Raw genomic sequence first — 144,179 nt, 5'->3', positions numbered from 1 at the left:
GTCTCGAAATAAATACAAGGGACTGAGGCTGTAACTCAGTGGGAGATCATGCACAGGTACCAATTCTCTATGATAAGTGTGCTCATTAGGTATATAAAATCTGAAGAAGAAGAAAAAGAAGAAAATTCACCCCCAAAAAAAGAATGATAGGACAAAAGAAAAACCTTGTGAATCAGATCAATTTGACATCCACAGACCTTCTCCCCTGCACTGCTCACCTCCATGGTGCCGCCCTCTCTGGCCCAGTCCTCTCTGACAGGCTTTGTAGCCTCTTAACTGGTCACTTTGCTTCCGCCCTTGTGTCCAGGAGTCGATTCCCCACACAGCAGCCCAAATAAGTGTTTAAAAGTGTGCCCCACTCATCCTCCGGCCCAGTCTTCCGGGCTTCCCCTGCTAGGGTCAACGCTGGTGGCCTTTCAGCAGGCTTCCCACACCCTGTGCCTCTGCTCTCTCTGCTTCAAATCACCCGACTCCCTCAACCTTCGCTCACTGGAGGCAGCTGCCATCACTCAGCTTTCTGGGGCTTCTCGAGCAGCCCAGATTCATCCCCACTCTGAGCCAGGAGGTCTCTTCCCCCAGCTGTACTGTGTCCTCGTTGCCGAGGTGCATGCCCAGCATCCCCACAGAGAGGCCTTCCTGCCCCCGTCCACACCCCTCACTCTGTCATGTTCCTGAGCATTGACCACTAGAAGTGATCCTACTAGCCTAAGCCTGCTTGGTCTCCCCAGCTCCTCCGTGAAATCCTCGACAGGGCACAGCAACCCACCATGGGACCCAGTACCGAGCACAGGGCCCATGGGCTCAGGAAACCCTGGCCAAGTGAAGGAATCGGGGAGCTCTTCCTCCCTGTGTGCTTCTCCTAGGAACATCAGTGCCCTTCCCACTTACCCAGCTTTCCAAAACTGAGCCCTAAACCCCCAGAACTCGCCAATGGAGTTACCAATGATGACTCCAACTTCGCAGTAGGGGTCATCGTAGGCACACGTCATCATGGTCCCCACAGTGTCATTGACCAAGGCCAGCACGTCCACATCCAGGTCCTGTTGAGCACAAGGTACAGAGGGCGTCAGTGGGTGGAAGCGGGCACGATTCCTTCCCACAGGGGACTCTAGTGCTGGCTGAGACAGTGCTAGGTTCTACCCACTGGGCCTGACCGGAGAAATGAGGCTTTTGTCTAGGCAAAGACCTCTGTGCAAAGGGCAAGCAGGAGTCTACCCAGTTTGAGAGGCCCCAGGAAGACACAGGGGTAAGCAGTTCAGGCTGGGAACAAGTCCTCGCCAGTGGGGACACGTCGGCCATGAGTACAGCTCAGCCTGGGGGCAGCACCATGGTGTCTTGCCTGTTTCCTGTTCAAACACCAAAAGTTCCTGGGTTTGGAGGAACCTGCTAAAGTCAGCTGAGAACAGGAAGAGGAAAATGCAGGCTACAAAGGAATAGGATCCCAGCTTTCAAAAGACAAAGGACCAGAAGGCTGCACGTCCAAACATTTTAGGGCTGGGGCAACAGCTCTGCGGTACACTGCCTGCCCAGCCTTTGAGGAGCTTTGGCTCCAACCCCCAGCGCACTGTACCTGTCTCGCTATCAGGGTAACCAGCAACCTGGCTTAACAGAGAGTGAAAAGTGGAAGAGAGCCAGGATCCAAAGAAAGTAAGCTTTTCAGTCTCAAAGAAGAGGAGGGGGTTTGCACGCAGTTCAGGGCTAACCATGTCCCCTGAGGCCACGGCATGTGGAGACCCCAGCAGGCCCTGGGCTACCTTTAGGGGTGATAGGATTCCCCCTGCATGCAAACATTTGCCCTCCTGTGGATTCACCAACTTAGCCATCTCTGCACTTCCTACCCGATTCTCCCTTCAGGCAGGCACAGGACAGCATCCCCACCCTGGGAAAGGGCTCAGGAGGAGGGGCGGGGTGGCCCAGCCACCTGGAGCTTCTCACCTTGTGTTTCTTCATGACTTTGGTCAGGCGGCTCACAACATCTGTGTCCTGCACTCCTCGTGCCTTGAATTTTTTGGTCCATGACAGCAGGATGCCCTGTGGGAAGATGTGAGACCCAGCACGGTGAGAAGGTGCTCAACACCGCCCTAAGCTGCAGAAATGTGGCTTCCTTCTCAAAGTTGAATCACTCTGATTCTTTTTTTTAATTTTGTCTTTGATGCGTAATAATTGCATCTACTTAGGGCGCGCAGCCCGAGGTCTCCATGTATGTGTGCAGTGTGTAGTGACTGCACGGGATGATTAGCATATCGCCACAAACATTAATCATTTCTTTGTGATGAGAGTATTCAGAGTCCTCTCTTAGGAGTCTGGAAATATGCAGACAATGTAATCTTCTCAATGACAGCCCGTTTACTGTGCAGTAGGATACCAGCAGCTACTTCTGCCACCCAGCTGTAATTCTCACCCCATCCTTTCCTACCTCTGACCCTCCCCAGTCCCTTGAAACCACCTTTCTACTTTCCACCTCTACAGGATCAGCTTTCCTCCATTCAGAATCAGTGAAGTCACATGGGATTTATCTCTCTGTGCCTGGCTTATTTCATTTCCTATAATGTCCTCCAGGCCCATACACATTGCCAAAAATGACAAAATCGCATGCTTTTTATGGCTGTGTAGTGTTCCATTGCCATGAGGATCTCATGATTTTTATGGCTGAATAACATCCCATCATACATATGTATAACTCTTGTATGTTGGTGGGTGCATAAGTGGGTTCCATATCTTGCCTATTGTGAATAGATTATTTTTTTTGAGACATGGTCTTGCTATGCAGTTCAGACTGGCCTTGAGCTCACTTTGTAGCCCAGGCTGGTCTCAAACTCACAACGATCCTCCTGCCTTAGCCTCCCGAGTGCTGGGATTACAGGCGTGAGACACCATGCCTGGCTTGTGAATAGATTCTTTTAGTATTGTTTTGGAGGGCTTTTCTGGTAATTTAAAACCTATGTATCCATTTGAGAAGGCTGAAATATCATAACAGAAAATAATTGCCAAAGAGCCAGAAGACAGATTTGTAAGACACTGAGCCTCAATTTACTCAGTAGTATAATGGAAAAATTGCCCCCCACCCCGGGAGGAAGTGAGGAAATATCACATCTCCCACACACATGTGCTGTTAATATCTGCTGTGTAGTGACTACATACCGTGTGTGGAATATACAATTCACAGGTCCCAAAAGCGAACTAACGATGTTACCTTATAGGACTCTGTCAAGAACTTAATTTTTATTTTTTGGTCTTTTTGAGATGGGTCTCTCTATGCAGTACAAGCTATGCTTGAGCTCACTTTGTAGCCCAGGCTGGTCTCGACCTCACAATGATCCTCCTGCCTCTGCCTTGTGAGTGCTGGAATTGCAGGTTTGAGCCAAGGACTTAAATTTAACTTCTCATGTTGCATTATCAATTATTTCCTTACAAATGGTATTTCCTAAGAATTCCACATCTAAATCACAAATAATCATAGAATTTTTCAGACTAAAAGAAAACTTGAATATTAACAGAACTACTCAAAACTGTCTGATAGCCTCCCGTCACACCTCTTCCAGTGCTCTCAGTTTATGGGTAAGGAAATCAAGATTTAGAGAAAAGGAAACTTCTTTAAACACAAAACAGAGCAGAAAAAAAAAAAAAAAAGAAAGAAAGAAAAGAAAAGGAAACTTCTATAGGGCTCACAGCAATAAAGGACCAAGCCCAATTAGACAGCAGGTCTGAATCCAAATGGAGGCTGGGTTTCTGTCCTGCACCACAGCGCCACCCTGTGGCAGATCTCTCTAACTTCTGCCTCCTTACGATAAGAGCCACATCTTGGCCTGATGAGATAGGAGAGCCAGAGATAAAGGGCAGCTTCCCTCAAAACAGCTGCTGGGGACGGTGTGTGAGATCTACTGGGGACAAAGAAGGAGGTATATGTACAGAGTCTGCCCAAAAAACTGTATACATAGTTCTGGATGTTTTTCAATAGATGGTGTTACCCTCCTGTGGGGAACCTGGAGGATGGCATCTATCACAAAAAACCCACTACACTGCTGGCCCTTAGAGAAGAAATTGAGAGTGCATGTGTGGCGAGCTCAAAGGTCCAGGTGACTCAAACGTCGGAAGGCAGTGACCAGCGCTTTGAGCATCTTTCATAGTTCTACAGGCCAAAGGTAACTTGTATTAATCTCATGATGTCTCAGAAATTTAGTATTCCTGTAATCCTAGCACTTGGGAAGCTGAGGCAGGAGGATTGCTCCTGTGAGTTTGATACCAGTCTGGGCTACAAAGTGAGTTCAAGGCCAGCCTAAACTATATAATGAAACACTGGTTTAAAAAACAAAAATTAGGCTGCAGGATCTTACCACCTCATCCAACTAGAAGTTTCTACCCTTTCTCTCTTTCCCTGCTTCCCCCATCCCCTTCTCCCTCTCTCCCTCAGTCCCTTCCTCCTGTCTCCCTACAGTGCTGAATTACATTTTAAATTACATTTAAATTACAATTACATTTTAAATGAGATCTTGCTGAGTCACTAAATTGTCCAGTTTGGGCTTGAAGTTCTTTTCTTTTGTTTGTTTTGTTTTGTTTTGGTACCCTGAATTGAATTCATGACCTCATGCTTGCCAGGCAGGCACTTAAGCCCCTGAGCTAAGTCCCTTGCTGGTCTTAGATCTGAATTTTGGGATTCTCCTGCCTAGGTCTCCCAGAGTGCCAGCATGACAGGCATTCCTGGAAGATTACTTGCTCACAATTTGAATATTCAGTTTGTATTTCCCAAATGACAGTTCAAGGATGATGATGTGTGATTTTAGCCGGGGCCCTTGCCTCTTACACTCTTGGCCTATTTTCCTATTGTCGGTTTTGCAGGCCTGTAATGCTTTCATTATTCTGTTTTGATCAGTTTTATACTATTTTGTTTAGTATGAATTCATTGTGTGTGAAGATGTAGACAACTATTTAGAGGACATTATATTATCCATTGTTGATCTCGTCTTGCTTGAAATCCTGCATCACTTACATTTATTTCTTTGCTCTGCTTTGTTCTGTTTTATTTTACCTTCTTTAAAATAAAACTAAACTAAAATAAAAAGAATTTTTAAAAATTAATATTAAAATACTTATACAAGTTTTTCCTTTTCCTGGAGTGTGTATACATTTTTTGGTGTGTGTATGTGTGTGTGTGTGTGTGTGTGTGTGTGTGTGTGTATACTTTCTTTTTGGCAGACTCTGTGTATACATCACAGCACCACACCAGATACTTAACATAGCTGTGACTAGAAAAAAAGCCTCACAATCCTAATAGTGGATATCTCTGGATGTGGGCATTAGAGGTGATTTCTATTTTCTTCTTTTTTAAAAAAGGAGGATAGATATTTAAAAATTTAACCTTCAAAAAGTATTACTAAATTATCATCACAGCATACATCTCTTTGGCTAAGACTTTTCTGTCCTCTTATTAGAAAAATTAAGGCCTTGGGGGTGTGGCTCAGGGACCACCGTGTGCTTAGCATGTGAGAGGCCCTGGGTTTAATGTGTGTGTGTGTGTTTCTTTTCATTCTCTTGTCCTTCTCAAAGCACTTTTAACTTCTCAGTGGATCTCCCCTAGCCCTGTCTCCCTCTCCTGGAGGCTCTTGAACCCCCACAGATCCCAAGAGGTCTTCCAGGGACCTCTGTGTACACTGAGGTCTGAGGACCACTGGAGACCATCCCACTCCACACACTGTGCCACGTGAAGGGCAGAATTGAGGCCTCACGCTGTGCCGCCTCAGCACCACGCAGAGAAAGAGACAAACAGACCAGAAAGGCCCGGCTGCTCTTTGAGTGCCCAGCCAGGCCTCGTCCTGCCCAGGCCCGCGTCTCTCACCCCGCTGGCCTTACCTCCTCCAACTTAGTCTGTCTGCAGGGGAAAGAAAAGGTAAAGCCGAGGGGTAACTTCTTGTGCTGCAGCCCTTTGGTCCTCATGAAATCCGCCAGGCAATCAGCCACGTATTCGAAGAGCTGCAGAGAGAAAGCACCCGGCATTGTGCTGGGGCACAGTTTCTCACGGCTGGGGCGAGGCCCGCTGCACCCACTGCGCTCCGTACCTCTGTGCCGTTCCCCCGGGTGATTTCGTTGGGCGTGGGGTAGAACTGACTCTCCATCTGGACATTCCGCTTCCCCTCTTCAGAGACTTGTACCTTCAAGACCCGAAACTTGGACCCTCCAAGATCCAGGGAAAGGAACTCCCCATTTTCTATGATGAAACAAAACAGTCACCAGCTGATGGGCATGTGCTCACAGCAAGCGCTGCGTTACAAGTTGCACATATAATAAATGCCCTCAAATCTCATGCCCACCCCGTGGCCTGGTTTTGTTGTGCCCACTTGTCTGAGCCAGTGCAGAAGGGGACTCAGCTGGGGTGTGACCAGGTCTGTCCAATTCCACAGCCTGAGCCCATCCCAACAGGCCCTGCAGGGAATGAACATGTGCAGCTGGAGAAGCCATCTGAGAACCCACTTGGTAGAGTGGACTGAGAAACAGGCCTGGGCCAGAGGTGGTGGTGCACACCTGCAATCCCAGCACTCAGGAGGCTGAGGCAGGAGGATTGTTGAGAGTTTGAGAACTTCCTGGGCTATAAAGTGAGCTCAAGACCAGCCTCAACTGTAGTGAGAGCCTGTCTCAGAAATTAAAAAAAAAAAAAGAAACGGACCTGGCAGGCGAGGCTCGTTCTAATGCACTGTCACTGCAGGGAGCAAAGGGAAGCTCGGAAAAAGGCATTAAAGGAAGGCAGGGGGCACGGCAAAGAGACACTAGCTTCATATAAGCCTCAGTCTGGTGGGCAAAGGAAAAAATACTCTGAGAGAGGGGTACAGGGGCCAAGTCATGGTCCTTCAGGTAGACAAGGATGTGTGCGCCAGAACCACCCCAAAAGGAGGACATAGAACCCGAACCAGCCTCACCCTAGAAAGATGCAGTTACAGAAAGATGGAAAGGAGGGCTGTGGCGGACGAGGCAGCCCACTCTGATGATACCCATCCAGGACTCCTGGCAGTCAGTACCTTCAGTGTCAGCCTCAGGTATGGGGTGGGGGTGAAGTGGGCACCCCCTTAAAGCAGTACCCTTTGCACAGACTCATCTGTGCCTGTGGAGTGGCTGCCTGTGCACACATAAGTGTAAAAGCTCCATGCCACAAACCAGACCCAAATGGCCTTGTTTCTCACTATGTGCCTGCCTGCATCTAAAGGGTCCCTGGCCAATCAGAATCACTCCTTGCAAACCAAGAAGTCCCATACAGAGGAATTTTGCTAATAGGTTTTGCACACTGAATTATCAGTGTCTCTGATCCAGAAGCCGGAGATGCTGAAATCAGGAAAGAAAACCTCACAAGGCCCAGTTCCATTGAGAACTAAATCCACTGTGGTTCCTGCACTCAGGTTCCCATGAGATCCTGAGTGTCTCCTTGAATCCTCACACAACAAACCTTTCTTTAGTTGCATACTAGGTGGTTTCTCTGTTCCCAGCAAAGAGTTACAGGCAAACCCTCCAAGGCCCTAGAAAGTACTGTTCAAGCTTTCATAGGAGAACACATCACTGTGAACCTCACTCACATGCAGATTGGGGTTCTGTGGAGGAAGACCTGAGATGCTGGATTTTTAAACACGCTCCCAGGTAGCCAAGGTATACAGTTACAAATAAAACCTCATTTCTAGACTCATTTGGCTCTATCTGTGTGTGTATGTGTGGAGACATCTGGAATTGTGGGGCTATCTGGAGCTTATCTCACCCAGATCAGCCCTGCAATGAGCATTGTGGAGTTGTTTATTACTGGGTAAAGGAATCCAGGAAGCCAGTTGTATGCTCCTCTAATCAGCACAAATCGTTCCCAGCATGAGATGTTCTCACTGATGCTGTCTTGGCATGGACACTGGTAGACCACACAATCACCACACAGATGTTCGCCAAGCAGCTACCCTGTACCAAGTCATCTGCCAGGTGCTAAGGCTGCAAAGAGGAAAGGCTGCAGGAGCCCTGGGGAGCCTGGCAGAAGTACAGTATGGAAAGAAGAGGTTTCTACCAAATGAGGCCAGGGTGACAGGGCAGACAAGCAGGGAAAGACAGCCCAGCCAAGAAAGCATGTTCCCCAGAAAGAGCAGACCATGAGCAAAGGACAGAGAGAACTTGTGGGTTTGTAGCAGAAATAGGGGCGAAAGGCAGTTTTGGGGTAAATGAAGGAGGATTTAGAAAAACCCACGCCACACCTAGGAACTTGGGCTTTGTCTAGAAGGTGAGAGAGCTATGGAAAGGTATAAAGCAAGAGAGAGCCCAGATCTGACTGGGGTTTGAGAAAATGCCTCCCGTACCATCCAGGGAGACAAACATCTGCCTGTGTTGGAACACATTCCTCCCTCTGTCCCCATGCTATGCCCTTATCACCTTGCAAATGCCTTGTTCCACAGTTTGTCAACACAGGAGACTGAAGATGGCATTTCATGGAAGCCCATGGTGCGATCCCTCCCATGATGTGGCTCTGACCCCAACAGAAGGAATCCCTGCACCTTGGGGAAGGAGGCCCTGGCCATGACCAGGACGAGGCAAGGGCAGCAGCGGGGCCTTCAGGGTCTTTACTGGCCACAATCAGGGAAACGGCCTCCCAGGAAGGGGAGACTTCTTTTGACAATGCTCCTGCCTCTGTGATCCTCAGAGCTGGAGTCCCTTCTTCTAGGCCACTGCCAGACCTGTGCCCACTCCTTCCCCACTCCCCAGGCTCTGCTCTCCCAAAGACCCACGAGACCAAATACATAGTTTCCTAGAGGTTCAGAGTCTGCCCAGGGAGGGGCCTGGGACACTTGTCTAGGAAATGCCCTGGCTGAGTCTGAATCCTGTGCCCAGGCAAACATGAAACCCTCCTCCTAGTGCAGACCCCTGGGCCGGACAGCAAACCCTGACTAACTCAGGCCTCCCTTGGCAGGACCAGGAGAGTGGCTGCAGGCAGAGGCGGAGAAGAGAGCCAGCGGGGATTGGGCCAACGACATGAAATCACCTTCTCAACCTTCCGTTCCGTGTTTCCTGTGTGCCTCCCTCTTCGACTGGCGGAGGGAAAGGCACAGACACCAACAGAACACCCTGCAGCAGCTCCCTGCCAACAGCCTTCCTCAGACAGGTTCAGGCAAGAGGAGGAGCAACCAGAGAGCTGGCAAACGCAGGAGGATTTCATGGGAAGCGGCTTCCATTTCTGAAATGGAAACCCTGGGGATTAGGAGAAACTTGCTTGCTTGGTTTTGTTAGCAATCATGAAATTACACCACCAGCTCACAAGAACTACAGAGGACCTGGGATGGCATCTGTGAGATTTTAAAGGGCTCCACATGACCTTAACAGGTCCCAATGAAGGGGTTCAAAAAAGTGCACTCCAAACCAGGTGTGGTGGCACACCCCTAGAATTCCAGCACTCAGGAGGCTGAGGCAGTATTATCTCAAATTCGAGACCACTCTGGCCTACAAAGTGAGCTCAAGGCCAGGCTGAACTGCATAGTGAGACCTTGTCTTTAAAAGACAAAAAAAAAAAAAAAAAGTCTCACTTCAAAATATGCCACTTTGGACCTGAAACTGAGTGCCCATGGGAGGCACAAACCCAGGAAGGGCTTTCCCTGGCCTTCCCTGAAGTACCCATTCTACCCTAGGCCAGCCCTGCCATGCAAGCATGCATACCTTCATCCTCTTCCTGAAATGTCACTATCTAAGGAAAATAAAACTCATATCACAGAAGAGACTGAAAATCAAATACTACACCCAGAACCCAGAGGGACTTTGTCCCCGGGCCACTGTCTACCCTAAACAATCATTTACAACAGCTCTGGAATTTCCTGTGCCTTTCTGTCCTCTCTGAGGAGGATATTTAGGTCACACTCACTTGGCCCCTCTTTGAGTTTCATATTGGGTGTGGTTCCTGTGCACATGTATGTGTTAATGTATTTGTGTGCTTTTCCCCTGTTGCTCTGTCTATTGACAGTTACGTCAACAGATTTAAAGACTGGAGTCTGAGAGACAGAGAGGGAGAAGCTCCCCTGGTCCCTCCACCAACAGCTTCACAAGTTAGGGGGATACACTGGTCACACTCATTTGCTGATGAGGACAGGAGCACAGTAGTCCTGGGACCTCCCAAGGGAACCTGCTCTTCAGGGACTTCACTGCCACTGACTTTCTGGGTGCTGCAGTGTGACTGTGACGAGAGGGTCTGTGAAGAGAGGTATGTGCCTCTGAGCCAGAGGGGGAGGAGTTTCTAGAACTCAGTCCGTCTCATTTCCTCTCCTGCTTCCTTCTGAAGCAGCCCTGGGCCTCAGAACCAGGCAAGGTCACCACCAGGTTGCTGTGGCCACACCTTGTCGGCATGTGGAGGAAGCCATCAGGACTTAGCCCCGGCACTCCTCACCCCTGCTACACACCCTATGACTCAGGCCAAATGTCCCTGTGTCACCTATCAAGGACTGCAGTCTCCTTGGCACTCCGTCCACACTGTCAGAGGCAGGAGGGCTGTCTTTCTCCAACCCTTATGCTCCTCCAGGTGGAGCGCTGCCCAAACCTAAGCACCCTCCCGCCAGCCAGGAGGGAGACCTCTCCCCTCACCATGCCCCAAGACCTGGCAACCAGCAGAGTCAGGCCACTTTGACCCCAGCATTGCCCCATGGGCTGCCTAGAACTGGCTAATCCATTCACAGGTCCCCAGCAGCTCCCCAGACAGTAGGTTCTGTCTTTGTCCTTCATGGCCTCCAAGTCCCTCAGCACTGGGACCCTGAAACTGGGCGAGTCCTTTGCACCTGGGTGCTCCCATCTGACCTGGCAGTAGCAGCCACCCCACAGTGTCCTCCCAGGAGTACAGGACACAAGGTCGAAGCATCCTATCAGTTCTTTCCCTCTTGTGGCTTTTTCCTGAAGCTGGGAATGGAGTTTAGGTGGAAACTCAGATTTCTTCTAGAGCACTGTGGGTTCTAATGCAAATAATGTTTCCAATCACTAAAGAGTCCACATCCTAATCCCTGGATCCTGGAAGTGTGTTAGGTCACATGACAAAGATATTTAGGTTGCAGTTTTTAAATAAAATCAAAATTTCTTATCAGCTGACCCTGAGGTGGAGGTTATCTGGGCTTATCTGAGCAAGAGGGAGGCAGAGGCAGACTATGCCACACTGTCGATCACGGAGTCAGGAAGAGGAGAGGGTCGAAGTGTGTAGGTTGCCCTGAGAAGCTGGAAAAAGCCAAGACCCTTCCCTGGAGCTTCAGAAGGAACACAGCCCTGCGGACACCTTGGCTTTAGCCCAGCCAGACCTGTTTCAAACTTCTGACCACCGTAAGAATACACCGTGTGTGTTGGTCCTCTACACCTGTGGTAAGGTGTTAGCAGCCTCCAGGCGAGACCTGGGAAGTTGTGTGTTCAGGAATCACCTGAAGTGAATTGGGATCTTAGGCTCGGGCAAATATGGAACTTGGTCCCAGTGCAGACCTTAACCTGAGACAGGAGATTAGCGCATAGCAAAAGCTGGCTGGAGAAATAGTCTCAACTGATAATTACAAGATCCCAGACGCCTGCGCAGAACGGTTCCCATGGCCCTGCACACGTACTTCCTATGAGAAGCCACTTTTTAGAAACAAGCTACCTGATAACAGGCCCATCAGTCAACTCCAGCCGATAACCCGGGGCTCCCAGCCTCATCCTTAAGAATAAAAGCAGCAATAGAAACCCAATACCTAGACCAGCTCTTTCATTTTGCAGATGGAAAAACCAAGTCTAAGCACTTGCTTGAGGTCACTAAGGAGGGACAGAACTGGGTCTAGAATCAGGGTTGAATTTTCATTTAGTATTTTTCATGGCATCCTGCTTCCTTTCCGGACACCTAGGTGGAGGCCACTTGCTGTCCGTTTGACACGGGCTCCAGGGTCTGATATGTAATGAGCTTTCCAAATGTCATGGTGAGTAAGGACCTGGCCTCCAGCAGCTGCTGACCCGGAGGAGACCCTCCTCCCCGAGATGGCAAGGTCTCTGAAAAGCACCTATCCCGCCCTGGGCCGCTTCCCAGAGAGAGGCAGTCAGTGACCTGCTGAGCTCAGAAAGCTAAGGGTGTACTCGATGGGCCAAGGGATGAGAGGCCACAGTCAGGGAGCGGACAGAATAAACAGGCCAAGATGGACAGCAAGGAAGCGAGATGCCTCGGCCTGTGGAACCCAAAGTTGTGTGGCAGGGCTGAAGTGGAAGTGGAGAGAGGGTGCAGGAGAGAGGGTGCAGACAGAACCTGGGGTGGAGGGGCCGACCTCAGGAAGCCAGAGGGCGAGTCCCAGCATCCTCAGCCCCACTCACCTGAGCCATCCGGAATGGCCCTGACGAAGGTGGGCAGCATCTTTACGGAGGCCGTGGGGTTGGTGTCCTTCCCCAGCCCCTTCTCCATCTCGGCCTGGAACCGTGCCATGATATCCAAAAGGGTCTCATCTGAAAGCCGCATGTGGTACAGGAACCTGTCCACCTGGAAGGATGCCTGGGTGTCAGAGGTAGCATCTGGGGGTGTTTGGGGACAGGTTCATGTCATGGCTTCCGAATGGTTCCTTACCTGACTCCTCAACAAGAAAGACAAAGGAGGGATTTGGCAGACCACGGCACAGAAAAAGGCTGAGGAGGGGCAGATGAATTCTTCTAAAAGACAATCTCTTAGCAAGAAGTGATTCCCTGTTATTTTGTTGGGACAACACAGGGTGGGTGCAGGATTTATAGAGAAGAATTCAAGGTTTCTAATTGCCAGCGCAGGGCCCTCACCAGTGGAAAACACAAACTATCACCTGAATTTTCATTTCCTGTACGTAGAAGTTTCTCTGGTCCAGTGATGGCAATAGATACATCCGAAACCATTTCCCTTTGTTATTGGCTGCTAGGAAGCTCTGAATTAAATTCAGTTTCCAACTGAGAGCTTTAAACTCTAGTTCTTTCAATTTCCATTTTGCTTTAATTGAGTTTATTTTAATTAAGATGAAGTTGAAGCTTTAAGGTCATCTCACAGTATCTTTGGAAACAAGAAGATGCCATCCCAATGTTAGAGCCTGTTTCTGGATGTCCCCCCAAAGCTTCATGCACTCATAGGTGGCACTCTAGGGTGTGTGATACTAGACTAGGTTACTGATGGGTTTTAGCATAGTTCTGGGTGTGGGTGATGGATTTACTGAAGTAGGAAGACCCTCCCAAAGTTCTGGGTATGGGTAGCACCAACTAGTAGACTTGCAACCTAGATGGAATAAAAAGAGAAAGAACCTCTCCTGCTTTCCCTGCCATGGGCTGTTTCTCCTCCACAGCGCCCTCTGCTGTGCCTCCCCGTATTGAAAGAAGCCAACCATGGACTGAAACCTCTACAAATTGTGAGCCAAAATAAACCTCTCCTCCTTTATTTGGGGTGTCAGGCGTTTTGTCCCAGCAACAAAAAAGTAACTAAGACATCCAGTAATCAAGCAATTGAGGCAAAGGACCGCTTCCCCAAGGGAAGGAAATTAGAAAAAACACTGTTGTGTACTCAGTCCACTCTATTGGTCAGATCGAGAGTGGCTGACAAATTCCTCTCCTATGCTAATGCTCTTCAATTGCTGGTGACCATCCAGAATCCAGAGGCTTATTGGGATGGGCTCTTGATGGGGCAGGAGAGGAGACACTGGCATATTCATCAACCCTATGATGTTCTCTGAGCCACTCAACCAAGTCATAAGAAGCCTTGGTCCCAGGCACGTTCCTGCAGGGAGTACACTGTTATATAAGTGAGCTTTCATGTATGTCACTCATCAAATTGCTGGCATCCCTGTGAAGCAGCCAGACAAGGCCCAAGTTATTTTGCTTCATTTACAGATGAGAGAAACCAGTCTCTGAGCTATAGAGTAGTATTAGTGGAGTCATAGTTAAATGGCAGAATTGGTCCTGTGCTGCAGTCTCCAGATCCCTTGCTCTCACAGCTGGTTTTGGCTCACGGCTCCATGTGTGAACCACAGACTAATCATACCAAAAGCCCAAGGTTCACATAACCTTTATCCTAGCACAGGAAGCAGCTATTATCTAGGTCTTGGGACAAGAAATCTAATCCAATGAAATGGTCCAGTGGCTCTGGGAACTTGGTGACCAGAGAAAGGCCAAAAACCCATTAGAGAATCATTAACAAAAAGGACAATTGAGCTTTCAGTGTATTGGAGAAGATGCCATGTAATCAGGTCAGGCTTCATTAAGAGCTTCCTACCAACTCTGAGTCTGTTGATGACTAATTGGTTGGTACAGCCACACACAAATAGAGAAAACTGGACAGAAGGGGTGTGACCCAAGTAATTGGGGTTGGGGAAGAGTAGGAAGCTTGCATGGGAACTGCCCATGATCTTTTAGTAGCACAATAAAGCCCCTCAGACAGTGCCTGGATCCCGTGATCTTATTGCTCAGCCTGAGACAACAAAGGGATTCCTGAGGCATCTCCAGAATGCCATCTTCCTACAAAGGCATGGTCCTTGAGGCCCTTTTGGGATTGTTTGTAAGCTACAGTCTAACACGGTCTTGTAGCCATTTGGTTAGGGGTGCTCTTTCAATAAATTAAAATTACGGCAGAAAGAACATCAACTTTGCAGTTTGTTGTACCCTCTCTCAAATAATGAATATTTGTTGGGACCAAATGAAAGCTTTTTTTTTTTCTAAGACAGGGTCTCATTATGCAGTTCAGGCTGCTTTTGAACTTGCTTTGTAGCCCAGGCTGCCTCAATCTCACAATAATCCTCCTGCCTCAGCCTCCCAAGTGCTGGGATTACAGGTGTTCACCACTATACCCAGCAAGAAAACTATTTTTTAATCCAAATAGGTGACCTGGGTGTGTGTAAACAGGGACATTGTCTCAGGCACTAAAGGAGAGAGCTTATATTGCAGAAAACCAGCCCCACTCCTGAAGAGTGGGACAAACCATGCCAGGGATGTCATCTAAACAGGAGAGCTGACAAGCATCGCAGTTACCTTAGAAAAAGCAAACTCCAAATCTTGATGCTCAGACCTGCTAAATTACAGAACATAGGAGAGGGAAGGTGCCTTCGAGATCACTCAGTCCAAAGGTCTAATACTATGAATCAAGAGTCATAAAGAAGTTCCACTCTTTGGCCTACTTATTTCCGTTCGGCATCTTTGTCCTCAAGAAATAACCCTAATTATGGAGAACAATAAATGTGTAACACTGATTATCACAGTGGTATGGATTTTCATTGTAAGAAACTTGGCTTTTATTGCAAGTCAAATAAATAAAATTTTGAGCACAGAACCTAAAGGCTCTGACTTATATATGGCAATATTTTAATTGTCAAAGTAAGTGTTTTGTAAGGTATCTTAATGCCTACAGGGTACAGCTAATCAACTGACACATCTACTTAACTGAATATTCAGAAGATATTAGAAAAGAATCATGACAATAACAGAGAGACAGACACAAGTGGTTACATTAACAGTAGTAAGGGAAGGAGACGTGGGCATCCATCCGGCAGGCAGGATGGTGTTCACTATTACAAATTAATTAAAGATGAGATCAAAGGTAGCATTTCCACCTTTTCATAAGGTTGACTTATTGACTTACTGAACTGTAAAAAATACACATTGACAACTTAACCAGTCCTGTTCTTATGGACAAGCAATGAGCAGGTCAGTGACCAGGCTGGCCAGTGTTATCAATAGGTCAAATAATGTCAATGTATTGCTCTGGAAAAGAAGCTATCAGTGTGCTTTCTCTTTTCCTCTTTCCTTTTTGTTTTATTTTTCTCTTACAACAGGAGATTGTAAAACCTGTCTCAGAACAGGAGCAGTAACCCTCACAGATAAGGATGGCCCAGGGCCTTGCCCAGTCTAGGGGCATGAAGCACACAAATTAAATCAGGCTGCCTGGCGACCAGGCGGGAACACAATGTGCCTTTTGCCCAGGCAAGTCTTTATTATACGGAAAAAAAGTTCTCAGATCCTGTGACTCCATCCAACAATCATAAGCCAGTTTCTCACATGACCTTGCTTAGAGCAACTACGAGGTGCCCCTGACTCTCCAGCCCCCACAGGCAGGGGGAAGGTCCACTCCAGGTATTGACAAAGGCTGACCCTTCTTCCAGAAGGACCGGCAGCAAACACATCAGGGGAGCCTGAGCTTCCAAGGGACTGAGCCTGTGCCTGTGCTGGTGGACAAACATAATCCGCCTTCCTGGGAGGTAGAACAAAAGGCCAACCTCCCCATAGGGCCAAGGAAATGAGATGACTTTGCAGGGCCAGAGGTTTCAAGGTCCCAAAGGCTCCTCGTGTGGGTAGGAGAGACACTGTGCTGTGCAGTTTACGTCTTTGCTAAGCGCTAGCAACACAGTGAACTCGGGAAGCAGGGCTACAGAGAGCGCTCTACCTCGTTAAACAGCCAGTAGAGGGCTCTGTGAATCTCATCAACAGGGGAAGGTTACACCGGGTTAAATCAGGACTAATTCATATTGTTAAATTTGCTGCAACCTCTAACCTAACACTTTAACAAAGCGAATTAGTGGGAATTTGTCCCACTTAGCACACGAGGGCTTCCAGGCTGCGCCTCCTCTCACTGTGAAAGGCGGGAAGGCATTGTGGCAAATGGAAAGTTTGGAGAGGCGTCTGCTGGTGTAGATGTCATCCTCATTTCACCTGAAAAACCTGAGTGACCTTGGCTGAGTCTGCCCACCAAGAAGACTTCTGTTATCTATAAACCCAGAGACACCAGGGCCCGGGGCCTTTCTGCCCACAGCAAGGCAGGCAGCCAGGCTGGGCTCCCTGCAGCTCCCTGGCGAGAATCCTGCTTACCTCACCTTGGAGTGGATTTTGTAGACTAATTCCTGGGGCAAAGGGACAAAATGATGCACATCATTAATAGCACATCATTGGCAAATACCCTGCGCCAATCAATAATAAATATTCCAAGTATCATAATGACATCTCAGCCATACACAGGGGCTCATAGCTATAGTCCCAGCTAGGCAGGAGACTGAGGCAGGAAGATGGAGTTTAAAACCAGCCTGAACAATTTAGTGAGATCCCATCTGAAAAAAGATTAAACCTTGTTTCCCTTTGGGTGCACATATTTTATGTTTTCAAATACATGAATAATCAGATCTACTTCAGAAGTTCTTTTATTTATTTATTTTGTCTTTTTGAGGCAGGGTCTCTCTATGCAGTTCAGGCTGGCCTTGAGCTCACTTTGTAGCCCAGGCTGGTCTCAAACTCACAACAATCCTCCTGCCTCAGCTTCCCGAGTACTAGGATTACAGGAGTGTGCCACCATAGCTGCCTACTTCAGAAGTTTTTAAAAGTTCTTTACAAGTGACTGTCATGCTCCTACATCCCCTGAATAGAGGATTAACCTCCTCAGGTTTTCTAAAGACTCTCCTCAGCTCTACCCACAGATATCGGCCAGGAAGTTCTGAGCAGAATTCAGGGTTCAGGACACAGTGCAATACCAAGGAGTGTAGCAGACTGACTTCCCCTCCCTGCTCAAGGTTCTGAGATTTTAGGTAGGAGCTTGCTATGTTCCCCAGGCTGGGCTCACTCTTGTGATCACACTAGTTCAGCCTTCTGTGTGGTGAGTAGTGGGAATTGCATGCATGTATATCCACATCCATTCCCCTCTAAACCCCTGTTTTCTAATAAGTCCCCTTAAATCCTTTTTCTTTTTCCTCTTTTTTTTTATTTTAATAATCAAACTCAGGGCCTAGCGTGTGCCAGGGAAGTGCTGTACCACTGAGCCACACCCCGCTCTTAAATCCATTTGAGGTAAGCACAGAATTGGTTCCGTCAGTGAGGAATGAGCTTTGGGAGTCCTTACCTTCTTGATCTGATCCTCCTTCAGTTTGGTGAAGTAAAATGCCATCAAATGTACCGCAAACATGATCGTGAAGTTGGGTTTCTCCTGAGACAGCCGGAGATTTCTGTGCACCGTTTACTTCCCTGTGTCTCTGGCACCCCTGACACTTCCAGTTCAGGCTGGGAGCTGGGTGCTTCCAACTAAATACCTCCAGCCTGCCTCGTTCAATGATTAAACTTTGCCCGGTCTCTGGTCCCTCCCTCACCACACACTTAATTGTCTAATAGGAGGCCCTGGTGGTAGCTCAAGGCCAGTGGAGGGAAGGCCAGAACTGATGAGTTGTATGACAATTAGAGAATCAGGTGGCCCCAAATCTTGTTGCTAAGCAATGCTCTCGGGCCAGTGCTCCACCAAGTCCACTCAGCCGAGGAAAATCTTCTGAGAAGTTAGGCACTAAACAAAGCAAATTTTCATCCAGTAGAGCTGGACTGCAAATTTCCAGTCCTTAGGTTTCCTCTTTGGTTCCTTTCTCCTCTACCCAGTGACAGAGTTCCCGTGAATTCCTGACCCTCTGAAGCACTGTCTTACTAAAGACTAACTAGTGTCCAGCTCAGGAGAGATTCCAATAACGTTGGGGCAAATTCCCCCGTCTGTGACAGACCAGATCTCTTAGATAACAGCCCATGGTTAATGGAAAACAATCAATATGGGTTTATCTACTCACGATGTTCAGCTAGACAACTAGTTCACAGGTAGTGACTCAGAAAAAAAATTACACGAAAGAAAGAATGAACTGACTTTCTTAAGACTCACTGAAAAACTGGCGATGGAGAGAAAAACTAAAGTTACAGATGGAAAAGATTTTATGCCACTGAGATTTGGTTCACTCGCTTATCTCACTCATCATAAAAAAGGGACCAGTGCACAGGAGCAATAACACCCAAGGCCATTGGCTGGCCAGTGAAATCAGTGACAAGTGTTAGTAGGGGCAGGCAGAGAGGGAGTCCCATTTCATAGATGAGACAGCTGAGGACCAGAAAGGTTAAGGGACTTATTTAAAATCACAAAGCTGACTAATTGCTCAGCCAGGAATTAATCCCAGGAGTTTGATTTGAGAACCCAGATTCTCAAGCTTCTCCTTCTCCATGCAGATACTCAGTTGATAACCATTAGCAACACTCTGTTGGGTCATCAGTAAGAATTTCAACTACTTGAAAAACTAAACAGAGATAACACTTCAATACTTGGGAATTCAATACAACACTTGGGAATTTCCTTCCCAAGCGGAGGAAAAAGGCAAATAAAAAATGCTTAATTCTCATGCCCCAAATACATACAAATCAAATGTCTTGTAAAATCAGCAACTGACCAGATGTGATAAAGAAGACGTGCCGGGAACCCCAGCGTGTCTTGCTGTCATGTGGCACCTGCTGCTCACTACATGGGGCCTCTGGGAGAAACACGTTGTTCGGCTCTGTTGACAGTCACATCTTTGTCTTTTTTTCTACTGCAAAATCTCATTAGTCAAAACAATAACTGAACCATTGCCTGGGCAGGGGACCTTCAACAGCTGCCTGTGCAGAAGCCAGCAATTTTCCAACCAGTTCTCTACCAATCCGTGGTGTAGATGAGCCGCTGGGCATCTGGCCTTGGCTCACAACACAGCGGGTGGTCGGTGTTCATTCAAAATCACTCTGGACACTTCTCAGAGTGATGTAACAGACTCCCAGATTGGGAACCCCTATCCTTTCCGTCTGTTACCCTTCAAACTGTGAGTTTTAACTTCTTCACTTAACCTACAAGCAAAGGTTAATCTTCAGTTCAAAAACTCCTTCAGTTCCTCAATCCTGGTAGCATTGTTGGTGTTCAGAACAGATCTGTATACCATCACCTACACTGGCCAAGGATAACATTCTGGGGGAGGTTACCTGCTCACGAATGGTAACGGTACTTGTTTTAATTATCCCAGTGAAAAACTGACTGCAGTGCATATAGTAACAGCTGACACTGGTGTGTACAACACAGGCATAAGAAATAATAACAGGATATAGCTCAGGCGCACAGCGCCTGCCTGGGAAGTGTGAGATTGTGAGCTCAATTCCTGGTACAAAAAAAAAAGTAACAGTGGTCAGTGGGCAAAAGGAAATAAAAAAAGGTCTCTGTAATCTCCTGGATGCTTGTATGAGTCAGACAGGCAGACTTCGGAATTTTAATCAGGTGAATGAGCCCAGAGGATTTTCGTGTGTTGCATCATGTTTTAGTTTAAGCACATTAGCATCCACAGTCCGGGTCTGAGTCAGCTGACTGAACCAGGAAGCTTAATGATTATTAAAGATCGTGTGTATCTGGAGTCATCTAGCCTGGCCCTCTTCATTTTATAGAATCAAGACAAAATAGCTACGTTATTTTACCATTTTTTTGTCTTCTGATTTTTCTAATCCAACCCTTGGAATGTTTCAGCTTTATAAGGCTTTGTGTAGACTCCACCCACACCCACCAGAGCCTGACCACAGGAAGAGACCAGAGTCCGAGAATGGTGCCTCTCTAGCTTTCTCAACTTTTTGTCCACAAAAACACTAAGAATAATGTGCTTCATCTGTTTTTACCAGAGCCAATCACCTGTCACATCTGGAGCAGGGCTCATGCCCAGACTGCCCTTAGTCTCAATAAGAAGTGCACCTATGCACAGATGGGAGCCTGGGGGAGAGAGGGTCTCAGGAACTCGGGGCGTAGAGTGGAACATCCCAGCCACTGGCTCCCCCGGGCTCCTGCATCGTCACTGGTGGGGGCAGACCACAGTGCGCATGTCTGAAGTCCAAAAGCTGCCGCCTGGTGCGCCTGAGGACTAACTGCGCAGGCGCTTTTGCCAAGTGGTGCCCTCTAGAGAACAAATGTGCTGTGGGAAGTGGAGCATGACTTAATTCTGTTTGTCACTTGGAGACTGCTGGTTATGCCAGCATATTAACAAGCCGGTTCGCTCATGGTCCTCAGCTTGGGTTGGCAACCCAGCCACGTTTTGCCAAGAGCAAGATCATGAGACTTCAGATGCTGATTATTTTCTGCCTATATTAAAGATGTGGATGAAAAGCCAGCCAGGGTGCTCCGTGGCAGCAAGATGCCTTTTAGGCAGCTGATGGCAGAATTTGGTGGCATTGTCACTGCTGGCTGTAACTGCAGTCAGCCTCTGCCGCCAGTGGGAGATGCCAGCCTGGCTCAGCCAAGACAGTGCTGTGTCTCCTGCTGATGCATCAAAAAGCACGCAGGACTCAACTCAGAAAATCGAGTTCCTGCCACTCCTGCATACATCATTTGATCTAAGAAGAGAGTCAGAGCTGCTGGCCCTGCTGCCCAGTGCTCTTTAACTCTGTTTAGAACAACAGTGCAGCATGCTGCTGACACTCATGTAATTTCCAGTGATGGAGAATTAGTGTATTATGCAAGTAGAAATACCCCTTCTCACAACAGAATGCTATTAATAAAATGTCTTTTGTTCCCACTTCAAAAATAATAATGAAAGTGAGATGTTTTGTGGCAAATTTGGGAGTAAGTTTAAGACTGTAATTCCAGCATTTTCTCTAGGTAAATGCCACAGCTTTGATCACTGCCAGCAAATATTCTCAGGGCAAATGGGAAATGGATTAACTAAGATGACCGCGTTTCTCTGATCTTTTCCGCAAGCTACACTTTCCAAAGCAGAGCATCCAGTGCAGCATCTGTCCAGGGAGGCATCCCCACACGACAAGAGGGCAGTGGCCACAATGCAGCCTTGCACACTGCACCAGGAGAGCCCCACTCAGGTGTCTGCTTGCAGGGTGGGTGAGCAAATTGTCATGAGGCCAAAACCTTAGTGCCTTTGATCCAAGGCCTCAGTGCATTGTGCAGCAGAGGGAGGTGATATGCAGCTGTGCCACCTGCAGGAGAGGGAGGAAGGCCAGTCCCAAGGGAGCACTGCATACACGTAACACGCTAACAGCATGTATTTCTGTCTGAACGTCATTGGTGAAAGCGTTGGTTTTTTTAAAGGCAGCAGTGTTTTGTGGCGGTTGTGGTGGTTGTCGTTGCTGCTGCTGCTGCTGTGTTTTCTTTGATTTTGGTGTATTTCATCCCAATCTTGATCAAACCTTCTCTTTCAGGAGTTTATTATGGAAGATTGTCACACTAACCTTTTAAAGGGAAAGATGAAGGAACTAATGCAAACTTTCAGCCAGAAAGTAAAATAAACATCCTGAATGTGAAAAATTAAAGCTCTACGTAGCTGTGCAAAGAGGTGCAGGCATCTTATGAACACTTTAATTTTCATTCAAGCACACACAGTAAGGGTCACTGAGTTAAAGTGTGTTATCCATCTGGTTCAAATCTTCTGTTACAGAGGAAAACACCGCTGCCCTTGTCTCTATTTCCTGATAGAGCTCTACTTTAATCTACATGATCTCTTTGGCAAGGCCCCAAAATAGTACCTGCTCTAAGTACTGGGTATGGGAGTCTGATAAAATTGGTTTTCCTTGGATGCTTACAATATTAATTCCAGAGCAATCTTCACTCTCCCCTTTTGCAGATGAAGGAGCAGAAGCCCAGAGCCCCACTGGTATGTGGTAGACTGGAGTGCACTGTGGCTGTCTGACTCGGGGGCCCTGCTTAACCTCACCGGCTCTCAGCACCCTGGAGGCCCGACATGGGAGGCGCGTTTGGCTGGAAACTCCCCGTCTTTAGGGAACACAGTGGAAAGCACTCTGGTCCTGGTTCTTATTAGGGCTCTTCCTTCCCTGAATGTGAAGGGCCAAGTTCTTAGCTGTAAAAGGCTCGTAGCCACCTCAGTGGTAGCCTTATGAGATCAGAAAACGAAAGGCAGGTGATCCTATTGGGCACAATTAAACCATCTCCTGAATCGAATCCTTCATGAGGCTAGCGACCCTCCTCCCTTAAAATTCCTGTTTCGTCTCACTCCATTTGGTTCCTTTGGATAAGAAAATGACTGCAACCTTTCAGCCCATTCAGTAAAACACAACCATAAACCATTAGAAGGTGCCTGTTCCATTTATGGGAATTATAGAAATAGGAATTTTATGAAAAATTCTGCTCCTAGCCAGGTAAAGCAGTGAACACCTATAAATCTAGTACTTGAGAGGCTGAGGCAGGAGGATTGCCACAAGTTCAAGGCCAGCCTGAACCACATAGTAAGACCTTGTATCAAAAAACAAAACCAGCTGGGGATTTAGCTCAGCGGCATAAGGGCCTGCCTTGTAAGCAGGCAGTCGTGAGTTCGATCCCTGGTACCAATAAAAAAGAAAAAGACAAAAAAAAAATTAAAAAAAAAAAATTCTGTTCCATTACTAAAGAAAACAGGCCTTGAATGCTGCACTGTGTTCTTTTTAAGGGTAAACTGGAAAGTAAGTAGTCCATAATATAAATCAGTCTTCCCTGCTGATATTCCATTTGTTACAGAACAATGAAAGCGTATGACAGCAAACATCCACAGGAAGAAAATCAATGTAGAAACTCCCAAGCTCTACCAGTAGTTACAGTTACAATGGTGTCTCTATGGGGTCAACTACAAATTAAACCAAAAGGTGAACCTCAACAAGTTCCAAAAAAATGCATCAAGTCATTTTTATAGGTTTATTGCTAAGTGCGAGAAGACAAGAGATGCTCATGAAGAAATCATACCACTATTTTTCATCACAATCACGTCAAGAATCCATTATGAAACACACCAAGAAAGACAAGCCATACAAGAAGATGCAATTCAAATGACTTTATACCGTTTAACACTGAATTACAATTGCGATTACACAAAACAAGCAACTTCTAAAGCAAATAACACTCTGGTTAAACCTGGGTTAAACCCATGCAGACCCGAAAATAAGGGATTAATAAGAGATCTTAACATAATTTTGGAAATAGAAGAGCTCAGCAGAGAAAGTAAGGAAACACTGAAACTTAGGTGTTTGCATAGGGTGATTCCACTGAGATGCAAGCTGGTGACATGTGTCAAATTCTAAAAGTGGTCAGAAGTGGAAAGTTAGCTACCTCAGGAAAGCAGGGGGCAAGCACGGAGCTGAAAGCAAGAAGCTAGTTAAAAATCTACGTAAGAGAGCTCCAGAGTTCCGGCCATGGAGGGATTCGGGCAGCCTATTCACCCGCCCTCTCGGTAAGCGTCTGCAACGCGGGCCAGGAGAAGAACCATTACCTGTGAGCCAACTTCCACGGGAGCTGAAAATCAAGCACCGTTCTCCCACCTCTCCCCTTCCCGCTTAGCTACTGGGGATAGAAGTTTCAACATCTCTTGGGAGGATGACCATATGCAGTACAGCAAATATGGGGGGGATTTCCTTCTATCTTCTGTTTGAAGGCATAGGTTGTTTTCACTTTTTGTTATATTTCTTTTGCTCTATTCAGTATTCTCAATTCGTTTTACAATGTTCTATTTTTGGTTTGATTTAACAATACGTAATTGACTGGATAGCTATTGTTAAATTAAAGAGATATACCATAGTACTTAGTATACCATAGTAGATATGTTAGTATAGTACTTAGTATACCATAGTAGATATACCATAGTATAGATATAGTATACCATAGTAGATATAGTACTTTGATATACCATAGTACTACTATCCCAGTATCCTACTGTGAAATTCTGTACCAATTTCACAGCATTGTCTCGATTGGCTTTGTTCTGTCTTATGCTGTTGCACAATTGCTACTTTCAAAATTAAAAAAAAATACATGTTAAGACCCATGCACGTGTAGAATCTATGAACAGTCTATGAGAACTGATCTTATGACAATTGATGAAATGAACAGATACTTTGAAGAAAAGGAGACACTAAAATAGCCAGTGCTGGTCCTGGAGTGTCATAATGTGAAACCCAGCAACAGTGTTATTCTTTGTTCAGAGTGATATTAGCCTGCTTGGGTTTATTGAAAGTCAACATAATTGAAGATATGGGTAACTGCATGTATGTTTAAGTGTATAGGATTGATAACCATATTTCTAAGTTTTTGTTGGATAGTTGAACAGAACTGGTTGCAGTTTCACTGTTTGAATCCCCACTTTATATGCTCCAATTTAGTATCTTGAATAACTATTTGTAAGAAGACAATCTGCAGTCATCAACTAGTGATTTCTTACTGTTTATTTTTCTTTGAAAGTATGTATTATTACTATCCATTTTCTGTTTTTTTAGTCTTTCTTTAAATTCAGTTTTAAAAAGAAGACACTACAATACCCAGTGCTGATCATGCAGTGTCATGAAGTAAAATCCAGCAATACTATTATTCTTTGTTCAGAATAATTTTAACCTATTTTAGTTTGTTTAATCTAAACATAAATGAAGATATGGATAAGTCGTGTATGTTTAAATGTATAGGATTGACAACCATGTTACTAAGTTTTGGTTGGACAGTTGATTAGAACTTTTTGCAGTCTCTCTGAATTCCCACTTTACATGTTCCATGTTTGTACCTTGAACAACTATTTGTAAAACGACAACATCAACTAGTGATTTCTTACTCTTTTTTTTTTCTCTGAACGTATGTACTATTTCTACCTATTTTCTGTTTTGTTTAATCTTTCTTTAAATAAAAAAAAAATCTACATAAAAAGTAGTTAGGCCCCAGCCCATGGGAGCCTGGGCATTTATTCTCTGGAGAGACTGGGACCAGAGCACTGGGCACCACAGCAAGCAGGAGCAAGGCACAACCCTGAAGAGAGAGCGATCCAGTGAAACCCTACATTGAACAACAGATCCCAAACCACTTTGCCTGTGCAGCCTCCACCACAGACCTCTCCCCATCTTCTGCCCTGGAAGGAGGTAGGGAGCTCTATTTTTCCTCTGGTGAGACTAAATGGCCTCAGGAAAAGTTTAAAACCCTCGCAGGTTCAAGAGCCAAACTATAGAAATAGCAAACAGATTGGCGGTTCCCAGGGATACAAGAGAAGGGAGGGTTGGGTAAGCGAACCAGGGGTTCTCAGGGCAGTGAAACTCCCCCTGAATGATACCAGAAAGGGAAGTAATGACACAATACTCTTGTCAAACAGAGAATGAGCTTTGATGTTTATGAATTTAAGAAAGTAATTTCTTGAGCCAGGCGTGGTGGCTCATGCCTGTAATCCTAGCACTTGGGAGGCTGAGGCAGGAGGATCGTTGCGTGTTTGAGACCAGCCTGGGCTACAAAGTGAGCTGAAGGCCAGCCTGAACTGCATAGCGAGACCCCGTCTCAAAAAGACAAAAAACAAAATGTGATTTCTGGGACTGGGGGTGTGGCAGAACATTGCCTAGCACGCCCAAAGCCCAGGTCAGAACTCTAGCCCCAATAGCAATAATGATGATAATAATAAAATCACGATGATGGTATAGGAAGGAGGGGGAGAAGAGGAGGAGGAGCTCAGGGATGCAGCGCAGTGACACAAGTATCCAGCTGTGTTACAACGTGTAAAACAGCCTGGCACCATCGTGCAGCCTGTACCATCAAATACTCAGAAGGCTGAGGCTGAGACGGGGCATCCCAGGAGTTCAAGGCCAGCCTGGGAAACAGTGAGACTCTGGGACCAACAAAGAAAGGAGGAGAAGAGAGAAGGGAAACATACAAACCTGCTTCCCTGAAAGGGAAGGGGAAGATAAATGCTGAGCTAAGTAACTTTGGAAATGGCAAGAGTCAGTGAGACTGAAGGGCAAAGGAACTGTACATAGCACCGCCGCTTGACTTAATTCTGAAACTGTGAACCATGCACACCACAGTGAAACTGTGACTGCCCAGGCAGATATATAAATGGGGGAGAGAAGACAAATCTCCTGTGCAGAAGAATTCCAAATAATTTATGTAGATAATTCACCCTCAAAGAGGAGGAACATAACTAGGCATAGTGGCTTCTTCCACTATAGGAAAGGGGAAAAATAGGAACTTTGTAGTGGACAGACCTGACAAATTACCTCAGCCAGGACCAAGCAAGAAAAAAAAAAAAATGGTGGGGGGAGGGGATTATAAAAATTACAAAGAAAGTAGAAAGATTTCCAGAAGAAAACTTTAAATGAAAACTGTATCTTCAGGAAAAGAAGATATTGCAACCCTGAAAGAATACAATGAGCAAAAAACAAAGGAACCAAAGCAAATAAAAAGGAATCACATGACACTTTAAAAAAAATTAGTGCTTCCCCCAGCAGAGTTATGAACTCAAAAAATAAGGAAAAGCCATGATTGCATAAACACGTGTAAGCATCTGTTGAGCAGGCATCTCCCATCTCCAGGGATACAGACCCGTGCTAATCCATGGCCTGTTAGGAACTTGGCTGTAAGCGGTTGGTAAGGGACACATCTGTATTCACAGCTGCTCCCCATTATTTGAATTACCATCTGAACTCCACCTGTCAGATCAGCAGAGGCATACGGTTCTCAGGAGCTTGAACCCTACCGTATGCATATATAAAGGATCTAGGTTGCATGCTTCTTATGAGAAGTTAATGCCTGATGATCTGAACTGGAGCTGAGGCAGGGATGCTAGCACTTGGTAGTGGCTGAAAATACAGGTTAACATTAGTGGAGAGCTTTGACTGCACAGAGAACATAATAAATCAGTTCTTTGCAGATTCTTATCAAAACTGTCAGTGTGTAGCAAGTGACAAATGAGCTGCCTCTGGTAGCAGGCATACAGTCAGAATACAATACTTACTTAAGTTCATGTGTGGCCTGCCCATTATCTACTTACTTCTGTCTATCCCTCTTTCCCGCAGTACAAGCTTAGCTAGTCACAGCTTTGGTAAGCCCACAAACTAACCCTAGCCAAAGTGAGTAAAAAGCAAGAATCAAGCCAGGCATAGTGGTACAGGCCTGTAATTCCAGAACTCAGGAGGCTAACACAGGAAGATTGCTGTGAGTTCAAGACCAGCCTGGGCTACAAAAGTGAGTTCAAGGCCATCCTGCACTACATAATGAGATTTTCCCTCAAAAAAGTGCCCCCCCCCCAAAAAAAGCCACATCACTGGAGAGTTTCTTGGAAAGAGGAAAAGAGCCAATGATGAGACAAGAGTCTAAGGCTTTCGGCCTTGCATTTAGGCCAAGGGTTTAGCTCAGCAGCACAAGTGCCTGCCTAGCAAGTGTGAGGTTGTGAGTTCGATCCCTGGTACCAGAAAAAAAAAGTGCATTTAAAAGAAAATAACAAGAGTTCTACTTATAGATTCATTGCAACATTCTCCAAGCTTTCTTTGTATATGTGGCAACCAGCTATCCAGGGAACCATTAAACCTTCAAAATTTATTAGCCACATAGACACCAAGCACCAAGTATTAAGAGACAAGGCTTTGGAATTATTCAAAAGAAAAAAAAAAAAAGAGAACACAAACAGAAGCAAGAGGGGCTGGGTATTTAGCACAACGGCACAAGTGCCTGCCTGGTGAGCGTGAGGTTGTGAGTTCGATTCCCAGTACCAAAAAAAAGAATAAGAAAACAGAAGCAAGGCTTGAAAGCCACCACTTTGTCAAATAGGTCAGCACTGCACATCTTTTGTGAGTGTCTGATTGCATTACGAAAGCTAAGAAGTCTTGCTGTTCAGGACATTTGTCATGAACTTTGAGATGTTGCAGTTCAAAAGATGGCACGAGTTCCTCTTCTTGGCTTACATCATAACTGAAACAGCAGAGAACAATAAGGCACAATTGCTGGAGAGGGATTGTTTCAAGTCAGACACACATAAGACGGCTACATTAAATTACAGACTCCAAGTTGTAAGTAGAAGAGACTCTGATAGTTTGTAATGATAATTTTGTATATCTATGATTCATAGTAAGTCATTTTTCAAAAGACCCAGTGTCATTTTGTAGATCTGTGCTCCTCCAGAGATATAATGTGCAAACATTGCAAGTTATTGGTTATTAATCCTAGCCAGTTATGTGCTAACCACATTTCATTAAATTATCAGATCTGGGGGCTGGGGATTTAGCTCAGCAGCATAAGCGCCTGCCTTGCAAGCAGGCAGTCGTGAGTTCGATCCCTGGTACCGATAAAAAGGAAAAAGACAAAAAAAAAAAAAAAAAAAAAAAAAAATTACCAGATCTGTAGTGACAGAACTGAGATCATCAAGTAAGCCTTGGGCTATACCTCCTGTGTCAACGTGAAGTTCAGTTAAATCTGCAATAATACAAGAAGGGTTTTGAGACGAGTACTTCAAGACCCATGAGAAGGGGACTGGGGATTAAGCTCAGTCACATAAGCGCCTGCCTTGCAAGTGCATGGTCATTGAGTTTGATCCCCGGTACCAAAAAAAAAAAAAAAGACCTATTAGAAAACCCCAAGGATAGAAAGAAAGCTAAAGTTTAGAAAGGGTGAGAACACAACTACAAGGAAACATACCTACAATACAACTGGCCCAGATGCCTGCAAAAGGCAGCAAGGAAGGAGGATCAGTCTCTTCAAGATGACAATTTGAAGCACACCCAGAGAATTACCCAGGGACACTCTTTTTCATGTTGCTTCCCCAGATGCTTGTGTGTGCACGTCTGTAGAGGGTCTCTTCTGCTTCACCACAATGGCCTCTTGTCCCCCAAAGGAGGAACTGTGAAAGGGCAAACTATTTGTCACCGTTTAGATGTTGTTTAGCTACATGTTCAAGCAGTACTTTCCTTGTACCACCCTCAACTCCACCCCTCTTATTTTCCACTGACCAACTCTGACCCTAACTGGAGAAAATGGGAGAATTAACACTCACGATTGATGTATCTCCTGCAGGATTCCTCACGGCGCAGTCAGTCACTACATGTTGGAGACCACTTTGAAGCAGCTCTGGGCAGGACTTAAAATTAACTGGCTTTTGATGTTTATCTGTGAGTCTGTCCTAGGCCTAGGCCCCCTGCCTGGTGACAGTAGCTGACTCTTAGTAAGTGAACCTCTAGGAATCTATGAATCACTGGTCCTGGCTGAGGCCTGTAGTGGCCTGAGGCCAGATACCTCAAAGGGCACGATGAGGCCACAGCTGCGGACACTTGGCTCAAACATCAATTAAGTAGATAAGACTGCAGCTGCAGGAATTATTCCTACAGTCTCACTCCTACCATGTCATCATGAAATCGCCCAAGGTCCTGCTCATTGCCTGCACTTTTCTCAGTTTCCCTGCCTTTTGTTTTGGGCCTAATAAATATGGTGCTCCAGAGAAATCTTTGTCTTAGCCCTCAGAGTCTCGAACTCAGCGGAAGGGTTTTGACCCTCCTGGAGCAATAAAATCATACCACTTGTCTCATTTTATTTAAACCTTCGCTGTACACATATTTAGGAGATTGGGGATCTAGGTCAGGACCTCTAAGACATTCCAGCATTGGGGGGGAGGGGTTGTTGTTGTTGTTGTTGTTGATTTAAGAGAGAAATTCTACTGAGATAGTTCCTTAGAGACAGGAAGGGACCTGAAAGTGGGTTGTCCCAGTATTTTTTAAATGTTGGGGGGAAAAAAAGCAATTTAGTCAACCTTAACAGTTCATTTTTTCCTGTTCAAAAACTCAATACTACATAGCCACAATACTACAGAAGACAGTAAATATATATGCACAAAAACGCTGTAAAGTAAGCTTTTATTTGTGAAATTTAAAAAACAGAAATGACTAATCAGAGTTGGGCTCTTTCTTCTTTCTTCTGGAGCCTTTCAACTGAGTCCCACACTCTGTTCTTTCTTTTCCCTGTTCCGCTTGTTGCGTCAACCACTCTTTCTCTAGCTGCCTCAGCATGTCTGGAGTGAGGAGTCCTTGCTGCACCAACCTGGAAGCAAGGGTTATCTTCCCGCCATCTGGGCTGGCTGGCTGGGCAGTTCTGCTCCCTGCAGCCTGGGTGATACGTGTCCTTCTAGCCAGGCCCTTTGAGGTTCCTGACAAAAGGGGCTGGGTCTCTGAAGACGAATTCTCCAGATTCAAAAGCCTACGTGACTCCGAAATTTTAATCAGTTTTGTGATATTATGTACCCCATCTTGGATAATGCCATCCAGCTCTTTTTGAAGGTCTCGAATAAGGGTGGCATCTGGAAACATATCCATAAATCGGTAGCTGGAAAAAGGACACAACACATTACATCAACAGCTCTGGACTAATTTCAGTGACATGCCTACATCTCCTGGGTAAGTCCAAGTGTCTTCTTTCTGCAAACTCTGTCCAGTGCTCTTGCATAATCTTTATTTTGCCCCAACACACCTGGGGAGTATGTTACTGGAGGTGGGGTCAGCAGTCTATCTCAAGGGATACTGATACACTTTCCCAGGCAGACGTAACCAAGGATTGTCAAATGCTAAACAAGTGATTGCCTGGAAACCCTGCTAAAATGCAAAATCTAGGAAATCTGGGATGGGGCTGAGATCCATATTTCTAAAAAGGTCCCAGATACCACCAAAGCTTTCAGCTCATGTCCCCTCTGAGTAAAGGATCTCATGGACTGTCTCACTTGGCTGTCTTAATGAAAATTATAAGAACTCCCTAAATCATTTTTGCAATGGGTACAAACCAGGGCCAAGTGCTTTTATGGAAAATAAACATAATATATTTTGCAAATACAGTTGTAGTTTAACGCTTATTGTAGTTTGTAGTTTAGTTTAGTGTAGTATTGTAGTTGTAGTTTAACTCACTTATAAAACCTTGGTTTGCCCTATCAGAAAAATGGAGCACATAAAAGAGAAAAGTTGGTACCTTAGCCACAGGTAAAGATCTAAGACATCATGGATGGCTTCAAGATCCATGAGATCCTTGATATTCTTAGGTGGCAATAAAGGCCATTTGATGTATCGGCGTAACCAAGCAAAGGTCAGGGGCTCATTCCTGCTATACTGCCTGGCAAACTGAAAGAAAAAGCAGAAAGCAGTTTGGAAAAATAATCAGAATTACTTTAAATCTGTGCTTAGGAAGAAAAAAGAAAACACAATAAAATATTAACTGTGGTTTTGTTTCAATAGACAGGCTGGACTGAGCATGGTGGTGCACACCTGTAATCCCAGCACTTGGGAGGCTGAGGCAGGAGGATCGCTTCAAATTAGAGGCCAGGCTGGAATACTAAGTGAGTTCAAGATCAGCCTGAACTGTACAGTAAAACTCTGTTTCAAAAAGACAAAAAAAAAAAAAAAAAGGACAGGCTGGTTTCTTTGCTATATTTTTTAAAAACATTTAATTCTTTAAAAGGATATTTTGGGGGGCTAGGGATTTAGCTCAGCGGCATAAGCGGCTTCCTTGCAAGTGTGCGGTCGTGAGTTTGATCCCTGGTACCGATAAAAACGAAAAAGACAAAAAAAAAGATATTTTGGATTGACTTCTTTTTTTATTCCAAAATCAGGGCAAATAATATGTGTCTCAGAAGCTGTATAAAGACTGACTTTCCAGAGCCTGAAATCTTTTCATTGTCATTTTTGACTATTTATCAATGTGACATATGGGCAGGCAGACCCTGAAGACTCCCACCTGTGCCTATCATGCCATAGTTCTATAACCTCAAAGACGAGCTTGCTTTGCTTCTCAATGTCCTCCCTTAATGTAAACAACTCTGAAGTGGCTTGGTACAAAGTTGATTGTAAGCTGATCTCAGCTCTGCCACATAGTGGCTCTGTGGCCTCGTCAGGCCACCATTCTGTGCTTCAGGTTCCTCATCAGTAACACGAGACCGCCACGCCCCAACCCTGAATCGCAACACACACCTGAGAAACACGCAGCGAAAACAACACTGCACCCCAGAAGACATGTGGCACCCTTACACATCACCAATGAAGACAAGAGTATGTCTGCATACAGTCCCTCAAGCAAGCAGACTTTCAAATGCTTTATTTCCTAATTAAAGAAAATTATCTCTGAATGCTTACCCTAAACAAAGGCCAATAATTCCGAGAGGCAGGGCCACTTTAAACCAACTGTAGCTAAAGAACGCTATTTGTCTATTAAGGGGTGTGGGGTTGCTAAGCCCTGAACTCTGAGCCTCACACATACTAGGGCAGCATTCTGCGAGATATCTTAAGAAAGAACGGTACAATTCTATTAAATTCAGTCTGTGCCTTCTGCTACATTTAATAAATGCCAAAAAGTAGCCATAAGGGGTGAAAATGTGACCATGTTAACTTGCTAAGCAGGACTGCCAAGCATGAGTTCTCCTAAAACTCTTTCTAGGTAAATAACTGGACATGAATGACCTCTTAGCCACACTGCTCAGAGAAAATAAAAAAGGCACACTCCAGAATAATTCTTTATGATAACATTTATGGAGGAAAAAACCCTACAGCAAAAACTAATTTCTACATGTACATTTATGAGCCAAATATAATAGAAAAGGTCTAAAAGGGTATATACATTAACTATTTGAGACCACCCTAGGCTGCATAGCGAGCTCAAAGCCAGTCTGGACTAGATAGAAAGACCCTGTCCTCAATGAAACAAAACAAAACAAAATGAAAAATTGTGGGTTGGTAGCCAAATTTAATCTATCAGTAATGTTTTAATTTTACAAACAGAAAGCATTTATGCATTACATATTGTTTTTAATTTTTAAAAAATAAATTCAGAAACAGATTTTGACTAGAAGAGAGTGAATATGCAGAGTGCTATACCCTTCGGAGGAAAGGTGAATAATGATCTTCAGAGAGCAGAGGCCTTTATGGTGGCGTAGGGAAAGTACAGTGGCCAGGGCACAAGGGTGAGCGGAAGAACAGCTCAACTCAGCTCAGTTTCCAGTCGCCCTAACCGCACTCTGCATTGGGTCACCTTGAAAATCAGAGATACCCCCACACAAATGAGTTCAAAGAAAGCGGGTGGCATCATACGCACAATACAGTAAACCCTGGACCAGTCCTTACAGTTAAGAAAACCGAATGCTGTTGCCATGACACAGCCTAGGCCCCCTGCCTTCCAAACAGTACCGCCCAACACAAACAAGGCAGCAGTGTACCATCAGCAGGCACAGCAGCACAGCTTTGGAATTCTGAGCACTCAGGGGGCTAAAGCAGAGTGACTGCTAAGTTTAAGGCCAGCCTGAGCAACCTAATGACTGTTTCAAAATAAACTGATTTATTTTTGGGTTTTGGGTTTTTTTCCCTCTTTTTTGAGGCAGGGTTTCATTATATGGTTCAGGCTAACCTTGAACTCACTGTGTAGCCCAGGCTGACCTCGAACTCACAGTGACGAGTGCACCACCATGTCCAGCTTTCAAAATAAAATTTTAAGAAGGGCTAAGGATGTAGCTCAGTAGTAAAGCACTTGCACAGCATGCACAAGGCCCTGGCTCAGTCTCTAGTACCAACAAAAAAAGCCTATCATTAGGCAAAATGCCCTCCCTTGAAATATTTATTTAATTATTCTTAGCTCCTTTTAGTTTCTTCACAATGGCTACCACCTGAACTCAAATATATGCTAAGAGTTCTTATCTCCTCCAAAATTATCTGTAAGAAAAAAATATTTAAGCTTTTATGCAGTTTCAGAATATAGAGCCTTCTCCCAAGTGCTATATTTTGAATAACAAAGTACTACTGGGGAAGAAAACATTAATCTGAAACAAATTAAAATGGCACTAAGACAAAGGCTTACCTGTAACAGTGATGAGCAGACAAAAGGCTGCTTCTTGCTGATTGGGGCTGTGCAGAACACATACCTCACACGGAGACTTAGTGGAATATGCTGGATCAACTCTGCAGAAAATTTAAAATCAGCCATATTGCAGACAAAATAGTTCCCATCAACTTGTGAAAAGTCTACAAAGATATCCTAGGGGGAAAAGGATAGACAAAGTTATGTATAAAGTACTCAAATCCATAAAAGACAATCTCTCTAACCCACAACAGTCTTCCAGAAGGGCCTAATTCATTCCCTGCCTTCTGAGGCTGAGACTGTTCCCAGAGCCTTTCCCAACCTGAAACCCTTCCAAAGACTTTGGAAGAAAATTTTAGTAACTTCATATTCAGCAACTTCACAAAGGCTTTCATGCCCATGTGGTGAGCAGTGTCTGCCACATCAACATTCTTAGAAGAGACACAAAAGTGAGTTTCCACTTACAATGAGGTTAGAAAGTGTTGTATCCGGGAGATGGTAGGCAAACATTTCAATCTGCTCAGCAGTGGGATGAAGACCGGCTGACTAGTAAAATCAGAAGAAAAAGTAAGTATGAGCTGTTTGTGTTCTTATGTTTAAAGATATAGTTTCTTAAGACATTTTAAAATAAAGCTCTCACCACATGAGTTATTGCCAATAATATGACTGCAGAAAAAAAGTATCATCATTGTGCCTTATATTAGAACTGATGAGATGATTTAGTGAAAATGACAGATTATGCTCATTGCACAGGTTGTCTTTTGTTTTACTTTAATCAAATTTCTAAAACCTGTTATGACCCCTGCTGGAGTACCAGAAAACGTCTTCCAAGATAAAGCAATTTTCCAACTCTCACTTCTCTCCATTGAATGAAAATTAATGAAGAAAAATCAGCTGCTTTAAAAACTGATATACATCACGTATGCATGCATGAGAAAACCTCTAACCTGGAGATGACTTCTCTCTCTAACTGTATATTGTAGTGTCAGGAAATTCCCATAGGAAGTACAAAGGGTTAACAACAAATAAATGAAGGTTTAAATTTTTAAAATCCTACTATGGTGAAAGACATATCACTAAGAATAATGAGGTAAGTGTGTCTGAAGGGAGGGGAAATACTTGAGTGTTTTGAGGGAGGTTAATGGCAATGTGCTATTTACCGTAATAAACTTATAAAGTTTAAATATTCACTGCTATAATTTTTGGTCATATCTTATTGATGAATTTATAACAATCTCTCTTTTTCCCAGTAATTTCTGTCAAATAAAAACATTAGTGTGTTCTCATCTACCTTAACTTTAAAAATTTATCATAGTAAAAAAGAGATACTGTCATTAATCCCTCTTATCTACCTTATTTACCTGACCTGGCACCATGTGACCTCTGGCTCTTCTCCAAGGTCAAAATGACTAGGACAGGTAAATGTTCTGAATCCATGCAGGACATCAAGGCAGCCACAACACAAGCCCAGTGTATGGCATATGCCTGTAGTCCTAGCACTCAGGAAGCTGAGGCAAGAGGATCAGTGCCAAGTTCAAGGCCAGCCAGGGCTACACAATGGTGCAAGGCCAGCCTGAGCTATATAGCAACTCTGTCTCATTAACAAACAAACAAAAAAGATATACACAAAAGAAGACTTTCAGAATGGTTTCAGAAAGTGGCAAGAATGAGTTAATTGTGTCTAAAGTGAGAGGGAGTATTTTAAGTGGGAAAAATGGCAACTGTGTCTTTTATTGTAATAATCTGTTATAAATTTAAATATTAACTGCATTTTCTGATTGCATCTCAAAGCTGCGTCCCCACTTGAAGTAACTATGTCATTTTAACTGTGTCCCTTGTTATTAAATTTCTAGCAAGAATTAAAGGAAAATCAGAGCTGGTCATGGTGATGCACACCTATAATCTTAGCACTCAGGAGGCTGAGGTAAGAGAATTGCCACAAGTTTAAGGCCCACGAGATCTATATAGTGAAGCCAGGCCACCTGAACTACACAGCAAAACCCTGTCTCAGGGGAAAAATAAAAAGGAAAATCTGTTTTAATAACTAAATTTGTTCAATCTGGATCTTTCACATACACCACTGAAGGTGTCAATATCAGAGGGCTCTCTTGACATGGTTTTCACAGCACAGAATTTTCTTTCGCATATGCTGTTTCTGGGTGTCTAAAACAAGTGTCTGGATAGTGGTTGTCTTACTTACTTTTCTCTCATTGCTGAGACAAAATACTTGATGCTCAAAATGAAGGAAGGAAAGGTTTAGTTAGCTGACAGTTTTTGGAGGTTTCAGTCCATAATCAGCTGGCTCCAAGGCAGGGTGGCAAGGCTAAGGGACAACCATTCATGGCAGCCCCAAGCCACAAGAACCAAAAGGGCAAAAATGGAGAGCAGCCTCCTGCCCTCCCTCATATTATATGCCAGCTACCTGCCCCGGGCAGGCGCAGCGCTCACACTGCCAGTCCCAGCACTAGACAACAAGCCAATCACAAACGCTAGACTCAGCTGCATTCCAAAGGCCAGCCCTCCCCTCCCATGAGCAAATGAGACTCTGGGGGGACATTTAAACACAAACCATAACAGTGGTTATGGGAATCTCTATCTTCTATGCAGAAGTAGTAATTAGTATCTTACACTTTACCTTTATAGGATCCACAGGCCTATTCAAAATTTCCTTTAATAAATCAAGGTCTTCTCGATTCATTGTTGTAACTTCTCCTTCTTTAAACTGAGAGCTGAATCTGCCTGCTCGGCCAGCTATCTGCAGGGCCTGAGAGGTGGTAATTGGTTCTATTTCTTTCTCTCCCTTTTCATTCACAGTAGGTTTTAAAAGCGAATAAAAAATAATTCTCTTTATGCTCCTGAAACAGAAATAAAAAGCAAACCCACAGACTATATAAACATTCTTCTGTCACTTGGGTCATTATAAAAAATACTCATTTGCTGTCTTGCAACCATTTAAAAAATAAGAAAAAAATTTGGATAATTCTTGTTCTTCCTTTCAGTAGTATGGTTTAACAATTGTGTAAATTTACTAAAAATCATTAAATATTCAGCATTACTGAAATGTATGACACATAAATTATACCTTAACAAAGCTATAGAAAATGGCTCTTTTTATCAGTGACTCACAGAAAGCGTTGTCATGGTGTTTTAAATTCAGCTGCCCTGAGCTCAGTGGAGCACGCCTGTAGTTCCAGCTATTTGGGAAGCTGAGGCAGGAGGACTACATGAGTTTAAGAATTTGAGGTCAGTCTGGGTAATACAGTGACTAAAAAGCTGCTATCAGAGTTAACACAGTTCTTTCATAAATGTACAGATGTCTCCATGACTGAGGCTAGAATATTTCACCTTAACTTGGTTGCACTAGAGATAATGGCCAGCCCTATACACAGATGGCACTTGGAGACCCGATGACTAAGAAACTGAAAACATAGCGATAGCAGTAATAGAAGGCAGCACTCAAAATCCCTAGTGTTATATGATATTTTCTTTTTATTCCTCAACAGGTATAAAATAAAACTCAAATCTAAATTACAATACGTATTCTCCTAAATCAAAATGTTTGATAATTAATGCCAATTAGAAAACTGAGTAACAAAAACTTGCCAACTAATCCACTGATTAACCACACTTATTAAAACAAATTACTTACAAGTTAAGTCCCATGCCAATTGCATCTGTAGCAACTAGGATTTTGCACGGATCACTGGGATCATTAAACCTTTTTGCCTGAGCAAGTTTGGTCCCTAAAATACAAGAGTTTATGTTAAACGAGTGCTCTCCTCCTTTTACCACCTCATGCTAAATATAGCTGAGAAATTCTCCACATACAGATCTTTACTTTTACACATAAAACTTTCATAGTTTCAAATTTTATTTCCTTACATCCTCAAAGAGTCACATACCTTTTATGTCACTCCTTTAAATAATTCCTTACACAGCAACACGTCCATCCCCCACCACACTACCCTTACCATTTCCCAGGACAGTTATTATAGCTCTCAAGATGACAATTTGAAGGATATTACTAGGTCTATGTTTTGGTTGACCTTTCTTAAGAAAATCAAAACGCTCTATTTAAAATACAGTCTAGTTACAGCAAATAACAAGGGGAATAAATAAGGAAAATACTATTCCCACTCAGTTCCAGGTAACCTGAGAAATACTCTATGATCTAAAATATACTATATGGCCTATAACAAAAGATTTCATATCCAGTTACAATGAAAGTCAGTCATTACCAGGTGGGAGACTGCCATATATAACAGCTGATTCCAATCCTCGAATTTCAATCTGTCGACTCACAGAATAAATATCATTCTTGCTAAAACAGACGATGCAGTCCCCAGGCCGAAGGTTATCTAAAGATTCTAGTGCATGATTCAACACAGAAATGGGGGTAAGCCTCTTATACTTTCGAACCTGCAACAAAGATGTGAAATGAAAGCCAGGCATGGTGGTGCATGACTGTAATCCCAGCATTCAGGAGGCTGGGGCAGGAAGATCACTGGAATTCAAGACCAGCCTGGGCTGCATAAGAGAGTTCAAGGTCAAACCTGTACTACATAGTGAGACTTTTTTTAAAAAAAAAAGTGTAAAATGGTAAAATATCTCCAGGTCAACTGCTTGTGACTGATAAACTGAAAAGTTTGCAAAGCAATCAACAATAGCCAAAAACTAAAAAGTATTGCCATTTTTCAAGGGAAACAAAACGAACTTATTTTTTAAGTGTCACCATCAGTTGTTATTGGCATTTCTAAACTAGTATTATACAATGTTTTACACATTGTCAAAGCACTTTTACATAAATTGATTTTCATGGCAATGTAATACTTCAGAAAAATTATTAACTGTCATTCCTGTTTTACAGAAAAGTAAAACAGAATCCAACAAAATATTAGGTCATAGGCTTCTTCCAGTTCTATGTGTCTATGATTTGTCTCACAATACATGTTAAAAACCAGCAAAGTCCAGACTAAAACTGAGAATCCCTTCCACTATTTTCACTATCTCTCCCTGAAGGCCAAGCATAAAACACAGGCAATTTTTTTTTTTTTGTCTTTGTCTTTTTCGTTTTTATCGGTACCAAGGATCGAACTCACGACTGCCTGCTTGCAAGGCAGGTGCTTATGCCGCTGAGCTAAATCCCCAGCCCCAACACGGGCAATTTTTAATTTTAATTTTTTTTTTTTGTTGGTACCGGGGTTCAAACTCACAACTATGTGCTTGCAAGGCAGGCGTTTATTCTGCTGAGCTAACTCTCCAGCCCAACATGGGCAATTTTAAAGTATTTATTTATCTTATTAAAGAACCCTAATAAAGAAAATAGCAGGATTTAAAGGAAACCAGTTGCTTCTTACTCTAGGCAAACTCTAACAATTAAAGGAGTACCAAATGCTGCATATAAGGCACATAAAGCTTTGAAAATCAACAATTATTCTGGGTCTCCAATTCAATAGTCCTTACTTACTTAATTCTAAACCAATATGCTAAAACCACAAAAGATTTTGTGAAGATGAAGACTCTCCCACACTCCTAAAGATTCAGGTGTAATGGCTACTCTCAGAATTCTACTTCAAGAGACTCAGCCAAAAATACACACAAGTTGGTCCACTACAAGAAATTTAGTTAATTTCTGGTTTTGCTACTATCTTGGGCCCTACTGCACAGTGGGGTATCTGCTCTGTCCCTTCAGAATGAAGCATATAATCTAGTACCTCTACTTCCTCTCCAGTTGTGTACATAAGCTCAGTGACCAGGTCAATAGCAGCAGATTCTCCACACAAATGGATTTCTTCAGCACAGAGTCCTGTAAAGGCATAGTTTGGGTTTTTTATTTAAAAATTCATAATTAAGTATGTACCTCATATAGTAAAAATACCTTATGTTTGCTTACTTATTCTTTACAACTCTACCAAATGTTGTTACAAATACTGCTTCTTTCAGCTGGGAATATAGCTCACTCTGGGAGGTTGAGGTAGGAGGATTGAAGCTTCAAGCCCAGCCTGACAACACAGCAACTTAGTGAGGCCCTGTCTCTAAATAAAAAAGGCTGGGGATACAGCTCAGTGCAAAGGCCCTGCATTCAAGTCTCATACTGCAAAAAAAATAAACAAATAAATAAAAATAAAAAGCTATGGCTACAAAGATTTTACTGCAGTACTTTTTTGTTGTTTTGAGACAGAGTCTCACCAAGCAGTTCAGTCTGTCCTTGAGCTCGATATGCTGCACAGACTGGCCTCAAACTCACTGCAATCCTCCTGTCTCAGCTTCCTAAATGCTGGGACTTCAGGCATGTACCACCATGCCCCGCCCTTTATTCTACTACTATTGAGGAAGAAAAGTTAAGTTTATGGAACAAATTATGATACTTTTTCTTTTTTTTTTTTTAATTTTTTTTGGTCTTTTTCCGTTTTACCGGTACCGGGGATCGAACTCACGACTGCCTCCTTGCAAGGCAGGCGCTTATGCCGCTGAGCTAACTTTCCAGCCCCCCGATACTGCTTTTCAACGGAGAATATGTAAGTGCATTAATATCTATGAAATCATGCCTGAAATCAGAATTGAAAAATAGCAAGATACAAAATTGTACGTTCTCAAAATACCACATGTATAATAAGAAAAAACTAAAAATTCTCATTGAAACATACTGGAGCATTAACAGTGACTATATATAAAGATTTGAATTCTTATGCTGGGGTAGAATCTAGAATTCTACAATGGAGCTACTTCCTCAGCTCAAAGACTTGAATATTTTAACTTTAATTACATAACTTTAATTTTAAACAGGAAAAATGAATTTTCCATTATTACAACACTATTTAAAAAATATGTATTGGGCATGGTGGCACACTTGTATACTAGTTACTTCAGAAGCTTAGACAGGAGGATCACAAGTTCGAAGCCACCCAGGGCAATTTAATCAGGGCCTGTCTCAAAACAAACCAATAAAAGAAAACAAAGGTCAAGGATGTGGTGCAATGGTACAATGCTTGCCTAGCACACACAAGGCCCTGGGTTCAATCTCCAGTACTGCAAAATAATAGTAATAATAATATTTTGTATTTCATTGACTTGATTGACTTCTGTCAGAAAGAGGATCTAGTGGGTTAATTGGCAACATAAAACATACATACATCTCAGGGGCTAGGGATTTAGCTCAGTGACTTAAGCGCCTGCCTGGCAAGCGCAAGGTCATGAGTTTGATCCCTGGCACCAAAAAAAAAAAAAAAAAAAAAAAAAAAAAAAAATCTCAGTGCAGGAGTCATAAAGTCCAGGTTTAATAGCATTAGGTCCACTAACCTAGAAGTGCTCTGGTCCAGGCCCATCCTCTGGCTGGATCTCTAATCATCTGAATTTCATCAATTACAGCCACTTCATCTTAAAATAAAAAAAAAAAAAAGTCACCATGAGAAATACTATCTAAATAGTATTATAAACAAATTTCAACATCAAAACTCAAGCTTTCACCACTACCACCATTGCTTACTGGGTGCTTCTTTTCTACTAGGCTTATTTTACGTATTTTAAAACTGTACTTCATTTAATCCTTACAAAAACCTATGAGATTAAGTATTATCATTCCATCCACTCAACAGAAGGGTAAACTGGTTGACAGGTGAAGTTGTCATTTGCCTAAGGTCAGACAGTATGCGCAGGGATCTCACTCAAGCCCAGGCAGTTGAGCTCGTGAGACTACATTCTTGCCCAGTCCACCGCACCGCCTGCCAACTGAGTGGTTTATCCTATTTTCTGCAACCCCAGACACAAACTGGAGAATCTGTCTAGTAAAAACAACCACATTAGGGGCCTGGGATTTAGCTCAGCGGCACGCCTGGCAAGCGCAAAGTTGTGAGTTCAATACCTGGTACCAAGAAAACAAAAACAAAAAATCCACATTAACAGCACAAAGAAGGTGAGTAGCTAAGCCTCTCAAACCTTTGTTTACTAAGGAAGCTTCCAGCCAGACAGCACGCAGGAATAGTGAGGTGGCTGGCTCCTAGCGATGCTCATTTTTTAAGGCTTTGGCCCTATCACTGGGCAAGAATTAGTGTCTCACTTTATCTTCTAATGCCAAACTGATTCCAAATTATTCTTTTATTCTCTGTAAATTATATGTTTAATTTTCTTCCCCAAATACCAAGGAATTGAGAACATTATACAGAAATTTTGTAATGAAAACATATTACATTAAAAATAACTTAAATAATATGCACTGGTAAAAATATGTGTAAAAGCTGGCGGTTTAGCTCAGCAGTGTAAGCGCCTGTCTGGCAAGCACAAGGTCGTGAGTTCAATCCCCAGTTCCAAAAATAAATAAATAAATAAATAAAAATTTAAAAAATTTTAAAAAATATGTATAGTAGAAAAAATTACTTATCACATCTAGATGTACACATGAGACTAGAAAAACAAGAACAGAGGATAACACTTTGATTTGTAAATGTGTACATTTTAAAGTTTTTTTCCACATTGTTGAGGATTAAATCCAGGACCTCATATATGCTAGCCACCAGCCCTACCACTAAGTCCTTCCTCTCCCCAACAATGATTTAAAAAAAAAAAATCCACTTATTCAGAAAGTTGACTAAGATAAAAAGGTATAATCTATCAACTAATAATGTACAATCCATATTTTAATATACATATCCAAAAGGTATAAAAAAGCCTAGAAAATATATACCATGGGATTAATTAACACTTGATTTTGGACAGGTGAGAGTGACAAGTTAGGCACAGTATATTTGTTTTCTTCTCTTTGCTTATGCACACACACACACACACACACATATACTTTTTTTTTTTAACTGAAGACACAGTGGTGGAAGAATCACTCAGTGGTACAGTGTGCTTGAGGCCCTGACTTCAGTCCCTAGCAGCACACACACTGAAAATTTTATATGTATACAAGGCCTTCATAAGAAAAAAGTCAATTTTCATTTAAAATGTTATCCAAATTATTTAAAAAGAAGTTCACTGCAACACTGTCTATAATAGAGGAAAAAGTTTAAACAACCTAAATAACCTTTGTTGGGAATGAGCATCAACTTTAAATGTATATATACATAGTTATCTCAACAAGATCTAAAACTGTGTAATCAAAAAGCTACAGAACAGGAATATAGTATGACCATCAAATAAATGTTTTAAACCATAACAATCTGTAATAGGCAACACATATAAAAAGTCATGGGCACAGTGGTGCACACCTGTAATCCCAGCACATGGGAGGCTGAGGCAGAAAGATCGCTGTGAGTTCAAGGCCAGCCTGGGCTACAAAGTGAGTTCAAGGCCAGCCTGAACTGTATAGTGAAACCCTGTCTCAAAAAGACAAGAAAAAAAGAAAAGATTCAGAAAGATATACACCAAATACTCAACAGTAGTTAGATCAAAAGCATGCAGAGGAAATGTTGGGAAACGGCACTAAAAAACCTGGCACTTTACTTCTTCACATTTCGTATCTCTTACAAGAAAAAGGGAATAAACACTAATAAACAAGCATGAGCCTGGCACAGTGGCACAGGCTATAATCCCAGCAACGAAGGAGCCAGGTGTACAAGAAGCAAAAACTGAAGGCCAGTCTGAGCAATTTACACAGGACTCTGTCTCAAAATAAAATGAAAAGGGAATGGGATGTATGTCAGTGCTCCCTAGATCGATCTCTGATATCACAAAAAAGAAAAAGCCAGGTGTGGTTTTGCACACCTGCAATTCCAGCACTTGGGAGGCTGAGGCGGAGAACCACCATGAGTCTGAGGCCACCCTGGGCTACATTGCAAGCTCAAGGCCAGCCTGAAGTACATAGCAAGACCGTCTCAAAAACCCAAAAAATAAAAGAAGAAAAAGAAGCAAGCATGACAATGAAACATTTACTGGTGGCAAGTAGTAGGTATTCATTGTACCATTCTTGTTCTAGATTCTTAATGCTTTTCACAGTAAAAAACATGAAATATGTCAAGTGTACTTTACAATAAAAACTACTCAATCATAGTTTTTAAACAGCATATACATACAAGGAGTCGTAACGCTGCACATCTCAACAGTACAAGAAACGTGGGCAGCCTGTTTCCCATTTGGCTCAACTGTCACACGCTCTTCACCTGTCACCAGGTCACACGGCACACCCTAGAATGACAAGAAACCTCAATGTACTTCTATATTGAAAACAAAAACTGAGTTCAAGATCAGCCTGGGCTACACAGCGAGTCCCAGGCTAGCCTTAACTATACAACAAAACCTTATTTCTAAGTAAATAGTAAGAGACAGAAAACAATAGCAGAAATAAGTTTTGGATTTTAATACTATATTCTATTATCAGCAAATATATGTAATAGCCAAAATAAAATATCCCCAATTTTTTCCTTTTTACAAAAAGAAAAAAATAAAGAGCTATTCTTTTATGTAACATAGCTAAACAGAAATAACATCAAATCAGCTAAATTCTCAAGTAACAGAAGCTCAAAAAACTGGTCATCTTACTTGGAAGTTTTGTACGTTTCTATACTACGCGTTATTACAATGAGCATGAATTGTTTCTACACTCAAGAACAGTGAAATTTAAGAGTGTCAGGACCGCTTAATAAATTCATTCCCTGAGAATGACCAACATCACTGCTGGGATGTATTAAGGTGATCAACCATCTTAGTTTGCTGGAGACTGAGAGGCTTCGTAGAGTAAGACACTTCTGGTGTTCAATCTGCAAGTCCAGGCAGAGCAGAATCACAGTCATTCCACAGGCCTACATCTAACCCTGAAGAAACATCAGTGGTATCTAAACTGAGCAACGGTGTAAAACACAAATGATTGCAGGCTTTCAAAACGTAAAGGTTATAAAAGACAAAGACTAAAGAGTTACTCCAGATCAGTAGAAACTACAGAAATGACAGATACAGTGTAAGATCTTGCACAGGATCCTTAAGGAATGTAGAAGTGTTTTGTTATTAGACAACTGACAAAATTTGGAAATGGACTATGTATTGTGGTTTTAATGTATGTGTTGCACAGGACTGTGTATTAAGTAATGGTATTCTAGCAACAATAAATACCCTGCTTTAGGAACTGGCTGTAGTGGTACATGCCTGTAATCCCAGCTATTCAACAGACGAGGAAGGAGAGCTGCAAATCTGAGGCCAGACTGAGCGACACTGCAAGACCTTGCCTCAAGTAAATATCCTGTTTCAGGTTTTGGGTGAATACCCTATGTATTTGAAGAACAAAGTCCTAAGCAAGGCATGGTGATGCATGCCTATAAATCCAGCACTGAGGTGAGGAGAAGTATGAGAATTCCAAGTTGGAGGCCAACCTAGGCGACTTACACCCTGTCTCAAAATACAATTCTAAAAATGAGCTAAGGCTGTAGCTCAGCATTCCTTACATTCAATTTACAGTGACATCCACCAACACACATACACACACACACACACACACAATAAATGAAACAAGCTAGGGCCTGATGAAGTTGGGTAGTGAATTTAACAATGTATGCTATTCTCGACCTATATGAAGTATCTGTATGCTTATATGAGATATTCTATAACACTTTATTTCATTCATTCTAATGTGTACATTTTTTCACATATTAGTACTTTGGAAATCAGGATGCACATTAATCATTGATGGCCTCCCAGAGCACAGGTGACAGCATATTTTCCTTTCTTAACTGTACATATATATTATTCTATTATCTTGTTTTGAAGTCCTGTGTCACTTTCATTGTCCTGACTGGTTTTTATTATGCTTTGTTTGATTTTATCATAACTTATGGTAGGGCAGCTATTTTGAAGATAACATGAGGCATTATGGTAGCCATTGTTGATTTTCTATTATCTTGTTTTAAAGTTCTGTATCATTCTCATTGTTTTGTTTTGATTGGCTTTATTCTGTTTCATTATGTTTAGTTTTATTCTCTTTAAAATAAAATTTTAAAAATAAAATAATTACACATATGCAATGGTACCTCTTACAAGTCATAATTTCTTAGGTGCATAGAAATAAAGTAATTTTTTGTTAACAGTAAATTGCTATGTGTTGGGGGCTGGGGATTTAGCTCAGCGGCATAAGCGCCTGCCTTGCAAGCAGGCAGTTGCGAGTTCAATCCCCGGTACTGATAAAAAAGAAAAAGACAAAAAAAAAAATTGCTATGTGTCTTTTCCCTGGGTCCACCTGCACCCTCCAAAAAGAAAAGGAACAAGGTAAAAAAAGAAGAGCAAACACTTAGTAATATACTAACAGCAGCATTACTCTTTTCAAAGATCTCGTGTGCCAGTAATTTTAGAGGACCACAGTACACTCCAGACTTCGCTGACAGGTATTTCTGGATTGCATGATAAGTCTTTCCACTGTTTGTGGGGCCTGAATGAAATATTATCTTCCGCTGTATAGCTCTGGCCTCTGGGTACCTAAAACATAAGTGGTAAATAGTTTAGCTCTTTTAAAGTCAAAATTCATTCTGGCAAAGATATCAGTAGGGGTTCTAAATTAAATACCCTCTTAACATTCACACAATAGTTTTTGAAAAACTAAATATTTAATTTCACAACCACATTAAAATAATTACTGATTTCCAAGAATGATATTAACTAGAAGGCAGAAAAACCCAAATGCAAATTAGTTTCTTGGTCTTCCCCCCAGTGTACAATCTTTTCTTCAGGAGTTACTAAAAGCAAGTTTAAACTCCTGTAATTCCCACAGACCTGTCATATCATTCTCACAGCTCTAAATATATGGCCTTAAAAACAAATATTCCGGGACTCTGAATTTTAATATAAGTAAGTTTTCTGCTTTTGGCCAAGATGAACCAGCTGGTAAGGAGTGGACATGCCCTCCCCACATAAGCAAGATACACACAATTCTTTTTTGGGCCATAGGCAACAGGCAGTGCAGCACTGGAACGCCGGAAAGAAGAGAACACTGGAGCTGAGATCTACTCCCCTCTTGGGCACAGGAGATAGAACCCAAGCAAAGCACAACAGTCCCATTAACAGAGCAGCAGACATCAAGCCCAGCAGTGATGAAGCAGCTAGAATGTGAAGGGCAGAGTGTGGAAGAGCAGAAAGGGTGCAGGGCAGGAGCCCTGAAGTCTGTTGGGTTCCCTGTAGGTCCCTGGCCAAGCACAGGTTGAATATGTGCAAAGTGAGAATCAGCCAGGCCTACAAGAGAATAGCTACCAAGGATTTGAGCAGTCTCAAAGAGGTCTTGCAGTTCTAGAAAATGCTGCTTTTCCACCCACCACGGAAAGAATTTGTTAACACTAGGGTATTCAGCTGAGAAGCCATATGAGGGCTACAGCTCAGACCTAAGGACAAAACCCTGAAGCAGGGCTCCTTTAGATCTGCCCTAATAAAATCTATTTTTTCTTTCCTTTTAGTTTTTTTTTTTTGTACCAGGGATCAAACTCACAACCTTGTGCTTACAAGGCAGGCACTTATGCCACTGAGCTAAATCCCTGGCCCCTAAAGTTCTTTTTTCCTTTTTTTTTTTTTTTTAAGATTTGCCCTAATAAAATCTAAACCCAAATTTAATCAGAATCAGAAAGAGATACCAGTCACCTGCCTGAAAAAATTAACTGCCTGTTTTCTCAGGAAAAATAACACAAACCAAACTCCTTATCTTATGGTTTATATCTAGATGTTCCCACAAAGCCTCCTGTGATCACACACGGGGCTCGGGAGGTGACTGGATTATGAGGGTGTGAACTGGACTGATTCACTGATGGGCTGATAGCTGGGTGTGATGTTAGGAGGAGGTAGGTCACTGCAGGTGTGGCCTAGAGTATGTATCCTTCCCACTCCCTTTATGTCTCTTGCTTCTTGCCTGCCATGCTGCCCTGCATTGAAGCCAACTGACTATAGACCAAAACCTCTACAATCTATAGGCTAGAATGCACTTTAAATGACACATATTATGTTTCAGCAACAAGAAAGTAACTAAGACAACTCATAATCTGCCATCTGGTATACATAAAATATATAATCAACAGTCTCCCAAAACTAGAAGCTGAAAACCTCAAATCCACAAATGAAGGAACTAACCAGTTAGGTGGTATTCTTAAGTCACTGATTTTACGGAGATCCTCCTTACATTCCAACACAGGAAATATTTGTTTCGCATGTCTCAAGAAAAATGGAAATAAGTCATCCACATGCGCTGGAAAATAAAACACTGCATTAACATGTGCAATCTACATGTTATCTAGACTCAACTCAGGGAAACAGAAAATTGGCTGCCAACCACTGCACTCTGCTCCACTAGTGTAAACAGGCAAAGATTAGCAACAGTAAAAGTGAACTATGTGAATCTGGACACATATCTTGGAATAAAGGTCTCCAATTACATGAAAAGTGATGAAACTGTAAACTGTTAACATTTTGGTGCTGAGGATCTAATTAGGACCATGTGTATACTAAGTATTCTCTCTACCACTACACTAAACCCCGACCTGTGTGCCAGGATCACAGAGAAAAACATAAAAGTGAACAGGTTTCTCAGCTAGAATCTTCCATATCTTAGTGGCTCCAAAAGGAGAGCAAGGGGCATCCCCATGTGCTCCCTCAGTGTCTGGCACAATGTAAAGGTCTAAGAGTCAAACTTATTGAAAAACTATACCAAAGCCAAACTGCCCAAGGGAATAAAATGATGATGTTCTTTCTTTTTTTTCTCATACAGCAAAAACTTTATTCTGATATAAAGGAGAAAGAAACCTATGACAGAAACACAATCTGCCATGCACCAATTCTGTGACATGAGAGCTCATTTCATCTGGTCTATTTTAACATACAACAGAAAGCAGATGATGACTGAACAAGGCCTAGTCTATTTGATGGTTTGTTTTGTTTTGGGTTTTAAGACAGTGCCTGGATATATAACCCAAGCTGGCCTCAAACTTGCAATTCTCCTGCCTCAGCTTCCCAAGGATGAAATTATAGGCATATACTACCAATGTTTAGTAAGGCTCCCACCTAAAGCATATGTGTGACTCGCTTCAAGAAGAACCAAATATAAAAGCAAAGTGATCTAGGCTTCCTATGAAAGTGGTAAATTATTAGAGAGAATCTTACCAGGACCAATTCCAAAACAAATAAGCCCTGCTGGAGAAACAAGAAGAAAAGGAAAGTAAGTCCAACAGGATTTTCAAAATTGTATAAATACTTGCCTGCATCGAAGCAAATGTCATTCAAAATAATGTGAATGTCCACATCCAAGGAATGAGACTGCATAATGTAATTTCTAAAACTGATGAAAGCTTGGTGGAACAGACGAGCTGTGGAAAACACAAAAGCAAAATACATAAAGCCTAGTTTTCAGTTCTCAATTTAAAAGCACACATATGAACCACAACAAACTCAATGTGCCTTTTTATTGTTATCATTGTAATAATCCATGACAGGTGGATTAAGATTGGGGCTAAAATTGAACTCCCAGCACAACACAAAGAAAAGTTCAACAAGCCACTCCTCTCTGCACAATGTGCCTCCCTGGGAAGTCTCGTCAGCCCCCTGCTTAGAAGCAGAGGGCAGAGACTCATGTCCGGGTCATAACTGTGTATTTATTTCCAGGCCACACAAGGTCCCACACAATACTGACAAAGCTGTACCCTTAAAAAGTAACTCAACAACTCTAGAAAGATGTTACTGGTCTTACCGTCCAGTCCATAATCAGTACCCAGTTTCTGAATTTCTTTCCTCTTATAAAACTTATCTAAAATCTTCTTTACTTCACCTACGAGAAAGATATAAAAATTTAACATTTCCTACTTTAGAAAAATGTCCAAAAAGCAAATGAAACCTGAAGTCATAACGCTAAAGATGTCATCTAACATAATATACACTGCAAAAACTTGAAAGGTTAGTAAATCCCTCTTTGGCATTCATATTAGACAAAGTGTCTAGAAAACAATAAAGTCAAGCAATACGTTATCACTGATACACTGCAGAGGAATGGGCAAGGTGTGATACAATCAGAGCTAGTCTCTAGCTATTATAGGACCACTTTTAGACATTCTGCTGTTTTGTGTCCTTTACAGCCATTCTATACATCAGTGAGCAACTGAAACACACCCCGAAACAAAACCAATAAGCAAGCATCTTGTTTTTACGCAAATCACTCATGGATAATGAAATGACATTTGCTCTGAAGATGATGATTTTAGGGAGAATAAGTTACTCTTACTTTGTTTTAGATGGTATAACTTAGATCAGTGAAGGTAAGGGAAGGAGATTTTGGCAGACTTTATACAAGAACTTACCATAATTCAGTGAGAACAGTGAAACGGGTTGCCTCACAAAACCAGAAGCACACAAACAAAAGTTAGATGGATGTGTCTCATGAGTAACAGCAGAGAAATTTCTCTGCTACAGGACTGAATTAGAAGCCTGCTGAGTTGAGGTGCCACAATGAACCCATAATTTTATCGATGAAAATGTAAATTAATCAAGCTAAGATTGCACTAAGATTGTACATGTTACAATACCACTGTGCCAGGCATGCTGCACACCTGTAATCCCAGCATTCAAGAGACTTAGGCAGGAGGATCACTGTGTGTTCAAGACCAGCCTGGACCACACAATGAGCTCAAGGCCAGCCTGAACTGCATAGTGAACCCTGTCTCAAAAAGATGAAAATAGGGGCTGGGGATTTAGCTCAGCGGCATATGCACCTGCCTTGCAAGCAGGCAGTCGTGAGTTCGATCCCCGGTACCGATAAAAAGGAAAAAGACGAAAATAAATAAAACAAATAAAATAAAATAAAATACTACTATTCTCTGTCAACTCAAATCAGAGTTAGTTCTGGGAACAAAACTCAGCACTTGCTCTGGAGTCTGTGGTGATTAGTGTACCCACCGCCTTCAACAAAGATACCTTTGTCAAATTCTACTTTGTATTACAGTGGGTTATACACATGTTCATCTGCTTCATGAGACACTGAGTTTCTTGAGGGATACCAGACTTGTCTCCCGGCAATCACAGTAAGACGTCGCGGCGTTAGGTTTGTACGCGAGCCTAGTAAATAGCGAATCATGAAAGAAGCCCTCCTCTGACTTTTAACTGCCTCATCCCCTTGCCTTTTTTCGAAGGGAACAGTTGTAGGAGCCGGGGGAGGTCGAATAATGCCAGACAAAGTGGCAGACGGCATAACAGCAAAGGACGAGGGTTTGGATCTTCCCAACACGAGGGTTTAAACCACTTAAGAGAGCAGTAAGGCAGTGAAAGCGTAAAGGTCATTCTAGGGCGAGACGTTAAGGAAAAATTAGACACAGTACCAAGAGCTGAGGAGACTTGCAAACCAACCACGAAGGAAGACAGAGCCAGGCACCACCACGGAGTTCGAGGAGTCCTCGGGGGACCAGGAGGAAGAGGAGAGGGCTTCCCTGTGCCCAGCTGACACCACCCCCCGCCGCCCCTCCTCACTCACTCTTGTCCAGAGGTCGGGTTAGCTCGGCCCCGACGTCGCCATCGGCTCTGGGACCCTGAGGCTTCACAGTTAGGGGAACGAACAACGATGTGTTTGGAGCTTTGGAGCCACCGGACGCAGAGGAAGAGGAGGCTGCAAGGGCAGGGACGCGCAGAGCCCTAGGAAAGGACCCACAGTGAGCGCGAAGGGCAGAGCAGATGGCCCCCCGGTGGCCAGCCTGGCGCCCGGCCGGGAGCCGAGCCCACAACAAGGCGCACCGGGGTAAGGACATCGAGGCCACAGGCTGTAAGGATGCCTGGCGCAGCCTCGGGACACGGCGGTGGACAGTGACGCGCACCGCCGGCGCCTGCAGTCCCGAAAGACCCAAGCCGGGAAGGGAGCTGTCCAAGGAAACGCCGGATCAGTGAGAAAAAGACAGTGCCGGAGGGTTGCCGTCCCAGGGAAGAAAAGGCTCTTTAGGGAAGAGCATCGGAGACGAATTCTTCTCTACTGTTTTTCTGAAAATTGGAAGCAGCTCTCCCCATGAAGGAAATATCATCAGGCATCTCTGGGGAGCTTTGAGGAGCAGCACAGCTGCGTCACGTAATGTAAAGTGGACTGTTCAGTAAGCACATGTATGGGGTCGCCGGAGCTGTGGGCTGCTAAGTCGCCAGCGGTGTTGGGCTGGCCGCCAGGAAGCGTTTCCCAAACCTTTATCGCAGCGATTTGCCTTCGTTTCCTCATAGGGTCATGTTGGAAAATACTATTTGACCTGCGGCTTAGAAGGCTTGCAGAGGAATTTGTATTAGGTAAGGCTTTTGTATGACACGAGTGTGTGCAGCACTTAATGTGAGCAGTTTGTGAACATCATCCGAGCACGTGTCACAATCACACGACAAAAAGAACGTTTAGTTTTGATTCGCCGTAGTGGTAATGGGATACCGTGTCCAAGTCATAACGTTAAGTTCAAAACAAGCTGTTAGATATGCCACATCCCCCTTTATATGTACATTTAGACTTTGCAGCCTCAAGGTAGATGTTATGAAGTAACATGTATCAAATGGGATTGTAACTAAAAGTGCCTTTGATTTACAAAACACTTAAATTTTTTATTGTGTTTGCAGTACTTAATGATTAAATGTATCCTGGGAAGTTGATACACTTACATAAAACATCCTAATATCTCCCATTTCCCTCTACTTCCTCCGCTTTTTAAACGTCATGGATACATGTAGCATCCTTTGCAATTGGAATTTCCAATCTTATAACAGGACACGTTAAATATTGCAAATACTTACTAAACTGATAGGCTAATCAGAGTTCAAAAAAGCAGTTTCACTATGCTCACTTCGACAGAACAGATACAAAAAAGCAGTTACACAACTGTAAAGAGATTGACTGATTTATTGATTGATTGACTGGTAAAGGAAATTGAACTCAAGACCTTGCGCTTGCCAGTGAGGCACTTGTACTGCTGAGCTGTGTCTTCAACCCTGTAAAGAGATTTTGCTAGCTATAAAAGCAAACAAGTGATAAGTAACTCTTAGTCAAGTGTAGCAGAGTCTGTGAAAAAAGCATATTGAAAGTTTTTAAGTACAGAGAAAAAGGCCTCATTCTGTGTTTTACAAAGAATCATTAAATTTTTGATTCATTAATTTTGTAAGTGTCCAGAATAGAGTAGAGCAAACAAAATCATCAATTTTACATTGGAAAGGAAAGGAAAAGATATAATTTCAGCATTAGTTAAGGCTGAAAATGGGGGTGATGGTGTCCAAGTTACGGTAGAAAACTGTATGTGGGATGGAGAGAATTTCCAAAGGAATCCTTACAAAGTTTAGTGACTGGGCCAGGGATGTAGTGCAGTGGCACAAGTGCCTGCCTAGCAAGCATGAGGTTGTGAGTTCAATCCCTGGTACCATCAAAAAAAAAAAAAAAAAAAAATTTTAGTAAGTAACCAAATGTGACAGGAAATGACATTAAACCAGAATGTCTTACCAGATTTGGAAACTTAATGATATAAGATAAACTATACATTTAACGTGCAACTGAAGCCAAGTGTGATGCTTATTCCTTTTTGTCTGCTTGACACTAGAGTTTTAGGGCAAAAGCTGTAGCTCTAGGAGGCTCAACAAACCAGGCTTGGCTACTCATCCCAGAACAGTAAAGAGAAGCAGTGGTAAAGGGCAGGTAAGGAGCTTTAATCAGCAAACCCATGCTGGAAAAGAGATGAAGAGGTTTAAGATTATCTACAAAGGACTGAATGTAGCTTCAGGATTTTATAGAAAAAGGAAACAAAGGCAAGAGCTAGGGGGTTTGCATGGCTGGTGACTTTGCATAGTTGGCAGCATAGGTAATCATTCAACTATCTCAGGCCTGCTTCTACAGGGTTCTGAGAGAATCATCACATCACATGAAGAGGAAATTTGGCTCCCATTATGAGATGAGTCTTATGCTTGGGGAGCAGCAGGGGCCTCTTCCCATCGTACGATAATTGTTCCCACTTGGGTGGTGATCTCGTTGTGGGGTTGTCTGAAAGGCTCTGCTTTTCCTGGACTCTGAGGTATCTGCAAATTAAGGGCTATGACTGGAGATACCTAGGTTCTGCCCCAGGAGGTCTGCAATGGGACCTGGTAAATGCTGGCAACTGCATGTCCCTACAAGCCTTGAAAATGTAGTCACTCTTGGTGTCCTTAGTTTTGAACAAGGATGAGAGAGGCCAGGTGAACCTAGTGCTAATGGATCTTACATTACAAACACTTTTTAAGTGATTAACACACCTGTATGCAGAGCTGAGCAGAGATCAGGTCCCAAGTTTCAAGGCAAGCTTCAGTCCGGTTTTTAGTTAGGCCAGTAGACATCTGCAGGCCCAGCCTCTAAGCCCCTGATTCATATTGCTGGTAACCATTTAAAGTTGTCACCAGGTTGGTAGGTAGGGTTCAGTAGGGTAACTTGCCCAATATTATGTATTAGGTGGTGGAGTCAGATACTAATTTTCTGGCTTCAAAGCAGATATGTTTCCCACCACAACATGGGAACATTGGCAGCGTTAATACAGAGGTAAATAGGAGTGGAGAAAAGGAAGTGAGAAGATAACCTGGGTGGTAGGAAATAAGTTTGCTTTGCTTTTGTTATTAAAAGCTGGTTATTGAAATTTTCACAAAAATATATCCTGTAAATTTGTCACATCTTGCCTACCCAAATTCTGTAATTTGAAGCTTGTAATATTTTTGATATAAAGGCTGTCATGATCTAGACATTAAATTATGTGTTCTGAGTTTTTAATAGTCTTCTGATCAGGTGGATTACAGCAGGAAAACATCTTAGTTATCTGGTCTGCTCTCCCTACAACTGGAGCCAGGGGCACCTATGAGGTGTCATTATGGAACTGATGTGAGATCCTATTTTGTCTTGCATTCTCTTAGTAACACCGCTAGAGAACCTCATCTATTCCTTTATCCTGAGTTAATTTTGTTGTACATTGAACTCACACTTTTCCTAAAGGAAAGCACTTTTCCATGTATAATCTATAGGAAAGTAAGATTCATCCTTTTACTCAACAATTGTGATGGGAAGCCAGGTGCGGTGGTACACGCTTATAATCCCCAGACTCAGGTGGCTGAGGCTGGAGGATCCCAGTCAGTTTGAGGCCAGTAGGCCAGCCTGAACCATATAGTAAAACCCTGCCTCAAACAAGACCAACAAAACAAAAACAAGTAATTTGTGATGGGAAAAAAATCGTGATGGGCACAGAGTATACCAAGACAAGTAGTATGAGCCCTCAAGAAGCTATTGAGCCATTAAAATGTCTTTACAAGTATGGAAGTATGGTTAGGTACAGTGCCAGTGGTATGTGCACCATGTCTTCACAAAACAAAAGCACATCTTTTTGACCCCCAGAGATGAAGATGGGATCAGGCAACACTAGAACACAAAGCTTTTGTAAATCTGCAGGGGAGAAGTGGAGGAAGATTTGCAGAACGTCTGTAAAACTTACTGAGTTGGAGTGCATAGAGGAGGGCCAGGCAGATGCGAGGTTGAGTTCACTCCCCAGTGCCAAAAAAAAAAAATTCCTATACAGGCTAGTCTCCAGGGTATGTGGAACGCTACAGCTAAAGGTGTTTTTTGCAATGGGGACTTTGACTCCCTCAAAGTAATGTCAGCCACTAAAAGATGTTAGATATGAGAATGATATACTAAGAATTATGCTTAAGGCCAGGTGTGGTGTGCACACCTATAATCGCAGCACTCAGGAAGCTGAGGCAGGAGGATCACTGTGAGTTAGGCTAGCCTGAGCTAGAGTGTGTTTCTACATAGCAAAACCCTGTCTCAAAAAAAAAAGAATCCTTACAGGGATTTCCCAAGCCTAAGGGAAAGAATTTAAGGATGTACATTTTCCTTACTATGCTTTTATGCCTGACTTAAAACTATAAATTTCTATACAGGCTGTATCAAGCATGGTGACACATGCAGGAGGCTGAGGCAGGAGGATCACTGAGTTCAAGGCCAGCCTGAACTACACAGTGAGACCTTGTCTGAAAAAAGAAAAAAAAAAGGGGGGGGGCTGGGGATTTAGCTCAGTGGCATAAGTGCCTGCCTGGCAAGTGTGAGGTTGTGAGTTCAATCCCCAGTACCAAAAAGAAAAAATTCCTATACAGGTTGGTGTAACTAATGATGCTTTTATGCATGCTCAGTAGTCAACTAAATATAAATGGAACAGTAAAGAGCTTAAGACTTGACTCACAATACATGTAATTCATATTGAAGGGGTCCAGAATATGCTTCTGAGGCACAAAACGATTGGTTTCTTGAGACAAGAGTCTCACTACATAGCCCAGGCTGGCCATGAACTCTTCTTCCTCTGCCTTGGCTTCCTAGTTTAAGGATTACAGCTGTGTGCCACCATGTGTAACTAGACTTTGAGAAGGCAGAGCCAGACATTTAGCTCAGTGGCTCAAGCACTTGCCTGGTAGGCAAAGATCATGAGTTCGTTCCCCAGTGCAAAAAATAAAAAAAACTATCAGGTATTTTGAGAAGGCATTCGTGTTCTAGAAATTCCTATCTGCATAAAAGCAGAACTCTCTCAAATCAGTTGTCATAAATCCCTTCTACAGACCCACCAGGTAAGGCTATTCTCTCCAGACAATAAGTGGGCAATGCACTTAAAAGTCAAAAAATTACTGTCTCATCTGTTTATCTAAGGGCCTATTTTATCTTACCTAAAATACCTTTTCAGGTGCCCACTGCTCCATTAAAATTATTTATGTAAGATCCATATTCTACATACTTGAGTCACATTTTTATGAACCCACATCGATGTGGTTAAATGGTTGTTTGCAGGGTCTCACTATGTAATTCAGGCTGGCCTTGAACTCAGTATGTAGCCAAGGCTGGCCTCAAACTCGGTAATCATCCTGCCTCAGCCTTCAGTGCTGGGATTACAGATGTGTGCCACCATGCTCAGCAGGTTAAATGTTTTTTTCTTCTTCCATATTGGACTTTGTAAATTTATACACAGACAGCCACTTAGTATGTGAGTAGAGAGAAGCTTTTCTTCTCCAACTATATTAAAACTCCTAGCTACTAAGAGAAATATTTAAATGATTTAAACCTGTTACTCATTTTTTTTAAATTGACAAACAGAACTTTTATTTATTTATTTATTTTTTGTCTTTTCCTTTTTACCAGTACCAGGGATCGAACTCACGACTGTCTGCTTGCAAGGCAGGCACTTATGCCGCTGAGCTAAACCCCCAGCCCCTTATTTTAACTTTTTAACAGCTGAATACCATTAACAGATATTTTTGGGTCCATAGATAGATACCTGAGGAAATCCTTGTGTTTTGGGTTTAAAGGCTTATACAATAAAATGAGTAATAAAATTAACAATCACAACTGAACTACTTCCTCTAGCTGATAGGCAATGCTTTGGTAAATTCCTTTTGAGAAAGTATAACTTGGCTGGGGATATTTAGCTCAGAGGTGCAAGCGCCTGCCTGCAATCATGAGGTTGAATTCGAGCCTCGTTGCCAAAAAAAAAAAAAAAAAAAAAAAAAAAGTAGGAACCCTCGAAAAAGAACCACCATATGCAAACATTAGTGAATTAAAAATGAAAGAAAAGGCAGAGTTTGATCTAAGTAGTATTGATCCAACTATAAGTATTTGAAGATTTCCAGTGTTCTACATTAGTGTAGGGTCTCAATCTTTGATAGCTTTTTAAAATACAGATGTTTCCCTCCCTGAGATCCTGATTTTTTATGGTCTTGGAGGGACCTAGTCACGGTTAAGTTTCTAAGGTGATGCTAATATGCAGCCAGGGTTGAAAATCACTGGGTGAGACATTGTACTCTTTGTAAAAACACAAATCTCATTTTCAGCTTTTTATTTCTAACTGGCCAACTCTTGACTAAAATCAACAAACATGAATTTGGTTTTGTATTCTTTGAATTTGTTACGCAACAAAACCTCACACAAAGTGAGTAATTGTTTTGGAGACACAGCCTTTTAAGCCAGCTAGTTAAAGCATTATATAATTCACAGGCTGGATATATACAGCTTAGCAGCACAGCACCTGCTTGGCAAGCACGAATTCTTAAGTTTGATTCCCGGTATCAAAAAACAAAAGGAAAAAACCACCCAGTATAGCTGAAACTGGTACTATTTATTAAAAAAAAAAAAAATTGTAATCGTAGTTTCCCAAACTACTGAGAAATCCTATCCTGAACATCAATGAGATTTGAAAACAGTGCTATTTTAATCAAAATAGCAAAGCTCAGTTTCTGTTTCAAATTCTTTATTATACATTATGGTTGCACAATTTGAGGCTGGTTAAATACAATTAGATTCTAAAATCTCCGAATATTTTCTAAATTATTACATGCAAGTGACCATGAAAATATTTGGCATTTAAAAAATTCTGAACAGGCACTTACATGAAGGAGAACATTACCATTCATAGACACCCACATTTAAAATGCTTCAGCACATGGTACATGGAACCTCTGGCCAGCAAAGAAGTTGGTTACTGGCCATTGTATAAAAGTGCCACAGTAGTAAAACAGGTTTAAAGAAATGTAGGTTGGCTTATTAGTTCACTCATAAAGTAAGATTAGCTGAAAGACTTGCACTGAAGTGTATTTTAAGATATTGGTAGAAAAACTTAATGAACCATAAGTGAAAGTACTTTCTAAACAGCAGGCTTTGTTTTGGTTTCCGCACTCCACATTTAGTGTATTTGAAATAGATCCCATGCATATGAGTGGATAACTGCAACCTTCCTTTTTAGACACTGAACAAATGACTTGGATTTAGTGTTTTTTAAAAAATTAAGACACATTGGGTGAAGTTTAAGTCGAGTTTGAACTAGCCATAACTCCAGTTTATAAAGCATGAAATTGTCCACATCTGGATAATTACATGCCTCATGAGTTCCCTCCTGATCCCCCACCCCATAATTTTCCACTGAAAAGTGACTACATATCATGAAAATGATATTTGCATACATATGACAAGAATATGCCTTAAATTAATATATATATATATACACACATATTTCTAACTATGGAAAATATATAGCTGCTAACAAGTTCTAAAATGCCAACATATATCAACTCTGTGTTGCAGAACACATATGGTGGTACCGCTGGAAATGGCAAAATGATTATTTAATATGGGGAGAGAAGCCATAATGGCATGTCATATAATCCCCAGGGGAAAAATATACCACAAAAGCCATCAAAAAGGATCAAACGCAAAAAGCTATGAAACAGTAGACTCAGAAGCACCTTCAGTGAAACACTCCATAAACATTTCTCTAATGTATGTATGTAAAAATAAACGTAGTTTTCAAAAATATTGAGATGCCATGTTCTAAATCTTTTCTGGATATAACGTCCACTTATATCTTCTAATTCGATTTGAACACACTGTATTTAATTTTTTGCATGTAGAAAAAAGGGTATTCATTAGTATGAAAGAAGAAAAGGATTTACAGTCAACATTATGAGGAAAGAAAGCAAAATTACAAATACCTTCCTATTCAAATTAAAATCTTTAATGTTTATGCTGATGCAATATCTGAGTACTTATCATCAAGGTGTGCAGTAAAAAATAAAAATAAAGGCAGCTTAGGAAATCTCCAGTGTTTCAAAGAAAGCACTTTTTAAAATGTTTATACATGAAGAACATTTAGTTATACTGTAAAATAAATGCAGCACTGTAAGATAAAGGAAGACTATTATATATGGAATTTTGGCCTTTTCCCCCCTACATGCTGCAACCATCTTTAACCTGAACTTAATCTCAACGAGTATGGATTTTTTTCCTTTTCTCCTCCTATTCAGTTCACATTTCAGGCTGTTCAGCAGATGCCTGTGAGTCTGGAGATTCAAATCGCTGGTGAAAGTTTGTTCTCTGTTTCCTCAATTTTTCAGGAGCTTTTCTCCATAGGATGATTTCCTACAAAGACACACAAGTCATCAACAAATTAATGTTCTCCACTGGGCCTTACATTTTCACTACGGAATACTAATTGCAACTTCAGTTTTAACTATAAAAATATTAAATTCCCTGTTCTTTCCAAACTGGTCTATATTCTTCCAGTCCTAATCTTAAGACTGCCCCTCTGGTTCCCTGCTTCCCTCAGCAGCACCCACACATAAAACCAACACACCAATGCAATCTGACCTGAAGTCCTAGCTATTATAGCTTTGGCAAATGCCTCAAATATTTCCCTGTGTTTTCTGTTCCATTATCTTCATCCAAATTTAAGTCTTTGTCACTTCAACCTTAGATTCTAAAACTGCTTCTCAACAGATGGCTCCTGCCTCTCTTGCCTAAAACTTTATTCCAATTCACCCTTCATCTCACTATCAGATTAATCTTGTGAAAACACTGCTTAGATCACTCTTCAATAGCTCTCTCTGCCTCCAGGGTAAATCTCCAATACTATTTAGGGTCCTCTGTAACTTTAATTTTTTTGAGACAGGGTCTCGCTATATAGTTCAGGCCAACCTTAAACTCCCTATGTAGTCCAGGGTGGCCTCGAGTTTGTGACAATCCTGCTTCCTCAGCCTCCTGAGTTCTAGGATTACAGTTGTGCACCTCATACCTGGTTTAAACTGATTTTTGACTAAGAACAAATTTTATGATGAATACTTGAAAAATGACTATTAGCATTGGGTCACCTTATGGACATTTATAATAGAAGTGTTCAGTAAGATAAAATAGGTAAGTCTCTGGAAGGCTGAAGCAGGATTAAAAGTTCAAACCTTGCCTGAATGACTTAGTGAGACCTTGTCTCAAAATTTAAAAATCAAACAAGTGTCTGCTTGGCAAGTGCGAGGTCAAGAGTTCAACCCCTGGTACCAAATAAATAAATAAATACATAAATTTAATTTAAAAAGTGGGGGGGGGGGAAATAGGTGAGTGAAAGTGTAGTTCAGTGCAAAGGCCCTGAGTTCAATCTCCAAAAAGAAGAACGGAGTAAAACCCCAAAATCCATGAAATAAATGCAGCTATTGAAAGTACAATGGAAAGAAGTAGAAGGGGAAAAAAAGAGATCTCTGTTGATAAAAGAAAAATATTTAAGACAATATTGAATACAAAAAGAATCATGCATAATACAATCTAAACACACATAAACAAATTTGTCTGGAAACCTAGTAACAATGTTAGAGGCGATTTTCCTGGCCTTTACTTGGATGTGGTGGTGCACAGCTGTAATTCCAGCACTCAGAAGGCTAGGCCAGGAGGATGCTGGGAGTTTGAGGCCAGCATGGACCACGTAGAGTTCAGGGAGAGCCTGAACTAGAAACCCTGTCCCCACCCCCAAAAAAAGAAAAAGAGAGAACAAAGGCCTTGACAAATTATAGCTTATTTTGGAATCTGTGGAATGACTGAGAAAAACTGTTACACATTTAATGCAATTCCGATCAAAATTTCAACAGCATACCTCAAAGAATCAGAGAAAACAATCCTTAAATTCATTTGGAACCAGAAGAGATCTAAAATAGCAAAGGCAGTCCTGGGCAACAAAGGCAAGGCAGGGGACATCACAGTCCCCAAGCTGAAATTATACTATAAAGGCATTGTGATAAAAATAGCATGGTAGTGGCAGAAAAACAAATGCAAGGATCAATGGAACAGATTAGAAGATGCAGAAACCACCCCAGACATACAGTCACCTGATCTTTGACAAAGGTGCCAAATATTCACTGAAGGATGGATAGCCTCTTTAATAAAGGTGCTGGGCCACCTTTATTAAAAGGGGTTAGCTCAGTGGCATACGTGTCTGCCTCACAAGCACAAAGTTGAGAGTTTTACCCCTAGTACCAAATAAACAAATCAACAGTGCTGGAAAAACTGGCTTTGCACATGCTGAAGATTAAAACTGGACCCATAACTTTTACCATGCACTAAATTCAAAATGGATTAAAGATCTTAATATTAAAACAAGTATTAAATCTGCTGGAAGACAGAATCATTAAAAGTCTTGGAAGACACTGGTGTAGACAATAAAACCCTTATCAAACAGGAATTATTGGAGGAGTCTTTTTTGTTGGTGTTGCTCTTGTTTTTTTGGTACCAGGGATTGAACTCGTGACTTGGGCTTCCCAGCCAGGTGCTTATGCCGCTGAGCTAAATCCCCAAAATAGGAATTACTGTGAAGAAACAACAACTAGAATATCATTTTATTAAAAAGCTTTTTTTTTTTTTTTGCTTTTTCCCAGAATTAAAAGATCATACCACAGTGTGATACCATGTGCACTCATGTTTATAACAGCACAATTTATAATAGCAAAGTCTTAGAAACAACTGAAATGCCCATCAACTAAGGAATGGATAAAAAGATGTGAATTTTGGGGCTGGGGATTTAGCTCAGTGGCATAAGTGCCTGCCTGGCAAGCATGAGGTTATAAGTTAGATCCCCTGTACTGCAAAAAAAAAAGATGTGGCTTTTAAAAAAATTACAATGGAGTATTATTCAGCCATAAAGATTGGCTGGAGAATTTTATAGGTAAATGGATGCAACTCGAGTCCATACTTTATAAGAGAAATAAATCCAACTCATATGTGCAAGCACTGTATTGTCTCCCTAGAGTAAGAAGCTTAAAGATGGCCAAGGATTTAGCTCAGTAGCATAAGCGCCTGTCTGGCAAGCAAGAGGTTGTGATTTTGATCCCCAGTACCAAACCAAACCAAACCAAACAAAATAAAATGAGAAGCTTAAAGATATTATAAATGTATATTAGTTCTGGAAATAATGTCATGTTTGCCTTCCAAATTTTTTCTTCCATATCAAAATGGTTCTAATGATTTCAAGGATTTTCATAGAAACTATTATTATCTTCTCGTGTCTTATCTTAAAATGTTTCTTAAAAATTTAATTTCTCTGTATATAGGTCTTATAAACTTTGTGGTAAGATTTATAACTATTTTATATTTTAATATTCTTGGGACTGATGTGTTTTCTTTCTTTCTTCATTACCATGAAGTACAAGTATAGTTGCTTTTCAATAAACATTTATTAAAAAAAAAAAAATGAGGAGGGACCCATCACAATTACTTTATTATATCATCAATATTTTCACTATGTTAGAAACCGTGACTCACTCATACACTAAAACTTTAAAAAAGAACTACTTTCCAGGTGTTTGTAGATCTACCACTGAACAAAAGATCAGTGTAGGTGGGATCATACCTGCTGTTTGAAGTACCTTCTGTCTTCCTCATCAACAAGTACTAGATTCAAAAAGTACCTTACTGAAAATTTTTTGTTCACATCTCGCATTGTTGGTGTTGGGTCATATCCTGCTAAAAACAGTCTTATTGGAATGGATTCACCTGAAAGAAAAGCAATTTCCATTTCATTCTAAAGGATAAAAAAATATACAAACACAAGATGATTAAATGTCACAACAAACACAGGACTGAGCATTACAGAGCAGATACGTATCCTTCAGGTCCTCATGAACTGCAGCACTAACAAAGACCAGCCTTTCAGCCTCAGCACTGAAGACATAATGGGCCTGATAAAGTCTTTCTTGCGGGGAGCACCCATGTACTTTCCAGCATCCCTGGTCTCTACCCACTGAAGCTACAAATACTCCACAAGTGTAAAACCTAAGAATGTCCCAGGATAAACGTCCCGCAAGGGACAAAGTTGCCTCTTGAGAATCAATCCTGTAGAACCAGAACATCTGGTTCAAATCTCAACTCCACCATTTATAGGCTGTATGACTTTGGCTTGTGGGACTTAACTATTCTGTTTCTATAAAATAGGGAGTAACAGTACTCATTTGGGAATTAATAAGGACTGTGTGGATTAAATATATAGTTTTAAACAGTACCAGCATTTAAGTGCTGTATAGACCTAGTTTAGTAAAACTAAAACTCTCTCCTTATTATCTTCATAATTCCTAAGCATCTGTATAAAGAATTGAAAATTTATCACTTATTTATCCACAAAGATAAACAGAATGATAGTCTTTATTACCAAAAAAAACAATGCTACTCAGATGCTCATGGCTTTGTTTTTCATATTTTCATATCAAGAGATATTTTCATATTCTCTTCTTAAGTATCTTCATGTAAGACTTTTCTCATGCACATCTATTGCTGAAAGACATAAAAGCTATCCCTCAACATAAACTCTGATTGCTAGAATTTTAAAAAATAGTATTATGTAACAGAAAGTTACATATACAGTACATGGGCTGTGGAGTTCAAACCTGGGTGCAAACCTCAACCCTGCCAAAATTAGCTATGTCACCTTTGGCAAACCTTTTAATCTCTCTACTTCAGTTTTGTCTGTAAAACAAGGGATATAAGAACCTGACTCAGAGACCAGTAGGGAGCTTTAAAACACCTAAACTACAATGCCTTGTTTATAAATGACATTCAATCAACAGTAGCTACTTTTTGAAATTACCAGGGAAAGAAAAATCCAAAGACATATATTAAATGCTGCGCATGGTTTTCAGACTCGGAGGATTATCTAGTAAGGGAATCATTTTTGGGGGAGGCTATCAGGGCTCCAGAATACCACAGGAATTAATGCTGAGTTTTACTGCATCTTATGGTCAGCATGAAAAAAAAAAATGATGTACAGAGATGAACGATTATAACAAGACAATTAAAATATTACAAATTTAGAGCCAGAGAAGAATCAGAACTGTCTCTTCAAACTCAGAATTGAAACTGAGCAAAACCTTAACCTTACTTCAAACTGGAATAATATGACAGTCTTTTAGCAGTTCAAAGAAAGATATCCTCAAAATCATCATTACAAACATTTCAGACTCATGATGAATGTGATCATTATGTACATCTAAAATATACCAATAAAATCTGAAAAAAGTTAACAATAGTTTTATAAGAATTATACATACTTCAACACAAATGTCTACTCAGACTAAACTGTCCTGGACACCTCACTACTCAAAAAAAGCAGATGAGAAGTGTTACCTTTTACTGGTGCACCATCCATTATTTCATATTTGGCGATAGTTTCTGTCTCAGTTGTAGTACTGGGTCCTAGTTTAAGAATGAAGGGTATTAATTTAAATATTTCCATAATATAATTTTCAGCCTTCTACCCTTTTCCCGTTTTCCAACTATATTATGGTAGCACTATTTTATCTTCCCACTTTTAAGAAAAAAAAAATTTCGGTAGCACTGGGAATTAAATCCAGGGTCTTTGTAATGAGGTACATTCCAACCCCTATTTTTTTCTAAACTTTGAGACAGGGTTCTTTTAAGGGATAACTTGGGATCTTCCTGCTTTAGCCTTCCAGAGTGCTGGGATTAGAGTTATATGCCACCATGCCATGCTCGGCTCTGGTCATTCTTTCCTATTTTTTTATTTCTAATTCATATACTCATCAATGTTTCATACCTCCTTTTTCCCAAAGGTGTATGTGCTGCCGAAACAAGCACCCTTTTTTCCAAAGGTAACATGCAGTTCAAAAAGTATCTTCTTGTCTACAGCCACACCACCCTGAGCACCCCGATCAGAAGCCAAAGTAGGGTCACACCTGGGCTAGTACCTGGCTAGGACAAAGAATCTTCTTGGGGGAAAGGGCTTTGAAACAAGGTCTCACTATGTAGCCCAGACTGGCCTTGAACTCATAGCAATCTTTCTGCCTCAGCCTCCCAAGTGCTGAGATTATAGGTATGCACTACACACCTAGCCAGACAAAAGTCTTCACATGTTGTAGAGTTCCTTCCATCTTTTCTAGTATCTGCTAAAATAGAAACTAGCAATACATGTCAGAATTACCCATTACATGTTAGTTTTCTGTAATTCCCAGACCTCTTGTGCAGTAAGAGTACTGGCACGCAGATAAATTTAGAGAGTCACCCTCTAAGGAATTATTTGAACTTAGGCATTTAAAAAAAAGAAGCCAATCATATGTTAAGTGGAAAAAAGTACCAAGGGTTAGAGGTAGAACACTTACCTAGCATGCACAAAATCACAGGTTTAATTTCCAGCATCATACACACAAAAAAACTGTACCAAAACTACAGTAATGATCCCTAAGTTTTAACACATATAATATGCAAAGACAAAAGTCTTTTCTGAATAAGTATAGCTTTTCTTTTACATTAAAGAACATAATTTTTATAAGCAGAAAAAAGTTCTTGAACATTTTCTTTTCAAACAACAAATGAGAATCTAAAGCATTGTTTTATTACCTTAAAATGCTTAAACTTACCAGCAGGTGGCAAGTAGAGATTAAAAAGCCATAGTTGTTTATCTATTTGTTTATCTTTGAGACAGAGTCTCATTATGTAGTGCAGGCTGGCCTTGAACTCACAGCAGTCCTCTTGCCTCAGGCTCCCAAATGCTGGGATTATGTACACGTACTACCATGCCTGGCCCCAGGTATTTATAACTGACTGCAAAGTCTGATTTTTTTTTTTTTTTTTTTTTTTTGAGACAAGAGTCTCACTATATAACTGTGTAGTTTAGGCTGTTCAGCTCACTATGTAGCTGACGCTGGCCTCGAACTCACAGTGATCCTCCTGCCTCAACCTCCTGAGTGCTGGATTAAACACATGTACCACTACACCTGGCTCCTCTCTTCTCTTTTGGTGGTACCAGAGATCAAACCCAGCGGTGCAGTAACACCAAAATAGAACCCCAACCCTTTTTATTTGGGGATAAGATATCCAGGTTGGTCTCAAATTTGCAATCCTTCTGCCTCAGCCTCCTGAGTAGCTAGGATTATAGATATGAACTACTGCATTGTTTGTTTGCTTTTTAAAGAGACAGGGTCTTACCAGGTTCTCACCCTGGCCCTGAGTTACTGAGCTACCGAGCTCATGTAGTCCTCCTGCTTCAGCCTCCCAACTAGCTGGGACTACAGTTGAACACCATATGCCCAGCCTTTAGGATTTAAAAGCTTACAAATGCTGGGATGTAGCTCAGTGACTCAGCAAGCAGGAGGCAAGCAGGAGGCCCCTGAGTTCAATTCCCTGTACCAAAAAAAAAAAAAAAAAAAAGTTACAAAATTTATTATCTGTAAGTAACATTGGTACAAAAATAAAATACTTGGGGCTGGAGGTTTAGCTCAGCGGCATAAGCGCCTGCCCTGCAAGCAGGCCGTCGTGAGTTCAATCCCCGGTACCAATAAAAAGGAAAAAGACAAAAAAAAAAAAGTCACAAAAAATAAAATACTTTTACCATAGCCTTTTACACTTTATTTTTTGAACCATGTGAATTTATTACTTAAAAATTAATTTATTTAAGAGAGACTGTCTCAGTATGAGACATTTCCCAGGCTACCTTCAAACTCATGGGCTCAAGAGAGTCTTGTGTACCAGGTATAGTGGTGCATGCCTATAATCTCAGCACTTGGAAGGCTGAGGCAAAAGGATCACAAGTCTGAGCCCCCGCCTGAGTAACATGGTGATTCAGTAAGACCCTGTCTCAAACTAACAATGAACAAAGGACTGAGGATGCAGCTCATTGCCAAAGCTCCAGTGAGAGGGAGCAGAGATTTTCCTCCTTTATCTTCAGAGTAGCTAGGACTAAGAGATGCGCCCCATCATGCAGCTCAATAATTTTTAATTTTCAATAATTAATTTTTTTAACAAAAGCAGTAGTTAGCTTGTAATCCCAGCACCCAAAAGGCTGAAACAGAACTGAAAGTACAAGGCCAATCTGGACTACACAGTGAGACCTTGCCTCAAAAAATAAAACCAAAACAAATGAGAAACAGTTACTTGTGACCAGCAATATTAAACAGCAAAGTTTCAATGTGAATATCAAATTTATGTGTAAAGAATATTTTAAGATTTCTAAAATTTCAGCTAATCAACGAGTTTTAATTCAAATACTCTTCAACTTACCAATTCCTGTGATCTCTTTTTTGATCAGTTGTAATTCCATGTGTTGTATTTTTATTCTTACTAATAAGAAGTAAATTTTCCCAACAATCACATCCTTTAAATGATACCTAGTAGGAAGAAGTTTCACTTACTAAGTATCAGTGTAAGAAAACAAAGAGTGAAGTAGGTTGTAAAAAGCTTTAATAGATATCTTTGGGGTAAATAACCAAGAATCCTACTTTATTCATAGTGTTCCTTTTACCCAAAAAAGTATTAACCATTTCAATTAATCATTTCATCATGCAAATATGGAAGGTACATTGTTCTAGCATAATAATAAGGATGCTAAACTCCTGTGTAGTTTTCATGTTGAAAATATCCTCATACGCTGAAACACTTCAAGCATAAAAATTTTAATTTTACATTTTGGTTAAGTTCTAACTAGGGCTAACAATTAGGCTAATCATTCCCTCTGGATGGTCAAGTTAAAAGTTTGCTTCTAAGATTAACAGGATTTACTTCTGCTACAGTATCAAATAATCAAAGACCATTCCACTCCTAAGTACTCTGAAATTATGTTGTAATAAACCTGGGAATATTTATAATACCCAAAGGATTTTTAGCCTCTTCCTAAGAATTAATTAACACAATTATGTAAGTCTGTAGGGATGCTCCAGTGGTAAGTTTTCGGTCTCAAACTATTTGATAATTTTATTGGTGATCTGAGACTCTGCAGGCACATGTACCAAGTTTTCAGTAAAACAAACGAGAAACACTAAATCCATCTCAACCAAAGAATGTGCAGAAAAGGACTAAAACAGGACACAATCATTTCTTCAAATTAATGAAAAAAAAAAAAAAACAAGGAAAACCATAAACATAATGAGTCAAAAAACCAAATGCACTGTAGATCCTGTTGGGACAATAATTTGAACAAACCATGTGGGAAAAAAAGACATAAGACAAATAGGGATATATAACACTGATGACTATTACAGTATATGGAACTATTGAAGAGTTATAAATAGTTTTAGAATAGTAGTTACATTTAAAATGATGCGTAATTTTTATGGATTAAATTATATACTTAGAATTTGTATCAATATAATTTATAGGAAGTATGCAACCTTAACACGGATAAAACAAAGCTGCGTGGTGGTAACTGTTGAAGCAAGAGTATGGGTACATGAAGATTCATTTTGTTGTTAAGGATACTGTTGGTACATAGAATATTCATTATTTTGTTCATTATACTGCTTATGTGTTTTGGTATATGTTTGAAATCTTCTATGATAAAGTTTAAAAAGGTACTAAACAATAAATATGAAACCATTTTGTAAAAATACAACTTATATACCTCCCCCTCCCTGCTAAAAAGATATACACGAGGATATTAATAGCAGTTTCATCATTAGTAAAAGTGAAAATACATGATACTCATTTTCTTTTACTTTATATCCTCATTTTCAATAATTAAAATATACTACTTCACTAGTCAGAAAAAAAAGGACTTTTCGTTTTAAAATGATAGAATGAAGTTATGTCAAACAGTAATTTTCATAGACATAATGGCACTGGCTGCCTTCTGTGGCAATGAATGGTTAGGCAAGGGCTGGGGATTTAACTCAGTGGCTTAAGTGCCTGCCTGGCAAGGGCAAGGTTGTGAGTTTGATCCCTGATACCAAAAACAAAAACAACAAAACATACAAACAAAAAAAACAACATAAAGTGGTTAGGCAGATTTATCAGGGATAGACTATGGAAGACACTTGTCCCAGGTTAGAAGCCACACCATTCTCCTAAAGTTTCTTTTCATTAGGAGATTGCTGGTCTGACATTAAACATTAGTTTAATGTCAATTCTATCCTGCAATTATCAATTTCAAAGATATGAAAAGCTAATTTTTAAATTTTCCCTTAACATTTATTTGTGAAAGGTACTTACTTGGATTTATTATATTCAAATTCTATATGTAGACAATCTTCAATGCCCACTTCCATCTTAATAGAGTTATTAACATCAGGATAGGTGGCAAGTTGGTGAACAATAAGATCATACTCTTTTACCAAGTCTGTTAGTCTTCTCACTATTGTCACCTTAAGAAAATACCTACAAAGTTAATGGAGAGGATGAGGTAAAAAAAATTAGGTGTTTTAAATAAGCAAGCATTATCACAGCTTTCTCCTTGGCTGGAGTCCTTTGGGATCACCCTACTTCATTTACCTAATGAAGGAGTTCTATTTTTGCTTGCGCTTTTGTTTTCTGGTTCTGGGGATTGAAAATGCATGCTAAGTGCGTACACTCCACCACTGAGCTGCACACTACACACCAAGCCCTCTAGCTAGAATAAATACTTCCCCAATGAGAGCTGTTATTAAGCCTACTTGAAGAAATCTCTCCATATCACTGTTTTATTTTGTTTTGAATCCCTATCTAGTTAAGGAACTGTTTTTTGGGGTGTGGGTTGTTCAACCCAATACCAGATGGGTAACATCAAACATAGAAAGCAAACCCCTGGACCAGGGCATTCAGGTTAGCACTATATGTTTAATTACCCTGGTTCCTGAGGTACTTCCTAATGAAGAAGTGGAGAAAGAAAAGGACACTCAGTTGGGAATTTATAAAAATGAGTTCCTACTTCAGTTCTGCCGTTCACTCCTTTTGTACCTTGGATAAGTCAGCTAGTTTGGGGCTCCAAACACCTCCTAACTGTATACTGAATGAGATCTGTTAAGAAACTAAAGATTTGGAGAATAACTCAGTTTATATAACAAATGAAAGAGATAATTCATTTAAAAATATATAACAAAACTTCTCATAATAAGGTTCTCTGAATCTATAATCATAGAAAGCTCTTTATTATTTCAGATCAGGATTAGCCAAAATATGTGGCAAAGTATTTTAAAACATTGTCTTCCAGCCTAAAATTATAATTAAAAGTTCACATAGACATCAATAGTAGCCATTACTTTCTGATTGTGACCCTGCCTACATTTTCTAATACACATTCATACCTCAAGCGGACATTGGCACCGATGTAAGATTCATATGGCTTTTCAACTTGCATAAATTCAAAATCATAACTTCTGCTCTGAGTCAGTTCTCCAGGTAAGGCTAGTTCTTTCACTAGGTTTACAAATTCGTGAGTATTACTCTTGTCATTGAAAAGTTCTAAGGAATTTTAAAAACAAAGAGACCAATTATATTTAATATCCATTTTAATAAAACCCAAACTTCTACCTCCAAAGTAAATAATTTTTAACCAAAATAATTAGTTGGATTTGTCTCTAATAAGCCAGAGTTATTTATGGTCTATTTAAGCATAAATATATTTAAGACACATAGCACACTGGAAATTTCTATTAGAAATGATCATTCTTTTGATATATTTAGAGCTCTCCCAATGAAGCTATGTTTGACATATTACCAGCAATTATTTGAAAATCTTCCTTTTAAGGCAAAAATTCTATTTTGCTGTTTTGTGTCGAAAAAATACAGAGTCCACCAAAAAAATATATAAACACTTCTGCAGTTCACCATACTAATGTCTGGAAGCTAATGGCCACCACTTTGAGCATCTCTTTAACTGTAACAGCCAAAGGTAATGTATTTGTATTAATTTCATGATGGCTCACTAAATTTAGTATTAAGTATTTATACAAGTTTTTCTTTTCCTGATACATACACTTTTGGTGGACTCTGAGTATTATACCAATAAAACTATAATAACACAAAAGAATAAAACCAACCATCAGTTAATTACTATAACTTGCCCCTCGAGCACACTAGTAGTCATCTGGAGCAGATATAAAAACAAATAATATTCACTCATTCTAACTGACTCTTTTAAAAATGTGCAGTAAAACTTGAAAAGCTGGATTTAAAACATAGCTATCCAGACAAAATTACAGATTTCTTTTCTTTCCTTTTCTGAAGTGCTGGGGATTGGAACTCAGGGCCTTGCATATGCTAAAGCAAATGCTCTACCACTGAGCCACACTCCCAGTCCTTTTCTGAATCTATAGTGTATAGAGATTTATATTCAGTTCAACTTCCTGCTGTATCAAGAATGTTCCTGAAATACACATCAGAAATCTACACAATATGATTTAAATCAGGAATTACTCCTTTCCCTATCAGATGGAATTTTCTGTTGACAGGAGAGTCTGGCTACAGGCACACACAGTAGATCAGGTAGACAAGTGGCATGAGTAATTAGAAAATGAAAGATGAAGGCGAGCCTGGTAATTGTAAGGCTGGTGAAAAATGTAGAAAGAAAATTTCAGCGAATCAACTAATCTACTTCAATTATTTTTCAATGCTGGTAGTTTATGTAACTCCTTTCACTTTTAGTATGACATACAAAAACAAAGGCAGAATGAGTCAAGTATTTAATACAATTAAAAAGAAACAATTTATTAAGTCTTGTCTTTCATTTTGCAAAATTCCTTTCTTCCTTCTACAAAGCTAAGCTCTACTTCAGTTAAGTGTCAAATACAACCTTCTTAAAACTTGTTTATCAAAGGAAAAAAAGTAATACTATTTTAAAACTCACCAATTTGACCTACAAATTCAATTCTAATTCCTTGGTGCTCTAGCCTCTTTCCAGGTTGTTTAAAGGCTAGGTTTACCTGCCAAAACATGAAATTATAAGAGATGTTAACAGTCCTTTGAGTGGGACTACTAGATCCCTTCCAGATGAATGCAATATATAAGTATTTTAAGTATTCATTTATGAAGTATGAGATGCCACCACATACATACATCAGGATGACTTTATAGCACCAGAGAGGGCATAATTTATTCATACACAATCACTAACAAACTTATTATTCACACATACACTTAAATAAAGCATCTGTTTTAATTAGGAAGGAATTCCTCATTAGAGCTGGGGAAATATAAAAGGACTCAAAGGGAAAACCTTATACTATTGACATGTGTTTGCTGGTCAAATAACAAAACAATTCTAGGACTAATACTATTTTAATGTGAAATAATCACTAAGTCCAAAAATTGATCAAAAACATCATTTTGCTTTTGTAACCAAAAATATATTGCTATAATTCCTAACATTAAAAGCAAAACTTGTTAGGCATACTTTGGCACACATCTGTAACCCCTACACTTGGGATGCTGAGGCAGGAGGATCACAAGTTCCAGGTCAGCCTAAGCTACATAGTGAGCTCCAGGCCAGCCTTGACTATACAGAAAGACTCTTTCTTAAGGGAGTGAGAGCCTACTGCCCTGATTCTATAACTTATCCTAAAACCAGAAAGTACAAAAGGTTTAAATTTTGAATATGATTTACCTTAATTACTTTTAAGTGCATATAAGCTCAAAATCATTAAATTCATGTATTTGCCAAGTGGGAACCTTAAATTTATACTTTGCATTTTGGGGGTATTTTTTATTTTATTATTATTTTTTTTTTTTTTTTGTCTTTTTCCTTTTTATCGGTACCAGGGATTGAACTCACGACTGCCTGCTTGCAAGGCAGGTGCTTATGCCGCTGAGCTAAATCCCCAGCCCGGGGGTATTTTCTTTCTTTCTTTCTTTTTTTTTTTTTTTCCCTGCTTTTTGAGACAGGGTCTTATTATGTAGCCCAGTCTGACCTCAAACTTGTGGCTGTCCTTCTGCTTCAGTCTTCCCAAAGTGCTGGGATTACAGGTGTGAACTATCATACCATATTTATACTAAGTTCCAAAAAAAAAAATCTGTATAGTACATATGTATTTAAAAAAATTTCTAACATTTACTGGGGACTGAGCTCAGTGGCGTGTCTGCCAGGCACTCACAAGGTCATGAGTTCAATACCCAGTACCAAAGGAAAAAAAAAAAAAAGAATTAGCTAACAAAGGATTCTCTGCTATTTTTTCTCCTCTCTTTTTTACTTTTAAACATGGTCTACATAACCTAAGCAGATCTCAAACTCATGATCCTCCTGACTCAGCTTCCCAGATGGGACTTTAAAAATGTACCATCATGCCTGGCAAAGGATCTTTTATCCTAAAAAATAAAATAAAATAGTATGCCTCCTGGTTTCATTTGCTGGTGATGGTGGCACTAGTGACTGAAACTAGGATCTTGAACATGCGAAGCACAAGTTCTACCTCTGAACTATACGCCAACCCCCAGGTTTCTTTACTATCATAAATATAAATAATGTTGACTCTTAAAATTAGATTTCCTCAAATATCATGCTTCGCAGAAGACAACAGGAATAAGGATCAAAGGAAAATACAGGTCCAATAACTTCTGCTAACAAACTACATAAATTAAAATATTCATTTTTCTCCATTTCCCCCTTTAGTTGTTTTTTGAAGCTATATAGAACTTGAGGTGATCCTTCTGCCTCAGACTCCTGAGTGCTACGGCTACAAGTATATCCCTATCCTTATCTTGTAACCAATATAAGTTTCCTCCAAAATTAACATCTCAAAAAAAAGAAGTGTGATACATCGTATGATGGAATATTATTAGACATTTAAAAATAATAGTGTCAAACAATTTACAATGGTGTGGGAAGATGTGCATGACATGTTACATGAAGGAAGCATGGTCAAACTGTGTACAAGTACAATGCCAACAGTATTTTTTTAAAGCCATGAAAAGAAAATATTAACAGGTTACTTCTAAAATGAATTATTTTGCTTTTTTGTAGTTTTTAAATTTTGCTTTGTTTTTAGAGGGCAAACAATACTGTCAACGTCACCAAATATAAGTATCCAAGCTTTATATATACTAAAAATATAAGGCTTAAACTATAAATAATAAACAAGTATAACTATCAGCCGCTTCATAAGTCAGGCAGTAACTAGAACTATTAACTAATTTGTACCAGTAAAGCACATTTTAAAAATGTACAGGTTGAACACTCTCAAGACCAGAAATCAAAAATTCACAATACTCTAAAATCTGAATTTTTTTTTTCCAGTGCTGAGAGTCATATCCTGGGCCTCTGCTGCAGTAGTCAAGTAATCACCACTGAGTGATACCACCAACCCATAATCTGAAAATTTTTAAGCACATGCTCAATTTGTAAAAGTTGATATCAATATTGTAAACTCTGAAACACCTTTGGTCCTCAGTTCTTTTGGTAAAGAATATTCAACCTGTATTTTCTGAAACATCCAGTTGGCAGCAGTTTTTGAGAATGTCTTTGTTTGAATATGATTATGTCTAATGGTTTTTTAAATTACAGTTCTCTTCAGAATTTATGAAAACACACTATTAAAAGTAGAAATGTGTATCTACTTAGTTTTCTCTTCAAACTGATCTCTGAAATTTTCCTTGACCTTTCACTGATGTTAAAATATGCTTACTTTTAAATATAGAATGCAGTTTATTTGACAGGATCCTGGCATGAAAAAAACATAACTGGGGCCGGGGATTTAGCTCAGTAGAGTCATGAGTTCAACCAACGGTACCAAAAAAAAAAAAAAAAAACCAAAAAAACGTAATTAAGCATGTATGTTTACAAGTTGTTCTGTAAGACAGCAAAGTAACTGACACTATACTAAACTGGATCAAAGAATTTACCACTACTCTACATTTTAGATTTACTATTATAAATACAGACTTACAGAAAAGCTACAAGAGCACAAGGAAATCTGATATAGCCATCTCCCAGATTGATCATGTTTATATTCTGCCTCATCTGCAGGAGGGCTTTTCCTATATTCTAGAACTCTCATTATAGAATTACTGAAGGGCCGCCTAGCAGAGATTCCACAATCAATTCTTCAAAAGTCTTTCAGTGCAACATGATAGCTTTCAGCAGAATATTTTAAAACTATATAATTTTTTTAAAAAACTAGATAACTTATTTTTAATCTTCTTAACCACAATAAGCTTTCATCCTCTTTTATTCATACTACCTTTTCCAATTTAAAAAAGGAAAAAAAACTCCCTGGATTTAAAAAAAAAAAAGCAAAATATAAGGTCCATTTTCTTTTCCATTTGTTATATTAAAATAAATGATATATCAAATGAAACTTTTTTTTTTGTACCAGGGATTGCACTCACAACCTCACACTTGCCAGGCAGAAGCTTATACCACTGAGCTAAATCCCCAGCCCTCTTTATTCATCTTATTCCAAATATAATGTTTGTTTAAAGTATTTCTCTTTAAAAGTCTCAAGTTCACTCTTCCCTGGGAGACTGAGGCAAAAGAGCACAGGTTCAAGCCAAGCTTGAGCAACTTAGTAACTTAGCAAGACCCCATCTCAAAAAAAAAAAAAAAATTTTAAAGGTTGATGATGCAATTCAGTGTAAAGGCCCTAGGTTCAACCCTCAGTACCACAAATTTAAAAAACAACAAAAATTCCAACACACTGTGATGTACCCCTGCAGCTACTTATGAGGCTGAGGCAAGAGGATCACTTCAGCTCTAGAATTCAAGGCCAACCTGACCAGTATAGCAAGGCTCTGTCTCAAAAACAAATACAAAAAAACAAAAACAAAAATTAACAGTATCCACTCAGTACTTACCTCTGTAAGGTGTTGGGAAAAATAAAAAGGTATTTTTTTTTAAATCAGACTTTATTGGCACATTTTTTAGACACACACAGTGATCACACTCATCTTAGAGAATTTGTACCTGTACATGATATAACTTGGTCTTTTTTCCATTCCCCTACCCTTCCTTCAACCCCTCCTCCTCTCTCTACATACAAAAGCTTTGTTTCCATGTTTTTTTCAAAAAGAAAATTTTTGTGGAATAGAGATATAACTCAGTGACAGAGCACTTGCCTAGCATGTGTGATGCCCTGGGTTCAATTTCCAGTACATAAAAAAAGGAAATTCTTAGTGAAGAATTTAAAGGATATATCTAGACCATGCAAGTGCTCAATAGACTCTGTAATTATAGCAAGCCTCTTTTCATGCTGATAAATATAGGTATATCATCACGTTAATGGTTATAAGTATTTAAAGGTTATTATCACACCTTAGTTTTTTACATTGAGCACTTAAGTGGCTTTCAATTTTGAAATAATAAAAATAATGTAACAAATAAAGCTGATTTTCTTAGGATAAATTTTTTGTTTTGTTTTTTGCTACTAGAAACCGAACTCAGGACCTTGCACTTGCCAGGCAGGCACTGTGGGATGCTGAGCTATATTCCCAACCCTTAGGATAAATTCTTGTAAGAATTTGAGGATCAAAGTAATCATAATCATTATTATTCAAATATCTCCAATTCTATGAATTCTGTGTATGGTATGACTGTATTCCCTGCCCCCTTTAATGATTAGGTAGTATATGAGAGTGATACTAGAGGCCATGAATTTGGTCAGAAGTAATCTTTGATACTTCTCAGGTGGGGTTTTTATTTATTTTTATTTATTCACTTATTTTTTGATACTGGGTATCAAACGCACAACCTAACGCTTGCAAGGCAGGCAGGCGCTTATGCCACTGAGTTAAATCCCCAGCCCTCAGACGGGGTATTTAATTGCTTGTGGGAGACTCAAGAAATCTGTCTTCCTCGGCCACACAGACTATTCCCAGTGGTGGTGGCAACATACAACAGTGCCCTCAGCTGATCCATGTGGCCTGGGTTTAAAAAAAAATCCCAAAAAACAAAACCAACAAACAAAAGAAAACCAAACCACTGTTCTTTTAAGTCTCTCAGTTTTAAAGTTGTTCGTTAACACTATATAACCTAGCCCATTATAGCTACTTTGAGTAACGTGGTACTAGTATTTGTGCAGCAAGAATCAAAGGGAAACAGTGGGGTGTCAGCCTTAAGAAACCCAAAAGCATAGTAGCAACCTGAAAATAAGAGATGAAATTGAAAGGGGTCACGCACAATCCAACATTAAGTAAACCCTCAAAACTACTATCTAGGACTGCTGATTTAAAAAACCTATCTTATTCAAAGCATTCAAAGGGGGCTGGGGAGTTAGCTCAGCAGCATAAGCGCCTGCCTTGAAAGTGTGCGGTCATGAGTTCAATCCCCAGTACCAAAAAAAAAAAAAAAAATTCAAAGGTTTAGAAACACTAATTTCACATAAAAATGACTAACAGAAATTTCAAGCTCAAATTCCACACAAATTTATCTTCAAAAAGAGAAGGAAAGATTAACATTTCTATAGATAAGACACATCAAAACTTTAACTCATTTCCAAACAAGATGACCTAGGTGTGGTGGCACATGCTTGTGATCCTAGAGCCCTCAGGAGGTTGAGACAACAGGACAGAGGCCAGCCTGGGCTAGCAGTGAGTTCAAAGCCAACCTGAACTGCACAGCAAGTCCCTGTCTCAACATCTACCCCTAATAAAGAATCCACTCAAAACAAGTTTAAAGATACTAAGAAAATAACCCCAAATCAGAATAAGGTGAGAAAAATCAGAAAATAAGAAATAAAAGTAAAAATCATTTTAGAAATGAAGGCTAAACTACAAAGAACACAAAAGCAAATAAACACAATCATATCTTAATAAAAACAGGAAAAGCAAGATTTGGGGGGTTTTTTGTTGTTTGTTGAGACAGGGTCTCACTATGTAGTCTAGGCTGGCATCAAACTCACAATGATTCTTCTGCTTCAGCCTCCAAAATGCTGGTATTACAGGCTTGGTCAGGCGTGCCCAGCAAGAAAAGCAAAATTTTTAAAAGTAAAAGAAATTGGGGCTGGGGATTTAGCTCAGTGGCATAAGCACCTGCCTTGCAAGCAGGCAGTCATGAGTTCGATCCCCGGTACAGATAAAAAGGAAAAAGACAAAAAAAAAAAAAAAAAAAAAAAGTAAAAGAAATTTTAAAAGATTTAAGAACAAGATTTTAATAGTGAAGATAATCAAACAAGATTTAAAATGCTAAGAAAAGATATTTTGAAGACTAACACCACCATACAATTTAATATAGACTGCCTCTGTTTATAGGGATTTTCGTTTAAATAAAGCAAATTGACAAGGAATCAATCACATGCAACTAGGAATAAAAGTATTCCATGTCTTTAGAAGACCCATTCTGGGTTAGACTGTTTAAAGGGAAAAGAACCTCAACTATTTTAAAATAATAAATTTTTTTAATCAGGCTTCAAATGCTTGGTTATTTAAGGAAAATTTAATTAAAAGGTATAGCATTTGTTTTTTTGTTTTTTTTTTAAATTGGGAAAAAAAGGTTTATTTAGCAGTAGCTTGTGGATGTTTCTAGGTATAGCATTTGTAATGTGTTCAAAGAACTTTTTGTTTGTATAAATAATACCTTAGTTACCAGGCAGTTTTATATGTATTTATGTGTATATATACAGGGGAGTTGGTAGAGTGCCAAGACCCTATAATTAACAGCAAATTCAGAATCAGAACACTGGTGAAGAAGGGATACAGAGATCTACTTGTTTTTAGTTTACAAGTCATAGCTGAAAATGAAGGAATGAATGATAAGAGCATTCTTAGAGTAAACGTGTATTAGCATAAAAACAAAAAAGTAAGTTATAAAGAAGCCTTAAAATACGAGTTTCCCAATAAAGTTTGGGATATAGGTAAAAGACGTACATAAGCTATTTTCTTGGCAACAGAAACAGGAGGAATAATTAATCTTACCTACATTCATTGTTTTGTTTCAAGCAAAACAGTATTCAAAAGCAGCATTTTAATTTGGCCAGAAGGTAAAGTGGCTCAGTTTATCTCCTCTCCAATGGCACATACACATTCTGGCTAAGTTGCTTTCTGTCACAAAGGACAGCTGGTCATTTCTATTAATGCTTCTTGGTGAGTTCCAGCCTCCTCTACATCATAGTTTATCATATCTTTATTTTCCTAGCATATTATTTTAGATTTCAGTAAATGAAAAATCTCATATTTTACTTTTACTGTTTGGGGTCACAGGCAACCCAGTAAACAACAAAGATGACGGACTTCCGGGAGAACATGGCGGACAAGTAACAGCAGCCACGGAGGCTCTCTGAGATTATCAGTTTAGAATCCAGGAGAGGTGCTGTGTGAGGAGTCCTACGAGGGGAGACGTACCCTGCCAACCCAGGAATGAACTAAGCTGAGAGAAACCAATTGGAAATACAATCCTGATGCTACAACAGGAACAGATAAAATCTCAGTGCGGAAGCTGGATTCTGTGCCATTGGAAGCCGCAATTTGAATTTCCTGCTGCCGATACTGCGTCCCAATCCGCACGGCAGGGAGAGAGACACGCAAAAGCTCTGAGAGTGGGAATCGGCGAACCAAACGGGAGCCCCGCATTGACCTGCAGTGAGTGAGAAAAATGGGGACCCTTTCATAGACTAGGAGGCTCCAACAGAGGACATTCTGGGAACGAGCAGACTAGCCGGAAGAAGGCCCTGCAGTGACTTTAGTCACATATCCCCCTCTCAAGTGGGAGTCGTGGGGAGCGCTTGGCCTGGTGAGGCCATGGACTAAGATCCAGTAGGCTAGCCCAAATCAGGTCCCTGCGCATGGCGGTGCACCCTAGCAGTGAAGCATTCAGTAGGTTGACCTGGAGGAGCGGGCCCAGCAGAGGCTGCCCAGGTCTATGTCTCCCTAGTACACTGCAGTGGGCGGGAACACCTTGCCGGTGTAACAGACAAAGAAAAAAAAAAATGGGCCTCCTACATAGGCTTGTATGGAAGGAACAAAAAGTATGGGAAAAGGGAGCAACAAGAAAGGGCCCTCAGCCCCCAATCATGAGAACACTGATCCAGGAAAGGTAAATGCAAAAGAGAATGAAGACAGAAAATATGCAATATCAGACACGGCACCTAGAGACATAAAGCGGTATCTCTGGAGCCTCATAGACGAGTTCAAAAATGAAATATTTAATGAAATAAAGCAAGAAATAAGTAGACTAGTTAGAGAAATGCTAAGCACTGCCCAAGAAAAAACAGATGGTGGAATAGAAGAACAGAAAAAAAGGGGAGAATTGTTTGATGGAGAAAATAGAGAAAACATAGAATACGTGAAGCAGGTTCAAAGAGATTATCAGGAAACTAAAAACTCTATTGAAAGCTGGCATAACAGTTTGAATGAAACTAAGGATAGATTATCAGAACTGGAGGACAGATTTGTAAGGTGGGAGCATGAAATGAAAAACTTCTTAAAAATAACAAGAGGGGGCTGGGGATTTAGCTCAGCAGCATAAGTACCTGCCTTGCAAGCAGGCAGTCATGAGTTCGATCCCCGGTACCGGTAAAACCGAAAAAGACAAAAAAATAAATAAATAAATAAAAATAACAAGAAAACAAACAGCAATATACAAAGACTAGAAGATGATAAGAGGATCTTTAACTTAAGAATTAAGAACATAAAAGAAGAAGTAGGGACTCAAACAAATGAACTACAAAAGCTATTCACAGAAATAATCCAAGAGAATTTCCCTAATTTAGCAAAAGGTAAAGATACTTAGATGTATGAGGCATACAGGACCCCAGCCACCTACAACCCAAACAGAGCTACACCCAGGCATATAATAATCAAAATTCCAGAAATCCAATATAAGAACAGAATATTAAAAGCCGTCAAAGACAAGAAACAGATCACTTACAAGGGAACACCCATCAGAATTACAGCAGACTTCTCGGCACAAACCATCAAATCACGAAGAGCGTGGGGGGAAATAATTCAAGCTTTGAAAGATAATAACCTCCAACCAAGATTGATATATCCTGCACAACTGTCCCTAGAAATGGATGGAAAAACAATGTGCTTCCAGGATAAAGAGGAACTAGGGGAATTTGCAACCACCAATTCAACTCTACAGAGATTACTACAGGATATTCTAAAAATGAAAAATACCAAGATTCCAGAAACAGTGGCAGAGCGGCCACAATGAATGGAGCAGAAAGCAAAATGAAGAGAACAAACTGACAACTAATGACAGAAAAAGAGCTCAACAGAAATGAGGCAGAGAAGATTGGATGGTAGGAACAGCCATTTTGGAACAAGACATCATAATAGGTAGTGCTGACTTAATATCCTCTTGTTTTGAAGTCCCATCAAGCTTTTGTTCTTCTGTCTCCATCGCTTTTAACGTGTTGTATCTTATTGGATTTTATTATATGTGATAATATAAACAAAAACTTTTATAGACAAGGAGATTATACAGAAACCATTGTTCATTTCTGTTAGTTGATTCTAAATACCCTGTAATACTGTCATTCTCTTGAACGGTTTTACATTGTCTTGATATGTTTGATGCTACAGTATACGAAGTTATACCCAAAGATTTTAAGGGAAGAGACACTATGGTAACTACTATTATGTCGAGATTATCTTGTGAAACACTATTTTGCTTAAATGGCTATGTTTTGACCTGCGCTGTTTTGTTGTTATGCCCTCTTTTTTTAATCTCAATCTCCTTTTTATTACTTTTTCATTTTTATCCTTTTAATTAAGGGAAAAATAATTAAAAATAGGATACATTATAATAACCCACTTTGATTTCCTATTAACTTGATTTGAAACTCTGTATTGCTCTCACCATCTTGTTTTGACTGATTTTCCTCTATTCTTCTATGCTTGATAGTACCAAGTTTGAAAGTATAGGCAACAACTATGAAGACAATAAGATTCATTGTGACGCCCATTCTGGTTGACTATTATCTTCTTTTGAAGTCCTCTAATGTCTCCAATGTTTTGGTTTTATTGGTCTTATTCTTTACTGTTTTGTTCAATTTTATTATAACTGATAATACAGGCAATTCTTTTTAAGATAACAAGAGGCATTATGGTAACCATTATTATCACCTTGTATTTTGTTTTTACATTATGTATTATGTCCATCCTTTTAATTTGACTGACTCTGTCCTAGTATGTCACATTTGGTTTTACTTTCTTCAAAAAAAAAAAGTAATAAGAACTGTGGGAGTAATAAAATCCAAAATATGTAATTGTCATTGTACAAAAGGAAGGAAAAGAAAGTTCTCTAAAAGATATAACTGCATATATATTTAAGTGTATAAGATAACCATATTTCTGAGCTTTGTTGGATCATTGAACAAAACTGTTTGCAGTCTCACTATTTGAAAGTCCCCTCTATATGCTTTAATTTTGTAACTTCAACAACTATTTCTAAGATGACAATATGTAATTAACTAGTGATTTCCTACTGTTTATTTTTTCTGAAATTCTGTATAACTTGTACCCTTTTTCTGTTTTTTTTTTCTTTTTTTCTCCTTAAATAAAATTAAAAAAAAAAAAAAAACAAAGATAACAATAACTTTCCCTGGTGAAGTTAGGGAATCATTTATATCTGTTTTCTTTCATAGAAAAACTACTTTTATTTCAAAAATGTATTTTGGGGGCTGGGGATTTAGCTCAGCGGCATAAGCACCTGCCTTGCAAGTAGGTGGTCGTGAGTTAGATCCCCGATAAAAAAAAGAAGAGACAAAAAAAAAGTGGTATGCCCATAAGATAGAATACTATACAGCAATAAAAAGGAATGAAATGCAGCAAGACATACCACAATATGAATGAAACTTGAAAACATTACCCTAAGTAAAAGGAACCAGTCAGGAAAACATTACATAATTCTTTTGATATGAAATATCCAGAACAGGCAAAATTGAAAGCAAATGCTAAGGATATGTTTTCTTTTTGGAATATGAAAATTATTCTGATAGTGATAATGGTTGCACAATTCTATAAATTTACTAAAAATTTTAAGTTCATTTAAAATGGGTGAACTTTATACTTCAATAAAGCTTTAAAAATTTAAAATATACTTAGAGGGGTAAATTTTACTTTACACTCAATAAAGCTTAAAGCAAAGGGAAAGCCCCAGGGTTATAAAAAAAAGTACATCACTGCACCATGAGTGTGCAATCACAGGAGAACACTACAGCATGAGCCCAGCAGCACAACCCTATGGTAGCCCATGTGTGTACACAACCTTCAGGATCCTCTCCTTTGACCATGGGTGGACCCAGTGAATCACCCCCATGTTTAGGTTACCAATGAGCTGAAATTTTAAAATTTATTAAAAGGAAGATTATCCTGGGTGAGTCTTATCTAACCAAATAACCCTTTAAAAAGAGATGAATGTAAGACAGATGCTTTTGCACTGGCCTTGAAAATAAAGCCAACTGCTATTTGTAAGAGAAACAAGCCATGCAGCAAGAATCTGAAGGCAGCCTCTAGGAGGAGAAAGCAGTTCCAGACCAACAGCATAGGAAAACCAGGACCTCAATCATAGTGCTTCCTGTAAGGAAACTGTTTCTGCCCAACCCCTCAGAAGCCAGGACAAGAATCTAAAACTTCAGGTAAGACTGCTACCTCTGATTGACTTCAGCCTGTTAAGTCCCTGAGTGATATAAATAAAAGTAGGGGGGTATATCTAGCATTTCTTCTTTTTTTAATACAAAACTGTACCAAGACAACAAGTAAACACAAATGTATCTTATCCAATAAATAAAAACACAGAGAAAATAATCCCTATTTTGCAACTCGCAGTGAATGAAATTCTTGGTATTGAGCATCATCCATAGTTGCAGAAGAGAAAAAGAGGGAAAGAAAACCAGACAATATGTACTCCAAGTGAAAAAAACACCCCACCACCTATAGACTTACCAAAAGAATCAAACCTATCTAGTGTGCTGGGGATTTGGCTCAGTGGCTTAAGCTCCTACCTGGCAGACAGAAGGTCATGAGTTCAATCCCTGGTACCAAAAAAACAAAAAAACCTATCTAGTAACAAAAAACTGTAAATTAAAACAGTAAGATCAGTTTGCCTGTCAAAACAACAAGAGTAATAAAGCAATATTCAACGCTTTCCTGTCAAGACAACATAGTGAATCGATGTTCACAAATTTTCCAAATTAGTATGAATTAAGATGCTCAAAATACTTGTCTTTTGGCCCAAAAACTCACTTTAGAAACCTACTCTATTAAAAAAAAAAAAAATCTACTCTATTGAGATAATTTTATCCTACAGAATCTGAAGAAAAGTTTATGACCACACTGCCAAAAATATAGACTACTTAAATATCCAACAATAGGAAAAGTTGTATTTAATATTCAGTCATACACCACATAATGCTGTTTCAATCAACAACGAAATCCATACACAATGGTTGTCGTGAGGGGTTCTAAAGGAGCCAAGAAATTCGTAACACCTTGTGACTCCTAACCATGGTTAACACTGCAAAGCACTACTGGTCATGCTGGTGCAAACATACACACTGCACTGCCAGGTATATAAAAATACAATATACATAATTATGTGTAGCGTATAATAATTGATAGTAATAAAAGTTACATTGTGATTTATTACTTATAATATACTTTCATTATCTTAAGAGTTAATTTCTACTTATTAAAAAAAAATAGTAACTGTAAAGCAGCATCAGGCAGGTCCTTCGGGTGACATTCCAGAAGGCAGTGTTATCAAAGGTGGCCTTCCTGGATTGGGGATTTAGTTCAGCGGCATAAACACCTGTCTTGCAAGCAGGCGGTCATGAGTTCCATGCCCGGTACCGAAAGAAAAAAAAAACGGTGAAGGTGGTCTTGCTGTGAGACAAGACATGGAGACAAAAGACAGTGATACTGATAATCCTGACTGTGTAGGCCTATGTTAAGTGTGTATTTGTGTCTTCATTTTTAACAAAAATGCTTAAAAATAATTTTAAAATACATACATAGGTCATATCATATAGCCTAGGTGTATAACAGGCTGTACAACTTAGGTTTGTGTAAGTACATTATGAAGTCTGCATAATGATGAAACACCTAGAAACATTTGTGAAAAATGTATCTCTATCATCAAGTGACACTGTAACACAAATATATATACACGAATAAATTCAAAGAAACCATGAGGAAGCATACCCAATTTTTAACAGTGAATTATTTCCATGACGGAATGATGCATATTTTATTTCCCAAACTGTCTACCACACATATAAATTACTTTAACAAGAACAGGCATAAAGATTCATCCTTCCAGGGTAAGAATCATTCTTGTAAATATTCTAACCAATCTAAGATTTTAGCTGATCTTCAGGGAAAAAATTTTGCAATAAAATTCAAAGATCATTAGAATTAAGAGCACAAACCATTTTCACTACTGATTCTAATATTCTACAACTAAGTAATTCTATCAAACAAAAGATTTACCTTTCCAGAAACAGACTCTCCATCATAGAAGAGATAGTGTTTTTCTACTTTGCCATCTTCAGTCTTCATCTCTGCCATCTTCCTTGTTTCCCCATCATTAAGAACAATGTCAATCTCACAAATAGGACCAAAAAAGCCTCCGAGAAAACTCTGAAATAAAATGAAAATGCTTGTAATTATCATGTTTAGCCAATCATATTTCATAATTCAAATTCAGTTAACTCTGGCCTACAGTTAAACAGAATACAAATATATGGGTTCACATAAGAATTTATATCAAATTCTACATCAAAAGTGAGCAAACTTGAATACCTGCATAATCTACTACACATATAAACATTTGTTGACTTTGTTCTATCACCAAAAAGGATCCTCCCAAAACACCACCATGCCTAATGCTGGGGGTTTAAGCGCCTGCTGGGCAAGTTTGATCCCCAGTACCAAAAAAGAAAAAAAAAAAAAAAACACGCTGTCTAAACAAATTTAATACATTCACAACAAGGCAACAATCTGTATGTCTCACTGCCGAGGAACTTGAACCACTGGTGGCACATGCCTGAATGTCCTACTGGGTGGCTTTTTATTAATTTTATTAGTAAAAACACTGAGAAAAGTGATAAGATCCATTTGTACCACCAGTGATAAAAGCTGTCCAATGGGACAGTCAAGGCATATACCACCAGTGGTTCAAACCAGCAAGAACATGTTAAACACACTATAATTTTAACATTTCCATATATAACCCCTATAAATCAAATACTAACATATATCAGAAATTTAGGAAGATAGTTCTTAACATCTGGGTTTGAAAAGTTACCTTTCACTATCTGGTTTTTACATTATAACAGAACTTGTTACAATCTAAACTATCCCTATAAGCTCAGATGAATTATTATAACTTACTGTTATAAAATCTATTGCTATATTAGATCTGCATAGGATATGTTACACTATCTAATCTCTTTGAGTAAAACTAGCCCTAATGGTTGGGAATTTAACTCAGTGGCACAGCACCTGCCTGGAAAGCATAAGATTCTGAGTTCAGTTTCCAGTACAAAAAAAAAAAAAAAAAAAAAAACCTAACCCTAATGGACAAGATTAACAAACTTCTCGTGGATTTTTCAAAAGAAAATGTGCAACCTTATTTTGTAAATCTTCAATATGATAGAAAGAGACATAGTATAATTGCTTACCAATGCCAAAAAGCCATAACTGGCAATAACCAACTAATAATGAACAGAATCCATTAGCAACTCTGATACAGGATAGTCATGAATTACTTTGTCACCAATGAAAGCTATTCTTTCTTAATTTATGTAATTATTCTATTATGTTGCCCTACATTCCTTCTGACTCTCCCCTATATAAAAACCAGGGCAATTTTTTGTAAACAAATCTGATACTACTCCCTTCTAAAAATCCTTCCGCGGACTGGCAAACTTATGAAGTAGAATACTTACTTTTGAAAATAGTTTGGCATTATCTGGTGAAGCTGAAGATGCCCATATTCCATGACCCAGCAATTCCACCCCTGGATATACAGTATATCCTAGACCAGTAATGACAAACTTCTAGAGATCACTGCCTAAACTGCAGCGCAAAAATCTATTTATTTTTCACTAAGTGCCAACGCTGCCACACTGGGATTCTAATTTAGAAAAAACAATTCACAGGCCGGGGATTTAGCTCAGTGGGCTAAGCACCTGCCTGGCAAGCACAAGGTTGTGAATTCAATCCCTGATACACACAATAAAAAAAACAAAACACTTGAGGGGGCTGGGGATTTAGCTCAGCGGCATAAGCGACTGCCTTGAAAGCAGGCAGTCATGAGTTCAATCCCCGGTACTGATAAAAAGGAAAATGACAAAAAAAAACAGTAGTAGGTAGTAGGTTAACCACCACTATCCTAGACAGCAATTCTCACAATACATCAACCAGGAGACGAATTCATGAACAGCCACCAAGAAAAAAACAACCCAAATATCAACTAACAAGAAATTAACTTTAATTTATACGTATACAGTGGGAATAAAATCAACAGCACTAGAATTAAAAAGATGTAAGGATGTAAAAACATGTAAGGATGATTCCCTTAACTCATTCATCCTATAAATGTCAGTTTGACTCATCTCCATAAGGGTTTTCCCAAACTCGCTAAATTGGATTCTCTAAATTTAGATCTCACAAGGCTGATTTTCATGTCTGACTCTATTGAACTGCTAACTCCACTAGGACAGACATCTTGTCTGTTGCTCAATCCAGAAGACACAACGCTGCATTTGATATTTAATACATAGAAGGCACTCAAATACTGTACTTGTTAACGTTAAACTAATGTTGAGTATATATACTACCATTCTAATAGAAAGTAAATGACTACACAAAAGAAACTGGGTATTGGAATAGTTGGAATAGCCCTTTCCCAGCAAATTAGCATTTGTTGCAATAGCAAAATCCAAGCTCTGTTCTCAGCTGGCCAGGTATACTAAAGATGCTAATGTGCCTCCAAAAGCTGTGTAAATCATAGGTGATACTATGATCATACAGGACAATGTTGCCAGACATGGTGGCACAAACCTGTAATCCGAGCACTGGGGAGGCTGAGGCAGAAGTTTGAGGCCAGCCTTGGCTACATTGTGAGACCCTGTCTCAAAAAAAGACACTGTTTTCCCAAATTTCGCACTTGCTTGTTTTCATTACTTCTATATTAACAAAAGGGGTTATCATTTCAAGAAACCAACTGCAAGAATCGCCAGATTATTAATTTTGACATTCCAAAGACACAAACAGCAAATTTCCTTTTTGATACGTTTTAATTTTTCTTCGCATTACAAATAACACTCAACTCTCAACCAGAAACAAATTTTAATCAGAAAACTGAACTAATTTAAAGAATGAAAAGCATCCATGACAGGTTATATACACTACTCATTCCTAGTTAGCTTTCAAGCTCTAAATCAAATTCAAAACTTGCCCGAAATGGTAAATTTGGAATAATAAATTTTCCCCAAAGAGATACCGATATGAAATAGCAACTCAATCAGTTAGCACTAATTATCGAATATGTGCAAATAACTGAGCCAGCAAGGGAGGAGGGTTGCGGTAGGAGGGCAGGAGAGAGAAGGGGGAAGAAGAGGGAGGGAGGGAGAGAGAGGGGGAAGAAAAGAGGAGAGGTAAGTTAAAACACAAATAGCTCTCAAATAACTAGATTGCAGTATGTGACTAACAAAACATAGCAACTGTTTTTACAGTGTTCTCACCTTGACCTAACCCTCATATCTCTGACTTTGGGTTAATGTGCAAGATTTTTCACATAACTTGTAAAACCTATATTAAGCATTACTATTGAGCAAAAACTAAATGTGAGTACACAGAACGATAAATTTTCTAGTCCTTATTGAAGCAATTTCACTAGGTCGATGGATGAAAAGAAAAACAACTGAGAATGAGGTGGAAGCAAGGCTACTCATTCACTGAACTCACACACCATGAAACAGCAAAATTTCCCACACATTACATCTGTACTCATTTCAATGTTTTAAAGCTTTACAATTTTGGCTGTGCTTTAAGAGTAACTTGAAAATAAATTTCTCTTGAGTGTAATTCCGAAAGCTTAGTAAAAGTACTAATTACATATGAAGGATCTTTAAACTTTTCAAATTAAACTCAATTAAAGGTGGTTTCCCTAACCCTAAACACAGCCCCAGTAATTCCCTCTCAGTATTCCTATCTTTTTTCATGTTAAACAACTAGTATACACAAATTAGTGATCATCTCCTCCTAGATTGTAAACTGTAACAAAGCGGGCAGTTTTGCTTAGGACCCTGGGCACACCTAAATATTTTGTTACATTAAAGAAAAGGGGCTTTAGGGCTGGGGGTTTAGCTCAGCGGCATAAGCACCTGCCTTGCAAGCGGGCGGTCGTGAGTTCGATCCCCGGTACCGATAAACGTATCTTTTAAAAAAAAAAAAAGGCAATACGATTTATTTTAAAATTATTCCAAGCAACGTTAAACAAAATTTGGTTTAGCCTTTACCTCCAAGTCTCAAACACTTCAAAATCGTGAGCTTTTGGAAAGAAGTAAAGGAGAGCACACAGTAGGTGCGCTGGGTATGGATGACAAATAAATACCCCAACACTGCTATAAAACGAGGCAAATGCGATCGACGCGAGAAGCTGCCGGCACAAAGTTAACCACCGACCACCCAGCCCACGCCGGCGCGCCCCTCCAACCACGTTGAGAGGACGGATTTCCCTCCCTCTCCGCTTCCTAGGCCGTTTCAACACCCAGGGCGCTAAATGAGAGCCGAGCCTCGGGAAGGAAATGAGAGCCAAGGCGTAAACCGCGAACACCAAGTTGGTGTGTTAAAGACGGCCCCATTCCGACGGCCTGCGCATTTTTGCTGCTCTTCCACGCTACAAGTGTCAACATCCAGCCCGAACGAGGGTCATGAAATCGCAGAATGTCACACTATCTAGGTTTTTAAACAGCGGAGTTCCCTGAAGCCCGTGACACCAGGAGTGACCGAGTCCCCTCGGAGTCCGGAACCGAGGCAGTGCGGGCCACCCCGCCAGTGTGGACGCGAGGCTATCAGAGGGGCGAGGGGCGGCTACCTTGGGAGGGGACTCGGCTTCCAGCCCCCGCAGAGGCGGAGACCGGGAGCCCAGCCAGGGCCCCCAGAGCCGCTCTAGGAACATGGCCGGGAGAGTGCGCCGCCGCTGCAGGTGCGCGGGCCTGGCCGAGACCGGGACGACGCGGCAACGCCTGCAACCCCGAGCCGGGTAGCCCGACGGGCCTATCCCGCTCCCAGCCCGCTCGCCCGCCCCTTCCTCTACCGGCGCCGCACCCGCCGTTGGCCGCCTGGCCACGCGCTCCGCGCTCCGCGCTCCGGAGCGAGGCGGAAGACGGGCGCGCGGACCGCTGCGCACTCACCATTGTCAGCGCCGCCGCCGCCGCGTCCCCCCCCCACTTCACTCGTCCCTCAGGAAAACTCCCGACCCGGCTCCCTGCGCCCGGGCACCCTGTCACGTGACCTGGGCGCCCGACGCACGTGATCACCCCTTTCCTCTCCCCTCCCCCTGCACCAGCCCTTCTGTCGCCTCTCGCCCCGCCCTATTGCCTACTGACCGGCCAGTCCCTCCAGGAGAAGCCTTTTGGGGGCGGGGTCTCGTGCTCCTCCCCTCGGCGGATGGGGCGGGGCCACCGCGAATGACGTTGGGTGGGAGGGGCCTGGATGAAGGTAGTTCGCCGGCTCCGCCTCGCCCGCCCCGCCCGCCCGCCCTGCGTCACGCGACCGGCAGTGCGCTCTCTATTCCTCAGACACACCCAGTTCCTGCCCTGGCTGGAAGTTGGAGCGCTTGAGAAGGAAGGGTTTGTGCGGAAGCGCTAACTTCTGAGTTTCTGTGTTCCCAAGGCGAAGGGGTCCCGTTAGTGAGGCCTAGCTTCCTTAGGGTTTGCAAGACATATGTTTTTAACCCTGGCCACAGAAGTTCTTCCACTTTTCCTGAGCTCTGCCCAGCTCCCTACCCTGTTGGGTTTTGAGACGTGGTTAGCTTTCCAGTCTCGGAAAAGAAGACCAATAGCGGGTGGAAAAATTCTTAAAAGAGTCCAACATCTGTTGCTTCCTAAAACCCAGTGAAAGCTTCTGACTGACCCACCCGAGCCCTTGAGAGAGAACTCAGAAATCTGTCTCCTCCTGCCCTTTGGTGAGAGGGAATAGATTCCGGAAAAGTCCCTCCAGACAGCTGGAATTCTGGGACTTTGGCTGTGTCCTGATGGTTGTACTTCAGCCTAGAGGACCCCCAGATGAATGAAATATTGTTAAGGATGTTGGAAACCAAATCACCACAGCGCATTGGATTCATAATCTGAGAAGAAAGAAAAATACACTGTAATTATCCCCATCATAACAAAACAAAGTTTGGGAAGCAAGGCCACAAAGTATCAGATTTAAAAAGGAATTTAACTACAATTTAACAACCAAAGAAAGTTCCAGAAATACTTGGAAACCAGTATAATTCTAAAACTCTGGGCAGAGACGTCAGTAGCATTTTTAAAATTGTTTGAACTGGGGGCTGGGGATTTAGCTCAGCGGCATAAGCACCTGCCTTGCAAGCAGGCAGTCGTGAGTTCAATCCCTGGTACCGATAAAAAGGAAAAAGACAAAAAAAAAAAAAAAAAAATAGTTTGAACTGAAAGATAACAGGTGGTAACAACATACTGATCTTTGTCAAACACAGCTGAAGTGCTTAGAGGGAAAATTCGTAGTTTTAAATGTTTATATTTGAAAAAAAGTTTAGAAGTAATCAAAATCCCACCAACCATAGTAGAACACGCCTGTAATTCCAGCACTTAAAAGTCTGAAGCAGGAGGATTGCTACGAGTTCCAGGCCAGTCTGGGGTATATAGTGGGTCTAGGCCAGCCTGAACTTCACGTAAGACCCTGTCTCCAAAAAAAGAAAGTTATCTGAATCTGTACACAAAACTTTCTTTAAAAAATTTGCAGGTGAATAAGAAAGAAACATTGCATGTGGATAAATAGGGAATATATAATTTAATTTTACTTATACCCTAAAACAGTGCGTTTAAATCTTTTTTTGTTTTGATTTGTTTTGTTTTGGTAGCAGGGATTAAACTCACGACCTAGCACTTGCCAAGCAGGCACTTGCCTGCTGAGCTAAATCCCATCCCCTAGTTTAAATCATTTTTTAAAGCCCTTGCGTCAAATGGTTTTTTGACGAGAATGCCAAAACCACTGGATGAGGGCAGAACTCTCTCCACAGAATGATGTTGGGAGGACCAGGGGCGTGGCTCAGCAGCACAATGCCTACCTGGCAAATGTGAGGTTGTAAGTTTGATTCCCAGTACCAAAATAAAAAAGAAGAAAGAAAGAAGTACTTTACCAAGATGATGTTGGGAAAACAGGGTATCTGCATCCAAAAGAATGAAATGGGACCCTTATTTTTTTTTTCTCTTTTGTTTTGTCTTTTTCCTTTTTATCAGTACCAGGGATTGAACTCACGACTGCCTGCTTACAAGGCAGGCGCTTATGCCGCTGAGCTAAATCCCCAGCCCTGAGGACCCTGGGACCCTTATTTTACACTATATACAAAAATCATCTCGAAATAGACTAAGGACATAAGCATAGGACCTGAAACTATTAATTGCCTAGAAAAGAGCAAGAAATACATCTTTATCACAACAAAAATAAAATTTTAATTTTAATCTTAACAAACCCCTCCTAGGTAAGAAAGATTAAAGGGTGAGTAGGATAATGGGGAATAGAAAGAATCAAGTTATATCATATACAGGTACAAATTCCATTTGATGAACATGGTCATTATGTACCAATAAACTCAATTTTGAAAAAACTTCCCCCCAGAGGAAAACGTAGAAGAAAAGCCTCACAATATTGAACTTAAAATGATTTCTTGGCTGTTGTACCAAATACAGAGTCAACAATAAGACAGACTGGTATGACACACCTGTAATCCCAGCTGTCGGGAGGCTGAGGATCCCCCATGAGTTTGAATCTAGCCTGGGCTACATGAATGAGCTCAAGGCCAGCCTTAACTGCATAGTGAGACCCTGTCTCATAAAAAAAGAAAGAAAAGGGAGGAGGAGAAGGAGGAGGAGGAGGAGGAGGAGGAGGAGGAGGAGGAGGAGAAGGAAGAAGAGGAAGAGAAGGTGGTAATGAAGGCAAAAAGAGCCACATAAAATTTTAAATCTTTTATGCGTGAAAGGACACAGTCAATACAATGAAAAGGCACCCAGTGGAAAAGGAAAGAAAAATTGTACAAAGAGGTGCTTGACATGGTGTGTGCCTGTAATTCCAGGAGGCTGCAGCAGGAGGATTGCAGCAAGTTCAAGGTCCTGGGCTACACAGCAAGACCCAGTCTCAAAAACAAAACAAAACAAATGTGATCTACTTCAACTTAACTGTTGTTAATAGCACAAGGTAAGATTTGAGGATCTACCAGTTTCCAGCAATACTTGTTTAAAATGAAATGCTTTTCCCCCATCAAATGGTTCTGGTGTCTTTCAAAACTCTGTTAACTATAATATGGTGGGCCTATGTTCAGACTTTCTATTCTATCCTATTCATCTGTTTGTCCGTCTTAATGTAATACCATATTGCATGATTACTAAAACATTGCAGTGAGCCTTTTTATAAAATAGTGTAATTAGCCCAACTTGTTTTTCAAGAATGATTTAGTTATTCTAAAGTCTTTATATTTCAGTATACATTTTTTAATCATCAGTCCCTTTTTATAAGCAAAAACAAAAATAAAAAATATTTTGGAGGGAACTGAGTTTAACCTACAAACCTATATATAGTTCAGTTGGCAGAAAATTGACACCATAGCCCTCCAATCTATAAACATTGTATACATCTCTGTTAATATCTTTAATTTCTCTTAGCAATGTTTTGTAATTTTTAGTGTTTTGCACATTCTATGTTAATTTATTTCTAAGCATTTTTACTTTTGATGCTATTGTAAATTGAATTTTAAATTTTTGTTTTTAGTTGTTCATTGCTTTGTGCATGTGTGTGAGACTTTTCTATATTGACTGTGTATCTTACAACCTTTCTAAATCTTTTTAACAATCTCTTCCCATCTCTTTTCACTTCTCTCCTCAAGGATCTTCTGTTAAACATAGATATTGGGCTTCTGAATTGATTGTCATTTCCTTGCTTTTGTTGTCTATTTCTACCTATCTGTCTTTTTCATTTTCCCTTCTACTTGATTTCTCTCCTATGTTCTAATTCTTCTGATGATTTTTTATTACTGTACTGTATTATGGTAGCCAGGCTTGAAACTGACCCTCAGTGACCCCCCTCGACTTCCAGTTTCCATACCCCTGTATAATCTCCTCAAATTCCATCAAAATTGGTCTATGTAATCAACAAATAAGGGAGAAATGATGATACGTGATTTATAAGACTGCTGCTGACTTACTTTCTGTTGGGTCACTAGTTCTTTTTTTTTTTTTTTTTTTTTTTTTAAAGAAAAGGAAACAAAAAAATACATGGAGATGAAAAAAAGGGTAGAAATAATACAAACTTACAGAAAAACAAACGGTAAGAAATTGCTGGTTGATAAGTTACACATTGTCATCTTAGAAATAGCTGTTCATGTTATAGAATTAAAGTATTTAGAATGACATTCATAAAGTGACACTACAAACCGTTCTGCTCTATGATCGAACAAAAGCTCGGTAATATGGTTATCAGTCCTACACATTTGTTTTACATCTCAAAGAGAGTAAGATTAAACATATCAAAACAGAACAAAGCAGTTAAAGAAACAATTTAAAGAATTACAGATTTTGCAACAAGCCCACTGGAGGTCTTCATTGTCTATCTAACTGTCTCTAGTTTCTTACAAATAGTTGTCCCCATCTTCACCTACTTTATATACTTATTGCATATTATAGAACTAATCAAATCATTGGAGGCTTTTTAGGTCCTCAAGTTCCAAATTAGGGAAGACAATAGTAACTACCATCGCATCTCTCATTCTCTTTGTGATAGCTGTCCCCATCTCTACATATGCTGAAATTGAACTCAAGAAACCAGTCCAATGTTATTCTAATCAGCGAACAATAGTATTGCTAGAATTTCTATCATAATGCTACAAAATTAGCCTCGGGTTTCTTAGCATCTCTTCTCAGAGTATCTGTTCATTACATCTTCATTATATAATCTGTTCCCGTAAATAATTAAAAAGAAAAAAAACCCATGTGTGAATTTCTACATATATATCTATCCTCTCTGTATTATAGGGAATACCAAGTCATAGCAAGACAGCAAAACAATTTCCTAGAAAAACATGCAATGGATAAGACATAGAAGACCACAATATAGATGATCTTCCATAGTTACTATGTTTTCTCTTGTTATTTTCAATAGATTTGACCACAACACTGGCTTATTATAGTTAAATATAGTATCACCTATTTTTATAAAAACTTAACTTTGACAGCATTGTAGGATTTGAGAGCTGTTACTAATTAATACCAGTATGGATATCCTTTACATCTTGTCATCCTCAGAGTAGTTGCCTCTACTTTTAGGGTTGATACTAACAAGCATACCAATTTCAAATAAAATCAGCCAAGGCCAACCCATAGTCTTATGATTCAGAGTCAATTAAGATCAGTCATAGTAAGACAATGTAAGTATTGTAGGATTTCAGTTTAAGTTAATAGGAAAGTAAGGATAGTTACCATGGTATAACCTGCTATTTTTGGGTCAAGATGTCTGTGCCCTCAAATCTGACATGAGTGGACAGACCAGTATAAATTAAATTCAAACTAAATATGTCAATAAGACTACTATGTCTTTTAAATCCTTATACACCATTAACAATGACCTCTGCCTTTTTCTTTTTTTTTATAGAGTTTCAGAGCTGTCTATACTAAAGACTATAGCTTACCGTCTCTGCCTCATGTCTGCTACTCCACTTTTCTGCTATAATTTGTCCACCTTATTCCCTCATTCCACTGTCTGCCCCGTTCACTGAGGCCTCTCTGCCACTGTTGCTGGAATCCTGGTATCTCTTCCTCTCTTTCTCTGTAATGTCCTTCAGCACTCTCTGTAGGGTTGGATTGGTGGCCACAAACTCCCACAGTTCCTCCTTGTCTTGAAAATATCTTATTTCTCCATTAATTTTGAGAGAGAGTTTTGATGGGTATATGAGCTTTGGTTGCATATTATTTTCTTTCAGGACTTGGACTATTTCTCCCTACTCTCTTCTTGACTTAAGAGTTTGTGTTGATAAGTCTGCTGTTATTTTTGATAGTTTTCCCGTTGTAGGTAATCTGCATCTTTTCTCTGGCTGCTTTTAATATTCTGTTCTTTTGGTGGATTTCTGGAATCTTGATTATTATATGTCTAGGCATAGATCTGTTTTGGTTGTAGGTAGCTGGTGTTCTGTATGCCTCTTTTATCTGGATATCATTTCTTTTTGCTATATATGGGAAATTTTGCTTTAATATATCTGTGAATATTCTTTGTATTTCATTTTTGGTTGCTCCTGCTTCCTCACTCACATTCTTTATTCTTAAGTTATGTATCTTTTTGTCATCTTCTAGTTTTTGAATTGCTTCTTTCTGGTTCCTTGTTATTTTTAAGAGGCTTTTTCTTTCATGATCATATGCCATAAATCTCTCTTCAAGTTTCAGAAGGCTGTCTTTAGTTTCTGTCAAGGCATTTTGCCAGTGTTCAATGGAGTTTTTAGTTTCCTGGTATTCTCTTTGGATCTGTTTCATGCATTCTAAGTTATGTTTAAATTCTTCTTCAGAAGTTTCTCTTTCTTTTCTGATTTCCTCAGTTCTTCCAACTGTGTTCTCTTGGGTGGGGCTTGTCATTTCTTTAATTAATCTCTTTATATCTTGCCTCACTTGAATCAGGAGTACAGCTTTAAATTCTTCTATGAGATCATAAAGGTATTTTTTAATTTCGGCTGATGCTGTGTCGAGCAATGGATGGTTACTGTGCTTGTTCTCTTCGGTGTTTACTTATCCTGGGCTTATTTTCTCATGTTGGGCAGCTGGAGATTTTTTTTTTTTTTTTATCTCTTGTCATGTTTCTGGTTTCTTTCAGACTGTCCTGGGGTTCTCTGGCCCTCTCCGAATTGCTTAGGGCCTTTCAGAAGCGTGCTGACTTGAGTTTTTACTGTCCTCCCCAATTTGCTGTTATCTGGGGTAGGCTGGGATGCAGGAGCGGTACAAGCTAGTCTCCAGCCTCTGCGCCAGTCAATCCGTAAATTAAGCTGTACTTTCTGGATGTCACTGAGTTGTGACTATTTTGTATCTGCTTATTGGGCCCCAAGCAGAGGCTTGGTTTAGCCCCAGTAGCTCCTGCCAGTACTCTTTGTACCAGAAGCAGCTGACTAATGTCACTATGGCACAGGGTCCTGCCCAAATCCCAGCTGTTCTCTTCCAGACCTCTCTGTGACAGGAGCACCAGAACAGCAGATCTGCCCAAATCCAAGATGTCTCCCACTAGTTCTCTGTATGATGCTGAAGCACGTACTCAGGCTCTGCCCAATTTCAAGATGCCTTCCACCAGCCCTCCCTACAGGGGGACTCAGTGATGCCACTGAGCTGTAGGTTCTGCCCGACTGTAAGATGGCTGCCACCAAACTCTCTGTTATTGATGTCCCCGTGGTGGCAGGCACTGCCCAGTTCCAAGATGTTCTCTGGCCAACCCCAGCAGCCACAGGGTCCCCAGTACTCACCAGGGTCCACGCCGCCCACCTTTCCCGTGCTCCCGGCACAGTGCAGAACAGTCAGAAATCTGCACAGCGTGCACTCCTGGCACAGTGCAGAATGGGTGGGTCACTAGTTCTAAAGAAGTCAGTGGCCATGTCCAGTAATCCCATGGTGAGACCATTTAAGAACAGAGGCCTAAATCACAGTACCAACCTGCAGCTGCATGTGTGCGCCATCTTGGAAACTAAGCTTCCCTCCCAGTCACATCTTCAGATAAGATGCAGCCCCAGCTGACATCCTGAGGACAGTTTCACATGAGACTTGCTTCATAGAACCATCCAAGTGATAAATGTTTCATGATCAAAAACAATGATGTGGGTGTGGTGGTGCACACCTGTAATCCCAGCACGTGGGAGGCAGGAGGATCACAGCGAGTTCAAGGCCAGCCTGGGCTACATAATGAGTTCAAGACCGAACAGCAACAATGAGAGAAAAGTAACTAAAACAACTGGTAAAGTTATTTCAGCCCAGAAATAATCATCAGTTTGGTGCAGTGGTTCTCAAGGAGAGAAGAGTTTTTTCCCCAGTGTGTACCTGGCAATATTTGGGGTCATTTTGATCATCAAATCTAAGTAAGGTGCTGCTGGGCATCTCACGGCTAGAGGTCAGGGATGCTGTTAAATATCCCACAATAAATGCAACAGTCCCCAACAGTGAAGAAATATTCTCCTTAAAATGTCTCTAATAAGAAGGCTGAGTAGCCTTGGTTCAGCATAAACCTAAGAAGACAGAGTTCTGAAAGATCGATCCTATTAAAATTTTAAACAGTGATTCAAATGGTGTAATAGACAATGTGCTGTGAGAACAGAGACCAAAATCTTCTGCCCAATCAATCATTCTCTTTGCTGCTTTAGCGTTTTGTTATAATTTGAAAAGCATAAAGCACATTACAATTGTTTATGTTTTCTCCTCTAACTATGAGTCTTACCCAGAAAAATGTCAAGATGAAGGAGCAAAATGCAATCTCAGATCTGTAGCCCACAATGAACAGGTCCAGGGAATGTAGACATAGAATAAATTGGAAGTTGCACACCAGAATTTTCTGAAATGATAGGAATTGAGGTTAAGAAACTACTTCACAAGGTTGTAAAAGAAGTCAAATCAGAAATAATATCTCAGGTAACAGAAGAAATGACAACCATAATGAAAGAGCTTCTGAGCATACCTAAAGAAGGCATACATTTTGTTTAAAAAAAAAGAAACTTGGGAAAATGAGTGAACAGCAAAGGAAAGAATTAGAATGCATGAAACAGATTCAAAGTGATATCCAGGAAATTAAAAACTCCATTGAAAACTGGCAAAACGTCTTGAATGAAACTGAAGATAGACTTTCAGACTTTGAAGACAAGATTGCAGCTAATGATTATGAAAGGAAAAATCTCTTAAAAATAACAAGGAACTAGAAAATAACAATTCAATGGCTGCAAGGTGATGCAATGAAAAATAATTTAAGAAAGATAGGTGTTAGCAAAAAAACAAGAATCAATACAAATGATTTTAAAAGACTATTTACAGAAGTAAGAGCAGAAAACTTCCCAAGCACAGAAAAAGGACCTGACATACAGATAAGTGAGGCATATAGAACTCCAACTATCCATAACCAAAATAAATCTACACCCAGATATATAATAGTCAAGGTCCCAGAAATTCAGCACAAAGCCAGAATGTTAAAGAAAACTGTCAGCTGTTAGAGAAAAGAAGATCACCTGTAAAGGAAGATGCATCAGTGTCATGACAGACTTCTTAACACAAACCAGCTGAGCTAAAAACCCCAGCCCGTATTCAAGTCTTGAAAGAAAACAACTTCTGGGGCTGGGGCTGGGGCTGAGGCTTTAGCTTAGTGGCACAGCACCTGCCTGGCAAATGCAAGATCCTGAGTTTGGTTCTGAGTACAAAAAAAAAAAAAAAAAAAAAAGGAAAGAAGAAAGAGAAAAGAAAAGAAAAAGAAGGATTGAGGATTTAACTCAGCAGTATAAGCACCTGCTTTGCAAGTGTGTATAGTCATGAGTTTGATCCCCACGACCAAAAAAAAAAAAGAAAGAAAAGAACCTCCAATCCAGATTAATGCACCCTATAAAACTATCTTTCACAATTAATGGAGATATAATATACTTCCATGACAGAAGACAACTGAAGAAATTCATGACCACCAAACCAGCCCTTCAATAAGTACTGAAAGATATTTTAGAAAGAGATAAAAATGATCACAATTCCAAGAACAATGACATAAAGAAGTCACCAAGCAGGGCAAGCAATTAAACAGAGGAAAAAATGTAGAGAACCAACATCAGGAAAACAATATGACAAAAACAAGTCAATATATATCAGTCATAACCACTGATGTAAATGGCCTCAATTCACCAATAAAAAGAAACACAGGCAGAGTGGATCAAGAAACAACACACTCCTATCTGATGTATAAAAAAATAAAAAAATAAAAATAAAAGAAACAAGCACCATCAATATGCTGTATACAAGAAGCATATGTAACTCAAAAGGAAATTCATAGACTGAAAGTCAAAAGAAAAAACAATAGTCTATGAGATAGGAGCCCAGAAAAAAGAAAGAGTAGCTTGCCTATCAACCATATAATGGAAAAAATATGATATTTTTATACAATGGAGTGCTACTCAGCTATAAAGAAGGATAATCTCAAGATGTACAAGATAGGTAATTATATTACTAATCTCTGTCAGCCAACAAAAAGAATGGTTTGTGCTTTCATTGGTTGATCATTTTTTCATGCATATGTCTGGTAATTAGAGCAACTACTTTGAAGACAACAATATACAACATATTAACCATTGTTAATCCCCTTTTATTCTGTTTTGAAATTCTGTATCATTATCTTTTTCATTTTAAAATTTAAAAAATTATGTCACAACTGACTTAGTTTTTGTTGATTGTATATCAGATAAGAAAAATGACTAAAGGGGCTGGGGATTTAGCTCAGTAGCATAAGCGCCTGCCTTGTAAGCAGGCAGTCGTGAGTTCGATCCCCGGTACCGATAAAAACAAAAAAGACAAAACAAAACAAGAAAAATGACTAAGAACTAGAGTTCCTCAAAAGTACAAATTGAGAAGCCCCCCAACCCTCCTCCTCCCCAAAAGAATCCTTACAATTTTAGTTTTAAGGTAAATAGTTGGTTGACAAATAGAATCCAAAAGGTAAAAGAGCAATAACTAGGAAGAACCCTATAGTATTTATTTTCCCAGTGTTCCAGATTGTTGGGAGCCGCGGCCTACACCGGTCGCCTTACTTGGCGGACGTAGGGCCTGTGGGTGGGAGCGGAGCCTGAGCTAGATTGCCCCTCCCATCGAGTGAGTCAAGTTGGCGCCTGCTTCCTGCCCCCTGATTGTGCTGGCGACTTAAACAACCCGCTCTGTAAGATAGTCTGCCTAGCAACAGCTGATGTTAGCCAGTCAGCCCGCATCGCGCGCTTTGAACTGATTGGCTACTGTTGCCCTATAAAAGTGAATGCCTTTCCCGCCACGAGAGGAAGCACAAAGAGGGATAGAGAAAGTCCACCGGCGAGAAAGGGCTGGTGGCAGAGAGGAGGCCTCGCGGGGCCCACGTGGAGACAAATAAAGGCAAGGTTACACACTATCAGAATCTGTCGCGTGTTCTTCCTGCAGGCCGGGAGCGACATCGACATTTGGTGCCTGCACAGGGACTGATCAACCCCGAGACACGGCGGTGGTGTGCAACGCTCCAGCGTGGTGCTGCCGGACAGGTGAGTTGGGGATAAGCCTGGGCTCTGGGTGGCGCGCACCTACAGGGCTTTTAGACTCCCCTCAGGCTCACGCGTAGGTGACGGGTTCTTTAAGTCACACGCGGTGAGTTACAGCCCTTAGAGGTTAGAGATGGGTAATTTAGCGAGCGCGGAGGCGCGGCCCTTGGTAAAGGCCCTTAAAAAGCTTTTAAAAGCTAGAGACATCAGGGTAGGTCAAAAAACACTGGAACTATTCATAGCAGAGGTAGATAGGGTAGCTCCCTGGTTTTTACCCACGGGGCATTTAAACCTGCCGTCATGGGAGAAGTTAGGCGGGGACCTCGCCTCGGCGGAATTGGAAGGGGATATTTCGCCGGCTATTCGCCCCCTGTGGGAAATGATACATGCGTGCCTTGAAGGGGAGGGGAAGGGGTTCCCGTCAGCAGTTAGAGACGCGGAAATCATAGACACACGCAAGGCTTTTGAACAGGCAAAGTCGAAATGCTCTCGGGAGGGATCTGTCCAGGGGGAAAAAATCCAGGGAAAGATAGAGGACACCCAAGCTCTAGAGTCCTCCGACTTAGATAGCGAGGAGAAACCAGAAGGTGGGGCAGGAAGCCAAGAGGCCAAAAACCCCTATGCCGAGTTGCGCCGTGAATTGAAATTGTGTGCGTGCGCCGCCCGGGAAAAGCAAAGAGAGGAGAAAGGGCCCCTGAGCGCTCTCTGGCGGGGAGGAGACAGAGAGCCATCCGCTCCGCCCTGGAGCTCTTTTCCAGAAGCGGCTCCCCGCCGAGAGGCCGCTACAGGGAACCCTCCCTTCTCTCAGCCGGCACAGAAAGTGACGCCCCGTTCCACTCTGTCACGACCGCCGTCTTATGACGCTGCGCCGCGGGGCGGACGATATTTTCATGGGCGGTTATGGAGGGGTGAACGATGGCCCGGAGGGGATCCACCGATGCAAGGAATGGATTACGGTCTTTATGGAGTATATCCTGTGCAAATGGCCCCAGGCCAAGGGCGCAATGTTTGGGAACCGTTTGAAATAAAACAGATTAGAAAATTAAAAAGCGCTGTCACGACCTTCGGGCCCACAGCTCCTTATACTATAGCTATGCTAGAGAATCTTGCCTCTCAGCCTCTTACACCAGGTGATTGGATGCAGCTGGCCAAGGCATGCCTTCCTTCGGGTAGTTATCTTGATTGGCGAGCCTGGTATGCCGAGTTTGCCATCGAGCAAGCAGAAAAAAATGTTAGCAGGGGGCATGCAAGGTGGAACAAAGATATGCTCCAGGGCTCAGGCAAATATAGGGATGACCAAACTCAGTTCCCCAATGAGGTGTATGACCAAATCTCTAATATTGGGCTCCGCGCATGAAAACAGGTAAACGGTGCGGGGGCGGCCTCATTATGCCTTTCTAAGATAGTACAGGGTGCCACAGAGCCATTTGTTGATTTCGTGGCTAGGATGCAAGACGCGGGCGATAAAGTTTTTTCAGACCAAGAGGTGGCAAAGCCCCTGATCAAACAACTCATTTTTGAACAATGCACAACAGAGTGCAAAGCGGCTCTTGCCCCACATAAAAACAAGGATCTCAATGCTTGGATTAGGATTTGTAGGGAGATTGGAGGGCAGATGACTGCAACAAAGCTTGCGGCGGCCTTTGTAGCCGCGACAGCACAAGCTAAGGATGCTTCTGGACCTAAGCGAGATCGTAAGCCCAAAAGATGTTTTGGCTGCGGGGAACCAGGGCATATTAGGAGAGACTGTCCACACAGTGTTAATACACGGGAAGGGCCAATAGACGTGTGCGAACGATGCAGGAAGGGAACACACAAAGCGAAAGATTACAGATCAGTTTTTGATGCCCAGGGAAACCGCATTAGTGGCAGGGGGATTCAGGAGCCAAAAAACGGCCAGAGGGGGCCCTCCTTACGGACGGGCCCCCGCCCCCTAGACAGGACAACACAAGGTGGCAGCCCTCCACAAGGGCTACCCCTGGGTCAGCAGGCGTGGACCTCTGTGTCGCCTCCAGACTCCTATTAACGCCCGATATGGGCGTTCAGGTGGTCGGGACCACCTTCAAAGGACCGCTACCTAAAAAGTCAGTTGGTTTAGTGATTGGACGGTCCTCCACAGCCCTCCGGGGCCTTACCGTGCTCCCTGGGGTTATAGACTCAGACTACACAGGAAACATTAAGATTATGGTCCAATCTCATGTAGGGATCATGGTGATTAATGAGGGGGATAAATTGGACAGAATTTGGATCTCTTAAGTATGTCCATGTCTCCACGGACACCTGTTCTCATATTATATTCACAACTGCAGAGACAGGTGAAAAGGTATCTAATGTGATCAATCACTGCTTAGCGGCTTGGGCCGCATGGGGCAAGCCCAAAATATTAAAGACAGACAACGGACCAGCCTATACAGGAAAAGCCTTCAATGAGTTCTGTAAGACTATGGAAGTACACTTAAACATGGTATCCCATATAATCCTCAAGGCCAAGGAATTATTGAAAGAGCTCATAAAAGCCTCAAAGAAATCTTATGTAAACAAAAGGGGGAGTAGGCCAGGGCCTGCCCCCAAAGGCACGGCTATCCATGGCACTATTCACATACAATTTTTTAAACCTGAACAATAACAACCACCCCCCGGCTATGGAGCATTGTAATCCATCTCCTAGCAATAAGGGATGGGTAAAATGGAAAGATGTCCTGACGGGACAATGGATGGGCCCGGATCCGGTAGTCAGCTGGAACCGAGGTGCGGTTTGTGTTTTCCCGCAGGAACCGAGACGAGAACCATTGTGGGTCCCAGAAAGACTGACGCGTGCGACAAGCCCTTCGACTGAAGACTAATCCTGTCCTGCCGGAGACCAGCAGCAGGCCTGACAGCCAGATGAACCCGAAAAAGGCTGCTTTTTTCGTTGGGGGCGTTGTCCTAGCGCTCCTCAGGATAAGTATGGTACATGCGGGGCTGGGGGGCCCCGCTTCTGGAATAGATCTTCGCACGAGCCTTCTTGGCAGTCCGTGCGATTGCGGAGGTGGCACGGTAAGCAGTATACCACCTAGCGCCAAAAAAGGACCAGGGACCGATTGTGGGGATAAAACAGCATTCTCAGTTGTGTACCCCTCCACTGCAGGAGGATTTAGTCAACCATCCTATCAGTGCATACTTAAGCCTAAGGTGAGTCCCTCAGGGCCTGGTGATCTCGCCACATGTCCCTGCACTAAGTTTGAGGAATCCATGCATGTTACATGCTATGCAGAGACAAAACAATGCAAACTTAAGAGTACAACCTATTGGATGGCAACGCTAACTACAACTAAAAGCCCTGTTGCCCCTAACCATATTCCCGCTGCTGTAGGCAGTTCTCCATTCATGCAGTCGGGTTGTAATGGAGAGGTTGGAGAAACGGTCTGTTGGTCTATGACCGCTCCCGTTCACATCTCTGACGGTGGAGGGGTCCAAGACCAGTACCGGCAGGAACAGGTCATCGAGCGATGGGAACAATTAAATCCGTTCCCTGAAGTCAATTACCATCCACTCCTACGCCCAAAATCCCGAGGCATTAACCTTGACCCCGCTACTGAATCCATATTAGAGGCTACCCACAAAGCACTCAATCTTACTGACCCAGGGCTGGCCTCCGATTGTTGGCTGTGTATGATGATGGGAGAATCATGGCCGCTGGCCATGCCATTTAGAGACTATGAAAGTGAACCTTACAATTATAGCACACCCTATAATTGCTCACATGGGCCTCCATTTCGGGTCCAGTTTATGGGACAGTTTAATGCATCCTGTTTCCAAAAGTACCCACAAAATAATAGTTATGATATTGTTGTTGGAGCGCTGGCAGTCGCCTCGTGTGAGTCCATAACCAATGTAAGTAGTAGCTCGCCGCTATGTGCCCCCTTTGGCAAAGTATTTGCTTGCGGCAATGGTCATGCTTATACCTACCTGCCCAGTAATTGGACCGGCCTATGTGGCCTAGCTTACTTGTTGCCTGACATTGGTATTGTCCCTGGGGACCAACCCATGCCCATCCCAGCTGTGGACACCTTTATAAAAAGACATAAGAGAGATGTACTGATTTTACCTCTCTTGGCTGGTCTGGGGATAACTGGAGCCCTGGCCGCCGGGACTGCGGGCCTAGGAGTTTCATTAACCAAATATACTCAGTTATCCAAGCAATTGATAGAAGACATGTCTATAGTTGAGAGAACCCTTCAGGAGATACAAGATCAAATTGATTCCCTTGCAGAGGTTGTTCTGCAGAATAGAAGGGGCCTAGATCTACTCATTGTAGAGAGGGGAGGTATCTGTATTGCCTTACAGGAAAGATGCTGCTTTTATGCCAACAAGTCCGGAATCGTTCGAGACCGATTAAAGAAACTGCAAGAAGACCTAAAAAAGAAAAGAAAAGAACTACAAGACAACCCCTTTTGGGGAGCCTGGAATGGCTTGCTCCCCTATATTTTACCATTGTTAGGTCCCCTGTGCTCCTTGCTTCTGCTCTTACTTATAGGACCATGCTTGCTCCGATGGGTCACATCATTTATTAATGAGCGCCTTGCGGCGGCCCGGCATCAAGTACGCCTGGTTGCCCATGCGGCCCTGGCAGCAGCCCGTGATGGGCACAATGACCCCGAGGCTTACGCATGGCTCGCTCGACTGGCCTACGACCGGGTCTAGATGTGGCGGGTCTTCCGCACTCCTTCCCTATTGACACTACACAGCAGGGTAGGTGAGTCAATGACGGGTAAGAGCGTGCCTCCCCAGCACGACTCGACCTAAGCCAGGCCCTACCCCATACTGCACGAAAGCCGCTGGATTACTAGAATCTGCCCAGATCTAGATGTCTCTCCGAGGGGATCGCACGGAGGGGCATGAGTGCATGCCTATGTGCATCCAGGTTCCGTCCAGTTCACTCCTGGCCCTGGAAAAAGGACGAGGGTCTCAAGGCCTTGGTGGACCCGGGGACGGCCGACCAGGGTCCAAGCCAAGGGCCTACGGTGGGCCTCAACACAGGGCATAAGCCTCTGCACTCGATCCAGGGCGGGCTGCGATGCATACATTCATTCAAAGTAAATAAAATAGGGGGAGATGTTGGGAGCCGCGGCCTACACCGGTCGCCTTACTTGGCGGACGTAGGGCCTGTGGGTGGGAGCGGAGCCTGAGCTAGATTGCCCCTCCCATCGAGTGAGTCAAGTTGGCGCCTGCTTCCTGCCCCCTGATTGTGCTGGCGACTTAAACAACCCGCTCTGTAAGATAGTCTGCCTAGCAACAGCTGATGTTAGCCAGTCAGCCCGCATCGCGTGCTTTGAACTGATTGGCTACTGTTGCCCTATAAAAGTGAATGCCTTTCCCGCCACGAGAGGAAGCACAAAGAGGGATAGAGAAAGTCCACCGGCGAGAAAGGGCTGGTGGCAGAGAGGAGGCCTCGCGGGGCCCACGTGGAGACAAATAAAGGCAAGGTTACACACTATCAGAATCTGTCGCGTGTTCTTCCTGCAGGCCGGGAGCGACATCGACACCAGATAACACCTAGTTGCATCCCTCTATCTTCCTTTGTGCCAGGCAAGAGTGATGTCTTAACCAAAGGTATTGCAATGGCAAACAGAAACACTGAAATGACTCCCAAGATTTAGAGGCAGATTTATTTATGTTGATGGGCACTGATTGGGATCGTTCACAAACTATCAGGCTCTGATCTCTGGTAGTCTAGGGCTTACATGGGATAAGCAAGCAGGAAATTCAAAGGCAGAATGGCTTGTCAATTGGGGATTGGTTCTTACAATGTGTATCATACTAACCAGCCATTTCTAAGAAACAAAAGTAACAGAAACTGTAACCAGAACTGTTACCTGAGCAACTGAAGTATACTGGCTGGGGCAGCATTTCTGCCATAGTACGATCACAAAGTATCTTCAGTTTAGATCACCTAACTCCCCTTTAACTGTATAAAGCCTAGTGAGTAATCAGAGAACTCAAAGTAGCATGTATATTTCTAAAATATGCTTTATTTTCTCTGCTATATTATGTCACAGGAGTCAGAATTAGATTTCAGGACCATAATAATCTACTGGACATAAAAGCAGATTTGTTAACTGAAAGACCAGGGTATGTTTTAATAAATAGTACTAAGAATAAAATGTATGAAAGTGATTTCTGTAAGTTGGGTTCTGTAAGAAGCAGACTCTGAGATGAAAAATGGTACAGAGAAGATTTATTAGGGAGTAGCCCAAGAATCAACACCTTGCCAGGACTAGAAGGAAGCAGAACTGGCCAGGCATACATTGAATTGCAGTGTAAGGATGGCTTCAGCTGGCCCCATTGAGTGTTTAGACTGAGATCTTCCTTTAGCATTGTCACAAGTGGAGCCTGTGATGTGGGCCTTGTCCCCCCACCATAGAGATGAGGTACTGCCTATGAGCTGTCCGGAGAAGGGAATGGGACTTTGGGTGAGACGGCTCTCTTCATATGAGGACCTGCACATGCCAGTCAGCCTTCCCAGAACTGGAAGAATAAGTCCTCAGTCCTGACATAGGGACTCTCTGAAAACAGGTACAGCGCCCACACCAGTTCACCCAGCGTCACTCAGATCCATTTGCTTCCTGTGAGTTCAGCCACTTGTAGACCTGGAGGGCACATTCTCTGGAGAAACTGATGAGAAGGTCAGCACAAGGAAGCATAAGCCACTGTGACGCCTATCAAGACTGCAGTTGGTACTCGCCACTCTCCTCCTCACTGTTACTTTCTCGGTCTCTCACCCTTCCTATCTCGATGGCTTAGTTAGAGGGCTGACCTAGACATTCAGATACAAAGATCTGGGCCTATGGTGAATGTGTGCACTTACAATCTAAACTAGCTACTGAGAGATGGTGGCAAGCCTACTTCCCCTTGGTGGTCAGGTCAGGTGACCTCTTCCTCTTCTTGACTTTCATCCCTTGGCATGAAGAACCTAAAGTGCTATTCTTGAAGTTCAGTAGGATTCATATGGGAACAGTCCCCCCAATGGAACCATTACATCTACAGTATCTAAATCTGCAAAACAATGTTGTAAAAGGAAGCACAAGATGCTAAATGGCCTCTGATGTGAGGAGAGTCCTCTCCTACATGTCCCCTGTGGTTGCTGAATCTATGTATTCTACCTGTTAAGGACACAGGCCAGGGCTGGGGCTGTGACTCAGTGCACAGGGACCTGGGTTTGATTCCCAGCACCACACACACTCATACACATGAATTATTCATCCTGGAGGATGGTGTCTCAAGGTCAGCGTATCATATTTGAGCTTTGTCTCAAGCCATGTCCTCCATCATTCTGTCATGTTAATGGCATGTAGATGATATGGTGTGGGCCAGAACTGGTAGATCCCATGGTGATATGCTCACTGCTGCACTGAAAATCCTTGCTGTTATTCCATGATGCAGGGCTGTAAATCCTGTTGCTGAATCAGACACTGTAAACCTTAGGTATTAATGTTACTAGAAACCTCATGGGCAGGAATGGTGAATCTATACGTGGAATTCCTGTCCCTGAGAACAAATCCCTTGAATTTCCAGGATGAAAGAGACCTATTATGGATGACTTGCTACCAAGGTCTCTGTTATAGTTCAGGTCTAAAATGTCCCCCAAATGTCTCATGTTCAGAGGCAGAGCTTCTGGAAGGTGATTGGATCATAGGAACACTAGGGAGTTCACAGATGAATGTCTTTCCAAGGAGATGGAGCCTTGTTAGAGGAGACTGGGAACCAGGACATGCCTTTGGAAGGCATAACTCTCACTCTGGCTATTTCTCTAGCTCTCTGCTTCCTGGAGCAGCTTTCTTCTGTCATACCATTTCTGCCTTGGAGCCAGCTAACCATGGACTGAACCTTCAAATAAACCTCTATTCCTTAAGTTGTGGATGTCAAGGATTTTATCCCAGTTATAGGAAAATGATTTACAGAGTCTCCTTAAAAGACATTGCCTTGCTGGGGATATAGCTCAACACCTGCCTGGCAAGCACGAGGCTGTAACTTTGATCTCCAGTACCAAAAAAAAGACAATGTCTTGTCAGTGGCTCAGCAATATAATCTGTTGCTAGTGCATTGGACAGTTGGCAGTGTCAGTATTACATAGCTCAGCGGCACAAGGCTTGCCTGGCAGATGCAAAGTCCTGAGTTCAATTCCCAGTACCAAAAAAATAAGTAAATAACTACATGGGCAGTGGGAGTTCATGCATAGCCTCTACCCCTGCCACTCATGAGCTCTTAGTGCTTGCTAACCTTATGGGGGCCTAGTAACAGGTGCTGGCATCTGCCCAAGTCCGTTTGTCTATGTGGTTACTTATTCCTCTTCTGTGATGAGATGGTGCTTTCTAGTGGGTATAAACATTTGATACTGAGATCTTCCCACTTGTGACTTCTCTCTGTGGTCCAGACACATGCCTTGACTCCAGACTTGTTAACCCCTAATCTTCTCAAGTCTGCTTTAGGCTCCTGATCTACTTATCACATTGATCACTGTCCATAAAATTGAATATATCCTGGCCTCAGGCTGCTCTTCCTTCCACAGAGGAGATGACCAGGAACATCACCTAAAGCCTGCCTGTTGAGGGATTCCCTCTCTCAGCTGTTTTTCAGGGCCACTCTTGATGGGCAGGGTCACAGCTGTCATCCATCCTTGACTTGCTCCTACTATGTACCAGAACGATCTATGCATCAACCCAGCTTGAATTTACTCCTACTGTATCAGCCAGGCATGTGGCCACTGATACAGGCTGAGGGAGAGACAGCACATTGGTGCTGAGGACATGGGGTCACTGGGGTGTGACCAGGAAGGGTCCATCTCCCTCCTTCTCCTTTGGTCTGTTTCCCAATCCCACACTGCTGAGTTGTTTCTCCTCTCCACGCCCCTCTGCTATGCCACCCTGCCTCAGAGCCAGACAACTAAGAAGTGAAACCTCTACAAACTGTGAGTCAAAACAAGTCTTTCTTCTTCAGAGCTATGGGTGTCAGGTATTGTGCTTCTGTGATGAGGAAAGTAACTAAAGCCTCTCTTTGGTGGGTAGGAATAGGTATAGAAAAGAAAGTATTTAGCCGGGCGTGGTGGCTCATGCCTGTAATCCCAGCACTCGGGAGGCTGAGGTGGGAGGATCTTTGCGAGTTCAAGACCAGCCTGCGCTACAAAGTGAGCTCAAGGCCAGCCTGAACTGCATAGTAAGACCCCGTCTCAAAAAAAGACCAAAAAAAAGAAAAAGAAAAAGAAAAGAAGGCATTTGTCAGGTCATTGACTGCCTGCAATCTTCCCAGAACTATGTAACTCCTCTTGAAAAAGCAAGACAGCTGGTGCAAGCTGCTGTGGGTGGAACCACTGCCTGACCAAACTTGTGATCACCCACAGTCGCCCTCCAGGAGTCATCTGGTTTCAAGGCCCGGACTGCTAAATGAAATGGAGATATACTGGGCACCAGCACTGTTGTGTTTGATTGGTTGATTTTGCTTTTTCTTTCTGAGAAAAAAGGTTTTTTCAGTTCAGGCTGGCCTCAAGCTTAGAGCAATTCTCCTACCTCAGCCTTATTGTGTTCTTTAGGTTTTTTTGGGGGGAGGTGTTGTTTGTTTGTTTGTTGAGGCAGGATCTCACTAGTATCCTAGGCTTCTCAAACTCAAGGCACTCCTCTTGCCTCAGTCTCACAAGTGCTGGGATTACAGGCATGCTCCACCACACCAGGCTCTATTGTTCTTTAGGGTTTTAAAGGTACTACTGACCTTTAAAATTCTCCTAGGATTAAATATTGTTTTTTATTTATTGGCAGAGACGGGGACAGAAGTTTCCAACTGTTCTTTTCCACTGCGATAGCTCCTATTACACAGGTCAAGAAATCAGTGTGGGTGTTGTGTTAACCACCAAGCCATTTAATTATGTGTTTAGGGCCTGGGAAAATGACCACTGTGAGCCAAACCTGGGTGAAGACTCCACTTAACTGAATACCTAGCCACCATCTGCTCCATTATGAGGGAAGCCATGATTTAAAGATGTTTTGCTGGGCCTGGTAGCACACACCTGTACTCCTAGCACTTGAGAGCCTAACACAGGATGATCATCGTAAGTTTGAGGCCAGCCTGGGCTACATAAGCGAGTTCAGGGCCTGCCTGCATACCTAGTGAGACCCTGCCTCAACAAAAAGTAAAAATAAAATATATTTTGTTAATACTTCTAGAGAGACACCTGATGAGAAATAATTATTTCTTGAGTTTAGAACAAGATTTCCCAAGCACTTTGGTTATACTTCTGCTTTAATAGAGGAACATTTGAAAATAGATAGACATCCAGGAAAGCAGGATAAAGCAATAAAGCATGAAAGCATGAGGTATTAAGACAACAACTATCAAAACAAAGAGACAACTATTCTTTATCTAGGGTTTTAAGTTTCTGAGCGTAACAGCAATCATCCTTGTAGGTAAATGTCAACTAGCTCTCAACACATCCAGTGGTAACAGTACAGTAAGACCCCTTCACACTGAAAACCACATCAAATATTCAATCTGTAAATTCACTGTATTTGAATTTTTATCATAAGTAAAAGCGTATAACTATAAGTCACAATCAGAGTCAGGTTCCTAAAGACATGGGTATGAACTACTGCCAATCAGCTTGCTTCTCAAACTGATTTTTTTTTAAAAAAGCATAATTAACTTCTTTAAAGCAGTTTTATAGACATGGGAGTCTAGTTATTTTCAATGATGTTGGTCAAATATGATACCAAAATATGCAGGTATTGCCGCTGGGAATGGTGTCAAATGTCTACAATTCCAGAATTAACTTGGAGGATCACTGTGAGTTTGAGGCCAGCTTGGACTACATGGTAAATAATCCTTTAAGAATTTATGAAGAAAAAAGAGATGATTAAAAATTAAAGTTCTTTTTCAGATGTTTTAAATTTTTTATAAAACTCTTTTCCTCAAGACTAATCATTCAACCATGGTACACAAAATACACTGAATACATTGCCTGGTATCAAGGTGGGAAACCCCTGACTTTTATATAATAAAATCCTCTTCTGTATCATCTTGACCCAAGGCCTGGTTGTCTAAGGGCAGATTCTTCCTGAGGGGCCTAAGGTTGTAATAGAAAGCATCCTTTTCATCTAGTGGTTGGTAGTCCCACTGTCTTTCAGCAGGATAGTCCTTCTCAGAGCTGCTCCCAAATCCAGATCCTGATCCGGATTCTGATTCTGAGCTGGAGCCAGAGCCGGAGCCAGAGCCAGGGTAGTCCTCAGAAAGGGGGAAGATATCGTTCAAGTTCTGACGTTTTCGAATCCTGAAGGGGGGGGGAGATAAAGTTTGATCCATAAAGAGCATGATTATATTTTTAGAATAAAGAAATAAATGCAGTCACCCCATTGCTCAATTTGAAAGAGATAAAAGCTTCCAAATTATTCAATTCCAAATTCAAACCTTGAGTGTGTGTTAACATTTACTTATTACACCAAACACACTCCCCTTACCGAGTCCAGGTTACCCACTGCAGACTCAATAACAGTGCTCTTATTACCAAAAAAAAAAAAGTCAATTCAATATTTGGAATTTACTTTTTTAAAAGAAGACCCCAGCCAGGCATGGTAGCGCACTCCTGTAATCCTAGCACTCAGGAGGCTGAGGCAGGAGGATCTTTGCAAGTTTGAGACCAGCCTGGGCTACAAAGTGAGCCCAAGGCCAGCCTGACCTGCATAGTGAGACCCTGTCTCAAAAAGCAAAAAAATAAAATAAAACCCCTTTATTTCATTTTCTCTCTAGAGGACAAACCTACCCAGAGAACATTTTTCATACCTAGAAATTTCCATAAGATTTCTAATAATTTACAATGCTTCAACAAAGCTTACATTTGAGACATTCTTTGTAGTAAGTTAAGCATTAGATTTATCAACACATTAACATTCCATTTCAAGAAAGAAAGAAAGAAAGAAAAAAAGATCTCCCCTACATATCATGTCTACGGTCAGGAGGCCGAAGGCACTGCAGGATGAGCCACTGCGTGCAACCTGAATGTGCCAGTTAGAGCCCAGTGGTCACCAAAGATGAGGGCAAGGATACCACCCTCCTCCACAGATCAGGGCCACAAAATGTCAAGAGGCAGAAGGTCAGTGTCCCCACTTATAGGTCATTTTCTCCATGAAAATAAGCCATACACCATTAGAGTTTTCAGTAATGCATGCATTTTCTGTGATTTTAAATCACCATTATCTAATTCCAGAACATCTTGACCAATCATCTCCCCAAAAAAGCTAGAGCAGCCAACTCATTCCTCCCTCTTCCCGGCCTCAGGCAACCACTAATCTACTTTCTGCCTTTAGTGATTTGTCTATTCTAGGTCTTTCAACTAAATGGAATAATAGAAATTGTGGTTTTTTGTGTATGCTGTCTTTCCCTCTGCTTAATGTTTAAGGTTCAGCTACACTGTAGCATGTATCACTATCTCATACTTTTTATGATCAAGTATTCCATTGTATTGATACACCACATTGTGTTTATTCATTCAGTTGAAGGACTTTTACTGGATTTTAATATCTAATATACTGTTTATACAATAAAATGAATTTTAATCTTTACTACACTTTACATAAATAAAACAGTCTTGAATCATTTTCAATACCTGTCAGTGGAAAATGCTGAATTCCTGTTTTTGCCACCCATGATAAAAGTTTGCAAAACCAGAGGTGAATCATGCATATTTGCATACCTCTGTCTACCAGCATACATGGTAGTTTTACCAGGTACTACACAATGAAAACCAAACTACCAGAGCAGGAGCTTGAAGGGAAGCACTCTCAATGGTCCTCCTAACTTGATACAAATTTCAACAGAGGCTGTAAATTACAGTCATATTGCTAGGCATGGTGGTACACACCTGTAACCCCAGCCCTCAGGAGGCTGAGACAGAAGGATTACTGCAAGTTTGAGGACAATGTGAACTACATAGTGAGTTCACGGCCAGCTTGAACTACATAGTGAGATCCTGTCTCAAAAAGAGAAAAAAGAAAATAAAGAAATAAGGAAAGACAATAAAGGAAAGAGAAGAAAAGAAAAGAAAAAAGAAATTACAGTCACTTTAATATCAGGGAAAAGTCCACTTACAGAAAAGGGTCAGTCTTTGAAGGGAGGATCTCGTTGTAATCATCTGTAGGTAGGTCGAACACTGGCCCCTTTTCTTCAATGCAGTTTGCAGAATTACTGTCAGGACTGCAGTGTACCCACTGGTACCTGGCTTTCCGCATAGGGTAACCTGCCCAAACAAGAAACCCACACAGGCAAATAAATATTGTTTACCAGGCTTCTCAACATCTGCCCCTTAGAAGTTCTCATATAAATGGATCCTAACTCTGCAAGCAGGTAGAACATGCACAGGTTTTATGACCATTGCTGTAACCACAGCACACCTGCCCCAGCCTTTCACCTGCACTGCTCGTCTGATCACGGCATTCCTATGAAGTAGCAGAAAGTTTAAGGGGTTAGAATTGGCTTTGAGTCAGCTGCCTGAGTAGTTCTTCTACTAGCCAGCTATGAAAACTTTACATCCCTGAATCCCTGCTGGAAAATGAAGGGCCAGAAATATCAGAAATTTGTCATAAAAATTAAATGACAAAATGCATGTAAAGCATACTTGATACTACACTTAATGCCCAAGCATATGATAAACACTTAATGATATTAACTTTTATTATACTATTAGATTTGATTTTTATTTGTTTGTTTATTTATTTTGTCTTTTTGAGACAGGGTCTCTTTATGAAATTCAGGCTGGCCTCAAGCTCACATTGTAGCCCAGGCTGGTCTCAAACTTGCAACAATCCTCCTGCCTCTGCCTCCTGAGTGCTGGGATTACAGGCGTGCACCATAGCTCCATTTTAGGTTTTTTTTTTTTTTTGTCTTTCTCATTTTTATTGGTACCAGGGATCGAACTCACGACCGCCTGCTTGCAAGGCAGGTGCTTATGCCACTGAGATAAATCCCCAGCCCCCATAGCTCCATTTTAAAGAAAATTGAGGCCACAAAGGTGCTAGGTGGAAGGCACAGGATCCCAAAGTCTGCCTCTTTTTGCAGAGAGGAGCAGGCATGGTAACACACACCTGTAACCCCAGCACTCAGGAAAATAAGTCAGAGGGGTCACCACAAGTTTGAGGCCAACCTGGAATACATAGCGAGATGTTAGCTAAACAGAAAGAAAGAAAGCAGGAAAGGAAGGAAGGAAGAAAAGGTTCAAGAATACCAAGAATACCCTGAGAAGCACTCCAGGCATTGCAGGGGCCTAGGGTCTGCGTTTGGGTCCGCGTGGTGTTCTTAAGAATGAAAAGTAGATGAACACTCATTCTCTTTTTCTGTACCCAGATTTCCCAACAAGATTCCTCTATTTACAGAGGGACAGCATGATTGGAACAGTCAGATATCTTGCCAATTCTTTCAATTTCCACAGGAAAACCTCTAAATCTAGCATTCTGGAGTTACACAGGAAAGCCTTCATTATTTCATGAAATACATTCTTCACGACTCCGTTCAGCGAGGTCAAGGGCCTGGTGGGAAGCAACTCCGTGCCATCCTTTACATGGTTCCTACCTCCCCAGCCAGGCACACACTTCACCCAAACAAGTGCTGCCAGTGATCGGCTGCAGAAGGGGCACATCTAGAACTCCTGGAAAGGTGACTCTGAAGCCCAGCTCCAAAGAGCAGGAATCTCACTCATGAGAGGATGTTAGCTAAATGGTTAGAAAAAATTACTTAGAGTAATTAGCAGTGCAAGTAAACCTATATTCATGGAAGGATTAGCTGGGGCAGTTCAGCGGGACTCCACACACAGCATGTGCAAGGCCTTAGGTTCAATCCCCAGCAACCCCACGTTTTGTTTTGCTTTGTTTTGTTTTTTTGTTTTTTTGTCTTTTTCCTTTTTATCGGTACCAGGGATCGAACTCACGACTGCCTGCTTGCAAGGCAGGCGCTTATGCCGCTGAGCTAAATCCCCAGCCCCTTACCCCACGTTTTTAAAATGAAAATAACTGAAAAGAAAAATCAGAATGCCACTTCACACACATATTAGTTTCAATAGCATAAACATATTGGGGACAATGACATTTTTGTGCAAAATACACAAAAATGGTGGTGTAAGCTTTGGTGATTTTTTTCTTTTTCTAAATCACTGTAATATGCAATATTCCTCTGAAATATAAACATTCAAAAGACTAATTCAGAAAGAAAGCAAATACTGTACTTTTGGCTGGCTACCCTTTCACTCTTCCCTTCTCTCCCTCCCTGTCTCCTTCCCCCTCTAGGGGTCCACTGCTCTATCACAATCTTCCCCGTGGTTGCTGAGTGTAGGGTATAAGGTCTGGTCTAGGAACCAGGTGTCCAAAATGGGTCAGGTCTGGAGACAAGGCAACCACGATGGCCACCCAAGGTCGGCCCCCTCCTGACTGCGTGACCTTGGCCAACTTACTTCACCTCTCTGTACCTCAGGTTCCTCATCTGTAAAATGAGAGCCGTAATAGATGTGATGATAAGATGCAGATGTTAAGTTCTTGGAATGGTGACAGCACCATGGTCAGAGCTCTTCATTGCTAGTATCTCTCTCTGATAAGGTGGGAAAGGAAGAAGATGACAACTTTTCTCTGATGGCAGATAGTTTGTGGGGAGACCAGAATTTAAATTTAAATACTTTAAATTCCCATTCTACCAATTAATATCCTCTGTTCTTAATTTATCATCTTTCAAATGTATATGACTTTAGCAAAGACTTCCTGTTTAAATAAATAAATGTGTGTGAAGCATCTAGCACGAGATTTTGCACATGGGAGGTGTTGACTACTCTTTCTTTTTTCTTTTCTGATTCTTTCCTGAGGCAGCATTTCTTTGACATCTAATTACTGCTTAAGAGGCTCTTGAAAGTGTACGAAAATTTATAGAGGTGTTTCTTTCTGACGAGTGATCTTTTCGTACATCTCTCCAGCAGAGGGCGATGTCTTCACATCCATGCCGTCCACACCAGCGCTGTCCAATAGAACAAAGCCTACACACGGAGTTTGAAATGTTTTAGCAGCCCCATATTCAAAGGTAGAAATAAAGCCCTCTGCGAGGATGTACAGCTGTAACCCCAGCTCTCAGGAGGCTGAGATGGGAGGATCACTCAGAGTTCGAGGCCAACCTGGGCTACATAGTGAGTTCAAGATCAACCTGAACTGCGCAGCAAGACTGTCTCAATAAATAATAAATAAATGTAAAAATTTTAAAAAAAGATAAAATTAATTTTAATACACCACTTATTTCAATCTTCTAAAAATATTGTAATTTAACATATATTCAACATATAAGATTTTTTCCTTCCTCTCGCCCCCAGTGCTAAGAATTGAACCCAGAGCCTTACATGTGCTAGGCAAGCACGCTATCCTTGATCTCTAACCCCAGCCCAATTCGTGGAAATTTTTATGTTCTTGCTTTTTTTTTTTTTTTTTTTTGTCTTTTTCGTTTTTATCGGTACTAGGGATCGAACTCACGACTGCCTGCTTACAAGGCAGGCGCTTATGCCGCTGAGCTAAATCCCCAGCCCCTGTTCTTGCTTTTTCAAGCTAAGTCTCTCAGACAGTGTATACTATGCATATAGAGCGTGTGTCACTTGGACTCGCCCTAATTCAAGGCCTCTGTTACCTGCAGGACAGAGTGGGTGAGGGCAAGCAGAGTCTCTACAGGTGGCCGATGCACTGAGCATCAGGGTAAGAAAATGTTGCCTGGGCTGGAATTTAAACAACACAGTTGAACTAATCCTTGCTTGTTTGCTTTTTCCCAGTGCTAGGCAAGCACTCTACTGCAGAGCTATATCCCCAGCCCAGGGTTAATGCTGTATGAGGAGACATCCCAGTGAAAGACCACATCTTTCCAGCTGGGTGACAGCTATGACTTTGACAGATTAGAAAAAAAATTTGAAATGCAAAGTAACCTCCAGCATTAAAAATTTATAGAGGTGTTTCTTTCTGACGAGTGATGAAAACATTCTAAAAGCTACTATGGTGATGGTCACACAGTTCTGTGAGTATACTAAAAACCATCTGATTGTTTACTTTAAAGAGAAAATTAATGCTATATGAGCTTTACCTTAATTAAGCTATTCTAAAAATTTATACAGACATCAAAGATAGAAGTCCTTCCACTCCAAGAATTCACTGAATGTAGGGCTGGTGATGTTAAAGGTACTTTAAAATAAACAACATAGTTACAAAAACAAAATTCCAGACATAGTTATTCATGGTATTGGCAGGATGTGAAAATTCAAAGTTCTGTCCCCTGAAGTTACGAGAGTTCTTAACTTTATCTTGTTTGAGATAAATGTCTTATGATTATCATAGTTTTAAAAACGAAAGGAAGACAGAACCATTATCTTCCTTTTTTTTTTTTTTTTCTTTTTCATTTTTATAGGTACCGGGATCAAACTCAGGACCTCCTGCTTGCAAGGCAGGAGCTTATGCCCCTGAGCTAAACCCCCAGCCCCCCCTATTATCTTCCTAAAAGGACCCACTTACCAAAAATCTGCGGGATCATTATGTGGTAGCCTCTGGAGAATGACTTTTATTTAAAACCCTTTCCCTGGCCACCCTTCCAACCCCTACCACCACCACCCACCCACCATCGTTTCCCCGCCCCCGCCCCCCACTGCCACACTCACCAGCTCTGCCCTAACAGCACCCTGTCTCTGAGTAACTCTTCCTAAGCAAATGACTATCTCCAAGTGTGTCTGTGTCTTCATATTTTCCTTAGCAAAGCTGACATTTTTCCCCTACCATAATCACAATTTACCCATTTCCGACTCTTTGTGGAAACTTACTACAGATGTGTTAGAGAAACTTAAGCAGAAACTGCCATGAGGGAAAAAAAAAAGTATTATTTGATTCATTCAAAATGGTAGAATTTAAGCAGTTGTTATTATCTAAATTGCAGTTACTTCCTACTGGTGTATCCGGCCCACAAATGCAGACGCTTCCCTCACTCTTGTGTGGTGTGACAAGCTATAAAAAGCTCCACATTTACTTTCAATTTTTCCCTTAACTCAGTACTGAGTAGTAATAGGAAGGGTTGTAGTCAAAGGAAAGTTTTTCATTTTGTAAAAACAAAACAAAACCACAACAAAAAAACAGGCCAGGTGTGGTGGCGCACACCTGTAGGTCAGGCCATCAGAACACTGAGGCAGGAGGATTACTGCAAGTTCGAGGCCACCATGGGCTACACAAGTGAGTTCAAGGACCTCCTCAACTACGTATTGATACCCTGTCTCAAAAAGACCGAAAGAACAAAACAAAATCCTGCTAATCTACACATTGCAGTAGAAATTTAATTCTGACCTTGAAACCAGATGACTACTATTTCTGCCACTTGTCAGTTATAACGGGCCTTGGACAAAACACATTTTTGCAAGAGACTGACAGAAAGAACAAATGAGAGAGCCAGATACGGTAGCTGAAGCAGGAGGAGGATTCATGGGATCCCAGGCTATCCTGGGCTATGCAGGCCAGCCCAAACAACTTAGTGGGACTCTGTCTCAAAAAAACAAAAACAAAACGAAACAGAACAGAACAGAAACCAGAGGGCCAGGGATTTAGCTCAGTGGCATAAGTGCCTGCCTGGCAAGCACGAGGTTGTAAATTCAATCCCCAGTACAAAAAAAAAAAAAATCAATGAGCTGTAGAACAGAACCCATTGAGATGATGTAGTTTTCTCTGTCAGGTGGTACTAATCCCTCCTCATAGTGAGCGGGACAATCATTACCACAGAGAGTGGATGTGAAGTCACTTTACAAACAGTCACACACATGGGTGGACTCAATTCCATTACCGTGATCTAGGAGACAGTGTAGCATGAGCACCCGGGCTCGCACAGGCCCCCGGTCCACACCTGCTCATGGGTTTTCTACTTTATCCCTTTCCAGTCCAGGCATCTTTGAGAAAGAGGCGATACAGTGTAGGATTCATAGGCCTCCTCAGCAGTCTCCTGAAGCCCACAGTGGGTTAATTAGCCACCTGTGTCCTTCATCATCTGCCACACACCCCCAACTCCCATGTCCTGGATCTCTGTACACACAGCTTTACATCGTGTCTTTACTTGGGTTTATAAAAGCAAGTACAAGTACGTTACGGGCTAAATTATGTCCACTGCAAAGTTCAAACACCAAAGTCTACCCAAGGACCTCATCATGTGACACGATGTGGAGAGAGCCATTGAAGACACAGATGAGGGGGGAAGAAGGCGCCATCCATACGCTGAGGAGAAAGCCCTCAGATGAAACCAGCCTCCAGGCCCTTGATCTCTGATCCCCTCTCCGGAGGAAATGGAGTGTTTAAGCCACCCAGTGGGCGGTGCGTTGTTTTGGCAGCCCAAGGAAGGGAGACTGTAACCCAAGACAGTCTGAGCAGCTCAGGGAAGGCAAGCCTTGAGACAAGCAAACATTTTCTCTCTCTAAAACTCTTTTTTAAAAGGTAGGAGGAGAACCCTACGGCATCCTGGGGCTGTGGAGGAAGGTGTAATGACACTACATCTGCTGTCACTAAAGTGTGGCCACCGTCTGTTTCCCTTCACATTCAAAGGCAAGTGCGGGAACCTGAACCCCCCTGCGCCCCTGGGGGACGCCTTCGTTTTCGGATTATTCACTGTCTGCTTTCTGGTTCCCTTTTCCAACAAATAGTTCAATCTACCAGACGACATAAATGTTAGGATTTTCTACAGTTTCGGGACGGTTTCGCTCTTACTTTCGTTCTAACGAATGTATATATGAGGAAAGGTTTTGTTTTCATCCTGGTTTTAACCTATTGAGTCAGTGCAGAACAAACATATCGGGGAAGTTTTGGAACCTTAAAGGCCAGCACCAACTAACTGGACATTCAAGTCTGACCCTCCACTGCCACAACTGTGGACCTCGCAGTGCTCAATGCTCAGAGCACACAATTATTAGGAAATCCTTACAGCAAGCTGGAGATTTCTCCCAATGGTCCAAGAAAAGCTTGTCCTTTATGCACTCTCTTTGTACTCAAATAATAAAGAGGTAAATTGGTCCAGGGATACAGCTTAGCAGCACAGCAACTGCCTGGCAAGTGCAAGGTCCTGAATTTGATTCCCAGTTCTAAGAAAATTTTTAAATAAATAAATTTTTTAAAAAACAGGAGAGTGGAAATGTTTTGGCAATCTGCTGTTTTTCTCCAATGTAAGTGTAACTGAAAGAAAATCTTTTTTTTTTTTTTTTGTAATTTTCAATGTATAAGGAATTTCTCTGAGCTCATCTGTGAGATTATATTGCCACCGGAAGTAAGCATGTAACAGCCAAAAGTCACTTCGAAGAAAAAAATCCAGGACACGTATGTCATTCTGACTCAACATTTCCTTTACCATTTGTGGAAACTTAATGTTTTTCTCCTGTAAATTCTGCCATCTATTTATCAGGCAATGACCTTTTGTCTTGTGAAGACAAGATTCCTTATTTACCAAAGGAGAAAAAAAATTGTATGTTTCTTACAAACTGGTATTTTATTTTCTTAGTGAATGAAAGTCTTTAAATTGTTTCAGTATGACTAAACAGCCCTTAAAGATGAAGCAATTTAAAAAGATATTTCCAGGCCAAGGATGGTGGTACATGCCTGGAATCCCAGCAGTTGGGAGGTTGAGGCAGGAGAACTGCCATGAGTTCAAAGTCAGCCTAGATCATGCAGTTGAGACCCTGCATCAAAAAACAAAGACATTTCCAAATGTGGTGCTTCTGTGAGTGACAGCACAAATACTAACATTCTTTGGGATTTCTTTAAATCTGAGAAGTTCTGTATTAACCCTGTAACCATAATTGCATCTGCTTCAGTAAGATCCCATTTTTAAAAAGAAAAATAAGGGGCTAGGGATTTAGCTCAGTGGCATAAGCTCCTGCCTTGCAAGCAGGCAGTCATGGGTTTGATTCCCCAGTACTGATATAAAAAGAAAAAGACGAAAAAAAAAAAAAAGAAAGAAAAGAAAAATACACACAATTTTTTTTTGGTATTTTTGAGACAGGGTTTCACTATGCAGTTCAGGCTGGCTTGGGCTCTCACTTTGTAGCCCAGGCTGGTCTCAAACTTGCAACAATCCTCCTGCCTCAGCCTCCCAAGTGCTGGGATTACAGGCATGAGCCACCACACCCAGCTACAGTCAAATTTTTAGAAGTTCAGAAAATAGTGTCTCCCAGTGTTATAGTAACAACCCTCTCACAGCACATTCAAAACTTGGGATTGACGAATAAAAATGTGTTATGTTCGGGTACTAACTCCCCGCAAGGAATGTAGTCATGGGCTAGGAAAAAATAAAAGGTGAAAAAAATAAAATTTTTAAAAGTTGGGAATTGATGTAGATGCTCAGAAGTAAGAAGATACCCCTAAATACTCTAAAGTGCCATCCATCTTCATGCAACAACACACGAGAAATTTTCACTACTCCTTTCTTGACTTATAAAAATTTATAAACCACACATTTACACCCAAAAATAAAGCAGCACTTTTTGAGCACGCTAAGAGTCTATAAGGTGACACCTGCTTCAGAGTTTAATTTTTCTTGGCACCAAACTGAGTTGAACTCACCCCAGAGAATCCAACTACCCAGCTCCTTCTGCTTTACCTTCTTTCTCAGAAGGGGATACATTCTGTGCTTTAAAATGAAGACAATCATCAGTGTGGCCTCTGGGCTCACAACTAAAATGACAGGGACTAAGATTGCTGGGTCTTACCTTGCACTGAAGATCCCAGAGCCAGGATGAGGACTAGGGCCAGGCCCAGCCTCCCGCACGTGGGCAGCGCCTGCATGATGAGCCGCTCTCCCCAGCACGCCAGCCTCGCAATTAGGAAATGCTGCAGGGTGCTGCTCTCTGTCCCTTTTAGAAAAGGCTCCAAAACCTCAACCCTGCCCAGAACACACGTCACGATTTCCTGAACAAATAGAAAGAGATCCACATCAAAACTCAGCGAAAAAGAAAAGAAAAGCAGCAAAAATAACTATTCATACCCATTATGAAACTGTACTGGACTCTCCCCAGATCTGCTTTCTCAAAACTTGTTGTTTGCCTCTAATCTGTTAGAATTTCTTGTCCTTCCATCAAAACAGTAGAATCAACATTCAGGACAGTTTGTTTTTCCTTTCTTCGGGTAACAAACTAAACACAGGATCACTAACCCGAAGAGTCTACTGTACTGCTGATGAGATAAAGGGAGATGAAATGTTAATTTTTCTTTTTCAAAAAGGAGTTGCCTAACTCATTAAGTCAAGCTAGAGAAATGAAACTTCCACACTAAGTTCTCATCTAGCAGAATGAATTGTCGTATTTGTTTCTTCTTATTCAATTTTTTCATTGGCTCGCTGGTTCTCTCTCTACCTCAAAAATAGGGTGAACATTTGTGAGTTACCAAAAAAGAAAAAAGCTTAGTAAAACAAGAATTCTTTTGCATTCTTTTGCTCCTTCACACTAAGTCTTTCTTATGATGTGGTACCAGGCATACTTTATCTTTTTCTCTTGGTAAATTTTTTTAGTTTGTTTTCGGGTCCTTTGGCCTTGAACAAGCCAGAAATCACAAATGAGGGGAGGTTTTCTTCTTAGTGAGCTTCTGGATGTGAAAACACACAAACCACCACTCCTTGTCCATTAAGGACAGTGTTTTTCCCCCACGGTGGTATGGATTTTTGGAGAATCCAGCTCCACCTAACAGTCATGCAGTAATTAAGTGGTCTGTCTGTCCCACATCCTCGCCCTGAGGACACAATAATTCCTTCCCCATTTGAAGATGCATCCACTCTCCATTCTGGTGCTAATACCTGCAGCCCCAGACACATTAGAGAGCATATATTCCACTTCCATTTTATGCTCCGATCCGGTCCTTACACACCAGGGAGGGGTTTCCCTTCCCTTGTTGTGGACTTCCTGCTGATTCCTTACTGTTTCCTGCTAAGAGCGGCCTCACACTCTAACCCTGAGCCGCCGGGCTACAAGGACAAAAAGGGTGCACACGTGGCTCTCCTCAGAGCCAGCCAGAGGTGCGTCCTGCATCAGGGCCCCGTGGGAGCACAGCACCGACTTCAGACTCACAAACTCTGCAAGCTCTCCACTTGGGACTACAGTAGTGGATTCAGCTTCAAATGTTAGACCTTGTCTTTGGTCTCTTCGTCCTAAGCATCAATTTAAAACCCTGGCACCAAAATAGTTCCTGTCAATAGCTCCAATAGGTTTCCTGCGAAGCCTTACAGCTAATCAGAACTTGTGCTTGAAACTGATCATTTGAGGGACTTTTCTCACTTGGATTCTTCATTTTTTTTCTATCGCTACATCATAATTTTTTTTTTTAAGTACTGGGGATTGAATCCAGGGCCTTTGCATTAAGCTACATCTCCGACTCATTTTTTATTTTGAGACAGGTTCTTGTTATGTTGCCCAGATTGAGTTTGAACTTTCAGTCCTCCTGCCTCAGCCTCAGGGTAATTTCTAAAAAGTATTTGTAGAAGCATCATGGTACCATGAGGTCTGGGAGTACTGCAGGTGAAAGAGGGACCATATCTCTTCCTGTGGGTGCTTCAGGCATTTTCGGAAGCAGTGAGAAGACATTTTCCCCACAGAAAGTAGCTATGACGATTCAGGCCGGAGTTTGCCAGTGCCTGGTGGTCTTGGCAGGCACCCGCATTAGGATTTCAGATCTCCAAGGATCTCTCCAGCAATGTCCAGCAGTCCAGCGTCACGTACCCAAGACCACCTCTGTTTTGTTTTGCTGTGCTGAGGCTAGAATCCACAGCCTCAGGCATGCTGGGGCCACAGCTCTACTATTAAGCTGTTTCTCTGGCTCCAAGGCCACCTTTAAACTTGAATTTTTCCTTCACAACTCCAGGCACTTTTTCACTTTGGCCAATGAGCTGGACCCTGCATCTATGAACCCAATGTTGCTTATTTGCCTTTTGGCTGCTCCATGACAAGGGCCTGATAGTCTGCTACACCCAGACTATCCATTGGCTTCAGAGAGTCTGGTTTCCCCAACTCTAAGCTGGTTGGAACCTTGGTCTCAGCCACCTGAACCATCTGTCAAAGACCCACCCCAGAGGAGGACTTTAGGCTGATGTGGTAGGGGACAGGACTCCCCTAGCACTGTGAAGCCCTCTGTCAGGTGGAACCTTGTTCTAGCTTGTCTGGGGCCACACAAAAGTCAGGGCCTTCCTTGATCACTTATCAGCCAAATGTCATCCAGACTATGGTTTAGGTCACAGTGTGGAAGGGGTGGTAGAGCCTGCAGACTGCATAGAAGATTTGTGGGACCCTGTCCAGCGGGAAACTGGCAAGACAGACAAGAACCAGGACTGATAACTCCCCTATGTACCAGACAGCTCCAGAGATCTTCAGCCCATTGGCATCTGTGTGTTTGTCTCTGCAGCTGGAGCTTGGAGGGTTTTTTTGGTTTTTGTTTTGTTTTTTTGAGACAAGATCTCCCTATGTAGTTCAGGCTGGGTTTGAGCAATCTTCCTGCCTCAGTCTCCTTCGGCAAGTGGGGTTGTTGTTGAAGAAAATCTTTCATTCTCACATGAAACACATTTTAGTAAAAACAATTTGCAGTTTTTGCTCTTCCCCCATTACTGACAGCTGATAGTGCCTTTGCCCAGGTAGCCTTCCCCTGGGCTTGGTCCCCTGGCCCTCACCCTGAGCTACGGGCAAGCAGCATGGACAGATAGCCTCGAGCCCCAGGCCCGAGCCCTTCTCTACCACGCCCCACCCAAGCAACAGCAGCCCCTTATTCCTCACACCTCTCTTGCTGCAATCCCTCTGGACCGGGACCATCTCCTTGTCCCACATTTCCCCCATTGACTAAAGAAGACTTCCCTTTTCTCTAAGCCTCAGCCTCTCCAAAGTGCGTAATTTCCAGAGTTTTCAAAGCCAAATTCTACTCCAAACTTACTGCTCCATTTGCCAGATCACCTGAAATTGCATCTATGTTACTTCACAGCGAGCGGAGTTGCCTATAAAGTGGGCACCTTTATTTCTCAACCATCCTGTGCTGTGGTTGGAATGTGTCCCTGAAGTCCAAGTGTTGGAACTTAAATCATCAAAGTCTCATGTTGATGGTGTTTGAAGGTGACTGGCATTAGATGAGGTCACCAGGAAAGGACACTCATGGTGGCACTGAAGGAGGAGGGAGAGACCCAAGCGGGCAGCTTTGTGTCTGGCCACTCAACGCCTGCCATTGTGTTTTGGTGCAGCAAAAGGCTGCTCTCTAGGGAGAGCAGATGCCAGGGCCCAGCTCCCGGGCTCCTCAGTCTCTAGAACTTAAAGAAACTAATTTCTTTCCCTTATAAATTACCTGGTCTCAGGTATACAGTTATAGCAACAGAAAAGAGACTGTGACCCTGTGATGAAGCAAATCAATTTCTTGTTGTCTAACAAAGTAACCTCATAACACAAAACTCACTAATTACTGATTGCGGGGTAGTTTTAGGAGGGAGATCTATTAAGAGCTGCTGAATCTTCCTAGAATTATAACTTATTCAGATGTAAGATTTTCAAAAGAGATGCCGAGAGCAGCACAACAGAACAGCTCCAGTGCCCATTTCTTTTGTTTGTTTTGTTTTTTTGAGGCAGGGTCTTGCTATGTAGCTCAGGCTGGCTCTGAACTCACTATATAGCCCAGGTTGACCTCAAACTAGCACAGATTCTCCTGCCTCAGTCTCCCAAATGGGTTTACACATGTGTACCACCACAATGCAAGGCAGCTCATTCTTTTTTAAATCCCCAATTTAAAGATTCCACTACTAGGCAGCCTCTGGGACTTTTTCTTAGCTCTTTCTAGAGAGGGTCTTGAGTCTGAACTCAAGTACTGCACCTGAAAAGTAAATAGCAAATAGATCCTGTATTAAATATGTTTCTGGTGCCTTAAAGGTTGATGCTTACAAGCTTTGGTTTTTTGTTTGTCTGTTTGTGTTTTCTAAAATGGAAGTAGTGGCACATGCCTGTAATTCCAGCATTTGGGAGGCTGAAGCAGGAGGATATTGCCAGGAGTTCGAGGCCAATCTGAATTATATAGCAAGACTCTGTCTCCAAAAAAGAAACCATCTGAGTCTCATCCTGTTGTGGGAAACAAGTAAGTCTAAAAGGGTTCCATGGCTGGCCTCTGGTCACACAGCGAGGGAGGGTCCAGAGTAGGAAACTCACAGTTTCCCATCCCCCTTCCTTCACCCCCATAGTGGGTGAGGAGACTACGGCCTGGACAGGGAAGTATTTGGATGTTTCTGGTCCCCAGGAGGCGGCACCATTGTGCCTGTGGACGGGGTCCACAAGACAGAGGCCCCAGAGAGCCCACCAGCAGCTCCCCCAGCTGAAACGATGCATCCAGTTCCCTAAAAGCAGGATCCTTCTCTAAAACTCCCAAAGCTTCTGTTCCAGACACCTCCCCAGGCATCTAAAAGTTGGAGAAATTGATGTTTTAATCTTGGGCTGGAAAAGGAGAGAAAGAGCCCCTCACCAAAATCTCTGATTTGAGAAGATAAACAAGGGTAGAGATTATACATGCAGTTTCTACTTTCTACTCAATTTTGCTGCTAATAGTGTCCTAAATATATTAAATCCAAATTGAGTATAATAGTGCACAGCTCTAATCCCCACTACTTGGGAGGCTGAGGAGGAGGATCACAAGTTCAAATCCAGCTTGGCCATTTAGTGAGACCATCTCTCAAAATTAAAAAAAAATTTTAAAGGGGGTGGGGTGGGGCTATGACTCAGTGCAAGCTCAGTCCCCAGTATCACAACTTCTCAACTGCCATCTCGAGTCTGGAATGAGATGAAATTCCAATTCCAAAATTTGTAGGGCTGCGAAGAGCCAAGGGAAGCGCCACACGCTGAATATCACTAATGGAGACGGCAGAATGTGCCTCTTCTCTTAGAATATTTTCACAGGGGTCAAATGTGTTGGGAATGAACCACTCAGGGAAAATCTCAGACATAAGGGAATAGGAATGACAAAGGGGTTAGGAGGAGTGAGATCATTTGAAAAGAAGTCAAGGAACATTGTCTTTAGTTGGCTACTTAAATCTCACCTCTTTTTCTAGGACACACTGTTCATGCTATTCCACCATTACTTTTTGCATCTTTAACTATCTTTTTAGATTAAAAGTTAGTAAATAATTGCTATGGACAGACTGGCAGATGAGGAGCTGCAAGGAGGATTTAGAAGAGCAATTCCTTGTCCCCTGCCATCTGGAGATGGGCAACAGCCAGTCCTGCCTTTGGCAATGCACAGTGCGGCCCTCTGCGCCTGTTGGCTCCAGCCAGCAGTTCCACCACCCCAGCCCGCTGGGTTCCCTGTGGAGTAAGCAGTCCTCCATGTCCCCAGACTCGGCACCAGGGTTTCCCAGGCTCCACAGACCAACTGCACTACTTCCTTCCCCTAAAATACACATCCCCAAATTACACTCTCATAGCTGCTGTTTATTCAAGGTTGTCAGTCACAAAGGGACAGGAAAGCTCTTGCCCCTGGATTTGCAACCACAGGACCTCAGCCAGATCTTTAACGGTCTTTTCATGTCACTCTCCAGAGGCTAACCACAGTGACCAATTAAGTTACTACATTAGAGTTGCTACTTGTTTCTTAGGGTTTTTTTTTTGGGGGGGGGGTCTTGGCTGCAAACATGAACACTTAGAAAAATGTTTTGTTTTTGTTTGTTTTGTTTTATTTTTTGTTTTTGTCTTTTTCCTTTTTATCGGTACCGGGGACTGAACTCACGACCACCTGCTTGCAAGGCAGGTACTTATGCCACTGAGCTAAATCCCCAGCCCCTTTGTTTTGTTTTTGAGATGAGGTCTCCCTACATAGTTCAGGCTGGTCTTAGACTATATAGCCCAGGTAAGCCTTGAATTCAATGATCTTCCTGCCTCAGCCACCCAACAACTGGGATTACTGGTGAGTATCACCACATTGGTCTGAAATGCTATTTAGAAACTTCCTGGTATTGAGATGGTAAAAAATTTTCCACTAGTGATTTTCAATTTTTAATCTCAGAAAAATGAAAAGATAAGCGAGGCAGGGTGGCACATGCCTATAGTAATTCCAGCATTCAGGAGGTTGAGGCAGAAGGATCACCACTGAGTATAAGACCAACTTAGGCTATGTAAATAAGGCATTTTTGTAGGCGAGCCCATACTACATAGTGAAACTCTGTCTCAAAAACAAAACTAAGATATAAACACGTTCCACCCCAAAACCTAACATCTATGTTTATATCAGTTGCTTTTTTCACTTTAATGAAAGATTATGCATTTTTATGACTTTTATTTGATGATATCATAAAATAGACTAAGCTTCCAGATTAGCTTAGCATGATTCTGGACATCCCCCCAAGGCTCTGAATGAATGAGTAATGAATGAATCAACTCTGTGTTAAATTTTTTTTCTTGTGATAGTCTTGGTTTGACACCAAGGTTATACCAAGGGTGTAGCTTTGACTGAATAAAACATGATGCTGATTACCATAAACTTTTCAGTGGTGTTCTTTAGACATGGGAGGAAATGTTTCTTCTTTAATGGGCTATTTCAAATTTTGTAGAACAATAGCTGAGTATGATGGCACGTGCCTCTAATCCCTTGTTTTGGGAGGCTGAGGTAGGAGAATCGTAAATTCAAGTTCTGCTTGGGCAATTTAGTGAGACTGTTTCAAAACGAAAAATTTTTTAAAAGTTTAAAAAGTAATTTGCTTTCAGGAATATAGCTGAGAATACTGTAGATTGAGGGGAAAAATTGGAACCCTGTAGTCAGCAAGGCAGAAGGGAAAGAACATCTGGTGGTTAACAGAGAGTCTGCACCTCATAACAAAAGAAGTGTCTTTTTTCCTTCTTTACCTTTTCTGTAGCAGTGATAAGACTACTAGCTTGTGGGGATGAAAGTGAGGTCCCAACCTTGTCTCGAAAAGACAAAAAAAAAATGGCCGGGCATGGTGGCCCATTCTTGTAATCCCAGCACTCGGGAGGCCTGAAGCAGGCAGATCGTTGCAAGTTCGAGACCAGCCTGGGCTACAAAGTGAGCCCAAGGTCAGCTTGAACTGCATAGTGAGACCCTGTATCAAAAAGACAAAAAAAAAAAAAAAAAAAAAAAAGTGAGGTCCCTTCTACACTTCCCAAGAGCTTGGAAAGAGAAATGAGACCTCCTTCAAAGAAATGTACAATAATGAATTGGCAGAAAAAAGTGCAAATCCATCTTCAAACGGCAAAATGAGGGACAGAGGGGTAAGAAGAGGACTTTGTCCTCAATATCAAGCCAGACTCCTTGAGGTATATCCTACCTTAGCTGTGACCACCAGAAACCTCAAGTAGGATTAAAGTGGGCAGGGGTGACTCTCCTCTCCAACTGGGCAGAAGAGGTCTACAGAATTTTTCCTCTCAAGGACTCCTGCTGTGGTTTTCGTGTTGAGATTCAATCACTTGGAAAAAGCAGGCCCAAGATGCCCAGAACGCTAACTGCTCCCACAGCATAGCCTGCCTTTGGCTGCTGAGGTTCCTGTTGGAGTGAGCAGCCTGAAGAATCCACTCGCAGGGTTTTCTTGCCAAAGCTGGAACAATGCCACTTCTCAAACTCTCCAAACAGAACCCATAACAGCGTTCTCTTTCAGTCCTATTCACGCTCAACTCTCTAGACTCAGCTGACAACTTAATGGTGGTATCATCTCAATGTCTGCATCTTTTTTAACTGACAAAACTTTCTATTTTTATCATGCACAGAGTGATGTTTTGACATATGTATCCACTGTGCAGTGACATGCACTGTTTAACATGCACTGTTTCACCCACCACTTTTTAAAGATGAGAACATTCAAAATCTACTCGTTTTCAAGAATATGATACAGCCAATCCCACAGTTTATGAGGATCCCCCTTAGATTTTTTTGATGCTGTGAAAGTGCTAGCATTCTTAGAAAATCATACCTCAAATTTTCAATTTTGGCCTCTCCTTGAGCTGGCCACATGCTGTACGATGTTCTTGCAGCAAGCCAGGGCCCCAGACAGCTACAAGATAAGCAAGGGGAAACCACCACCTCATTCCGTGAACTGAACCTAGAATATTTCTCAGGTTAGGGTACTGAGTACAGAGCTTTTTTGCATTTTTATTTATTTATTTTTTATTTCCTAATAAGACAAGGCTCATATATCCTTCTGGTGTGCCTAGTAGTGTATTACTATGATTTCCTTAAGGAGATGAATTGTTGAGTGCAGTTTTGATTTGTGCTATTTTCAGCTTATGGTAGGTTTACTGGGATGTATTCCCATCATACATTAGGTTAGGACTCATGAATATATTATTATTAATCATAGTAAACATATTGTATAATAGATCTCGTGAGCTCATTTCACCTAAAATTTTGTCTAACATTTGTATCTTAATAGAGGAAGAAATCACTGAAAGACCATTATCATCTTAGAATTCAGGCCTTAAGGCCGGTTGGGGAGAAAGGCTAACTCCAATTGTGGGGCGGAAGGAAAAGATCGTTAGGGGTAGGCAAGAGCTTGCTCAACATGTCTTAGTTCAAACCACACTCCTGGAATAACAGGGCTTGCAGAGGGATCCCTCTTGTCCCAAGTGACCAGAATACGCCCCATCTGAGGAGCCTTTCTGGTTACCACAGTGTGACTGGGGGATAAGCCCAGCCTGACCAGCCCACCCAAGACCATGCCGAGAATCATCCTCCTGCGACTCCAAACTGCACTGTTCAACACTGTGGCTGCCTGTGGCCATAGGCACTTGACATGCGGCTGGTCCAAATCAAGATGTGTGCTCTGTTTATAAAACACTAGATTTTAATGTAGCAGGGACAAAAGAATCTAAGTTTCATTAATATTTTTATATTGATTATACGTTGAAATGGCATTTTGGATATATTGGGTTAAAATATATATTTCCAAATTTTATTTAACTGCATATATATTTGGTCTTTTTGAGACAGGGTCTTTACTATGCAAGTCAAGCTGGCCTTTAGCTCACTTTGTAGCCCAGGCTAGTCTCAAACTTGTAGTGATCCTCCTACCTCAGCCTCCTGAGGCTGGGATTACAGGCATATGCCACCACACCTGACTTGTAAAAGGTCTCTCTGAATTTTGCCAGCACAGTGGCACATACCAATAATTACAGCACTTGAGAGGCTGAGGCAGGAGTCAGTGGCCTGTGAGCTGCAGGCCAGTGTGAACTACGTAGTGAAATCAAGGCCAGACTGAACTATATAGTGCCACCCCTTTCTCAAAAAAATAGTTTTTAATAAAGATAAATTAATTTCACCTCTTTTTACTTTTTAAAATATAGCCACTAAAAATTCTAAAGTTAGCCAGGTGGGCATGGTGGTGCACACCTGCAATCCCAGCCCTCTGGGAGGCGAAACAGGAAGATCGCCATGAGTTTGAGGCCAGTTTGGGCTACATAAGCAAGTTCAAGGCCAGCCTGCAGTAAATGGCCAGATCCTGTCTCAATTAAAATAACATAAAAATAAAAATTCTAAAGTTAAATACAATGGCCATATGAAAGTTTTGAAATTTGTGTTCTGTTTCCATTAGACAATACTAGTTGGAGGATGGTGGTTCTTTGTAAAATTAAGGAAATGGTTGGTTAGAAAAAGAGATGCATGAAGGAGAGATGAACGTCCTGAACAAGCCATCCTCAATTAAATGACAACAAAATTCAGATATTGTTTGAAAGTACCCACATAACCCCAAAACAAAGACAGCCAGTGATACCTTAAGTTGGCCATTCCAAGCACCTGCCTGACAACTTTACGTGTATTAATTCACTTGCTCATGCTAACTGCCCTGGAAGGTAGGCATCATTTTTATACCTAATATACAGACAGGAATACGACGCACAGAGGCACAAGTTTAGACTCAGATGGGATCTGACTTTGCAACCTGACTGCAGAGCTGACTCTTACCTTTCCTAAGACCCTCGAATGAGCGTCTCTGTCCGACCTGTTTGCACGCCCATCCCACTCGACCCTAGCATTACATAACAAACACTCCTGCGGGCCTGTTTTATGGGAGTTTTTTCTTCACCGTTTGCACAATACTTTCCAAACTTTCCCAACGGACTGACAGTTGGCTGCTTGCGAATGTTTGTCCCCTCAGCCCAGGAAGGAGAGCTCCGCACTCCACTTAGAGAAGCTGGTATTTTTGTGGGGTTTTTTTGGAGGGGGGGGGCTTATTCTTCCTGACCAAAGGCCATATTCTTCCCTTCTTTGCCTTAGGAATCACTGGGAAAAGTTTTGGTTTGGTTGTTTTTTGATCTTTTCTTCTTTTTGGTTTGTTTTGAGGTTTTGCTTTGCAGTTCAGATTGGCCTTGCTCTTCCTACCTCAGCATCCTGCCTTAGCCATGGTGATCCTCCTGCCTCAGCCTTCCAAACGCTGCATCATAGGCATGCGCTTCCACGCCTGCTGCTTTTGATTTTTAACACTCAATAAGGAGAGTATTTAACCTACTCGCCCTGGAAAGATGCAGCGTCGGTCATCTTACTGGGAACCTCCCGCTAGCAGTGGCAGCATTCATGTTACAAGGCACACCCAGGGGTCGCAGGCGGCGTCGCTCCCTTTACAGGCGAGGTGGCGCAGGGCTGGAGCCGCGCTTACTCGGGCCACGAGGGTTAGGCAACAGCCTGGCTCTGCGCCTGCGCCGCACGCAGCGCGGTCTGGCTTCCGCGCGCCCCGGGGTCCCGGCAGAGGCGCCCGGTACATCGCCGCCTTCAGAGCAGCCGCAGCGCCGCGCCAGGGCGCAGGCTCCTCTTCAGCCTCCTTATCTCTCGGCCGCCCCTCCAGCGCTTCGAGTCTGGCTCTGGTTCCTCTTAGACTGCTCCCTGGGCCCAAAAGGCTCCGTTCCCACAGACCTGCAGGCTACCCCTCGCCCTGTCAGATCTCGCCTTACGGTGCCCACCCTGACGCCACTCTCAGGACCTCGGCTTCCCGCAACGCGCGCGCACACGCACGCACGCGCACGCGCACGTACTGTCCTGGGCCCCAGCCCCTCGCATCCCCCTTGGAGCTTTAGCCCAAGGTCTGCTGCCCCGACCCAGGGCATAAGCGCCCCAGGCCAATAAGGGTCTCTGAGAAACTCTCAGAGCCCTTCTGGAGCTTGCAAACTCAGGCTGCAGGGACCTCTGGGCAGGATCGAGGAGCTCAGAAGAATGCACACCTGCAGTGCTGGGACCCAGGCCTTGGAACTCAAAGACTACGCTAACCTGCATAAAAATGTCAGAGGAGGAGGGATTAGGGATACCTGTTCCCCTTACTTCTTTATACTTTTATTTCATTCCAAATGTTATGGAATATAAAAATAAAATAGCCAGGCACAGTGGTGCAGGCCTGTAATCCAGCACTTGGGAGTCTGGGGCAGGAGGATCAGGAATTTGAGCTCAGCCTTAGCAAGAAGACCGTATCTCAAAATAAATTTTTAAAAAGGCCGAGAATACAGTTAGGAACAAAGGCCTTGGGCTCAATCCCGGTACTACAAAAGTAAATTAGAATAACAAAGCAAGATCCAGTAAGTTTCTGAGCAAGGGCAGAGGAGACACAGTCACAGGGCCGCTGGCATTAATGCACCCTCCTTGCCCAGGACATGGCCCAAGTAGCAGTAGAGCCTGGAATGCTCTAGACACTTCCCTCAGGGCTGGACAGGAGGGCAGCCTGGAGAGGAGAAGCCAGGTCACTCTGTCTTCAGAGCAGATTAAGCTGGGATGGACTTTGAAATAGCGAGGGTTATTTTCAAGCCTTGAAAGGAACAAACATATCCTCCCCTCACAGGTGACAAAGCAAGGAGAAAATGTGCTTCTATTTGAGCACAGTAGAATTGGGGTGATTTAAAAGGACTGCTTTTTTAGAAGGAGATTAAGCACCAGCAGAATAGAACCTGGGAAATTTAGAATTCTAATGCTAGAATTTAAAAAAATATTTTTTTTTTGAGACAGGGTCTTGCTATGTAATCCAGGCTGGTCTTGCACTCAATATGTAGTCCAAGCTGGCCCTGAACCCACAGGACCTTCCTGCCTCAGTCTCCTGTACCACCACTTGAAGTAAAATGTTTCAATATTTTTAAAAAAGCAAACGAAATAAAACACTGACATTAGTGGGACAAAGACCACATTCCTTTTTCAAATCGCTGTAGGTTATTCACATTAGGGTTTTATGGTGACAGTTAACAAAGTGTGTTGGGAGCTGGGGCTTCTAGTCAAACTGGCTAGGTTCAGACCTGCTCCTTCCTAGCTGTGACCTCAGACAAGTTGTCTGACCTTCTTTGGGCCATGGCTTTCCTACTTTGAAATGAGCACATGATAATCATGCCGCCTTCTCAGAAGCACTGTGAGCACCAAGCAGGTGCCCTCATGTGCTGACCTGGCACATGGCAATTACAACCAATGCCAGCTGCACGGGCAGCAGCCAGGAAGCAGGCACTGTCACTGTCAGGAAGCAGTAAAGGAAGTGGTCTCGGAAGGGACACATCACTTCCAGAGGTGATGGGCCCAAGGGGGCCAAAAGAGTGATCCTTAGGCAAGGAGAGGGCAGATCTAAAACTAAAGGGTGCAAACAGCATAGGCACCCACTAGGGAAGTCATAAAGGAAGCAACAGCTGTAGCAAAGCCTGCTGGAGAAATCTTACTCAGGTTTTCTTTGAACTTTTTAAGATGGCAAGGATGGGCCTCATATGTGCTAGGCAGGGTGTGGGTAGGAAAGCTCACCTGATCTTCACTCAGCTCTGCCAGAGGGGCCTTCTAGTCCCCCCACCTGCTGTGAGAGGAGCTCCAGGCCCACTGGTGAAAAGGAGGGAGCCGGGCCAGGTTCAGGCCTGTGCTCCTGAAGCCAGCTATGACTACAGTATCTTCACCCACTGTGCCATAAGGGCAGGCCCTGCCTGAAGCACTTTTTACAAGTGAACACATTTCCTCCTCTCTTGGTCCTGAGCATGGTGAGGAAGCTGAGAATAAAATTCATCAGTAGAAGTCAAGCTCCAGGTGGGAAAGCCCAGGGCCACCTCCCCACCCTAGGGCCTTCAGTGTTCCTGCTGGAATAGGAGAGGGACCTGTCCTCACCAACCCTTTTGCCACCCAGCAGCCAAAACCAACTTGTTAAAACATACATCTGTTTCCAGGGGCTGGGGATTTAGCTCAGCGGCATAAACGCCTGCCTTGCAAGCAGGCAGTTGTGAGTTCCATTCCTGGTACCGATAAAAACGAAAAAGACAACAACAAAAAAAACATAAATCTGTTCCCGACTTGCACCTCCAGACCTTCCCTAGGAAGACAGCCCTCTGCTGGATTCTTTTCAGCAGAAATTCCAATTAATCCTGCCCTCAAAATCCCCTTGGGAGGGGTGTCCCGATGAGGCCTGCGACAGGCAGCAAGCACATTCTGTCCTGCTCTGCAGCTCATGGGAAGCAGAGATAGGGAGAACCACTGTGGGCTTGTGACACAGGCCACAACAGGGTCCAAGTCCGGAGATAAGCAGGCTCCCCAGACTCCTGCATGCGTGCTTGAGTCTTCAGGGAGAGTAATCATTAGCCCAGGGTCTCTACCAAGATGAGGTCAGACGCGAAACAGCTTCCTGCTGAGGCCCAGTGTTCCCTGGAAGTCCCAAGCCTTTTGCCACTGGGCCTCCCTTCATAGATCCTGGTGCACTGACACCTACATGTGGCACCATGAGGACAAGGACTGTCCCAAGCCAGGGTGACTGTGTATGGCTGGCACACTGTGAGCTCTCAACACATTTGTGGCCCAGGCACTGAGTGGTGGCAAAGAGCTAGGCTGTGTCCACGTTGTCCTCTGCCATCTACCAGCTGGAAGCCTGCAGGAGCTGGACAACCTCTTTGTAGTCCCACAGTTAGATGGGGTTTCACAGCCACCTTCTGAAGGACATTTTGAAGGTCAAGTCATCACAACGGGACGCCCTGGTAGAGGGGACCCCCTGAGTGGTTAGTGTTACTCTGTGGAACATGACCCTGCTGCCCCTGAAGACCGAGCCTCCCTTTCTATTCCTAAAAAACAAGGATTGTATCTGCCTCAGGGACTACAAGAGGATGTCCTGCATGGAGGGAGCAGTGGGTGAGAAACCAGCACTGTGTCCCAGGGTCTCAGGGTCTTGCAGACTGAGCAACATCCAGCCAGGCACATTCATTAGCGGCAGCCTGGTGGTCTCCAGAACAAGTGGACTCAGCCTGGCTTCCCCCATGAGGGCCACATCCTGAATGGCTCCCAACACAAATCCCTGCACCTTGCGTTGGTGGTTCATTTCCCCAGCATAGAGTCAGCTCAGAGCAGTTCCCTTCCCAGCTCTATGGCTGAGTTGGGGCCTGAAGAGCTCTGCTCTTGGGTGATCATTGCAATTCAGACAGGCTGAATGGGGAGGGTGGACCAGTTAGCAAATGCCACACCAAACCAAAGCCATCCCACCAGCGCCTCCCCGACAGGCCACCTCTTCTGGGTTTGACATGAGGTCCCTTGGGAGGCTGTTGTCCTCATGGTCCTATGCACTAGGACCCAGGGCAGGGGAAGGTGGCAGGGACCACCCTGCTGCCAGCTCCACAGATGCTTACCTTAGGAGCCAGGTCAAACTGTGTTAATTATCACTGGTTTTTGTTTTGTTTTGTTTTTTTAAGACAGAATCTCACTCTGTAGTTCAGGCTGGACTTCATTTCAGTATGTAGCCCAAGCTGCCCTCAAATTCGTTGTAATCCTCCTGCCTCAGCCTTCCAAGTACGAGAGCTACAGGAGTGCACCACCACCATGGCCTCAGACTGTGCTTGCTGATTCTGGGCCCAAAGAGGACATTAGTTAGGCAGCTGTTCCTCCTGACGACAGGACTTTATCCCCTCTCTGGACTCTGAACCCAGAATGGGGTCTCAAATGTGACAAAGGATTTTATTTCCTCTTTTGTGATTTTTATTTATGCATGTAATATCTTAGAAGTGCAAATAAATGCTGAGCATGGCGGTGCAGGCCTATAATCTCAGCATTCAGGAGGCTGAGCTAGGAAGATCTCCCTGAGTTAGAGGGCAGCCTGACCTACACAGAGACGCTGTCTCAAAAAAGCAAAATAAAAAGACGGGCAAACAACTAATTTGGTTATTATGTTTACTAAGCTTCTTCAACTGACTCATATGCAACCAACATAGAGGACAAAGCACAGCCAGTATTATTGCTTCCTGTAATTCTGGTTCATGCGCCAGAAATTACAGGACAATTCCCACATTGTTGGACCTGCACGATTTGGGATTTTTTTGTCGCTGTGGAGAACTGCAGTGTTTGTGGACTGAGCGATTCTCGCAGAGCACATACCCTCAACAGGACTCCTGTGAGTCACATGGACCATCAGGCAGCCACGGTGGCCCACGGAACATAGGCCCCATAGGCCTAAAGATCCAAGGAACAGCAGCCAACTGCTTCAGTAAAGTGGGAGACACTTTGCACAGCCCGAATCCCACGAGAAGGCCCTGAGAATGACTTCAGAATGTGTTTTCAGAATGACTGCTGTGAAGTGTTTGAGGGGGCCCCAGCTCCTGCTGCTATCACCAGAGCTGAAAGTCCGGCCACAGGAGGCTGGATTTCTAAGGGCGACTCCTGATCCCATTGGTAATAAAGGGGAACCCCACCTTTACTTCAGAATGAACTCTCTGACTCTACTGAGGAGCCAAGAAATCCCAGGCTATCTCCTGCCCACTGGGTGTCACAGATCAGGCCTGTGTCTGTCTGGGAGGTTATTGCTCTGGCTGACCTCTCCAGGGAAGCCTTCTCCTTTCCATATCTCTCAAACAGGGAAAGAAAAAGACCTAAAAAGAAACCCCTAGTGTGGATTTCCATGGTAAACAGTGCTTCTAGATTCTTAGAAATAGAGACAGAAAGCTGGGTGTGGTGGCGCATAACCCTAATACCAGCACTTGGAAGGCTGAGGTAGGGGGATCACTCCTAACTAGGCTGGCCTGAACTACATAGTGAAACCCTGCCTTAAAAAAAAAAAAATTTTTTTTTTTAACTTTTTATCGGTACCGGGGATCGAACTCACGACTGCCTGCTTGCAAGGCAGGTGCATATGTCGCTGAGCTAAATCCCCAGCCCCCCAAAAATGGTTTTTTAAAAAAGAAAAAAGGAAGAGAAATAGGAACATACCCACCAACTCTATCTTTGTGAAATGGAGTTTCTCTGGTTCCCACGCTACTCCAGCTGTCTAAAGTTAATGTGGAAGAAAAACCAAAGGTGCCCAGCTAGAACCTGGTTGTGTGTGATTGTGGGTTCTGCCTCTTCCTTGTATTACAGGGCCAGCTGTGTGCCCAGTACTGTGGAGGATGGGGGGTAGGGAGGTATTGGTCAGGTTTGCCCCTGGGGAGCCCCTGGATTTCAGGCTCACTGGCCAGGGCTGGCTCAGAAATCTTTCTCCAGTGCCCTGTAGTCTTGGGGGACTTCCCAGGGCACTGATCCCTTGGGCCCCACTGAATGGAGGGGTAGGGGAGCCTGGAGCTCTGAGGACACAGCCCAGCATGGTGTGGACTGTATCCCAGAATCACTAACAAGGAGCCCTCTCTGGCAGCTTCAACCCTCCAAGCCTTTATGAGATGTGGGATGCAGGACAAACCACAGCCAACTCCAGGCAGGTCCTGGTGGTGACAGCAACCAGCAGCACCCCACAATAAGGACATCATACTGGTTGGCCTGACATTCTCCAGCTTTTCCTTCTTTGCAGGGTCCTCAAAACACATCTCAGCCCATTTTTATTTGCATTTTTAAAACTTCGAGATCATGTTTAGAATATGTAAAACTCTGAGTTTGCTACCCAGCACCAAAAACCAAGCAGAACATCCTAGAAGATAACAATCTCTCACTTGACTCACCTCAAAGAAAGAGGATCCTCAAAGCTAGGAGCTGAACAAAAGCAAGTCTTCCTCTTTTACAAAGCCCAGGAGACACCAAGGGTGTCTACAAGAGAAACCAAGAATGTCTACAAGAGAGACCGTAGCCACAGAGTCTTAGGGAATAAGAAACCAGAAATTTTAGCTCCTGGTTCTCCCTGCTTGGCTGAATATTAGGGAATAGGGCGCTTCAAAAAATCCTGATGCGCAGGTATGGCTAGATGGCTGGATGTATGACAAAACAATCACATTAGCACCCTCAGCACATGGCAGAATCTAAGTGTAGCTATATAATTGCTCACTGCAGATCCCTTTCCATTTTGCCATAAATGGAACATTTTCATTATGTAACATTGGGGCCAAGTCCCTTGCCGGTCTCACCACACTGCAGTTTCACTGGTACCGATGGTGCACTGGGGGTTGTAAGAGTTCCCAGGGGAGGCTGGTGTCCAGCCAAGGGTGAGCCTCACTACTGCAGTCTGGACCCACGTGGCTCACATAGTCTCATTGACATCATCTAGGAACTTACTAGAAACACAGATGAGGGCTGGGGATTTAGCTCAGCGGCATAAACGCCTGCCTTGCAAGCAGGCAGTCGTGAGTTCGATTCCTGGTACCGATAAAGATGAAAAAGAAAAAAAATAAAAAAAGAAACACAGGTGAGCAGGCTCAGACCCAGGTGGGCAAAGTCAGCAACTCTGGGAACAGAGCCAGCAACTGACATACTAATTAGGCATTGTTTCTTAAAATTTCCCTGGTAATTCTGACAGGCCCAGACTTAAGCTCAGGCCCTTTCTTGGGCAGATGGGGAACTGCTGGGGAGCTGTTGCACAAGGCTACACAGTGTCCCAGAGAAAGAGGGAGAGTAGGTCCCTGCCCCTGGGCTCCTCCTATGCACTCCCTATAATTTATGTCGATCAAGGGGTCAGTAGAATCACTCCACTTCCAGTGTCCGGTTCTCAAATGTGGTGCACACTGGGAATAGCTGGGAACTTTAAGAGATGCAAAGTTTTGCAAAGTAAGCAGGTACAAGAAGTGACCTCTCCAGCAATCTTCTGCAGAGTAGCCTTCGGTAAGAAACTCTGGTCAGTGAGCGAGAGGGCAGTTCTGGGCCTGCCTGAAAGGCACTTGCTCAATCCAAAGCCAACTGCATGTATGAACCAGCTGTGTTTGTGGAATCCCAACCTGGGAAGGGAGCTCCCTGCTCTTACAAGCTTGTTCAGTGCCTCTGGCTGGTTGTGGAGTCACCAAAGAGCCGGAGTAGTTGTTTAAAAATGTGACCTGGTAGGACATGATGGTACACGCCTGTAATCCCAGCACTCTGGGAGGCTGAGGCAGGTAGATCACAAGTTCTAACCCAGACTGTGCACCTTAGTGAGACCTTGTTTCAAAATAAACAATAAAAAATGACTGGGCATATATATAGCTCAGTGCAAAGGTCCTGGGTTCAATCCCCAGTACTGCCCTCCCCCCCAAATTTGACCCTGTCTAAAAAGACTCAGTAAATAGTGTCTTCAACACAGTGCTATGAAGGACAGCTGGAAAGGACACAGAGAGGAGGCAGAAGGACCAAAGGCTCAGTAGGAGAGAGGAAACCCAAAACCAGCTCTGAGCGCCTCCCTTTGCCTTGGCATCCGTGCCACCCAGGAAGGAGGCTCCCACCTACAGAAGTGCAACTCCCGACCTGGTAGAACAGAGGCCAAGCTCCTAGGAGAAGAGATGAACAGAGTGGGGGGCTCAAGGGACCAGCGTCTTCCTCCTATGGGGATAAAACTGAGGCACTGAAAATGGAGCGACGTTGCCTAGAAGACAGGCTGGGACAAAGGAAGGAGCCAGGGCTGGAGCCAGCTGTTTCCAGAGTCCCGGGCCCAGGCTGACTTAGACCCCGCCTCAGTGCCCTTCCGGTCAGCGCTGCTGGGTCAGGCAGGAAGGCCGGTGAGAGCTAATCAAAGTCACAGCCTCATCTCCTTGGAATGGGGCAAGTGGCCCTCAAAGAGAGCAGCCTCCTAGGGGCTGGGGATTTAGCTCAGCGGCATAAGCGCCTGCCTTGCAAGCAGGCAGTCGTGGGTTCGATCCAAAAAAAAAGAGAGAGAGAGAGAGAGAGCAGCCCCCGGCACAGAACCAGCAGCACATCCAGGCAAAACCTTCAGGTCTACAGCCTCCACATCCTGGACCTCTCTACTTGCCCAGATCTTTCTCAATCTGTTTCCGAGATCCTTAATCTGGGCATTTCTTGACCAAAATGACTGAAATCTACAACACAAAAACCTGCCCAGGCATCTTGAACTCACTATATACCCCAGGTTAACCTCAGATTGCTGTGATCCTCATGCCTCAACATCCCAAGGGCTGGAATTACAACCATGTATAGTCATTTCTTTTAAGAAATGGCCCTCAGCACTCAGGAGGCTGAGGCAGGAGATTTACCACATATTCAAAATCAGGCCTGGGCTACACAGTAAGTTTAAGGCCAGCCTAGACTACATAGTGAGACTGTCTCAAAAAGAAGAACAAGAAAAAAAAGAAGAAGAAGAAGGAGGAGGAGGAGGAGGAGGAGGAAGAGGAGGAGGAGGAGGAGGAGAAAGAGGAGGAGGAGAAGAAGAAGAGGAAGAAGAAGAAGAAGAAGAAGAAGAAGAAGAAGAAGAAGAAGAAGAAGAAGAAGAAGAAGAAGAAGAAGAAGAAGAAAAGAAGAAAAGAAAGCAAAAAGAATCTCATTGTGGCCCAAACGAAACCACCACCCACAAGAACTAGTGAGCCAAATCTAGAAAAGACAGGAAAGTTTAAACTTCTGGCCGCTCACCTCTCTGGTACCTGTGCCTGTCTCTGTGGGCTGCACTCCGGGAGACTGGGGCTGCTTGGGATCTGGCCTTCAGGGAAAGAGGCTGGGTTTCCTGACAGCCAGCAAAGGCAGCAGCAGACAGTTTAAGAGTCTTTTACATACAATAGGACCGGCTTCCACTGGCTGCCTGATCTGTATCTTTCCTACAGATCCTACCCAAAAGGCTATGCTGCAGGCCAGCTGGAGGAGCAGAGCAGTCAGGCAAACCCGTCCACACTCCCTGCACCTGTAAGGGTGACCCTTTGTGTTGGTGACTTAGGAAGGAGACCCCTGGAAAGGCCTTGGTTTAGCTCCATGGCAGGGCACTTGCCAAGTGTGCTCCAAGCCCTGGGTTCACAGCCTCACCCTACTTTGGACCTCAGTTTG

General features: G+C 42.1%; 4 protein-coding genes and 1 long non-coding RNA gene across 12 annotated transcripts in view; all 5 read right to left on the bottom strand.

The window, feature by feature from the left end:
- The window catches only part of Hkdc1 (hexokinase domain containing 1), a 47,723-nt gene extending 29,602 nt beyond the window's left edge, over positions 1 to 18,121 (bottom strand). For 2 of the 8 annotated variants that reach the window (XR_010044326.1, XM_063239612.1), the window contains exons 1-6: positions 17,801 to 18,121; positions 12,298 to 12,460; positions 6,054 to 6,202; positions 5,848 to 5,967; positions 1,936 to 2,031; positions 941 to 1,040 (exon numbers count right to left, since the gene is read on the bottom strand). Coding sequence is in view for 5 of the 8 variants with exons in the window: in XM_063239612.1 (XP_063095682.1) it covers positions 941 to 1,040; positions 1,936 to 2,031; positions 5,848 to 5,967; positions 6,054 to 6,202; positions 12,298 to 12,460; positions 17,801 to 17,863 (691 nt within the window). In the remaining 3 variants the exon portion in view is untranslated. The remainder of the gene's footprint in view (positions 1 to 940; positions 1,041 to 1,935; positions 2,032 to 5,847; positions 5,968 to 6,053; positions 6,203 to 12,297; positions 12,461 to 17,800) is intronic. The other 6 variants (XR_010044324.1, XM_063239614.1, XR_010044325.1 and 3 more) reach the window with 5 other exon arrangements.
- A 12,193-nt stretch (positions 18,122 to 30,314) lies between these two features.
- Positions 30,315 to 52,049, bottom strand: Supv3l1 (Suv3 like RNA helicase). The gene is made up of 15 exons (XM_003473682.5): positions 51,708 to 52,049; positions 49,938 to 50,015; positions 49,450 to 49,557; positions 48,329 to 48,443; positions 46,528 to 46,696; positions 44,311 to 44,422; positions 41,600 to 41,677; positions 40,015 to 40,106; positions 38,539 to 38,719; positions 37,950 to 38,043; positions 36,936 to 37,155; positions 34,766 to 34,846; positions 34,301 to 34,477; positions 31,433 to 31,581; positions 30,315 to 30,799 (listed from the first exon to the last, which is right to left on the bottom strand). Exons 1-15 carry the CDS (start codon positions 51,976 to 51,978, stop codon positions 30,364 to 30,366), a joined length of 2,361 nt encoding a protein of 786 aa, XP_003473730.1. The 5' UTR covers positions 51,979 to 52,049; the 3' UTR covers positions 30,315 to 30,363.
- A 6,410-nt stretch (positions 52,050 to 58,459) lies between these two features.
- On the bottom strand, positions 58,460 to 91,147 carry Vps26a (VPS26 retromer complex component A). Its single transcript, XM_063239610.1, has 9 exons — positions 91,019 to 91,147; positions 86,085 to 86,234; positions 72,574 to 72,649; positions 71,033 to 71,189; positions 69,963 to 70,127; positions 68,040 to 68,146; positions 65,151 to 65,219; positions 63,385 to 63,527; positions 58,460 to 60,140 (listed from the first exon to the last, which is right to left on the bottom strand). Exons 1-9 carry the CDS (start codon positions 91,019 to 91,021, stop codon positions 60,027 to 60,029), a joined length of 984 nt encoding a protein of 327 aa, XP_063095680.1. The 5' UTR covers positions 91,022 to 91,147; the 3' UTR covers positions 58,460 to 60,026.
- A 21,200-nt stretch (positions 91,148 to 112,347) lies between these two features.
- Positions 112,348 to 143,882, bottom strand: Srgn (serglycin). Its single transcript, XM_003473586.5, has 4 exons — positions 143,775 to 143,882; positions 123,836 to 124,034; positions 115,204 to 115,351; positions 112,348 to 113,389 (listed from the first exon to the last, which is right to left on the bottom strand). The coding sequence occupies exons 2-4, from the start codon at positions 123,909 to 123,911 to the stop codon at positions 113,110 to 113,112; spliced, it is 504 nt and encodes a 167-aa protein (XP_003473634.2). The 5' UTR covers positions 123,912 to 124,034; positions 143,775 to 143,882; the 3' UTR covers positions 112,348 to 113,109.
- On the bottom strand, positions 118,062 to 123,829 carry LOC134473864 (uncharacterized). The gene is made up of 2 exons (XR_010044323.1): positions 123,690 to 123,829; positions 118,062 to 122,806 (listed from the first exon to the last, which is right to left on the bottom strand). It is a non-coding gene; the product is annotated as an uncharacterized LOC134473864 (long non-coding RNA).
- Positions 143,883 to 144,179: the final 297 nt, after the last annotated feature.

This window comes from Cavia porcellus, unplaced genomic scaffold (assembly GCF_034190915.1).
Source record: "Cavia porcellus strain 051 isolate PalLab524CR breed Dunkin Hartley unplaced genomic scaffold, mCavPor4.1 scaffold_28, whole genome shotgun sequence".
NCBI lineage: Eukaryota > Metazoa > Chordata > Mammalia > Rodentia > Caviidae > Cavia > Cavia porcellus.
Note: the sequence above shows the minus strand (reverse complement) of the source record. Positions and strands in the feature narration are given on the sequence as shown.

What these genes read in the sequence shown, in the direction of transcription:
- Vps26a (XM_063239610.1), bottom strand. An exon ending in GGTGCCAATGTCCGCTTGAG is followed by an intron (nt 70,128 to 71,032) that starts GTATGAATGTGT and finishes TTAACTTTGTAG; the next exon opens with GTATTTTCTTAAGGTGACAA. An exon ending in AAAAGAGATCACAGGAATTG is followed by an intron (nt 65,220 to 68,039) that starts GTAAGTTGAAGA and finishes TTCTTAAACTAG; the next exon opens with GACCCAGTACTACAACTGAG.
- Srgn (XM_003473586.5), bottom strand. Translation starts at nt 123,911, where the DNA reads ATGCAGGCGCTGCCCACGTGCGGGAGGCTGGGCCTGGCCCTAGTCCTC. An exon ending in TCTGGGATCTTCAGTGCAAG is followed by an intron (nt 115,352 to 123,835) that starts GTAAGACCCAGC and finishes TTGTTTGGGCAG; the next exon opens with GTTACCCTATGCGGAAAGCC. An exon ending in TCAAAGACTGACCCTTTTCT is followed by an intron (nt 113,390 to 115,203) that starts GTAAGTGGACTT and finishes CCCCCCCTTCAG; the next exon opens with GATTCGAAAACGTCAGAACT.
- Supv3l1 (XM_003473682.5), bottom strand. Translation starts at nt 51,978, where the DNA reads ATGTCCTTACCCCGGTGCGCCTTGTTGTGGGCTCGGCTCCCGGCCGGG. An exon ending in TACTGATTATGGACTGGACG is followed by an intron (nt 49,558 to 49,937) that starts GTAAGACCAGTA and finishes TGTTTTCCACAG; the next exon opens with CTCGTCTGTTCCACCAAGCT. An exon ending in GGCCTGTGGATCCTATAAAG is followed by an intron (nt 34,847 to 36,935) that starts GTAAAGTGTAAG and finishes TGATTTTACTAG; the next exon opens with TCAGCCGGTCTTCATCCCAC.